Raw genomic sequence first — 124637 nt, 5'->3', positions numbered from 1 at the left:
CTTCTGTTTCTGCACCGCTGTTCCTACTTTTAAAACTTACCTCTGGCTGCTTTAGTGTTTGATTTACTCTCACGTGCATATATCTGAGCTACCATCTTATTTGCTACATCTTTTAAAAACATTTTTGAGTATTTAATATTTCCCTAATTATTGACTCAGTGTTTTACATTGTCTTGTTTTATATATTCTTAAAACCAAGCCGAAATGCTGTATGTTCTTCTGTAGTCCTCAACATCTCCTGGTTTTACAAACGCCTTGTTTGTGTGTCGTTTCATTATGCAAGTTGTTTTTTTGTTGTGTTATTGCAGAGCCCTTTCTACCCCCGGCCTGAAAAGTGCTCAATGAGAGAATGTTATTATTTTATGCTTGCTGTGCTATGGAGTGAAATGCTGGTGTTTCATGTTTAAAAGATGAACGTTGAAGCCTGCTCTTGGTGTACGTTGTGCACTCCTGTCTCCACTGTTTTTGTAAGTGCCAATGTTTGACTTGATTTATAAACCGTCTTTGGTATCTGGAAAGACATTATCTAAATCAGGTATTGTTAATATTAATATCAATGTTCATAACAACAACAACAACAATAATCATAATAATGCACTTTCCAAGGACGAGCTGGTGAACCTTTTGTGTGTTCCGTCCTTGGTCCCATAAGGTAAGTGTCTCTATGCATGTTGTACCGGACTTGGGGAAAGGCAGAGATTCATGGAGGATATCACTGTATTCCGTTTAACTCCAGGTCGTTTAGCTGCCATATATCACACACACACACACACACACACACACACACACACACACACACACACGCACACGCGCACACACACACACGCACGTGCACACACACACATACACACACATTGTGTATGTACCAACGTGTATTTTTTTTAAAAATATCGTGGCATTTATCTTTTATTATCTGCGCACAAACATGACACCAGCACAGCGAGAATGGGGGGGGGGGGGGGAGGGGGGGGGGGGGTTGTGAGCCACTAACAGCACAGAAGCGGTGCCGAGCAAACAGAGTTCCGGGGCCGCCAATATTTACCGCCAACGTTTCGGCCAATGGCGGGCGAGGGAGCCGCGGTTGCCATATCGCCACAAAAAGAGCGCCGACGACGCGTTTTATCAACTGCCCCGATTAGGTCCGCCCTGTAACCGACTGCTGGGAGTACAGAGCTCGGAGCCGGGTAAACAAACAAAGGGCCCGTTCACACCGGTGGGCTCCCCCCCCCCCACACACACAGAAAAACACAACACACTCTCGACCGGCTCGACTTCTGAGTAACACGTACGGCGGGGGCGGGGGGGGGGGGGGGGGGGGTTACTGTGAGAAAAACACACCTGAGAGAGAGAGAGAGCGTGTTTGTTTGGGCTTATCGCAGATTCATAAATCATCCATTTATATAAATCTGTACATTTGGAGGGGCCAGGTGAGTGGGTATATGTTTTCTTGTGCCAGGTAACTAACTAACTGCGTTCTGGGTTTTCAGTTTGAAAACGCTTCAGGAAAATTTCCAAGAAAGGTCCGAATGAACTTCAAGTGCCAATTATAACTGAAAGGCTGCGGGCGGCCTCGAAGGTTCCAGAGGCCTGTCAAGAAAAAACACCTCCAAAAAACTTCCAACTAGAGAAAGCTCGTACGACTCGAAGACTGAGAAAGATCAGTCGTTACGCGGTCGCCATTTTTAGAGTTTATACGAGCAACACTCAAAGAATAACATAATAATATTTTTGTCACACATAATTAAAATTTAGTGAAATCTTATCTACCTTAAGTTTTTTTTGGCTGGACCGCAACAGCGGGGCCAGCCCTACAAACACGAATGTCTGTGACTGAGTGACTGAGTGAGTGATGAAGTTACACCGTTGGTCGGCCGGATCACGTGTGTTAGGTCCAGCCATATACTAGGTTTTAACCTGGTCTTTTTTTTTTTTTAAACCCCAGGAACCCAAATACCTTTAGCTTGTAGCCTGTAGAAGTAAAATAGACAGTACAATAGGCACTAAAGTTGCAAGAAATATGGCAAACAAGGAGGAGTTAGGCTTAGACGTGCCAGGCCAAATAAACATTGTGGCAAGAAGGTTATTCCCAGTGAAAAATTGCAAAGAAGCTTAAGATTTACAGGTGCAGTGTTCAACATACCCTCAGAAGGTTCCAGCTGATAGGCAGTAATGTTAACAGGAGAAGACCAGGAAGATCAAGCTACAGAAGACGAATATATTGTCTTGTCTAGCAAGAGAAACCGTTACAAAACCATACCACAACTACCGGAAGAACTCGATGCGACTACAGAGAAACCAGTTCCCATGACTACAGTGAAATGGCAACTAAGATCTGCAGGGCTAAAAGGTTGTGTACCTGTGAAAAAGCCCTTGTTATGTGCAGTTAACAAGAAGAAAAGATTCCTGTGGGCCAAGGACCACCAACACTGGACCAAAGATTTTGGGAAAAGGCAGTTTAAAAAAAACTACAGGTGGCCTAATACTTTTAGCCTGTGCTGTATGTTATCTTAACTGAACATTCCAATGCTGATGTAACAATCACTACTGATATTTGAAAATAACAGAGTTCTAGAACACGGACTTGGAATTTTGAAACATTCCAAATAGCCTGCACCGCAGAGGGTTAAAAGGCCCGACAGAACTTTAATGTTTCCCAAAAGCACAGTAACTTTCGGGGTCCTGCAAGATGTGCTGCAGCAAGTACGGAAAAAAAGTCTGGCGAGTGTTTGGGGATGTGGCTGCAACACCACACGGGATATGTAGGCCTGCTATTGGAATGCATTGCAAATGGTACATCACAGGCAATGCATGTACATTTAAGCATGAAGTCTTTGTGAATTGTACTGTAGGACAAAGGGCGTTGCTAAACAACCAGTGGAAAATATGAACATATTGATTTTGAGGTACAACAGACATTTAGGAGAGTGGCTGGCAATTAAATAAGATTAAATAAGGATCATTCCTTCACATATAAAACCCCACTACCCTGGTTGAATTGCAAACAAGGCTCACATTTTAAAAATGGACCACAAAAAAAAAAAAAAAAACAATCAGGGCAAAGGTATAACTTTAAAGGGGACCTAGCAGGGAAACTTTACCAGATAACTTTTCAATTAAAGCAGGCCCAGTATGTGTAGAATCCGCATGAAATTAATTTAAAAAAAACCCTGTGATTTATGCTATTGGGTTTGAACCCACCTCAGACATACCTCCCACTTCTCTCAAGTCATTTATTTTCAATGGAAAGAGAGCAGAAAGGCCAGGTCGTACATTTGCAGTGTGCAAAATCGTGTTTCGCGTAAAATCCAGGACTGTAACACTGCTAAGCCATGGAAGGAAAACACCTCCATTTTTTGGGTGGTGTGCAAACATTTGGGGCGGGGCATCACCCATGCTTAGGGTTAAACCAAACTCAAGGATTCGGTTCAACCAGGTGTACCTTGTGTTTTTTTTCTTCTTCAGTCATTCGTGTCATGAGGGATGGAAGAATGGCACCAAAAACATTCCAGTCGCAGGTTTAGGCCATGATTGACAACTGCCGTGGATCAGAGCGGCGATATAGGCGCGGGGGAAAAAAATATGGTGAGAGAAAGTTCTTAAAAAAACATTGACAGCAGCAATAGCCCTTCGAGCTTGGAAGCACAATCAAATGATCAAGGTCAGGTACACTTTTTAAAAAATGTTCCATTAACGGCGTTGGAATCATTCAAGAACAAATTTAATTGGTTTTGTATTTGCTACGCGTAGCTCATTTGCATTAGCGCTTTAGCGACATACACACTCACTGGTCAGAGTTAGCCAGGTCCGGTGCCATTACTCATAACTGTTATGCACTTATGTTCTCCTACATTGTGAGTCACCGCATGAATGTCTGCTAATGCAACGTAATTAAGGTGAGTGAGGACATTTATTTTCAACATTTGAGGAAATACCGGACGAATCAAAAATCAGACAAATATCACAAAGACAAACTGTTAAATCATTTGCTTGTTTTTTTTTTTTAAGCAAACAGTTTGATGAGCCTGCGTGTGCAAGAGATCCGCATTTGAGTTTGGTAAAGCGTTTGAAGGGGATCCCATAACCTCAGCAAACCGCCATAATTTTGACAACCAAACAATCCATGGCATTTTTTGGTTTGACCACCTTTTTCGTTGAGCTATAAATGGGGTTTGCCTACCACTGAGCAGGTCCAGGTCAACTAAACCGTGCGTCGTGCATCACCAAAACTTTGACGGAAAGGGTTGTTTCTTAGAAGTTTCTTTCGATCGAACGCCATGCGTTTATGATAAGGACAAGCAGATATGCGTTCTGACAGCGAACAGATTGCAGGTCGGCCGAGACGCCCCCGAGCGAGCGTGGGGTACGGATGCATCCGTCCCTAGGCAGGGGTAAAAGGGGGCAAACACACAGCTGCGGTTCCCCGGGGGCTCCGGAGCTGCTGTCACAGCGCAGCTGACAACTGGGCCAAAAGGGGCATTAATAAAGTTATTTTTAAGTCACGAAATTGCATTTTAACTAACGGTAGGTGATGTCACTTAGGCTACTTTCGGTTGGATATGTAATACAAACCATATCGAATTGGTTTGGACGTCCGGTGGTTTGTTATCATTACTCTAATGGCAGTTCTCCAGCGTCAATGACTCACCTGCCTGTTGAGACACCAGTGGGAATGGCGAAACATGATGACGCCGGGTTTTGGTGGGTTTGCGAGAAGAGAACTAACGACGGACAAAGTCGCATAAACAAACAAAAGAATACACTTAAGAGTTCGTTGCTAATTGATATAGCTTCGTGCTGACATCACTCCAGCCTTCTTCAGCAAGACGATGACGCCTTTTCCCGGTGTATCCACGAACTCCGCCCCGTGCGGTCCACGCGCATTGCTCTGCTGCGCTTTAAATGGAGAGACAATCAAATCGCGCGCGAGACGCCACGAGGCCGAGCAAGAGCAGGTGTGAACACGCGCAGGGAAAAAAACGGTCACACAGCCGACTGGTGTAGCCTGGTCCATCGCAGCTGCTGTCCACAGCTCTCTCTACTAATCCCCTCAGAAACCTCCCCTAATCTTCTCTGCGCTAAAATTGGGGTATTCCCATCGCTGTACAGATTTTCTCTGCAGGTCATATAGTCAGCCTTCATGAAGACATTTTTGTGTGTCTGCCTGACGCGAAAATATTCACTTTGGAATCTGTCGAATGTTTTTCTTTTTAACGCCAGATGGTTCACATATTTATACAGTAGTTTTTTTTACTGGAAGGCTTTAGTGAAACAACAATAGTGCTTAATAAATATAGCACTTGATATTTGATAGTAGGGTTCAACTACAACATGTAACTATATTCCCATGGTCCTATCATCTGTCTTTCAGATTTCCTCCGAGTTTTCCCTGTGGAGCCATTTACACCTGTAGTCTATGTGCATGGTGTTGACAGACACAGACTCCATTGCTTTGTCAAGTGCTTTCCTAATGGAATCACACTCACAGTACTGGTACCATGTTGTTGCACTGTTAGCAGTTAGCCATGGTGTGTTTCCTCTGGCCACTACTCTTGACCTTGTATTTCATTGGCTGGTTTCCCTTTGTTTGGAATGGCACCAGACACACGCAACTTGGAGACAATTCCACATCTCACAGACGAAAAACATTCTGAAAACAGCACAGGTTCAAAGCAGTGATTCCAGCACCAAGGAAGTGTTGTTTCATGAACATTAGGGAAAAAAATTATATTGGTGCCAACATTTCTTAAAATGTCCTGTCTAAAAACACGCCCTTCATTTTATCCCACACACAGCAATACAGAAGCAAGGGCTTGCACAGTGTGTCAGACGATAATAGTGATCTTAATGTAAAAGGTCATTAGCTGAATGCTGAGCATAGGATCTTACAAGCAGGAAATGATCTGCCTCCAAATGTCTGCCATTTATTTCACCGTCTCTCACTCTCTCTGAGTCCGTGTGTCTCTGTCCATCTCTCTCTCTTTCTGTCTCTCTGTTTCTTGATACTTGTCCCAGGAATGGTAGTGTTTTTTTTCCTGTGGTCAGCGATTTTGGATAAGGTCTCTCTCTCCCTCTTCCTATACTTGTCCCAGGAATGGCAGTGTTTGCTGGCTGCGGTCAGTGAACTTGGATAAGGCCTGTCTCTCTGTCTCTCTCTCTCCATCTCCCTATCTGTCCAGCTCTCCCTCTCTCGGTCTCTCTCTCCCTCTTTCTATACTTGTCCCAGGAATGGCAGTGTTTGTTGGCTGCGGTCAGTGAACTTGGATAAGGCCTGTCTCTCTGTCTCTCTCTCTCCATCTCCCTATCTGTCTGATCCCCCTCTCTCTCTTTCTCTCTCAATGCTTGTCCCAGGAATGGCAGTGTTTGTTGGCTGCGGTCAGTGAACGTGGATAAGGCCTGTCTCTCTGTCTCTCTCTCTCCATCTCCCTCTCTGTCTGATCCCCCCTCTCTCTCTTTCTCTCTCAATGCTTGTCCCAGGAATGGCAGTGTTTGTTGGCTGCGGTCAGTGAACTTGGATAAGGCCTCTTTCTCTGTCTCTCTCTCTCTCCATCTCCTTCTCTGTCCCGCTCTCTCTCTCGGTCTGTCTCTTTCCATCTCCCTCTCTGTTCGGCTTTCTCTCTCTCTCTCTCTCACTCTCTCTCTCAATGCTTGTCCCAGGGATGGCAGTGTTTGTTGGCTGCGGTCTGCGGTCTTGGATAAGGCCTGGCCCCTGCATTGGACATGAAATATGAAAAGAGCCATAAAAAATCGGTGACAGAGAGGAGCCTCTCGCCGTGTCCCCGACGTTCGCCTCCTCTGGGGACACACGCCAGTCTGGAAGACAGCCATTCCCACCCTATCTGCTTACAGCTCGGACAGACTCCGCCCCGCCGCTGAGCTCTGTGAAATCTGCCAGTTGTTCTACAATGAAGCCATGCTCCCTGGGCAGAGGCAGAGAGAGAGAGGGGGAGAGGGGTTGGGGGGGGAGGGTGAGGGAGAGGGGGGAGAGGGAAAGAGAGGAAGAGGGAGGTGAGGCAGAGGGGGAGAGAGGGTACAGAGTGAGGGAGGGAGAGATGGTAGACAATGGGAGAGGAAGAAGAAGAGGGGAAGTGGGTAGCGAGAAAGAGAGGGGAAACAGAGGGAGAAAGAGATAGAATGAGAAAGGAAGTGACAGAGAGGAGGAGGAGGGGGGGGGGTTAGGGAGAAGACGGCGAACGAGAGAATACGCACTTTAAACTGAATTTGTCGGGTGGACCTGACTCACCAAAAAAAATTCAGTCACATAAATATCACAGGATTATGAGCGCACAATGAAAGAGAGGAGGAGCGCAAGGCGAGTGAGAACAGAGGAAGAACAGCTCTCTTTGTAGTGGATCAAAAGGGGGGATTCTGCACGTACACACACCTCCTCTAATACCACACACGTCTTTTGGAAATCAGAAAGGTTGTCATTTTATGGTGCAGAAGGGGACCGTAAACCTATTTATACCGTCAACGAAGAAGGCAGGCCGAATCATTCTTCGGCAGAGCACCAGAGCTCTCAGGACGGGATGGCTCGCAGCCCGAAAAACGCTCCTACCCCCCCTCCTCAGCCCCCCCCCTCTCTCTCTCTCTCTCTCTCGCCGGGGTGCGAGTCGGAGAGCTGCCAAAGTTTGCCCCGGAGAACGAGGGATAACGCCAGACAGAAGGAGAGAGGCAGCGAGAACGAGAGGGAGGGAAACGGGTAGAAAGAGACGTACAGGGGGGGGAGAGAGAGAGAACGAGTGAGGGAGTGATAAAGAGAGTGTGAGAGCAGGAGGGAGAGAGAGAGAGAGAGAGACTGCTCACTTTGTCCGTGTGTAGCCAGCTGTTTGAACGCGTGGGTGGGGACTTTTCCAGCTGTGAGGCCTTCTCGCACCTGCAGCTGGCGGAAGAGAGAGAATAACGTGGAGGGAAAGAAATGCTGTAGCTCCAGAGGAGGAGGGGAGGGGGGGGGGCGGGAACGCTGCGCGGCGGGACCCTTCCGGTTCGGAGCGCTCAGGAAACATGACCGCTTGGCGTCGGGGACCAGACCAACCGTTAGGAGAGGGGAGGACAGGGGTTCGGGCTGAGACAATGTAGGCCGCTACCCCGCCTGAGCGGTTCCGCACACACGCGGCCCGCGGGATGACACCTCGCTCGATTAAGCGCCCTTTTCAAGCGCAGGTAGACACAGCGTCCGCCATCGTCTCTTGTCAGGGCCGTCAGTTAAAGTCTTTTTTCTTTTTTTTTCTTTTTTCAAATTCCAGAGTGCACAAGAAAGAGCACGGGGTGGGGGGAAAAAAAAAAAAAGAGAGAGAGTTAGGAGGTGGGCCTTCTCCTTTAATTTCGGCTTGTGTGTTTGTGCATCCACATGTTAACACGGATCTCGAAACGGTGCGTGGGCTGTTGCCATGGAAACAGCGGCGGGAAGCTGACAGGCGATGTCGTAGCATTGAAGTCCCCCCCACCCCAACCAAACCCCCCAAACCCCCCAAACCCCCACACCCAACCAACCCCTCCAAACCGCCACACACCCCCCCCCCCCCCCCCCCCCACACCCAACCAACCCCTCCCCTCCCCTCTTCGTTTGTTTGTTCGGTGGCGACAATCAGGCAAGTTAATTAACAGCTAAGCCCTCGTCAGGCGACGCGTCGCTCGAAAACGCTCCAGCTGCGGCGTTCAAACCCCGGCTCGGCGGCTCGGCGGCGCCGCGGCGGACACCAGGGCTCCCCGCTCGCCGCCGCCCGCTACGCTCCCAAAACACCCTCTCCCTCCGTTCCTCACATCGGGCTCCCCCCCCCTTTCTCTTTCTGTCCTTCCCTTCTGCCCCCTCTCTTCACTGGACCTCAAAGAGTAAAAACGACGCCTTCTGCCGAATTACTGAATTCCGTGATCCGAGTGCACGTGTGCGTGCATGTGTGCGTGCACGCGCCTGTGTGCCCCTGTGTGCGTGCACGTGTGCGTGCACGACTGTTCACGTTCATCCATTTCTGGAGACGGTGACTTTACTCCCATCTTCTCTCATTAGAGCCACTCTGCGTGACTCACACTGCTTTCATGTCTCGAACAAAACATTGAAAACCAGAATAAAAATGGTTGTTTTTAATGGAAAAAATAATAAATGGAAGCATTAGCAGAAAACTGACAGAGTAGAAATTCTGAAAACAGGATAAAACATTCAAATCAAATTCAAGAGTAAAATGTTCATCTCTCTCTCACTCTTTCTCTGCTCTCTCTCTCTCTTATGTTCCCTCTCTCAAATCATAAAACTAAAATGAGCTGATCTTCAGCCCTTTTCCCCGACGGGACGTCCAGCTCGGAGTTCAGAGACATTCCCAAACCACGTCCACCGCGTAGTTTTCCCTGCGCTGCCAGGTATTAGCATTCCTGCACCGCTGCACCACGACAACCACCATTTCTGCCAGGGAGGAAGGCGGCGCGGTGGATTGCATCTGAAATTCCCATTTCTGGGAGGGTCAGGCGCGGCGAAGAGACGAAAAAGAGGAGAGGAACAAACAGGCGGGACGGCCCCATTACGGTCTGCTGTTTGCGGAACGCGGTTGTCATGGCAGCGTAGCACTTTCAGAAATCTGCACAGTCCCCTGTGTTAAAGCCGCCATCCACACCTTAAAAATTAAAATAAAAAGAAATGTAAAAAAAAAAATAAGGAAGGCACGAAGAGGCAGTCGTTTTGGTCAAGTTCTGGTTTTGCGATGATTGGCGGTCTAAAAAAGGGGCGGGCCTGCTCACCCCCCAAGTCACTCCCCCTCACCGATGACCTCACAAAGGAAAGCACATCCGCCTGTGCGATGTCATGGACATAAAGGTCCCGTTTCAAGTATCAGTTCATGACGGTACACTCCGCCTTCAGCGTGTGCACGTAAAAAGCTGTCCCAACCCGCTTGGCAAGCGATGGCGACAGGCAGTGTTTCGATTGGCTCAGAGCTTGATGAGGCGGGTGATGTGCTCGCGACGCCGGCGTTCCTCGGCGGAGGCTCTGCTGTTGGTGCGAAACCGAAGCAGCTCGTCCCGGTGATCCTCGTGGTGCATTGGGCAGTACGACTGCGGCTCGCAGAGATGCTGAGAGAGAGAGAGGGAGAGAGAGAGAGAGAGAGGAGGAGGAGGATGAAGAGAAGGAGGGGAAAAAGAGAGACAGACAGAGGTACAGAGAGGGAGAGAGAGAGGTACAAAGAGAGGGAGAGACAGTGAAAGAGAGACAGATAGACAGACAGAGAGAAAGAGGTACAAAGAGAGGGGGAGAGAGACATCATCAAAATGAGCACAAGAGAAGTTGTGATTAAGCCTTGTTCCTGTCTCACTCTACATGACACACAGGTTAAATCCCTCCTCACGCAGGTGATCTGGGGCTGTCACCCACCTGCGTGTGCAGGGCTAAAGCACAATCTGCACCACCTTAAGCAGTGCTGTCAGAACCTGGCCCTGGCACAATTTTTTTTTTTTTTTTTTTTTTTTTTTTTTTTAAAGACAAAGATTAATGAGTTCCAAAAAAAAAAAAAAAAAGGCAAGACCTCAGGAAAGTACACAATGCTTTACTCTGTCAAGAGCCTATCTGCGTATTAAAAGAAAAAGGCCTGCAGAGCTGTCTATGCAAAAACATTAACTTCAAGTTTGGGCTAAAATACTTTCATACTTTCATCTTGCATCATACTTTCATCTTTATTGTAAAATATTCAAGATTCAAAATATGGGTTCAACCCAGTCAACAAGACAAGAATTAAGAACTGGGAGAAAAATCGAGCTGTAATTTAGAATGCCTTAATTCTGTAAGGCAAACATCTTGCGAGCCCACAGGAATACCCGAAATAATGCACAAAGGAATGCATTAAGAGGACGTCCAATTTGATTTTCAATTAAAGACAGCTCAACTTCAGAAAACACTTAAAACAACTCCAATTATATACCATACAATGCAGGAGTCAATAAACCAAAGTACCCAGGCCAGAAATTTCTCTCTAGTGTGGGTCCAGAATGTTTTCACCCTACACGCACGCACACACACACCCCGCGATCACAACTGCTTCACAACTGGCAACAGAAATAAACCACATTATAAAACAAAAAAATATATAAATAACTAACGTGTGGAACAATGTAGCTAATTTTTCTGCAACATAAATCCCCATAAGACCCCAATTTGAACTATTTTAAATAGCAATTATAATCATTACTGGCTCCTGAACACCTACATAATAATAAGCACTTGCTTTTTTTTCCTGTTTTTTTTTTTGTTGTTTTCCCCCTGGTCTCCAGTGTGGACTGCCCAATCATACGTCAGCGCTCATAACTGGACCCCTGGCTATCGATCCAGGAGAGCGCACAGACGAGCGCGTGATGTCAAGCACCACTTTTTATCGCGCCGCAGCTGCGGAGTCGTTGGGCTGCTTTCCAGGATATAATAGCCGAAAAGTTACTGTTATGCCGCCGTGGGTACATTTTTTACTGCGGTCAGGCTGTTGTGCTGCACTGTTACTGATTACTGTACTGATCATTGCTGAAATCACTGTGCGTTCCGCATCTTAATTTGAGTAAATGTATATTGTGCTTTGGCACCGGCTCCCAAATATACGTCTTGTGGCCGTAAAGCGTCGTCTAACTGAACTGAGAATAGATGGGGAACAGGAGAGAGACAGAGAGAGAGAGGGAACAAGTAAGCTGTGAGAAGAGAGAAGAAAGTGCACAAGTCTCTGAGCCTTCCTAGCAGATCTCAAATAACAAAATACACCAATTAGCATTAGCACGAGCGCTCTTGCGCTATAGAGGTGGCAGAAGTCCCTGTATACAGGCATTAGCATTAGTGGGAGAGCTCTTGCCCTATAGAGGTGGTGGAAGTCCCTGTATACAGGCATTAGCATTAGTGGGAGTGCTCTTGCCCTATAGAGGTGGTGGAAGTCCCTGTATACAGGCATTAGCAGGAGCGCTCTTACCCTGTAGAGGTGGTAGAAGTCCCTGTATCCACCCTTGAGCACATAGACCTCTGGGTAGATCAGAGCAGGATACTCATTCAAACTGCGGTCCTGTCTACGCAACAGTCTGCACCTACAGAACAAAGCACATCACAGAGATGCACAGTGTACGTGTGTGTGTGTGTGTGTGTGTGTGTGAGGTGTGTTTACTTGTTTTGTGTGTATGTGCGTGGTGTGTGTGTGTGTGTGTGCGTGGTGTGTGTGTATGTGTGTATATATGCGTGTGTGTGTGTGTGTCATGTCCCCTCACGTTCTCGGCGCTCTCTCAGAGGAGAACTCGCAGTGCAGCACCAGAATCAGCCGTTTCTCGGGGCAACGGGCCTGCAGCCTCTGCCTCAGCAGGTGAGCCACCGCCTCGTCCGTGTTGGGCAGGTTTAGCGCCCCCTGTGGACAGACGCGGTGTCAGTCAGCGGCCGCCGCGGAGCCAGAGCCTCGCAGCCGAAACCAGCCCCACGCCTCCTCGCCCCGCCCCACCCCTCCTCGCCCCGCCCCGCCCCTCCCCCTCCCGGTCTCTCACCTTGATGTGGCCTCCCTCAAACTCGTAAGGGTAGCGACAGTCCACCACCACAAAGGACTCGATGAGGCTGCTGAACTCCCCACTCAGCAGGGCACACATCTGCGTGTGAGAGAGAGGGAGGGGGGGGAGAAAGAGATTGGCAGACAGAGAGAGGGAGAGGGAGGGAGGGAAAGTGAGGGAGACAGAGAGACAGGGAGAGAAAGAGTGAGAAAGAGATCGGCAGACAGAAATACAGAGAGAGGGAGAGACAGATAAACAGAGGGAGGGAAAGAGAGAGAGAGAAGAGATTGGCAGGCAGAGAGAGAGAGAGAGAGAGAGGGAGAGAGAGAGAGAGAGAGGCAGAGAGAGACCTTTTAGATAAGACAGCAGTACATACTCAGGTGACTGGGCTCACACAGGCAGTATTTAGTTGAGGAGTATCTCTGTGGGGATCTCACTCACTGTGTCTGCAGTGATGTACTTCAGGTCCTCGTGTCTCCCCATCACAGTGGGAAGAGCGTACACCTGAGACAGAGCAACACACAGCTTACACACAGTCTACACACTACGCAACACACACCTTACACACAGCTTACATACACCTTACACCTTACACACAGTTTACACACCTTACACACTACGCAGCACACAGTTTACACACAGTTTACATACTGCTTACCACATACTGCTTACCAGCAAGTACCATGTATGGTTTGGGTGTATTTATGGGGTTATTGTAGTATTTGCACATGGGGTTATGGTATATTCACAATCAGAAATTAATTTAAGATTAGGCCAAAAACACCATTCCAAGGATTTCAGAATATATCCTTGGTCCTCAGCATTCCCTGGGAGTTTACTCATGGTCCACTCACGGTTTACTCGTGGTTTACTCGTGGTTTACACATGGTTTACTCGCAGTTTACATATGGTTTACTCGCGGTTTACTCATGGTGTATGTAATTGGCTCACCTTGCTGAAGTCACCAATGAGCTCAGCATTCACACCGTCCCCACCCATGTGCTGGGTGACCTCACAGAGAGAGTGAGTCTTCTTCAAGAGATACTGAGGGAAGACAGGTTACACACACACACACACACACACGCACACAGACACCCATGCACACACGCACACAGACACCCATGCACACACACACACAGACACCCATGCGCACACACACACACACACACACACACACACACACACACACACACACGCACACAGACACCCATGCACACACACACACAGACACCCATGCGCGCACACACACACACACACACACAGATTAAAGCAAAGGCAAACACATGGCATGTCTACATTCCTGCAGAAATATGTTTACTCCTCAGATGTGACAGTAACTCAAACAGAACCACTCACAACACCTCACTTCCCTCCCTCTCTCATTTCCCTGCCCCTCACTCCTTCTCTTGCTCTCCTGCTTCATTCCTGACTACACACTCACTCTCTACATCTCTTTCTTATCTTCCCTCATTCTCACTCTTCTAACCATCCTAAGACTTATTTTCTCTCTACCCTATTTTCCCCTTTTACTTTCTGCACCTTCTTACATTCACCCATCCCTCTTTTTTTCTTCCCTCACTCCTCTCCCACAGTAACCCAGCCCTTAAACTCCTCTCCTCCTTCTCCCTCCACTCCCTCCCTCTCTCTCTCACCCTCCTCTTCCTGCCCTCCGTCCCTCCATTTTCTCCTCCGTCCTGGGTCCCTTCTTCCTCCGTGATGGCGGGGAAAGTTCTGTGGCGCTTGATTGGCGGGTCGGCCGTCGGGGGGGGCGGGGCTCTCTTCAGGCGCGGCCGGTCCAGCCGCTCGGGCATAGAGGGCGAGCGGAACAGGCGTCGACCCTCCCGCTGGAACAGTGCCACCTGGTGGCAAGGAGGTGCCATTACAGCCACAGCTCTCACCTGATCTCCCACAGCGCTCATACACTGCTGTCAATATTTACTGGGCCTAGTTTCACTATGAATACTCATTTGAATATAATCTGCTCATTAAAATTTATCAGTGTGGGTTGTGTGGCTTATTGTTGAGAATGCTGGACTCTGGACTCGGGAGGGATGTGACTGCAAACGTTGGGTGGGGCTGAGCAGTTATACAACCAAACCCCTTTACTTTACAAGTCCAGTAAAAATCCTGAGCTTTACTGGCCCAGAAAATGTATGAGATGCGATGCTGCAAGCGTTATGAGCTACCCCAGATCAGCCAAGGACATCCGCTAAGCAATGAGCCAGCATTCCAGCTGTAATATGCAGAGAACAATGATTGCTTGCATTGCATGTCTAGCATGCGGAATAATAAGGCGAACTCCGGGGAGAGCAAGCATCCTATTTGTGTGTGTGTGTGTGTGAGGGAGAGAGGGTGCGTGTACGTGTGTGAGAGAGCGAGTGCATGTGTGTGCATGTGCATGCGTGCGTGTGCAAATGCGAGTGTCTGCGTGTGCATGCCGTGTGTGTGTGTGCGTGTGTGTGCATGCACCCAGGCGACACTCACAGAGGAGAAATCCACTTCCTGGTTCATCAGGGGGTCAGAGAGCAGTTGAGCCATGCTGGAGGACATGTGGACAGCGGTCGAGCTCTGACGAATGGACAGAGAGAGAGAGAGAGAGAGAGAGAGAGAGAGGGAGGGAGACAGAGACAGAGAGAAAGAGAGCCTGGGTGAGGATGTGCATTAGACTGAACCCACAAAACTACAGATTAAAAAAAACTACAGGAAGCAGCCCACCGGAGCCACGCCCTGCACATCCTGCATTGTGAGATTAATCTGAAAACTGCACCAGCGCAGTAAACCAGTCCACTGCTCTTCCCCCTTACTGAGCGGTTAGAGCACACGGCTTTCTCTGCTGCGGACTGACTTTCTTTGGGGCGGGTTGCTCACGGTTACCTCCACTTCCTGCTCCTCCAGCACCTCCATGAAGCCGTCCGAGTCGTCGGCCCCCCGGAAGTCCGCCGCGGGGGAGAGGGGCATGGCTGAGATGGGGCTGCCCAGGGCGCTCAGCTCACCGCTGCCCTCTGTCTGTGGGTCTGGGGCCTGCAGCAGGCACTGCACCTGGGTCTGCCGCTCGCTCCAGGTGGCCACCTGAGCGGGTTAGAGAGGGGTTCCTGACACTGTACAGAGACGTGATCGCCGCTCGCACTTACACTCAGTTCATCCCGCGATAAAGTAAGCAGGAGCACAGCAGTTTCTGTTATATTTTTTTATCAAACGTGATGCCTGATGTAAGCAAATAATGCATGTAACAAATCGAAAAATACAAATCCTCTTATTTGTATTTGTATTTTTTAATCTGCCATTCAAAGCGCTTACTATGCAATAGCCAGGATACAATGCCATAGAGGACTTTCCCAACCTTTCTGTGAGAAGTGCGCAACATTATATTTCCCCAAAAAAAAGTAGAGTCTACAGCACCATCTACTGGTCACGATAGGAACTGAACCATTTCTGGTTCACATGTAACCACAGGCACCTATTTCAGAATGATTTGAGCTGAGGACAGCAGAATGGTTTCCATGGATCAAATACCTGTGGGCAGCTTAACTGACAGCTCATCAACTTTTTAACTCGTATAAGAGCAACCACCTACTGTTGACTGACCGACTGACCAAGAAAGCCCATTGTTAGATCTGAAATACCCACTACATTGCCAAAATAAAACTACAGCCATGTGACTGGAGGTCCAGGGTCTTTAAGACCATTCAAACCTGCAGGTCATACGTTCCTTCCAATGTTCTCACCCTTTACAATAAAACAGCAAGATCACAACACAAAAAAACCCCTGTTGCGCAGGTGAATTTGGGGGGTGTGTGTGCGCAGGTGAATTTGGGGGGTGCGTGTGCGCAGGTGAATTTGGGGGGTGCGTGTGCGCAGGTGAATTTGGGGGGTGCGTGTGCGCAGGTGAATTTGGGGGGTGCGTGTGCGCAGGTGAATTTGGGGGGTGCGTGTGCGCAGGTGAATTTGGGGGGTGCGTGTGCGCAGGTGAATTTGGGGGGTGCGTGTGCGCAGGTGAATTTGGGGGTGTGTGTGCGCACTCACATTCTCCTTGTTTGTGTCGTGAGGTCCCCCCTGCCGGTGACTGTCAGAGTTTGGCTTCGGACTGCTGCACAACAGCCTAGGCTGGGTTCAGACAGACAGACAGACAGGCAGACAGGCAGACAGGCAGACAGGCAGACAGGCAGACAGGCAGACAGGCATGTATTAGGACTCTGGCAGATGTCCACTGACACTGATATGAACACTTGCTCTCTGACATCACCTTACCAGAAAAGACTTGAGCCGCTTCATTCTGCTATTTCTGAAAAAGCAAAGATAAATAAATAAATAAATAAATTCAATCTGGCCAACAACAGATTCAGCAACAAAATAGGCATCTCTCAGACACATGCAGATTTGAACCAGTGGTTAATCTTGTAGAGCTTGTGGGTAAAGCTCCATGAAGGTCAGAGGTCCAGGACTCTTGTTAGCGAAAAGCAAACAAGAGTCTTGTTTTCAAAGAGTTACTTCTGCTCAATATAGCTCTGTGGCGATAAGGTAAATTGTACGAAAGTCAAACTGTGAGCCAACCAATTATTCCGTTTTACTGCTGGGACAATCATCAGGTCAGCACTACAGCATTTCCATTTATCATTTCATTTATTTATTCATATATTTTCACATAAAATTATATATTTTTATAGATATATTACACAAATAATTCATCTATTTATTTCTTGATGTACTTTTAGTTTTATTTTGGCAAGAAAATCCTCCACAGAATCGAGGTGAGATAACTTTTAATTAAAGATTACGGCACTACGAGATTCGAAATAAGATACTGTACTTTTTAAATAGCAGCACATTTCTATAGTAATAAAAACGGAGCTTCTAACCGGAAGGTTGTGGGGTTAACTCAAGTAATTCTCCAACAGAAGGACACTGTTGCTCATGCATAGAGAAAGAATACAACATTATTAAGTTCTCTTGTGCAAACGTGTCTGCAAATCAAAGGAATAAATGTATTTTTATGAATGACACAGAGCTGGCAGCTCAACAGTGAATCATGCTCAAAGGTTTGCATAAACAGGTGCAAGACCCATGAAACTTGGAAAATATCCAGTCTCGGGTTCAACTTCCTTAGGTTCCACATAACTCATTGAATCAGGGGAAGGGGAGATGAGGAAGAGGAGGCTGGGGATGAAAGTGACCGAAGAGTCTCGCCTCCACCCTTCAAAAACAGCTGTTCTGTTCCAAATCTCAGGAGTTCAATTCCTAGCTGTGTCAGAAGAGAGGCTACAACTGCCGTTTTTAAATCTGGTGTAACTGTTCTCGTGGGCCTGTGCATCTCCATTTAGATTTTTTAACAGATTTTAACTGCTTTTTTTTTCAAATCTGCTTTTTAAATTTCTCACACTGCACCTGAAGATCTCTCTATGAGATCGTGTTGTGCTGTAGGAGGTAATGTTACCTGGGCACAGGTGAGTCCTGCTGTGGAGACTGGGCGTGGTCTACGGAAGAGTGACAGGCACAGCAGATCACAGGAAGCCCAAAACCAGGTAAATCAAGTACAACAGTAACACAGGAAGTGTGCCATGATTGCTGCCATTTACGACAAAACAAAGAAATATAAAAATGGCTCAGCTTTAAAATGTCTCATTCTCACCTGGCAATTAACCTCCTGTAAGCTTCAATTAAAGGTTATTAAATAAAAAATACAGCTGGCAAATTTACAAAGTTAGTTATGAGCCAGTATCACCAAGGCATTTGTAGATCCACCTCTACACTGTCAGGAGTAGAAAGCAACAGTTAGCGATTAGCTGGCAGTTGTGAATATGAATTGTTATGAAAGTAGATTTGATGTTACCGGAGAGAGGTGCGCTGCATGGGGATTCTGGTCCAACGGCGACGTCGGCACTTCCAGTGCTGATGTTAGAAAGGTCCAGGCAACGGCGGGGGGTGTCACTGGGAGGGAGAGAACCACAGCGGAAGACATTTTATATCCTTTGCTAGGGTTCATCCTAAACATTGGGGTGAAGGAATGGTGCCTCACCCTCACACTCTCTCCACGCACCCTCACGTTCCCCGCGTCAAAATATTGACCCTCAGAAATTAAAATGGCAGACGGAATTATTTTGTAGACAACAGGTGGTAATAAACCATATAACTTGTAACTTTACAGTAAATCCATGCTGTTGATTATTTATACTTTCTTTTCAGGTTCAATCATTTAGGTTGACTCACTCTGCTTTACAATAGCTCAGAAGTAAACTGGTTGAATTCGAAGTAAATTAGATGTAATATTACGGGCTATGCTGGCTTTCTTCCAAGAGATTGCACAAGACGAACTCCAAGATCTGGATATATGTTAATCTTAACGGTGGGGGTATGTTAAGGGATTACGGATGCCGATCTACTTACCCGGTCTGCGTCGCGCCGAGTCCCGTGAAGCAGTGAGCCAGCTTGGACATTGGGGACAACAAGGGGTCCGGGGAGTGGGGTCCCCGCGGGAACGCGCCCGAACCTGCAGCCAGGGCGTCGGCCATAGCTGGAGACCGAAAAACATGTCAGGCCCCACGCGCTGAACGTAAACGTGCACGCTTCTGTTTTGGAGAAGAACTCTTACCTATAGCTCCCTCACCCTGGTAATGATCAGTGTTTACCAAAACAGCGAAGATTAGAATGACCGAACATACGCATGTATATACATAAAACCATTCAGTGACCCTGCTTGAAGAGCCAAGAACATTTTTTAAACATATACGAGGATGATGAGAATTCAAGGATGCCTGGATAGTTGTAATTTCATTGGATCGATTATCTGACATGACACGATCGAACTACTCCCGTACAAATAAAATAACAGGACACTCCTATTGTCGCGAATGCAACATATTTGCACGATTTGGCAATACGACAAGCACGCATTGATACCACTAGTAGTTAGCTAGCGAGGACAATACCACTACGGAGACACATAGGTCTCAAGGGAGAGAACATGTATAACTATATCCCGCGAATTACCGATTGGTGTCCTCAAATTACCTATTTATTTATCAAAATGTTCCCCTTGAATCCCAGGAGGCTCCTTACATTGCAACACAGGAAAGTTACACTGTAGCAAGCAACTGCAATAAAGTTCAGTAAACTAGCTGTCGAACTAATCAATATGTAGCGATGGTCATAACCGAGTCCTCAACATGATGATATTTTAGGTTTACTCAACTTTAAAGCTTTTCACACTAGCTAATGTTTCTGGTCAAAAGCTTTCCAGACTCACCTTTTAGGAAGTCCACTCTGCCCTTCCTGTAAAAGAAACCATTTAACAATGGAGAGAGATCATTTTAAATGTCTCGCCAAAAAACACCCAATCGCACGTCGTTTACGGGCAGACGTCATTTCTACAGCTACGTATCCAGATGCGACCCCTTCGCCGCCTATTGGTCGGTTTGAAAGTCAGTCATTAATATTTCCTGAACGAAAGCGCACAGTCTTGTTCAGTTGCGTCAATATTTTTTGTTTTTTATTTTTATGGGTGGGGATTACTAACAATGGGCTCCACGGGAATGATTTTAAACAAAGATACAACGTCTTCTTTAATGAACACATAACAAACATTATGTGGAAAAAATAGAATTCCAGTGTTGTACTAATCCCCGACAGGTTCGCCTGAAAAGAGACTATAATGTAAGATTTTACATTTTCGAACAGCAATTAAAAAACTTCTGTCATTGAATGTATCTCAAAGAAATGGAAAAGCCCTTTTTTATATATTTGTTTTTTAAATGTATTTTCTTATGTACTTATACAACAGCTATGCATATAATTCAGTTGGACTGAAATATGGCTATGACCTGACTCCAAAAATTTAAAAAATAAATGATAAAAGAGAGAATACTACTAAGAGTTTACTTTAAAAAGTAACATTCGAGACTGACAAGAACAATTACAGCAAAAGTGCTGTTCTAAATTATTTGAGGTAATGTTATTGAAAGACACCGTGAATAATGATGTATAAACATTTAATGGTTCAGTAAGTCTGAAATTATGTGTAATTCGTAATGAAATAATCCACTTAATCCTGATTGGATTTTAAATTATTCAATAGGGTCAATAGAAGCCAATATGACATTGAGGGAAGGTCTAGCCAAGGTACACCATGCAGAATCCTGAAGACTCATTTGGAATTTCTGAAGATGCAAAACAGTCTACATATGAAGGGACACTTATGAAGTTTACATGAAGTCAGATGGTGCAGAAGTTACTGTATGCAAGCAGTGATGGACTTGTCATTTATGTAGTAATTCTGTGTGAATATTTAAGCAGACGCTCTGTTCGTTAACTTACGAAATGAAATGTCTTCTGATTTACAAGTGCCCCACACTGCGATTTGTTCAACGGTATTGTCATCCCTAGCCTTATATTATTAACAGAAGACTACTCTAATTACTGAAATACATTTCATTACCAACTGTTAACCTCTGATGTCTTAATAGTGAAATGTATTCATCTTGAGCTTTTGAGTTATTTGTTCTTTCACTCTTTTAATCTTTTCAAAGCAGGTACATTCTCTTCCGACTTATGAATGGCTCATACCTGATGTTCTGACAATTGTTTTTTTTTTCTTTTTTTTATCTGCTTGTTAAGGAACCCATGAAGGAATATGGAACATATGTGACACCTGTTATCTCAGTGAATTATAAATGCTCTCCTGCACAATCCACCCTGTCCCACAAGGCACTGAAGAAACCTCTGGCTAAGATGCTCCGTGCGCATAGTAAAATCCACAAGTCATTAAATTCATCTCTGAATGCGAACCACTTCATTATTTTTGAACGGTGTTTATTGCCTGGGACGAATGCACCAGGAAACCCATTTCAGCAAATTAAAGCCGAGGGAGAGAGATAGTCAACCTTTAAGGTTTATTTTTAAGGTTTATTTTATTTAAGAAAGGGACACTGCACATTAATAAACATGAGAACTTAAGATGCACCATGTAAACGTACCATATGTAGCCACACAGGCTAATTTTCATCTGTAGTCCCTGGGCAGGCTTGATGGTTTAAGGAACATAAAAGAACACACATGACACATAAGCACAGACAAATGAGTAAAAAAAAATAAAATGCAACCATTGACAAGAAGCATTACAAGCAGCATAAAAGAACACACGAGGCACGTAAGCACAGACAAGCGAGCATCACAAGCAGCCACAAGCACACGGGAGAACATAGAGACAAGGAGCCCGGCACCCATGTGCCTACGGCTGCCCGCAACACCACCTGCCAATGCCCGCCCGTCCGCGCCTACCAGCAATCCAATCAATCAATCACTCAAATTTTATTTGTATAGCATATTTTACAGCAGTTGTCACAATACGCTTTACAGACAACCCTGGCCAAAAGCCCGACAGGAGCAAGCCTAAGGCAACAGTGGCAAGGAAAAACTCCCTGTGGCAGATGGGAAGAAACCGTGGAAGAAATCAGGCTCAAAGGGGGAAACCCATCCTCCTCTGGTTCGGCTCAGGGTGCCGACTGGTGACCAACATGTCAGTCGGTTTTTATAAGGTTCATGATGTGGCTCAGATCCGACATTCAAGCATAGGGAAGATCATACAGCTTTGACCTTTTCTGTGGCAAACGCTGAAGTGTGAACCTGTCAGTGCCGTGTTGGAACCATAGACGAAGCTCTGCCAACCCGGGAACTTGGTAGATGGCACGCCGACCCTTAAATCTTGGGACCGGGCCGTTCCTGTTCCAGAAGCCTCCCTTGGAAGTAAATAACACACGGCGGTGCATTTCTGCAAACCCCTCTCTTCGTCAAAGTTCTCAATTTTGCTCCGCAAATATTTTGTCAAGAAGACAAACATTTGGATAGACGACACGGAGCTGGAACTGACTGAGCAAAACCGCAGTGTTATACAAAATTAAAACTATTTAAACAATCACAAATTCCAATGTTTGGCGAGAGGTAATTAGCTGCAATTATGCTGGTTTGATCTCCTATTCAAAAATGAAATCATAATCTCAACAAAAAAAGAAAAGAAACGTAAACCCTTCTTCTGTCATTGACTGTTAAAGGTATAGTTAACTTCCTGGAGTTTAAAAAATATGTATTATTTCTGTGGATGTTCTATGTTGTGTTAGTGTATGTTTTTGATAGGACCAGGCAGTTTTTGTGAATACACTTATGCTGGTTTAACTGTAGCTAAGACCGTAATAAAATGTTTTATGCTGGTACACAGGAACAGTCTTCAGATGTCATTCATGAACTTATAAAAAAATAAAAAATTAAAATACCCAAAATACCCATTATTAAAAGATTGGACTAATCAAATAATAAAAAGCAGAAGTTGACATGAAATCCAAAAACAGACACTAGGGTACAACCCCTCCTGGCCCACCACTGATTTGGGTTTTTACATTCTAAAACAGATTCATGCTGTGGATTATTAAAGATATTCAAGGCTGGGTTCTATTAGCTGATCAAGAAGACAGAGATGAATTTGAGTTAAATGGGGATTACCATATATTGAATTTTCAAAAAACGAGGGTAGATGCAGGTGGGTTTATAATCAGTCTAAGGAATGAGCAAAAGCTAAGCAGACAGACAGATTTTATGAATTTATAGAAATCCTGTCTGGATGGATATTTTTGACTCCAAAAAGAAAAAATGTCCAGGAGAAAGAGAACGTCTAGTTTGCCTATAAGCTATAAGCTAAAACTAAACTCTCACTGAAATAGAGGAATACCTTTCCCACAGAGTTCACAGACCAGGGGGGTATTTAACTAAACAGGGCTGTTCCAGGTTTTACTCAACGCAGTCATCCAGCTAACTCGGTAATACTGCTTTGTGAACTACCCCACAGGATTACTGAGTTAGCTGGATAACTACACAGAATAAACCAGAGAACAGCTCTTTTTACTTAAGTCCATGTTCCAGATTTGGGAGGGTTCTGGGTTTCGCTCAGCGCAGTTATCCGGCCAACTCAGTAATCCTGCTTCATGAAACAAAGGCCCAGGTTATAGCCTGATATCAGAGAGAATTGTCAACTTGTTACACTCCATTTCCATCTTCAGTGGGCAGGATTCAAAGGTCTGGACCCAGGCAACCCAGGTTAGACAGTGTGCTTAAAACACACTCTCAACCACTGGTATGCACTCTTCCCTTGGAGAGCTACAAGGTTGTGTAGGTTGTCATTGCTACTCAGCGCTCAATTAATCAATTGAAGCAGTTGTTGATTGTACAGTGAACGGATCACCTGGCTTCTCTGCATCTGAACTTTAAAGTGAGAACAAAGTCCATCTGGCGCGGCGTGGAGGTGCACTAAGTATCGCTGTCACCACAGAGTAAGAAGGTACTGGGTTTGAATCCCGGGCCGAGGGCCTTTCTGTGAAGGTTTGGCACGTCTTCCGCCCGTCTGCGTGGGTTTCCTCTGCGTACTCCAGTTTCCTCCCACAGTCCGAAAACATGCAGGTTAGGTTAACTGGAGAGTCTTAAATTGACCTTTGTGTATGAATGCGTGATGGACTGGCGGCCTAGGATCCAGGGGGTATTCCTGCCATTCACCCAATGTCTGCTGGGATAGGCTCCAATCCCCTCGCAACCCTGGCCAAGAGGATGGGTGGACAAAATCCACCCACGGAAGGAAATGATACAGCCTTCATGTTTGCAAAATCAGTGTGAAACTACTATTGTTAAATTGTTCATGGTATTCAGTCATGCAGTTCTATCTGAGAAAGACACAACGTGAGGTTTGTTCAGTGAGTGATGAATCAATCAGGAGAGATATTCAAAACAAATATATGTCCATGCACGTATACATATCTTAATTTAATAAAATACATATATCCAGAGTTCATGAAAACCTATTCTGTTCGAGAAAGTGGTATAAAGCTCGTCGTGTTAGCAATACAGAAACCTAAATTGACTTGCGTCCGTGACATTATTTCAGTCTGTTGACGTAATTTCTGCTACCGCGTTAATCAGACTTTCAGCGGCGCAGTCAGTAAAACTATGTAAACGGACTAATATTTTTTCCATTGGAATGATTCATTTCAAATTAGTACTATACATTAGAAATATATATAGCCAGCAACAAGTCCTATCTATTTACCACTATTTTGGATCCATTCAATAATAAACGCGGACATAATTTCAAACGCACGACAACAGACCTACGTAACTATAGGCCAGCAACGACATACTGTTCAGGCGACAGAAACAACTTTGCCCTGATTATTTTTGCCTTTTGAAATTTAAAAGTGTTTCCCCCCATCCAAACCAAATACATCCTCCCTTGATTTTACAATTATACCTACACTTTCATTTAAAGTGTTTGGTGTGGCCTACAGAACACGTCGATAATTATTTTGATTATGCATTGGCTGTTTGTTAGTTTAAATATGGCTTGTGTAACATTATAAAACTGCTAAGCAAACAAAGAAAAAACTAATAGTGGAGTTCTTCGTAGATTCCGCCTCAATTACCACTGACCATCCAATTAGCCTTTAGAAAGTAAGGTCACGGGGTTGCAGACAGTGATTTCTCGTCTCTGGAGCAAAAAATAATAGTATTTTCTACCAAACGAGTAGAAAGCAGACTACTACGAACCCGAAGAAATCACGATGGAAGTCCAGCGAAAGCAGGTGCGTAAAAATTAATCGCAGTACAGTTTACAGTAAGCAGCGCTGTGTTCCATTACATATTCGGTAATATAAATTAGAAGTGTTTTCCTGACAAGTTGTTTTCCTTAGTTCTTGTAGGCTGTGCTCCAAGTTGGTATTGTTACTGTCGCGATGGCCTTCTGGATGTTGGAAAAAACGTTTAAAAGTATTACTTTCACGATGCCATTACAGCTATTTTAATATTTGTATGCGATAGGTTGTACACCATGTTTGGTGAAAGTAGCTATTTTCCATGCAAGCAAAAAGTTTGATTCCATTTTTGTAAGATTGAGGGACGGCTGTAATTAGACGCACGTGTTTATTTAACATGATTTTATTGTAAAAAAATTTTTGTAATTGGACTAATCTGGTTGAATGGAGTTGTTGGATTTAACATTAGTTTATAACAGAATACAACTTTATTTGTCCCGAAGGGGTCAACGTAGCCGGATTGAGACATAGCGATTCCGACACAGAACACAATCAACCGCAAAGTGTAATAACAATAAAACACAGAAAACAAGACATTCATGTCAACAATAACACAACTAAAAAGTGCTGAAGCATACATTTTGCATTCGCTTCGCCGTACGAAAAGCGCGCACACGAGCAGCCATCAAGGCGCCCCTTTCGCGTACGGCTGCTCTCCGCGCTACACTAAAATTGGCCTAATTATACGCAGTTTGGAAATGCAGTTCAGCGTCTACGCCTCGGTTTCAGGACGAACGTCGCACGAAATATCGAACTTTTAAAAAAACTCCCAATTCGCTGTCTGTGTGTTTTTAAATAAACTTACTTTATGAAAAAATGGTTTAGGCTACTATGTGTTCGAACATGAAAACCCAACAAACAGGAGTAGCTTTTACGAACGACTTCAAGCTGATTTTGTCTACTTAATGCTGCAAGCATGGCGAGGTTTTGGTAGTTTCACACCAAAACTTTGCAGTTGCGCAACTAAACGGCAAATGACTAGCACCATGATACCCGCATAGTTGTGAATTAGTTTGGTGCTTTCAACTGTGAACTTGAATTGAAACGGAAAATTGAAGCTTTGTTCATGCGAAAGACTGTTCAGGAGCGACGTTTTGGTTCATGCAATAAATCTTGGATATGCAACACTGCACCTGTAGAGCGAAAGGGGCTGCTCGTTTTCATCGTTACTCAGGGAAAGTATTTGATTGGTTTTCTTGCCGGCTTAATTGGGTCTGAACCTGTTGCTAATTTATATTTTAAAAGCTGGAAAAAAAAACCGGCGCATCTTAGAGCCTGTCCAGATCCAGGGTTGCAGGCCCGTATAATAAACCAACAGTTTCGGAGGACATTATAAAACTAAAACGTTTCTGGTTTGGGCATCCAGTTGGAAACATTAGTATGACAGCGAGCATGGCATGTTATAATATTGGAACTACTTTATATCCTAGTAATAATGTTAAGCTATAGTAAAATAATGCTACCCAAACGAAAAACCAGTTTTTTAGCCTGTCTTTGATAAACAACAATCTTGAATATCCTCGAATTTCGTTATGTGTATATTTGTAAAGCATTAAAAACGCTTAATTAACCCCATGCTGATCACCTCGTATGAGTAATAGGCAGCCATTGCAGTGATTTTAGGGCGGCTGTGTCGTGGCTTGCTGGTGTGATTCGGTTACCTGGATTCAGTATTTCGACAGAGCGATATACACAATGTTTTTTATTGTCTGATAATCCAGAACAGAGAATTACATCAGACATTATAGTCGACCAGCACCTCTACGTCTTTTCTGTTAAGATTGGTGACGAGTTCATATGACGTGAAATCGCTGGGAAACAATGTGTACATTGTAGTATATGCTCAACGTTTTTATTTTGAGGGCGTGGATCCTGGTGGACGCAGGATGTTGGTTTCTTATTCTTTCTTCCTCTCTGAAGATCCTGAACCAGGAGAACCTGGCCTCTTTGGAGTCATGGGTGCAAAGGACTGCCATCAAACTAGTCCAAGTCAACGGTCAGCGGAAGTATGGCGGGCCACCTCCCGGTCAGTCAACCACGCGCAATGACGCACTGCTAACCGCCTATTCTAATAAACCCCTTATCACTCACAGGAGCAAGCTACTGGTCTTCGAAAAATATCGTTTTATAATCTTAAATTTCCTCTACTGCTTATTGTTACATATGTAGCAGAGTGACTGATTTAGGGAAAAAATGAAAATACTTTTTAACTACGTTTCCTTCCTGGAGCCATGAATTGGAAAGAAGTATTTATTCAACTATTTAACGTGGTATGCTGTCGCAGAGCTTTCCTAACATTTCAAAGTCCATTACAAATTATTTTATTGCTGAGATTTAAACTAATTGCTTTGCTAATTGGGTTATGCCAGACTTTGTTCTGTAACAGCATGGAACATGCTACAGACGATATAAAATTCAGATCTACATGGGCATTACAGTTCAGGCTCATTAGGCTTATAGACTAAGACGGTTGGAAGACGGTTGTAAACAGATTCATTGAATTTGGGTGGGGCTGCTTTGTTGGGCATAAAATGATAAAAGAGCAAATTGATGGTACCTGCTGATACCTTGCTGTTTTTTTTTTAAACTGGGACTGTACTGGTGTTTATTTTGAATATTAAAAATGAGTGAAAATCGGTTTTAAAAAATAGCCTAATGCAAAACAAAAACGAGAGTGAAAATTGGATCATAAAAATAACAAGGACCAGTTTCCCCCACCCCCTACCCCTCCCATCCCCCCACTTCACCCCCAGACTGGACCGGTCCGGCACCAGGACCCGGGTGCGAGGTCTTCATCAGCCAGATCCCGCGGGACATCTACGAGGACAAGCTGATCCCCCTCTTCCAGAGCGTGGGCCCGCTCTACGAGTTCCGCCTGATGATGAACTTCAGCGGCCAGAACCGCGGCTTCGCCTACGCCAAGTACCGCGACCCGCAGAGCGCCGCGGCCGCCATCCGCTGCCTGCACCAGCACCAGCTCCAGCAGGGGGCGCCGCTGACCGTGCGCCGGAGCACGGAGAAGAGGCAGCTCTGCCTGGGGGACCTGCCCGCCGGGGTGGACCGGGAGAGGCTGCTCCAGGTCCTCCGCGGCCTGTCGGAGGGGGTGGAGTCCGTCTCCCTGAAATTCGGGAAGGGCGGGAAGAAGGTTACCGCCATCGTGCACTACACCTCCCACTACAACGCCTCCATGGCCAAGAAGGTCATTTGTGAAGGTGGGTCTGGATACATGGAGGGCCAGGTGCTAAAGGTGTAACCTGATCAATTATAAAGTTTGGTTCAAAGGGCAATGGTTAGATTTAATCAATCTAATTTTGCGAAAACACATACAACACATGCAAATCGTACATTGTCACTCATACAACAAACCTGCATCAAACATACCTGCAACCTCTGGGTTACAAGACCAGCTCCTTACCCATTTTACTACACTGCCACCCCGGCCTCAAAATCAAAATTGTATCCTATCGCGGTGAAGCTTGAAGTTTACACCTCTAGTATGTACAGTGTACGTATAATTTGTAGTGTTGCAGTGTAATTTCTCAGTGGTCTTTGAGTCTCGTAGGCTGCTGTGGTGTTGCATGTCTTAGTCTTGTTAAATTTTAATTTGTTCTGCAAATTCGATTGCGATCTCTAGTGGGTAGGACTTGGTTATAACTTGCACAGTGCTTTTTAAACACTTCCTCTGTGTGTCGGGGGGGCGTCTAGAAGCTTCTAGCCTTGAAATGTAAATTTCAAAATGAAGTACCAACAGATGCTTCAGTCGAAGATTCCCAATGGTGGGGTGACGTTTTTTCTCAGGGAGCGAATGGAAGTTTTGGGGAGTCGACCACGTTTTTTGTGCAACCTTATAACAAACAACTCCCCTCTCCCTCTCGCCCTCTCGCTCGTCAGCTTTTAAGAGGAAATTTGGAATAATCATCACGGTGAAGTGGTTCAGCTTCTCCAACAAGCCCAAGCAGGACGAGGACGAGGATGAAGAGGCGGGGGAACCCTTCCCTGCCACGAAGGGCTTCCCCAAACCGTGTCCTCTGCCGCCCGTCCGCCCCCTGGATCGCGACCGCCCCCCTCCTCCGCCCCAGGAGAACCTCCTGAGCCTCCTGACCCCCGGCTTGTCCCCGGTCGCCGGCTGCCCCCCTCCCGCGCCCAGGCGGGACGTCCCGGCGTCGACGGACGCCGTGGCCCTTCTGCTGCGAGTCTGCGAGGTCTTCAAAGTGGGGCCCCCCCTCTACGACCTGCAGTTCCTCCACGCCGGCGCCGACGGCTTCCTCTACTTCGCCTACAGGGTGCTGATCCCTGGGCTCCCCGTGCCCTTCAGCGGCGTGGCCCAGATCCTGCCGGGCACCAGCGCCCCCTTGCTGCGGGGAGAGGTACAGCGGGTGGCTGCCGAACGCATTCTCAAGCACCTCGCTCAGCCCTGACGCGCACGTCCGCGCCCGCGCCCGCCCGCGTCCCCGAATTTTTACCGTTTGCGTTTACGGTTCACCATTTGTGTGGTCTTTCAGTCTGTGGTCGTGTTTTATTTTTTTTTTTATTATCGTTTTAATTTTAAGTAACAGATTTTATTTGAAATACTTGCACTCCTCTGTGTTGTGTAAATGAGAGATGGCTGTTCCTCAGTTGGAAGACTAATGTACTGTGCAGGGAGCAGATGAGGCCAGACCCTGCGACATGACTTGCTCTGGTAGCCAGAAGCGCCCTTCTCTGGGCTGGTGTTATTTTTATTTTCTTTTATCTTTTGCACTTCTGTATATAGTTTAATTTTCCACACAATTACCTTTTTCATGACACTGGATTGTTTTAACCATTATGCACTAAATAGATTAGGAAATGTGTTGAGCACTGTCTATTTGTTTTTTTTTTTTTACTTGTTCTCATTAAAATGAGAAATTGTTGCACGAAAACTTCTCATCCTTTTGTCTTTTAATTGCAATTCCGTTTTAACATCTCAATCAAGCACTTTATCAACAGGATGAAGAAATTGGTTAAGTCAAAACAAATAGACAGGACCCTGCTAAAGGCTAGTTGGCACTTGGGTGAGTAAATTTGTTCACTGGACCATCTTCAAAAGCTTTTTAAAACCGTCGTCTTGCCAACAAACTGCCAATGGGCACGGCTTTTCACAAAAGCTTTTAATGAGGTGACCATATGATGGATTCTAAACAAAAGACGACAGTGGCAGGAGGGACGCTAGGCTATTTGTTGATATACAGTTTATATACGATGCCTACCCAGGCGTGTGTAGCAATTTAAGAAGTCCTGCCTGGACGGATATTCCCCCCCACCATTGGGAGTTCCCAATTGACACCGATTGATGCTCTGCTCATGTTGGCACTTTGTATGGCTCTGCTTCCAATCAGTTTCACAAGGACTAAACATTCATTGGCACGAACTTTCACCGGAAACCTTCAACAATTTAGATACCAACTGTGATGCTTCTAGTCCCCCGTTACTCATCACGGTCCTCGAAGGCCGACAACTGCTGGTTTTCAACCCTCCCTTTACCTGGGAGTCGGGTGTGAAGACCGTCTGCACAACCAGTAGGAAAAAAATGTTCTGAAATTTGGAGTCGAGGGTCAGATTTGAGTATCCAAGCTTTAGTCTTGATTGAACACAAGTTTGTTTTAAAGACTTTTCCTACAGTTTCCAACCATAAACTACCAACAGACCTTAAGTTCAGAGCTGTTGCTCTGTCATAATGTGTAGAAGTACAACCAGCTACAAATGCTGAGTTTCTCTTGAGCATTAACATTCTGATCAGCAAACTGACTCTAAAGGGACATTTTCAGACCATTTATAATGAATTTTCGGTTCGATAGCCGAGCACCAAAGGTCACAGAGTCCGCTGATGGGGTCTGTGCTTCGCTTAAATGGAACCTAGTTTACGCTGACCGCTGGAGTTGAAAGAAATCAAGCACTGAGCACAGCATACGCACACAGCACTGGTACAGGAGAAAGGAGAGGCCGGGAAAATTATATTTTTGGGCGTGTCAACATTAAAAAAAAAAAAAAAAATTAATTGGGGAAAAAGTAAGAATCCAAATGGACCTTAAACATGACAAGCAATTTTATTTGTGTGAATCGACAGGAAGCAAGCAAGGTTTCCATTATACAGGGTGCACCATGACGACGTGGCTCAACAGAGCCGGAATGGAGGAATCATGATGAATAGTGACCGCTTTCTCTGTGCGGATACAGGCGAGAGTCACGGCTTAGCCATTAGCATACAGATAGATCCATTATTCTTGGCGATATGCTGATATGCTGAGGGGCCTGGCGTCTCCTTGGTAACGGGCGGCCACCCGTTCGTCATCGCTCCGCTACTGGAGGGTTCGCTTCTTGATTTCGTCCACAAGCTCCGCCCTCGACACGTCCACCTAAAGCGAGTCGGGAGAGAGGAACAGGCGTGACCGTGGCTCGGCGGCGGTTTCACACGCGTACAGCGTTCTGAATGACAGCTACACCGCGACTGCAGTTACACACACGTACAGCGTTCTGAATGACAGCTACACCTTGACTGCAGTTACACACGCGTACAGCGTTCTGAATGACAGCTACACTGGGCTCAGCGGGGAGAGCGTTTTTTCGGGTGATGGGCGTATCTGTACCTCCTCTCTGGTGGCCACGGTCCTCAGCTTCACCATCCCGCCCTTCAGCTCCTGCTCCCCGAGGATGGCGACCAGGGGGATCCCCGTGTCCTCGCAGTGCTGCAGCTGGCTCAGTAGTTTGGGGCTCTTCTTGTACATCACCTCCGCCTAGGGCACGGGGGGGGGGGGGGGGCAAGAGAGGAGCATCATGGGTAAACTCACAGCCTCGAATGCAGCAAGAACGTTAGCATTGAGTTAGCACGTGGAGGTCTGCTACAGAATGTGGCATCACCACTGGAGCAATAAGAGTGTGAATAGCTCTTTAAGGTCTTTAGCTGAGTTGGCTCATTTGAACAGCGATCCTGGCCCAGCATCAGCAATCAATGGCCAGAAATCCATAGGCCCTGTGCTAGGGGTGGAGGTCAATTCATTTAATTTCAGATCAGTCGAATCTATAACATGACTGAAATTCAATTAACCGACTGAGAAACACTATGGCCATTTTTGTAAATTCACAAATTGAACTTCTGTTTATTTTCTGAATGGACTTATTTTGAGAGGAACAAATCCCGTTTCTGTGAAAGCCCTGTCCGGAAGAGACGGGGACGTGTCCCAGGACAGGCCTGGGGGGCGTGTCCCAGGACAGGCCGGGGGGGCGTCCCAGAACAAACGGGGACGTGTCCCAGGACAGGCCTGGGGGGCGTGTCCCAGAACAGAAAGGGGGCGTGTCCCAGGACAGGCCGGGGAGGCGTCCCAGAACAAACGGGGGCGTGTCCCAGGACAGACGGGGGGCGTGTCCCAGGGCAGTTTGGGGCGTGTCCCAGGGCAGTTGGGGGGTGTGTCCCAGGACAGTTTGGGGTGTGTCCCAGGGCAGTTTGGGGCGTGTCCCAGGGCAGTTTGGGGCGTGTCCCAGGGCAGTTGGGGGCGTGTCCCAGCGCAGTTGGGGGCGTGTCCCAGGGCAGTTGGGGGCGTGTCCTGCAGGCGTGTTACCTTGATGCCGGCGTCCCACAGCTCAGCGGTCAGCTTCAGGCGCTCTTCCAGAAGGTTCTTCTGCGCCGACGCCACCATGACCTGCGTTTCTGTGGTGCGCACCTTCTCCGCTGAGGCCTGGAGCAGGAGGGGGAAGGGGGGGGGGCGTGGGGGGATGATTTTCATCCAATCAAAACACAGGACTGATTCTCACCCAAAGCACTGCACTGATCCATTGTTGTCCTCTGCATGGAAGTAGCAGTGAAGCAAAAAAACATTTTAAAAACCCCATTGAGTTACATTTCTCTAGGGCCAGAAAAACAAACCTATTATTTATCTATTATTTTACCTTTTTAAAATACGCTTTACTTTACACATTTGTCAAACATCTGGTTAGCTGAAAAAAGCAAGAACGTTTTTGTAGCCGGTAAGATCCTCTCGCCACTGCAGTGTGAGGAGAAATAACTCGATTCCTTTTTTAAAGTAAAACACCAATTTAAATGCGCAGTCTGGCGCCGGCGCGGCGCGTCCGTCGGGGGACAGAAACGCGCGGTCTGCGTTTTAGGGGAACCGGCGGTTGGTAATTAGACCTCCGCAGCTGTTTAACAGACACCTCAAGCGTCGCCCGCGTCAATTACAATCAAACCCGAGCCAGGCTGGCGGGGGCCGCGGCCAGAGCCACTCGAAAAATCAGCGATGACTGGAGCGGCCAATCTCCCCTCCACCGCAGCAGTGAAGGGTACGCACTGGGGGGGCCTGTCAATCAACCAGCCAGAGATGGCAGGAAGGCCTGTAATTGTGTGCTGGCCCCTCCCACTCCCCCTCCGCACCCCTGATCTCTGATTCGGATCTCAGCAGCAGAAGGCAGGACTCTTACTGTACTCTCATCGGGGGGGGGGGGGGGGGGGTCAGTGAGGCTTAGGGAAGTGGTGAGAGGTGTAGGACCGCCCACCCCCCCCTTCTCCCACGTATGTGTAAGGTCAGATAGCATGTCAGTCAGGGACAGATCCCGCCCACCCATTCCCCTCAACTCTCTGTAAGGTCAGATAACGTCAGTCAGGGAGAGGTCCCGCCCACCCTGGTACTTCCATTACAAATTTTGGAATACCCAGCTGTATTCACCAACCACACTCAATACTGCCGCACCCCCCCCCCCCCCCCCCCACCCCCCATACATGTTGACACAGACATACACGCACGCTCTCTGATTCTTTTCAAAACACGGCCCGCGAGCGTTCGAGCCGGAGAGGAAGACGCTTCACGTGCGATCGAGTGTTTCGTCGCCATTCGCTCACGTCCCTCTAACCCCGGCGAGGCGAAGGCCGGCCCTGCGGCGGTTTGGGAAGAGGGCGCCCGCGTACCTCGGCCTTCTGCTCCATGATGGAGAAGACCCTCTCGATGCCGATGCTCACGCCCACGCAGGGCACTTTCCGGCCCTTGGGGTCGAACATGCCCACCAGGTCGTCGTAGCGACCCCCTCCCGCCACGCTGCCCACGTTGACCGCCTCCTCGCCCGTGGCGCCGTCCTGCGGGGGGGTCGGGGCGGGGCCCGACGGGATCAGCACCGCCTCGTAGATCGCCCCCGTGTAGTAGTCCAGGCCGCGGGCCAGACTGAGGTCAAACACCACCTGGGAGGGGGGAGGGGGGGGGGCAGAGAGAAGGCAGAGAGAGAGAGGTGAAGAGCCTGCCTGTCCAGAGCCAAAAAAAAACGTTCAGACGCTCATCGAGAGTTACAGCTGAACAGACTGGTGTGGGATTCACACACGTAAGATGGGGGGGGGGGGCAGAGAGATGAAGCGAGGGAGGGAGAAAAGGACAGAGAGCGAGGGAGAGACTCACCTTGTCCGTGACCCTGAAGAGCTCCAGGTAGGTGAAGAGCAGCTTCATGTCCGACAGCCCGGCGCAGGCCTGCTTGTTCTGGGACAGCTTTGGGTCCTGCAGCAGCTTCTGGGCCAGGTCCGCTCCGCCTGGGACCACAACAGAACCGCAGTCACCAATCAGAACCAGGGTCACTCAGCAAAACCAGGGTCACACAACAGAACCAGGGTCAGTTATCAGAACTGCAATCATTCATCAGAACCGTGGTTCTGCAGAACCAGGGTCACACAAAAGAACCACAGTCATTTATTAGAACCACAGACACTAAACTATAAGACACAAAAAATCTCTGAAATACCAGAACAGAACCTGTATACAGCCAGCTAGCTTTAATCTTACTATAGTCACACAAGCATGATAAAATGTCTTATTTCACTTCTTTGAAACTAATGAAACGGCTCCTGTGCTATGGCTAACTGTAGGCAGTCTGGGATCACCAGGGTTTAACATAATAAAAAAAAGTCACTGTACATCTTAAAAAAGATAATGGATCCACCTATCAGGACACCCGACTGCTTAAGTAAACCATCAATATTGTCCAACGCCAGACATCTTAAGTTTGTGACCAAATATTCCTGGTGATTAAAAAGCCAGGTTTCTGTTGACTCCAGTGACAGTCACAACAAAAACATCTCCCAGGAGATGATAATCCTGCTTCGCCCCTACTCTTATCTGAAAGTCAAACTGACCTTTGACCTTCCTCTCAGCTGGGACCCTGCACGACCACAGATGACCTCAGATAAGAGTGTCTGAGACCAGGCTTCCGTCGCTACGGAAACCAGATTAAGGGCCACTTAAGGGCGGTGGTAAATCAGGAAAATAAACACCAGATCACCGCTGTCCGGGTTTCCATGGGGACGTAATGAAACGAGGAGACAGGTCTCTTACTTTGAGGACCTTCGAACCCCTCAGCATGGGGAACCCCTCAGCAAGGGGTCCCCAAACTGTTTGACTGGGGCCACTGGGGACTGTCAAGCAGCAAAGGCCAAATTGGTTCAGCATCACGACCAAAATAAACATGTCAATTATTTGGATTACCCACAGTAAAAGCAGGCATGTAGGGAGTTTTTCAGCTAAGGAGTCTTCACCCTAAGTGGGCCCTTGTAAAAAACGTTTTTTTTTTGCAAAAATAAATAAATTCAAAAAAAAAAAAAAAACACTACACAAATAAATAAAATTTAAGAGTCACTTAAGAACACATCCAGTGCCAGTGACTGTGCCGTACATAACAGGAAGAGTACCGTATGTAACAGTGACAGTGCTGTATGTAACAGTGACAGTGCTGTATGTAACAGGGAGAGTACCGTATGTAACAGGGACAGTACCGTATGTAACAGGGAGAGTACCGTATGTAACAGGAACAGTGCTGTATGTAACAGTCACAGTGCTGTATGTAACAGGGAGAGTACCGTATGTAACAGGGACAGTACCGTATGTAACAGGGACAGTATCGTATGTAACAGGGAGAGTACCGTATGTAACAGGGACAGTGCTGTATGTAACGGGGACAGTGCCGTACGGTAACAGTGACAGTACCGTATGTAACGGGGAGAGTACCGTACGTAACGGGGACAGTGCCGTACGGTAACAGTGACAGTACTGTATGTAACAGGTACAGTGCTGTACGTAACGGGGAGAGTACCGTATGTAACAGTGACAGTGCCGTACGGTAACAGTGACAGTACTGTATGTAACAGGTACAGTGCTGTACGTAACGGGGAGAGTACTGTATGTAACAGGTACAGTGCCGTATGTAACAGTGACAGTGTCGTATGTAATGGGGACAACAGTGCCGTACGTAACGGCGGGCGGCGGCTCACCCTGCAGGCTGACGTACTCCCCGATGCGGTCGGCTGCCTCGGGGGCCAGACCCTTCTCATTCACCATCTCATTCTTCACATCCTCCCAGGGCACCTGGAGGGAAGAGGAGGACCGCGAGTCACGCATATACACTTACAGAAACACACAAACACACTTACAGAATCACACACAACATTACAGAAACACACACACACTTACACACTTACAGAAACACATACACACTTACAGAAACACACACACACACATACACACTTACAGAAACACACACACCATTACAGAAACACACGCGCACACACACACACACTTACAGAAACACACACACACACTTACAGAAACACACACACACACACACTTACAGAAACACACACACATACACACTTACAGAAACACACGCACACACATATACACTTACAGAATCACACACAACATTACAGAAACACACACACACACACACACTTACAGGTACACACACACCATTACAGAAACACACACACACTTACAGAAACACACACACACACACACTTACAGGTACACACACACCATTACAGAAACACACACATGCACGCACGCACACACACACACACACACACACTTACAGAAACAAACACACCATTACAGAAACATACACATGCACACACACACACACACACACACACACTTAGATAAACTTAAAGAAACACACACATGCACAACAGTGCAATTGCAGTTTTCTACGCATGTCAATCATCCGTATGTGCTGGTCTGTCCGTGCACACACGTGTAGCACATGCGTCCAGCACACGCGTGCAGCACATGCGTCCAGCACACGCGTGTAGCACATGTGTCCAGCACACGCGTGTAGCACATGCGTCCAGCACACGCGTGCAGCACATGCGTCCAGCACACGCGTGCAGCACATGCGTCCAGCACACGCGTGTAGCACATGCGTCCAGCACACGCGTGCAGCACATGCGTCCAGCACACGCGTGTAGCACATGTGTCCAGCACACGCGTGTAGCTACCTTGTCCAGCTTGTCCACCGTGGAACATATGGCACGGAACTTTTCATCCGGAACTCCACACACGGCAAACATTCCGTCCAGAATGCGCCTGTCATTGACCTGCGAGAAAAGGGCGGGAAACGGGGGTCACGTGACTGTGTCACAAAGATCCTGAGCTTGAGAAAGATCCCCAGGTCATAAACGCTCATAAGCTGACCTTAGGATGGCAGCTCTATTGACCTTATTTCCCACTCAGACACACACAACCACAGCCCTCAACAAAAATTTAATAAAAGCAAAAAATAAAAGCCCTTCACATTGCCCAATCTCCTCATGTCAACCGGACCCACCACCTACACGTACACTATAATTACAATGATTACCAGTTTGTCTGGTAGTACAATTACGCTCGTATGAGACTTCTGAGACTCCTGCGCATTAAGGACCTATATTTACATGTGAAAATCAAATGGAAATTTAATTCACAAATACGCTGCAGGGGAGACTGAGGTAGTAAAAAGGCCGAATTAAAAAGCATTCACACGTAACCGCCAGGACTGAGCGATTCAACATCGCGTCGGTTCGCTTTTCACGCGACCCACCTTGATCCGGAAGTCGCCGAGGTCCAGCTCGCTCAGGATCTCGTGGACGATCTTCAGACACTCCGCGTCCGGGATCATGGGGTCGTACTGTCCGGCGATGTCGAAATCCTGGGTTGGGGGGGGGGGGGGGGAGGAGCGCTCAGACATGCTTTAACATGCGTGGGAGCGTGGAAACAGGGCGACGTAGATGCTCTGCGTCCCAAACAAATGAGGTGCATTTAACAACGTACACATTTAGAGACAGGGTCTGGACCACGCGACCCCCTGGCGCTGTACTTACGCACTGATAGAACTCCCTGTAGCGGCCGCGGGTCATGGCGGGGTTGTCTCGCCGGTACACCTTGGCGATGTGGTAGCGCTTGATGTTGGTGATCTTGTTCATGGCCAGGTATCTAGCAAATGGCACCTGGGGGGGGGGGAGGCTGGTTAAGGAGGAAACCTTGCTGCACCATGGGGGGGGGGGGTGAGATCAGCCCCTAGTGAACCCCAAACACAACTGCACTGCAATATCAATGCTCAGATACGGTCTTGTACAACAACCGTCGCCAGGGCTGCCTGACCCTGTTCCCCTGGAGATCTACCATCCTGCTGGTTTTCACTCCAACCGTTACAAAGCACACCTCATTCAGCAGCTAGAGCAGGGCTGCCCAACCCTGTTCCTGGAGATCTACCATCCTGCTGGTTTTCACTCCAACCATAACAAAGCACACCTCATTCAGCAGCTAGAGCAGGGCTGTCCAACCCTGTTCCTGGAGATCTACTATCCAGTAGGTTTATTAGCAATTATTAGTACTTTATTAGACTCCTGGAGGATCAGCTGCATTATTTCAGGCACACATAACTGTCCTGCATTCATTCCTCAAGGCCCTAGGGAGGTTGTGGCTAGTTTCCAAGGATACGGTGAGATCATAACGCAGCGACAGCAGCTCTCCTCCCTGGTCCTTTAGGTCGTAGATGAGCTTGGAGTCTTCCCCATACTTCCCCATTAAGGTTTCCTAAAAGGGAAAGGGGAGCCATGTTTTTTTTTCCCAGGTAAAACACACACACACGCACATTCAAAACCATGGCCAAGCTTCAAATGAAAGGCCTCAGATTCTTGGTCGAACAGCTTCCTCTCTGTTTACGAGGCCATACCTTCAGGGCTGGCCCTAGGATTTTGGTGGCCCTAAACAAGTCTGTCTAACAGGGTGGGGGGGTGGGTTGATTCTGGAGAGGCGAGGGGGGGGGGGGGGGATGGGGAGGTGGTGCTGCCGCTGCTGGATTATGTGTCGAGTGGGGGGGGGGGGGGTTTACTACATTACATTCTTATGAAATGTTCTGAAATGTTATGAAATTTCTGTTGCCGTTCCATTTTAAATTTACACTGCTAATTCCGCGATAGGGGATGAATAGCGTAAATACGAAAATAACGTTATTTCCCTTAGATAAACATTGGATCGTGTGCCCCCCCCCTCCCCCCCAGCGGTTGTGGCCCTAAACAACCGCATAGAGCGTTTGTGCCGCGGGCCGGCCCTGGGTACCTTCAGCTCAAAGACGGGCGTGTCGATGGTCTCGGCGCCGTGGCGTTTGAAGGAGCCCACGATGGCGTTGAAGACTCTCTCACGGATGGCCATCTGCTTTGGGTTGTAGTCCCTCGTGCCCTGCAGGTCAGTTATGGGGAAAAAAAAAAGTTATCAAAAAGCTTCCAGTCCAAAAATGGGCGGATCTGTGCTTCATTTATTTTTTTTTTTACACAGCGCGGCCCCAGCAATATTAAATACCCATCCATCCCGGGGGCGTACCCACCTTGGCGGTCTTGAGCACGAAGCCCTGTTTTCCCTCATCCTCCCCCAGCTGGGCCTTGAGCTCCAGGAGTTTGGCGACCTCCTCATCGATCTGCCGGACAGACGCACAAAACGGACCGTGAGACAGATGCTGATACGCGCACTCACTTCAATTCAGTGCAGCTTTATTGACCGTCACTCAGCAAAAATAAGAACACTGCTGAAGCCAGGCAACGAAACAGGGCACAACACAAACAGATACACGACAACAGCAATAAAATAACATCAACTAAGAAAGAATAGGGAGACCCTGGCAAGCTAGCTTACTACAACTTCTAACGATAAAAACCTTATTCTCTCCCACACACACCAGAGAAGGTGCCACCTATTTGACTGCAACAGTACCCATCTCTAGCCCTAGTGGTGTTTTGCTCATTGTGTTAAGATTGACATTTTGTAAGTTGCCTTGGTTACAAGCATCAGTCGGACTGAATTGTGAATTGCGATCTACCTGTGAGATTGTCATTCCCGAACAGGCACGGACAGAGCGGGGGAAAAGTCCGGTCCAGCGAGCGAGGATCCCAGCGCACAATCGCGCGGACACAAAGCCCATTTTATTCACCCCCCACCCCCACCCCACCCCAAAAAAAAAAAAAAAAATTTGTGGAGGAAAAAAAAATCCAGCCAGATGAGAGGTCAAATCCAAAGATGAAGGCAGGCAGTTCAGGGGCAGGGAGACCCCAGTATGAGTCCACCCCAATTTTCACAGTGGTAGAAAGGCGTGTCCGATAGACCCACGATGTATCCACGGTACGTTGTTAGGGGTTGATGGGGGGGGGGGGGGGGGGCGCGGGGGAGTTGGAGGATGGACGTCCGTCACCGTGGACACACCGAGCAGGAAGAACAGGAGAAAAGTGGTCAGCAACCCTACCACTAGGGGGCAGTAGTCACGTGCAAGGAGTCGCCGCAACATGGAGGCAAAACATGAAGGGGAGCAATGGTCAGATCAACCGGTCTGGGGCAAGAGAACTGGTCATGGGAGGGGATCGGTGTCATTGGCTCAGAGTTCAGAACTGAGCCTGGACCAGCTGTCCCACACTCAGCACCGGGACACGGCCCAAGGGAGGTTCTGATCCGAGTCAACGACACCGGCCACCTCTTACAGCACAGAAAGAGGATGTGGCGGGGACTACAATGTTAATGTAAGGGGGAAATTACGGAACACACTCAGGTTAGCGTGGTTTTGTTTCAAATTGTAATTTCAACTGGATCTACAGCAGCTGAACTGACCATTACAGCTGCTTTTTGCATAATGGAAAAAATTGCCTACATAAATAATTAGAAACACCACTCTATTGAACTTGGGTATAGACTTATTTACGCGATACATTGTGTTCATTACCCAGTTCAGATTACCTCTGAAATCAAGACATCCCATGCAATGCTTTACTTACTTATCTTATGATAACGGTAACCTGGTAACAGTCTCAAGTACTCACGCGCAATAGACTCAAGCACAAAACAAGTGTGAACTGTCAACTCTGTATGTTTAAAGTGCTGCATGCGTCTGAAATTTGAAAGGTAGCCAACAACGTCGCCTAACTGCTTACAGTAAAGTGTCACTTCTGCCAATAAGATGGGGAAATCGTTGTATAGCAAAGATTAGCTATTTGTGGGTAATGCTGTCAAAGGTTTTTCAAATGTTCTTTAAAGCAGGCTTTTAGGTGCACATTCATTCGTTAACCAGCTAGCTCTGACATTACACGGAGATTGCATCAGCTAGGTAGCTATGAAAGTGAAACTGAATTTCTGATGAAGGCAACAGAAAGCGGATACGTTGTTTTACTTTCGTCAGCGACAACGACTCTTATTTAAAAATAGTCAGTCGCGTCGAAAATGGACGAATCTGAACTAACCATCAAAGCAATTCGTTTAAAGGATTCTAGCGTACGCAATATGAATGGGCTAGCGACCAGCCGGCGAATTACGCGTGCAATCATTGCCCATTTGAACTTCCCCATTCGATAAAACGGCAGCAGAACGTAGCATTAGCTAACAGGCTAAATTTATCAAAGATCAGTAAACTGCCCTGTGAATTGTACAAGACATGCAGAATAAGATCATGCAATAGTTAGCTAGCAAAAAGCAAGATACTGATGTGGATATGGACAACCATGCGTTACCATGGGAGGGGCCTAGACAAGCTAGACACAGCTGACATGTTCATTACATAAAATAAAGAAACCTTCTTAAGTTTACATAACGGGATACTGACCTGTTCTTTGCTAGCCTTTTCTGCCTTTAGTTTCCTGACAACCTCTCCTTGTGTTTTTATCTCTAATCGTGTCTGCGCTTTGTCGGCCATGGTGGGCTGTTATAGCTGTTGACCGCTGCCGGTGTGCGAAAAGCCCTGTTCCTTACATCATCTTCCTCTTCTTTTTCTTCTTCTACTGTCGCAAAGGCTCACTGTGCATTGCCGCCACCGTCTGAATCGGAGTGTTGGTCGGGGTATTTATTAAATTCTTTTGAACAGTTTGGTGTTAAAATTCTGTAGATTACATCGGCTTTCTTTAGAAACTGAAATATGAATTTAAAGCAACGGTCACGATAACCTTTTTGAAGAATGTCAAAAATATTAAACTGCACTTTAATTTCTTATGCTATTTCTCCAGCATTCACAGAAAAAAGCCATTTATTCTCTTCTTTTTGATTTCAAAATCAGGCACTAATCTATTAACCCCTAATCTATTATTGCTGCTCTTAGGGGCATCAGTATGTATTTGTTAATATCCATAATTTGTGAAATTAACGTAAGAGTATACAGTTTTTTCCGTTTAAAATCACATCTCTGTGTTCAAAAATTCAAAATTCCCTGCCAGGACAACAAACAACCAGGGAGCCACCGCAAGAAATGCATCTGTTGGGCTTGGAGGCATATCACACCTATTATACTTCCCTTTTCTTTGATAGATCAATCAAAGCTTTTACTTTTCTCTTTTCCTTTCCCTCGCAGACATCTAAAAATCTTCAGCGTAGACGACATTACCCAAGCCTTCACATATTTACCCACTAAATTTAGCACTTTTTAAAATGTCTTTTATACAAACCACATTCCTAAAAACGTATCCACACAGTTCCTGTAGTTCCTTATCATATTGTCCTAAATATAGCTGCTGTCCCTGTGAGAGAGTTATTAGGTTATGACATATGCTTTCTCAACAAAAAAAAGATGACAACAACCCTTTCTCTATGTACCTGAGCACGCTTCGCGTCCTGCTTCGAGCATGAAGTTGGATCCATGGCTCGTTCCTCTTGCTCCTCTAAACCCACTGTGACATCCCGGTTTGCCACGTCTCATTTTCACTCTAATGCTCAGGTGGAAATTCAGGTTTGGAATTTCCACCTGAGCTAGCTTCAAACTAGTACTTGACTACTTTGAAGCGGGTCTAGCTTGACTGAAACTCATCCAGCTAATTTTTTTTAGACACCGCGGTGCTCTCTCTGTTACATTACCTTATATTACATTACAGGCATTTAGCAGACGCTCTTATCCAACTTTTACGTAGCATTTACATTGCATGCATTTATACAGCTAGATATATACTGAAGCAATGCAGGTTAAGTACTTTGCTTGAGGGTAGAACGACACTGTTACAGAATGCTAGCCTGTGCTTCTTCATATTTTTCTCCAACATTATTCTTTTTTCCCCCTTTTTCTACACACACATGCATTTACACACATACTTGTATTCACACGTCCTCAGCACTTTTGTTTAAATAAACTTCTCTTTACTTGGCGACCCATTATCTCCTGTATTTTTTAAGTTGTGGTCGTTCAGGGAGTGGCCATACATTACATACAACATTATCTAAGTCAACCCGGGGGAAAAAATACCAGCTACCAGCCTAAGCTGGAATCAACTCGAACAAGTTCTTCCACACCAAACATGGTAGACCATTTCTTTATGGACCTCGCTTTGTGCACAAGGGCAGTATCACGCTGAAACAGGAAAGGGCCTTCCCCAAAACTGTTGCCACAAAGTTGGAAGTACACAATTCTGTAGAATGTCATTGCATGCTGTAGCATTAACATTTCCCTTCACTGGACATTAGGGGCCTAGCCGAAACCACGAAAAAGGGGCCCACACCATTATTCTTCCTCCACCAAACTTTACTGTTGGCACTATGCATTCGGAGGTAGCATTCTCCCGGCATTCCCCAAACCCAGATTTGTCTGTCAGACTGCCAAATAGTGAAGCAATCACTCCAGAGAACCTACCCTCCAGAAAGGATATGTTAATACCATGCATACATGCATTGCAGAGACAAGGTTCAGGATAGCATGTTCAGTGAAAACAGTGGAGATAGTGGAGTAGAAATGGAGCCCTGCCATTGGTTGTGATTTTAGTGAAAAGGGTAGAACTATGAACATGGTCCATCTTTTTTGGCAGATACACTTGTGTTATATACAGGCTTAACTCGGTGTTATGTCTCCATGATACAATGTTTCCCAACCTGAGCTCTAATTGGCCAGCTACCACGCTTCAGAAATCTCTGAACTTTGACCTCTATTGAGCGATGACTTCGCCCCCCCCCCCCCCACAGTTGACCTCCCCCAGATGGTTCTTATTAGAAAATCCCCTGGTGACTCAAAAGCTATCGGAGATGCAAATACTTTGCGTCTATGTGGGCATGTATGTGTGTGTCACTGTCGTAGGGGGCTGGGAGGCTGGAAGGAGCTAGTCAGTTTCGCCTCTGACTCCCCCCCCCCCATCTGCCGGCTCTCACTTAGAGCTCGCTGATCCTCTTAAGCAAAGCAGAAGGTGAACGTTATCCCTGGGAAAATGTGAAGACGTCTATGAGGGAGAGTGCCAGCCAGGGTGCTTATGACTCCAGAAAGGTAGGAAGGAAAGGAGAGAGATGAGATTTTTCAGCCCAATAACACCACAGCAACAACACAATATCACAAGGTCAGTTTGGAAACGCCTGACTGAAATTAACATATTATTATTATTATTATTATACTTGTATACTGCCTTTCCACAGCCCATGGCTGCTTGACAAAGTTAAAAAGAATGCAGTGAATTTAAGTGAGCGAAGCACACTGTAAGAGGCTGTCTGTAACCTTTTAGTATTTAATAAATGGAAATACTTTTTAAATATGCAAAAAGGGAGATGGGAAAAGAGAGCAGATTCACGCAAACAATTGGATGGAAACAATTATCGAGACAGGAAATGGAAACAAAACATGACGCTTAAATTGACCCCCCCCCCAAAAAAACGCTCTCTTTTTGCATTCCTGTGGCCCTACCACTCCTCATCTTCGTGGGGACTGCATAACTAAGCTCATGACTAATAGCTTGGAAGACCTTGTTGGGTTTGTACTCACAGGAGAATGCTTCATAAACGTTGGGTCATGTTGCCGTTGAAACAACCCACCACCCCAGGAACACGTCCTCTAGCTGCGTCATAAAACCAGTACTGATTTAAACTGGCTGGATTGGCTTGACCTGGTTGCTCTCTATAAACCCAAATGCTTTGTTGTGTCCTATGTAAACACATTTTGAGTTGATGTATGTATGACATCATCAACTCAACCTAAGCTTTCTAGGGTCAACCACACCACACACGTGGTCCGCAATGTGAAAAACAAGAAGAGATTTGCATCTGTTTGTGCTCTTTAGTGAACCATGCTACAAAGTTTACACACCTACCCAGGAAAATAGTTTGAATTCTTGGCCTGTTTATTTAGTTAAATCACACTTTCAGACTCTTGAAGTCATCCCTAATGAGGGTTCCGTTTTTAGATCACCTTCAACTAAAAAGGAATTCAGTCCCGAAAACTCAATAAATGAAAGAAACAGACTTGGGGGACTACAGTTATTAGTCTCATGATTGTGTCAGGGGGAAGAGATGGCTATGGGCTAGTCAGTAATTGACATCTTCTGACACCCTAAAACCTCTTAATAGCCACAAGGTTTGTGGGTCTCTTGTTATTACTCTCAATAAATTAAAGCAGGTGATCACACCGTTATCTCACCCCACCTGGACTGCGCAGGTGCCAATGTGAAAAAAACACCCAGGCCCTGCAGTTCTTCAGTAAGAAGGACACTGATAGTCATACGGTTTGAGACAGACCCTTTCACTACTACAGGGCACAGTCTACTCAAAGCCTTTAAAACCCTGACATATTCCATCTTAATAATAATAATAATAATAATAATAATAATAGTAATAATTTTTTTTTAAAAGACCATAAAATGTGTTTCAGGAATTATTCTGTGCCAGGCTTCTTTTCGAAGCAGAACCCGAAAAGCCGTTAAACTCAGCTGAACTCCACTCGGCGTGAGGAGATTAGGGCTGAGCGCGGCGCTCGGTGTCTGTGAGTGATGATGTCGCTCTCTCTCCCTTCAGCCCCGGAGCGAGCAGTCTGTCTGAGCGCGGGCTCCTTTACGAACGCGCGGGAGAGCGGCTGTGACACGTCCTCACTCGCACCGCATCCCGAACGCATCAGGAGAGGGCAAATTGGGTGTCGGCGTTGAGCAAAAGCAGGAAATGTAACCATCTTCTCACATCCTGCAGGTCACACACACACACTTCAATTCTGCCTCATCACACACACACACATACTTTTCATTTCTACCTTGTCACACTGACACTCTCTCTCACACACACACACACACACACTTGCTGTCTTCATTTCTTCCTCATCACACACACACACACACACACACACACACACACACATACAAACTTGCTGTCTTCATTTCTACCTTATCTGACACACACGCAGACACACACACACACACACCAGAACAAAACAGGGCGATCAGCTCTAGACCCCAGAATCGCCTCAGGTTGTCATGAGCGTCTCCGCCTCGCAGATGAGAAGAAGGCTTTTAAATTAGTGGCCGTCAACAAAACGCTGTCTGGAGTTTAATACAACACGTCCCTGAGAAAGTTTTCATTTAAAAAGCTGCGAATGAAACAGGGTTCAGCAGAGCCACCGAAAGAGCGAGTCACACAATCTGCTCCGCTCTGCCATTTCCAGCCTCCGCCTGCCTGCCAGTCTGTCTGACGCAGGAAACAAAATGTCTTCATTTATAACCTAAGATGAGGACAGAAAGAGCTTTTTTTCCCCCCACCGTGTGTGAAAAGCCATTGACGGAGAAACAGCGTCTCCTGTAGTTACCCTGGCGTTCCACACACCCCTGCGCATGCTGGTGTTCAGCCCAACCAATCGCGGGATTAGTTAAGTTTGAGTGAGCCGTTAACTGAGCCCAGGTGGACTCCACTAATCTGTCTTCCTGAAGTGTACATTTCACCAGTAACTGCACAGCACTGTGGGATACATCTGCACAGCTGATAACTGCACATCTTTAACGGAATGTCTTAGATTTTTCCTGATTCCATCACTCACAAACGCACATGCACGCACAGCTCCCAATATATGTTCATGGTATAGTGCATCACCTCAAAAAATAAAGAGATTCTAACTGAAAGGGACTGAAGTTGCTTTATAGTACATAGTAGTAAATAAAAAATATATATACACACATACATATATGTATACATATATATACACATACATATACATATATATTCATATGTTTGCTTTAAGTACTATACAGGTTCTTTCACAGTTTCAGAAAAAACACACATATATGATAACATTACAAATACCACGCTTTGATCTCCAGGCCGTGGAATACAGCACATTATAGTAAATATTCACCATATCGAACGTAAGGATAAAGTGAACATGTACATTCAGAAAACAGAGAATTAGAAAATCCACACCACTTCAGAAAATCCCAATGTGGATATAGAGGACGTTCCACAAAAACTGAAAACAGAACGAAATATACAAAGATGAGAATGATACTGTCCATGAAGAATTCACCAAATAACCATATATAAGGTATAAATATAGCTGTATACCAAAACGAGCAGGAATTAATAAATGAGAGGGGGGAAAAAAACAAAGAATAATAAAAACCAAACAGGGGGAAAAGTAAATGCATGTAGTGTTTTTATAACATTTCCCCCACTCCTCCGCTAGTGACAGTAAGCTGTCATCTGCATGATAAAACAGACCAGACAGAGACAGAGAGCCAATCAGAAAGTGTCCACACAGCCAATCGGAGACAAGCTGAAGATGGACTGCTTTAAATGGCAAAAGTTACACATCCATTTTTAAATAACACTGAGTATAAAATGACTGTTTGTTCCCCAGTAAAAACAGTAAAATGAAAGCCAGTGTCCGTCACAGTAAAGACGATCCTTCCTGAAGAAAAGGCCTCACACTTTGGCCTTCTTGGACGGGGGCAGGTGGTCGGGTTTGGAGACGTCGTTGTTTGCTGCAAAGGCACTTCTCTGGCTCACTCTCTTGCCGATGGTCTCTACCTGCAGCAAAATATTCCCCAGCGCAGAATCACACACCGTTTGCTACTGAGTACATTTACCAAAGAGAGACATGGGACATTAAGACTCTGTTTATGACAAACTGTTAAAATGCACCGACAGAACAACCATTTGTGACAAAAAAAAATCCCCACAGGCCATGTTTCTGAATGGACAATGATCCGTTTCAGTTAAAGTTCAGACTTCACCTGAGCTGCACTTTCAAAGTCTGAAATGACACGCCAGCGCAGTGAAAATTGTAATGGCAACAGGTGGGGTGTCGTAGACTGGTCACATGACGCACCCGCCTGGTAGACTGGTCACATGACGCGGTCACATGACACACTCACCTGGAAGCCGATGTGCTGAAGCTGGTCGTGCAGGTCGTCCAGAATCCTTCTGCCATCGAAGATGAAGGCCGGCTTCAACATGGCCTTGTAGATGCGTTCGTAGTCCAGTTCCTGTAAGACACACACGCGCACACACACACGCACACACACACACACACACACACACACCATCACTGGACTGGTCTTCTCCTCAGATTAAAGTTGAGGAGTAGACTGGCTGTGGTGTCTTTTCTGATTTTTTGCAGGAGTGTACGGTATTTCACATGATATCTAAGGACATTACAAAGCAATATCAGTCCAAACCACATAAGACACGGCCAAATGGTATTCAGTCTGACAACACTGTACAGTATCCCTTGGGAAATATAGCACGGTCAGAAACCATTTGACCTTTGAACTCTTGCTCCTGTGACCTTTGACCCCCACCTTAAACATGTCCCACTCGGTGCAGATGACGATGGCGTGGGCGTCCTGGCAGGCGTCGTAGGGGTCCGTGGACACGGTGACGAGACGCGACACTGCGGGGGGGGGGGGGGGGGAAGGGATTAAACGCCATTTCCATTAAAATGTTGACTATCAACACATTAAAGGGTAAATATCAACACAATTTAGCTGATCCCGAAAAGATTTGCTTGCATGTAGTCTGAACAATCTTCAGGGCCCTGAACACACAACCCCCCCCCCCCCCCACCCCCCTCGGGCAAAGTCTTCTCACCACCAGGGCTTGGTGACGCTCACACTAACAGGGAACATATGCGGAGCCAAAGAGCCTGAGGCTACCTGAGGTGAAATGGAGGGAAAACTGCAAGCAGCTGTGCTGCAGACACACTCCTGCAGTCCGAACTCTTTCCAGCGTGAGAACGAACAACAGACTGCAGTTATTCTTCCTGTGGGGGGGGGGGGGGGGTGGTGGGGGGGCATGTAATCTTAATAAAGGGTTTTGCTCATTAGACCCAGAAACAACGCTGCAGCTGCATCATTAAGAGGAGGTGGATGTGCCGGCTCAGAGTTAGCCTTCGGGTCCTTCCATTCTTTGGGTTACCACGCGTATGCCTGTTTGTAATTTGCGTTCCTCCTTGCAATTTCTAATGCATCTCTACTTCAGCTGAGATAAGGCTGTCTGCTGGGGTTTTCAATCTTTTCTGATCCAGGGACCCCCACCCAAGCTCAAAGGCATCCAGGGGACCCCCCCATTATAAGTTAAATAGGGGTATATTTTTTTTAAAAAAGCTTCTATATTTTGAAATACTTTCCCACATCTACATATGGTCATCGCATATCTAGTCCAGCCAGGGACCCCCCTTACAGCACCTTCAGTGAGATGTCCACAGACCCCCCCCCCCCACGCTTCGCTGCGAGGTTTCCCAGCCGAAAAGTGCCGTCACCTCTGGAGGGGTCGTCTCCGTGGGTCAGCGTGGGCTGGGACAGGTCCTGCACGATCTGCTCCCTCCTCACTTTGGGGTCGTAGATGTGGAGCCGGGCGCCCTCGTCCATCAGGTACCCGCTGATGTAGATGCTGGACGACTCCCTGCAGGGGGAACACGGATCGCTCTAGTTTGGGCTCTCAGCCTGGGACAGACCCCAACCAGGGGGGACAGAGTGTGGGGGCGAGGGGGGAGTTTGGCCTCTCAGCCCGGAACAGACCCCCGGCAGGGGGACAGAGTGTGGGGGTGAGGGGGGAGGTGTTCTCGGTGCTTTGGTGACACACGCCTTCTCTAGCTAACGTTACACTCACTCTGTCGACTCAGTCACTGACAGCAGGTGCCGTTAGTGAGCTAGCTAACGTTAAACTCAGTCAAAATGCCAAAAGCCAAATGGCATAAACAATACTGTACATATGAAAAAAAAATTCAAACACTTAAACAAAACAATTAAATTGTTCAATTTCTTTGCCCTCGAGATAAAGACACTCTATAATACTGTCACCGCTTTTTGACACCGGTACCATTTTAAAAGTATCGTTTCAGCACCAGTACCGGTACAGAACGTGAATGACAACCCGTCCCTGTCGGGGAGCCCCACCTGGTGTCCCCCGTGTTCTTCTTGAAGGCGAACCCCAGCAGGGCGATCTTCTTGTCCGTCACCGTGTTGAAGAGGCAGCCGATGATCCGGGAGGAGAACCGCCGGCGCTGGTAGTCGTTGATTTCGATCACCTGGACAGACGGGGGGGGGGGGGGGGGGGTGGCGGGGGGGGGGGGGGCGTAAACACGTTCGTTTTTGGCGCAGAGGAAATTTCAGGAGACAGAAATGGCACCATCACGTGCATAGACCTCGCGTACATAACGAGGCTCCATCAGCAGATTGACTGCGTGTTAAAATCCAGCTCGGCCACGCCCCACTCTTTTCGTCTGTGAAACAGGCGTGTGACGGGCAGGTTAGAGGCTCCGCCCACCTGCTGCCAGTATCTCGCCACCTCCGGCAAGTTCAGGGCCTCGCACAGGTACACCAGGTTCAGCACGTCCTTCTGGAAGCAGCTGCCCCCGAACCCTGCGGCCAACGACAGCTCAGGTCAGAGGGACAGACGGACAGACGGAACGACAGACACTGCTCAGAGTGGAGAACACACACCACTCCCGGTGGTCATGTGGTTATTTGCACTTCTTACGACAGGGTCGGGAAAAAACGTATGAATTCAGGGAAGCCTCTCTGCTGTAATTCAGTGGGTCATATGGAGAGAAACTGAAGGCTCAGTGGACTGTGGCCTCGTCTCAGGAATTCTCATTTTAACAACACGCAGACAGAGCTTTTCTTTCCCCTTTAAATAAAAGCAAAACGTTCCTCATAACAACAAAGGCCAAAGTCTTAAAAGCACCCGGGGGGAGTTTACCACAGTGTGTGAACCCACAGCACTGAGTTTGGCATAAAAACACATCAATAACTGCTGAGCTTAACAAGACAAAAACGCAAGCTCAAATGAAGCGTGTCATTGGGGCGGTGAATACAACTTATCAAAGAGAGTTCAGCTCCGAACCCATTGAACAGCTAGCATGAATCTTTTAGGGTCTTTTTTTTGCCAGCAGGACTGTTTGGTGTTATTTTTTTGTTTTTGGATTTTAAATGACGGCTTCTGCTGCCCACATCCTTGCAGCTCCCCACCCCTTTGACCTTTGACCTCGTCCCACCCCCGTGCTTACCCACGCTGGCTTTGAGGAACCGGCTGCCGATTCGCTGGTCGGTGCCAATGGCGTGGGCCACCTCCTCCACGTCCGCCCCCGTGACCTCACAGAGGGCGCTGATGGAGTTAATGCTGCTAATGCGCTGGGCCAGGAAGGCATTGGCTGCCTGCAGGAGGGGAGGGGCATAAGAAGGGAAGGGGAGGGGCATAAGAAGGGAAGGCGGGGCATAAGTTAGACTGCAAATGGTGCTGTGGTATAAAGACGGAGGACCATGAGGAAGAGAGTGGGAGGGGCATACAGAAATGAGGGGGTGGGGCATAAACAAAAGGTGGGAGGGGCAAGTAATACGAACAAGTCGAAGAGGAGGAGTTAAAGAGCACATGACAAGGAATGAGGGAATAAACCACCCAAGACATAAAATTGAGCAAAGGCAGGGGGACCATGGGATACTGGAGGACTGAGACAGACCGTGAGGAGAAAGGAAAGAGAGAGCTGAGAAGAACAGTACTCAGTGTCATTATCACTATTATTATTAATTAATCTGTGTTAAAAAAACCCCCCCAGCAGCACTGAGACAGCGTGTGTGGGGGGGGGGGGGGGGGGGGGGCGCGCACCAGTTTGGAGAGCTCGGAGGACCAGGTGTTGGTGGTGATGATCTTGCCCGCGGGGACCCAGCGCTCGTAGACGGCCCGCAGCGCCTCGATCGCCCGCTGCCCCTCGGGCGTCTCGTCCCCGCCGATCAGCACCCTGTCCGGGTTCTTCAGGTCCGCGATGGCCGTGCCCTCCGCCAGGAACTCCGGGTTCGAGAGCACCTGAAGCGGACGGAAGAGCGAGCCAATCAGAGGAGCGAGAGCGCGAAGAGCGCGGGGACGTGCGGACTGCTCGCGTGCGGCAGCGCCGGCCGAGCGGGAAAAACGCCTCCGAGGCGGCTCATTAGCAACGAGGCCAGTACGGAACTCGGGACGTTGTCATGGCGACTGTAATGTTATCCAGTCTGCTGCGCCCCCCCCCCCCCCGGTTTTCGCCCCCCCTGTCCCGGCCCCCTCCTTCACCTGGAAGCTCAGGCTGCTCTTGGTCCCCTCCCTCACCTGGAAGCTGAGGCTGCTCTTGGTTCTCTGCCCCCTCCCTCACCTGGAAGCTGAGGCTGCTCTTGGTTCTCACCCCCCTCCCTCACCTGGAAGCTGAGGCTGCTCTTGGTTCTCACCCCCCTCCCTCACCTGGAAGCTGAGGCTGCCCTTGGTTCTCGCCCCCCCCCCCCCCCCCCTCACCTGGAAGCTGAGGCTGCTCTTGGTTCTCTGCCCCCCCCTCACCTGGAAGCTGAGGCTGCTCTTGGTTCTCTGCCCCCCCCCTCACCTGGAAGCTGAGGCTGCTCTCGGCCCCCTCCCTCACCTGGAAGCTGAGGCTGCTCTTGGTGTTGGCGTTGAAGATGCGGCGGATGCTCTCGGCGGCGCGCACCGGCACCGTGCTCTTCTCCACCACGATCTTGCAGCCGCCGGAGACGTCCGCGATGCGCCGTGCGCACGCCTCGATGTACTTCAGGTCCGCCGCCCGGCCCTTCCCGATCCCGAACGTCTTGGTGGGCGTGTTCACCTGGTGGGGGGGGGGGGTACAATCAAAAGCGGAGCTGTAAAGCGCTCCCAGTCCAATACGGGGAAGTTACCGGGTCACGTTTAATGTTGCGCCGCCATTTCAAGACCTCCTTTCCCAAAGCTACAACTTGACAACATCAGAATTGGTCTAGAACCTTTGTGTCAGATATTCATTTTACAGTACAGAGTAAATTACATATAACATAATTGCATGCAGCCTATATCAGTCAGTTAGTTTTAGACATCTCAATGTGCAACCTGCTTTGACGAAGCTGTTGAAGCGAAAATATTTTTTATTCCATTTAGAAACTCTGAATATTTTAGTTACTAGTCAGCAGTTAGGTTAGCTCGATGTGGTGAAGCTATGGACAGATGGTAGAGGAGAGGCATGTGTGGATGTGAAGGGGGGGGGGGGGGCGCATTTACCGAGATGAAGACCAGGTCAGCATCCATGACGGCCGTGTCGATGTCCGTGGAGAAGAACAGGTTGACCCCGCGACACGACTCCACCACTTCCTGCAGACCCGGCTGGTTTTCAAAAGTAGAGAGGATGAGACAGTTTGGATTAGTTTGGGTTTGACAGTTTGGATTAGATTGGGTTAGAGAGGATGAATCAGTTTGGATTAGTTTGGGTTTGACAGCGTGAGACAGTTTGGATTAGATTGGGTTAGAGAGCATGAATCAGTCTGGATTAGTTTGGGTGGGTGGTGGGGTAAGGCTGAGGTATGCTCTTTCTCCCCTTTAATTTGTTCATTTGAGTATTAAAGGGTGTGAATGCTGTACTTAAGCCTGAAGATTAGGCTTAAATTTCAGAAAACAATAAAGACAATTCATTCCCCTTCTAAATTAACTGCAGCTCTTGTTCTCACTAAAGAATTAAATTAAATATCGGCTTTAGAAATGGGCGTGAAAAAAAATACAGAGGACACGATTTCGGTGTTCTCACTGGTAGCTATGGCCCCGCACGTACGCTTGGGTGTGTGTGTGTGTGTGTGTGTGTGTGTGTGTGTGTGTGTGTGACGGAATTAGAATCTGAGAAGGAGGTGTCACATCTGAAGTTTCCAGTGTTGAACTCTGAATAGTCTCTCAGATATAAAACCCTTGGGTGTACCTAAATTTCCCCTAAATTTTTGAAGCCTGATACTTTCTTGCTGTGGCTGCTGGAACATCAAGGACCACAATGGAAAGTCCAGGACTTTTTCATGTTATCCTTGACAATTTCTTCATATGCAAGTCTTTTGATCCATGTGTTTTAATTTTGTCAAATTAAACTAAACTAAACTAAACTAAGTCCCAGACATCACTAAAACCCGTATGTGGAGAGCGTGGGATCTCATTAGCTTCATTTAACTTCCAAAACATGGCACTGGCAAAAAAAAACCCTTCACCACCTCCCCTCCCCTCCCCCCTCGAACCCGTGGCAGCCGAACGGCGGGACTCGAACCTCAAAGATGGGCAGGCTGTCCGAGTTCCAGGCCCGGATGCGGTCCTCGTTCACGTCCACCACGGTCACCGTCACATCGGGGCACATCTGGGCGATGACACTGCAGGTGGGGCCGCCCACGTACCCCGCCCCAATGCAGCATATCCTCTTCACCTGCACCATCTTCCGTCTGCAGGCAGGAGTGTGTGTGCGTGCGTGTGTGTGTGTGTGTGTACAGGAACAGGTATTTATGTGTGTGTCGTGGATGAATAGGCATGTGTGTGTGTGTGTGTGTGTTGTGGATGAACAGGAATGTGCGTGTGTGTGTGTGTGTGTGTGTGTACAGGAACAGGTATTTATGTGTGTGTCGTGGATGAATAGGTATGTGTGTGTGTGTGTGTGTTGTGGATGAACAGATGTGTGCGAGCGTGTGTGTGTGTGGGTTGTGGATATGCAGGTGCGTGTATGAAATGCGTGTATACATGTTTGTGTACAGGAACAGGTATTTATGTGTGTGTTGAGGATGAATAGGTGTGTGTGTGTGTGTGGTGGGTGAACAGGTGTGTGTGTGTGTGGGGGGGGTTTGAAGGCAGGTGATGAAAGATGATGCAGGTGAGAGAGAGAGAGAGAGAGAGAGAGAGAGAGAGAGAGAATGAGCCAAAGAGGAAAAGATCAGTCGTGGAACACAAAGAGCCCACAGTGTAACTGTGCTCCACTTTCAACATGTCTGCCAACAGAAAACAGCAGAGAGACAGCAACAGGCCGATTCCAACGGTCAAATTTCCATTTTTCATTAAGGTATTTAGCATACACTTATAGCCAAAGTGACAAACACAATGTGCATGTTTCATCATCATATACATAAACATAAAAATGCTAAAACTGAATCTTTCCATTTGACTTGACTGTCTTATTGCAGACTGAGGTCAGTAATTTGTTGTTTCATGCGCAAGCTTCTCTCCAATTAAACTTCTCTTTCAGTATACCATGTCTGTAATCCACATCGAAACTGTGCCCTGCAATATTCTTTTACCGTAACACCATAATGGGGTTAGTTTACTGGGGCTTCCAGGCCTGTTACAGATCATATAATGTGTCGTAAACTACACACGTCTTTATGGCAGACATGTTTGTTTGAATAAAGATGAAGCGTACGGTGAACACACTTTGAGCGCAGATGATAGGAGCAGAAGCTGGGGAAATTACACCATCTGTCCCTGACTTTTTAAACCCTAACAGAGCTCCTCTGTGGAGTTGTCTGGGCTGCAATGCGAAATCCCCATAGGCTCGTTTTTTATGACTCATCTGAAGGGATTTCTCCCTGTGGTGGTGTGTTTTAAAATGGCAGAATGCAAAACCTTATGTTCCACAAAAACAAAAAAAAATGTTCCAGGGTGTCCCTTTTCCTGGATCTCTGTGTGGCTTCAACATGAGCCCGGGAACACCCACGGTTCCAGGCTGAATCCTCTGATGATGCAATACCACCCTTTAGTCTTCCAAAGATACCCCCCCGCAATAAAACCCCCCCATCAGCAATAATCAGTCTCTTTTTTTCCTCCACGTTCTGCCTCTCTGTCGCCACCAACTGTCAGTCTGTCCCCTCAGATAAATCATCTCAGTGTCAAACCCAGAGATATTCAGCAATATTGTGGACCAGAAGCAGATTACGCAACAGCATTGCGTGGTCCGTGGTAAAAATGGAACATGGTAACATAACTGAAATTTTAAACTGCCATCGGCACTGGGGCCAATGACTCGAGGAACCGTCCGTTGAAGAAACAGAAGAGCTCCACAGCGGCAAGATGGCATGTAGGCCAACTAGTGACATCAGCGGCTTCGACAGGGAAATTCTCAGTTCTCATCACACCATTCTAGTCTTTCTTGTCCATTGTTAAAGGAATAATTCATTTATGAACCTGTGAAATCACATCAAATCTGTAACCATCTACAATATTCTTCGTCTTACACAAACACTGCCTGAACAAATATATACACTAGCCTAAAAGTAAAATAAAATAAAAAAAACAAAAACAAAAAGTGAACTAACCTTAAACCTCTTAGTAGATACCTCAACCCCCCCCCCCCCCCCCCCCCCCCCCCCCATGGCCACCCCTCCCCCCAGACCTGGTGCCACGCAGCCAGTCAGTCTCCCAGGGCCGGTGAAGGGGGTGGTGGGTAGGTTTGCTAATGAAGGCTATTATTCCTTGACAGCCAAGCGCAGTGGAGCACAGCCCCCCCCCCCCCCCCCCCCCCCCCAACCCACACCTAAAGACCCACGGACGCCCCCTCCACATGCAGCCAGAAGCTACACAAGAGACCCGTTATTCTACACTCTCACATTAATATGAAAACTTTTTCCTGGAAGGAGCACTGTACCCAAGAGAGGACTGTGATCTAAGCTTACATTGTGGAGCCGCCAAAGTCTACTAACTAAATACGTGTCTCATCAGCCATCTGGGGGGGGGGGGGGGGGGGGGAGCAGGCTTATTCGTCAAAAACTTCAGCATCATGCTTAATTAGGGGTGGGGGTCTAATAAACACCCGTCCTTATCAACAATAATCGCAGTATCGTAACCGTGACAACCGGGATAGGGGAAACGGGGTGTGACGCAACGTACAATTTGGTCTGCCCTGTGGATTTCACGCCTCACGCCGAGAAACAGGATTTCACTTCCAAAAGTAACTTTGACGACCACTGCCACCTTTTGCCTTTCAGGTGTTCTCGCGCACGGCAGATGGAAGAGCCGTTATTTTTCAGCAAACTTGCCTGTGCACGTTTTTCCAGACGTTGCCTACAGCTTGCCATGTGAATCCTTTCCATCAGACTCCAAATATAACAGAGGATAACTCAACTCAACAACTGTTTTAGCTGTGCTTTTACATGAAACGGCTGCTGTATAAATAGTACACTATTCAGTGTTAAATTAACTTTATACGACTCAAACGGGGACCAAAGGTACCCTATCTGAGCTAAATTTAGCCTACTCAATCACAGCTTATTTAAGAGAACCTTTTCTTCTGTGTCATATTAATTAGAATCAGGTAACTATAATAGGCTACGCTTATTTAAAAGAATAAACATTAAACTCTTCTCAGTAATGCATCAACATGCGTTCCCCTGCATAGTAACACTTCCTCTTTGATATGACACTTACCGTGGCACTACGACATCCTAACTCGCCAAATCTGCAAAAGGAAGTTAAAACTAAAAACGTGGTATTGCATTTTTTGGCAGCTATTAGAGGAAGTGGCTTAGTAAAGTCACAGGCTGACCTGACCGGTTAGAAGCTCTTAGAACAGTTTTGTTCTTCTTTTTTGCAGTAGGGGAGTTATGAATATACAGACAACTGCGGCAACTAACAAAAATACGAATAACTGATTTATTGACATGGACAATTGCTCTCACTTTTCAGTGATGTAACGTATATAGACTAGTAACTGCAACCAGCGATTCGGCTCGCTTTTCATAGTCGTATCAAAATGTTTAATATTCAAACCCAATACACGTTGATCAATATTCAATTACAAGCCAACAAGACACCCAAATAACAAACATCAGACCGTTTGTGGAAATTAGCGTAGTAACCATCATTAATGAACAAAACCCCGATAAGATAACACGCCTGCTACTAGTTACGAGTTTAGCCAAGGATGTTTTAAGTTTTGTTCCTCTTGACCCATTGGTTCATAAACAAACGCCATGAAAACAAAATATTGTTGCTAAATTAGATTAACGTATCTACTGTAACTTTATTAGCTGGCTGGCTGCACTTACAGATAGGTGACCACTAGACTACTAACTAGACTACCAAGTTAGCGAACGTTGGCCAATTTTCTGACCACGATGTCAGGTAGTCTAGGCTATTTCACTCGGTGAAAACTTTAAGATGAACCAAACTTTTGGTTTGCTCAGTCGAAGAGGAAAAGTATAAAACAGACACCGTTATCCTCTTCAAAAAAAAATCCTTTTGGCTCAGCAGCAAACCCAAAAAAATAAATTAATAAAATCCGTTAGACTAGGTGGCTAGTAATCTAAAGATATTCTTCCATTTTCAGAAGTGGCTAAACTCGCAAAAGAACAAAGATGAGCTGATAGCGCACGATCTGGACCATCAACTAGACATTTAACGGGGTAGTTAAAAATGAAGCCAGCCTTACCAACTGTTTCTGTCTGCCGATGCCAAGTAAAACCGTCCTTCTTTAGATCTACGTAGCTTGCGGATGCAATAAGTATTTAGTCTACCTAAACAAACTGTGGCTAAATCAGACTACGTTAGCCCTTTAAATTTACGCTTGTGTAGTAACTCCACATACAGGTTTAACGCGACTCCGATATTGGTGTAACGTTAACTAAGGACAGCCGACTGCATAAAAAATTGGAAGCTCTGCAGTTGACGAGTCGTCTTTTCTTTAGCCGGGCAGTGAGCACCGGCAGAGGGAGGGGACACATTCCTTCGACATCATGTTTCCACCCCCATCCCAAACCGAGAGCGGTAGCTAGAGAGGAGCCCCAATTTTTTTTTTGGTGAGCACATTTCTAGCCTGAAAATAAGTAACGAGTGGTTGAGTTACCACTTTGAAAAGTGGTGTTATGACGCATTATTACGATTTAGGTTAAGTAAGAATGTCCAAGGGCACTAATTTGGTATGGTGCTTGCTTCTTCGCCGGCTAATTAAATTTTATTTCCTGTCTGGAAATAAAATATCGGTAGGCTAATCATGGCCGTTTTTAGCACGAGCCTAGTCTGGATTCAAATCTGATTCACTGAGGGAAAGTGAGTTCCCGAAGCTTTACCTTTAATTTCCAGATAACACTTCTGGAAACCAACGAAAATAGTAAGCATAGTACAACTTATTTAAGCATAGAACCAGCGATTTTATTAATCAGATTTTAGACCACTCTAAAATAAAGCCTCGTCGTTTGGATTGAATTAAATCAGTGGTTCCAAACTCGGTCTTTGGCACAAATGTTTATGCTGGTTTTTATTCCAACCACAATTTAAATCCAATAATTTTAACAAGGTGTTAGTTTTTCTTAATTAGGTGCTTATGTTTAGGATTATTTACCCTCATAAGCCAATTCCTTGTTTACATTGTGCTATATTGCAAACAATTAGCTACATAAAGGTAACAATTATTTCTGGATCAAATGAAAGACAAGAGGTTAATCAATAGGCTTCTAATTATGTTGCTGAACACATTTAATTTCTTACTTTTCCTGGAAAGGTGTCCAGTGTCATCAATCAAGAGCCTATTGATTCACCTCAGTCTTTGTGTTGCTAAGTTTAAAATAATTAACCTTTTTTCTATGTAATTGCATGTAATGTAGCACCAGAAGCACAATATGAACATGGGGATTTTATGGTTCATGCCATGCATTGTTATTTCTGCATGTGGTTGAGGGGCGCGGGGGAGGCATAATGTGGTTTATGAGGGACAGGGGGTCCCCATAATGTGGTTCATGAGACAGGGGGTCCCCATAATGTGGTTTACGAGGGGCAGGGGTCGAAAGAAATGCACAGGGCTTCCCCAAGACAGAGTTTGGGACCCTCTGGATTAACTTTTCAAATTGATGTTTCCAAATCTGAAAGTTGACCGAGATCCAAAATCCAAGTGCAGTGCAGCAAGAAACTCATTCCCTGAATTCCAGTCTCTGTCATTTTATAGTTCCTGCCATCTTCCAGCTGTTCATCCTACTGTACTATCACATCCCTTTCTCCTCTTAACTGACTAACGGAATGAGTTTCATAAATGCAGCTCAGGGTTTCAGAACTCTGTACGAACCGAATGTGTCAGTGTTCCAGTGTAAAGCCTCCCACACAGGAAGTGAGTTTGCTGCCATGTCCACACATGCACCCAAAATTCCACAGGGGCTGCAACGACTCTTAACGTTTTTAGATCCTGTGGTGTGTGTGTGTGAATGCCAGGCTGTGGCTTGTGTTGGAATGGAACACTAACTGATGAGTGGGCAGGAAATTTAGATGCAGCAGACTTTGCTTTGCGAGAGAGAGGCGCTCCCCCTGTCCCAACAGTAGTGGCAGTTGTAATGCGAAAGGGATACACAACTAGCATCATGCTAACTGATTGGCAACTGTGTTTGCACCAGTGAAATGCACAAGGTAAAACTTTACATTTTGGTGTTACACACCACACAAAATGTCTATTCACAATGTACTATACCCCACACCCCACCCACCCACCCCCAAAACAATCCTACTGCTGGGAAGAAATTTTCATGACATAATACCCTTTTACATGATTGAGAGATGTTAAAACCAGCAGAACTGAATGTGACTGCAACACATGTTCCTTGTGGGACAGCTATTGGAATTTGGCAGTCGAGTTGGGGGGGGGGGGGGGGGGGGGGGAGGACCCCAGATAAATAGACTTCGTAAGCCTCTCATGACAAATAGAGCAAACCTTCCTGGTTAATTGGGGTAAAAGATAAGACTACTCATGACACTGCCTATGACATCAGAACCTCACAGTCTGTACATGTGGTGTCACCGGCACTGTTTAAGTACGCACAACAGTGCGTCCCAAGCCCAGCTGGAGGATCTGGTAAAAGTCCAACATCAGCGAGAGAATTTTAAGGCTTTGGGTTTCCATGGCGTCACGCTGCCGGAGTGAGTGAGTCAGTGCACTCCTCCCAAACTGTGGGCTAACCACCCTACCCCAGAATTACTGCTTCATTTCCCTCAGCGACGGGGCATAACATTACAGACACTTATCAGATGCTCTTATCCAGAGCGACTTGCACAACAGCTTCACATAACATTTACACTGCATCCACTTACACAGCTGAATACATATACAGAAGCAATTCAGGTTAAGTACCTTGCTCAAGGGCACAACAGCAGTGTTCTACCTGGGAATCGAACCTCTGACCTATCGGTTACAAAACCAATTCCACACCCATTATACTACACTGCCACCCCAGGCCCCATATATAATGGTATGACAGGGTGGACTCGGGGCGACTGACTGGAGCCAGCACAGGGGGAGTGTCCCGCACTGAGGTTACATCACACACACACGTCCCCATGGTCCTCCTCTGGGGGAGGTGTGCTGTGGACCGTCTGCTGATTTACTGGTTCTGACTCAAGAGACCCAGTGTTGCGCAAGCAAGCCTGAGAAATCCGAGTCAGAACATTTATCAGAAATTACCTCACTCCTGGGGACCGGGGTCACAAGAAAGGTCTGTGTTCCTTCACTCTCGGCTCCCGGCTCCCGTCTTTTAGTGGTAACCGCGGTAACGCGGAGCGGTGAAAGCGCCGCTGGGTAAGTTTCGGCCTCCTGTCCCGAACCCGGGGCGGTACCCCTTCGCTGCAGGCCTCATTCTAAATGCAGTCTTTTTGTAGGCTGCGTTTCCGTGGAGACCGCAGTTGGTCCCAGGAGCTTGCTCAACACATGAAATCATTTAAACCCACGCCCTTGATGGACACACGCACACACACATAAATGCACGCACAGCCTCAAGCCCTCGCCCAAGTTTAGACGTCACTGAACCTCATCAGGATCGTTCTCCTTTACCCAGTCACAACTGACATTTTTACACGGTGCCTCCAAAGACGGTATTTTAACAAAGAGCTGGCAAACTTCAAACTGCCGTTTCCGTGAACACACCGTCATATACCCAGCTGTTCTCGTGGCAGCAGTCCCACACACCTCAATCCTGGGTCTCGAGGACCCAAGCAAAAGACACCAGAAGTGAGATTTAAGAGGCACTCTGCCACTTGAGTTCTGAGCTCTTCAATTAAGGAAGAGAAGCCCTTTTTTATCTCCAGGGCTGCCGTGGACCTCCTCCACAGTCCTCCGGCGGATACGGCCACGGAATGTTTAGACGGCTTCGATTGTGCCCTTCAGATTCCGCGTTCCATTCTTCGCGGCAGACGGATTGCATCATCGCAGGTCTGCGTGCCCTGACCACATCCCGCTGAAGACTCAGCACCCATGGTGCTTTGCGCTTTCAGAGACGGAAACAGCCGGTAAGAGCAGGACGCCTGCTGGGTGACATGTCTCTGCGGTATGAGTACTCGAGTGGGTGGCAGTGTGGGCGTGTATTAAAAAAAACCCAAACATGGCTCATGTTATGAGGTGACTCGTATCATCACTCGTAGAAGAACAGCCAATGACAGCAATTTACACCAGTCCCCTGCTGTAAAGTGGAAGACGACAGTCACCTTCGCTGACTAAAGACTACAGCATTAATGTCCAAAGATTCTAAAGACGCAACCAAATATGCATTATCACGTACCAAAGGAAAGTATCATTAACAGCACTTAAAGACCCACCTCCAGGACGGGTACTAGTGATGTCACCCAGTCCAGTTAAGTGAGAAGAGTTGAGCCTTGGTAAAATGTGACATCATGCCACATTTTTTAAATACCTCTATCAGTGTCATTTGATTTTTGGAACGGTGGATTTTATGTTCACTGGCACATTTCCATGGCACCCACACTAACTTTTCAGCCAAAAAGAATTCCACCATTATCACCGAACAGCAGCTTATCGACAGAGCGTGATGTGTGGCATTCTTCAGGAATTCTTTTCTTGGCCCTGAGGACAAAAAAGAAAAAAAGAAACTTAATTTATCCTAAATATTCACACGGGACTGTAATTCCATTTGAAGGATTCACGATTACCCAAAAATCCAAATCTGATGTTGTTCGCCATACCACGGTATGGTATGGTTCATAGTGTACTGTAATGCACTACTCACAAATATCCTCCTAAGCAATTTATGCTCTCATACACACACTCACTCACACACACATTGGACCCCAGTTGGCTGATTGGCTATCCCTCATTCTGACTTGACCCCCCGCCCCCCCCCACAAACCCATCCGAGCCATGGCACTAACCTTTGATCTTTGACACCTCCATCAACCCCCTCGATGCTCCATCAACCTGAAGATCCTGTTGCTTCCCTCTCTCCCTCCCTCCCTCCCTCCCTCCCTCCCTCTCCCTCTCTCTCTCTCTCTCCCCCTCCCTCCCTCTCTCTCTCTCTCTCTCCCTCTCTCTCTCTCTCTCTCTCTCCGGATTCACACAGAGTTTAGAGGCCTGCTGGACTTATGCAACGTCCCCATTCACTTTTCCCTCAAGCGAAATTTGCAGTTCACAAGATTTAGGGCAATCACTGCATCAAGCCCCACTTAAATCAAACAGGGATTATTTGCTCACAGTGCTTTAAGTGCCCAACCACACCACTCATTCTAAACGGTACAGACTTGGGATTTGAGCTTCTCAAAACGGTTGTGTAGAAAACTCCTGCTGTGGGAGTTAAAAGGTTTAACTCTAAAAACAAACAAACAAACAAACAAACACATAAAAGGCCCAACTCTTTAAAACTAATGCTAAAAAAAGTTACCATTGCTTATCATCCTGAGACCCGACAGAAAAACTTTCAATTGACAAGCATTTTTCAACAGAATACAACTTGTAGCCTATACAATACAATACATCTTGCATGGTAATACACAGATACAATACATCTTGCATGGTAAAAAAAAATCTTTTTACTCAAAGTATTTTAAAAAATATGATTTTATTTTTATCGAATGTCCCATGTCCTGTAGGTTTCAGGAAAATGGAATAACATGGTTCTTGAGATAAAGACCAGAGACTCCTGTCCCATACAGCGGACAAAAATGAATTCCCAGTTCTTAGGCGGTAATGAATCAAAAATATTTTTTAAAAAGGGCAATGCAACCTTCATTACCACAGACAGAACCCTTTTGTGTAATCCCTATAATCTTTTATGGATGAAGTGTAATTATTTACACCCAAGTAAAACTACAACAAAAATAACACCGTCAACAACAACAAACTAAAGAAAATGAGCGAAACAAATGGGTTAGTCAGGGTAATAGGAACATTTTTATGTGAATAAAATACCCATCTTAATAACGGGTACTGATCGAGAACAATCTTCAAGCCCAGATTAGTATTTCTAGTATATACTGCAGCACTCAGAACAGGCATTAGACACAACATTTCCTCCAGCAAGATTTTTGAATGAATGCAATGGGTTAGGCACGTGAAGCAGGTTTATTACTTGCCGGGTTTGTGCTGGCGTCTATCCTTGCATACGTACTTAAAAAGCGGAGCAGATGCACTGCCATTTCAAAAAGCAGATGCCCCGTGTGAGGATCGAACTCACGACCTTCAGATTATGAGACTGACGCGCTACCTACTGCGCTAACGAGGCTCCCATGCAGGGGGCCCACATGTTCCTTCAAACGCCTGCTGAACTTTGCTTGCCCTTAAGCGACTGCGTAGCACTGGAATGCAACGTGCACTGCTAAAAAAACAACACAGTGTACATATTTCACAATTAATGTCAAATATCACATTCACAAGTTCATTCATTAAAGCAACTAAAGTTTGAGTCATACCTTGCTTGACAGGGTTCAGCATAATCCGCGTTCGACCGGTAAAACTGCACAGAAGTAATATTGCGCCATCTAGCGATAAAAAGTACAATTTAAACCAAAGTGTGAGTGCGCCATCTAGCAATCTACAATCTGGTTTACAATCTGTAAACCGCTTGAAAAAGGAAAGAACCCAAGCCACTTCTATTGAATGCCTCCACCGCAAGAAGTCCTCAAATATGTACGATTTACATTATCCAGCTAGGATTAGATATGTTAAGCAACATAGCTAACCATTACCAACTAAAGGTTTATAAGATCCAGGCTGATAAATAAACCTATCCATAAACCTCACTGACAATTAATTGTAGGTTATGTATGTAGCCAGCAAAATGCAACTGAGTTGTGTATACGTGTTGTATTGGTGACTGGAGCGAATGTTACATTTTAACAGCACTAACTTCCTGGTTGGCTAGCCCGCAAAGAAGTTTGCCACCAGAAACGACTGCGGTACAGACCGCGGTGATTTTCGGGCAAATGCGTGGCATGAACAAAGTTAACCAAACTTGAAATCAAGATAAACGAAAAACGATGCCCCGTGTGAGGATCGAACTCACGACCTTCAGATTATGAGACTGACGCGCTACCTACTGCGCTAACGAGGCTGACGTTCAGGTGGGCAAAAGTTGCCCTCAAACGTCGCCCACAACATACTTGACCATAGGTACCACTACATAGCAGAGTAATACTGATAACCAGCAACATTGTACGTCTACACAATACTTGTCAATAATACAGTCTTAATAGCTCAGGATATATTAATTAATTCAACTCAAGGTAAATATGAATTTAGCAAGTTACTATTACCTATTAACTTTATTTGCCTCATAAATCCTATGGACCTGAGCGCGGACAGAAGAAATGCGGGCAATTCCCTGGTTTGCCACGAGAGGACGCTTTGATACAGGCAGAGCACAGGCAGGTTCACGAATGCGCGAGTGAACAATGTTAGCTCACTATGAAAAAGCTATCGTTATCAATTAAAGTTAATATTTAATATATTTAGCCATTTATACCATATGAAGTGTCGCTACAGAGGTAGACTATCCACCCAGCCCGTCAAATAACGAATACACTCGGAAGTATCTCTCCCAATATTCAATTCTAAACCCTGCCTCTAGTTCAGCTAGCTTTCTCTGCTCAGCGTGCAGTAGCAGTTGCTCGGCTTCTTGAAAACTAAAGGCCTAGTTTTATAATTAATCAGAATATTTCAAATACTCGGCTGTAACTATAGCAAAGCGTAAATAATTTCACTTTACATTGAACAAAACAAAATTCGTGACCATACTCGCTAATCAAATGTTACACCAAGAGTGTCGATCCTTACTTAAAAGTCATAATCATAATTTGTGATCGCTCTTCCACAAATACGATATCAATATAGTTCAAAAACGTGCTGAAATGTAGTCAGTCAAACGCCCAAGTCAATAAATTATCTTATATAAAAAATATAAAAAAAACCTGCATAACGATTCGTGTTACACTGGTTACACGTGAACTGTTACCAATAAATAATCAAGAAGGCTTAAAAGTCTATTTAATAAGGCTGCACTAACCTGACAGCTATCCATACATTGACGCTTAAACGACATTACTTTTGAACTTTCTGGGGCGCATAAGTCTCATGAATTCCGGTCGACTTACGATTAGATATCTCCTGTACAAATACAGAATATTTACAATAAAAATACACTTAAATAACTTCCAGTAAGTAACATGTGTCTGTATGGTGTTTTTTAATTTTTTTACAGTAGCTATAGCCAACTACCCACCGTAAGCGCATTATCGCTTTGTCTACCTAGCTAAAGCATACCGTTCTGTTGGAAAGTTCCAACTCGTAAATAATGGATAATGAAAGTAACCATAATAGTTTACTCCTTTCCTAGATAACCAAGCACATATCTTTTCATCTCATTTACCTGCTGTCGATACATCTTCAGAGCTAGACCAGATGGATCTCCCACATTCCCGCTTAGCTTGGACTCCATGGCGCCATCGCTGGATAAAAAAAACGTGTTTTTGCCAGGTTTTTGCCCTCTCTTCGGCAGCGTTGTCAGATTTGTAAAAAGTTAACCTTCCCAATCTTGTAAAAAAATCCCAATTTTTTAAATACAAAAAATACGAATAGACGGCGGTCTGTATAACAGCTAATTTTAGAGATATCCACCAATGTGGTGACAAACACAGCTGAAATATGAAGATTAACCCCCCCCCCCCCCCCCCCCCCCAAAAAAAAAAAAAACACCAAATTATGATAATTGTAACAATTTCCACGAACAATAACATAAAATAATGCAATTGGCACCCAATCTGGCAACACCACTCTTTATTTCGATTTCCCATTTGGGTGTAACACGGGAAGCACAGAACCGTACATTGTTCTATCCACTACTTCATTCTATATACCGTTTATAAAAACTGCATACGAATATGATGTATATGATCTTTAAATCTTTTATTTCTTAACAAATGGGACATATACAGACATTGTACAGATGCTCACTTGGACACCTTTTAATGCATCTGAATACTTTTTCTCTCTTCTTAATTATCAAAGTGCCACCATTAATTCTATGGCTTGATGCACCTGGCACATTGGGTTTACACCAACGGCAGTTAATAGTTTTATAATGTCTCGAGGGGAAAAAACGCAATTTGTACCTTTAAATTAGCTACACACTGGGTTACCGCAGGTCCGTAAGACACTAGATATGGCCAACACGGTTGTCATTTTTGTAAGAGGTTTGAACCATTTCTACTTTTTTTTCCACGGGCAATATTTTGGGTAGCCTAATTATACTACAGTCAAAAAAAGCCTCATCGTGTTTTGGCATGACACGCAGAAGGACATACGCACATAAGGTACAACAGAGTAGTTTTATTAATAAGAATTTTATTGGATCTCACATACAATCACAAACATCCATCGGTTTCAGAAAAGGCATTTCACGTACACAGCCAATTAAAGCCTTTATCTAATTTTCCTTTACATCAAGATATTTTTTTTCTTCTAAAAAATAATACTAAAAAGTAAGACGATATTAGGGATCGTGACTTACTTTTTTTCTAACATAAATCAAACATAGCATACAAGGTATTGCAGTTCAAATATTCTATTGGCAAACAGCCATAGCAAAGATGTCAATTTCTTAAAAGTTAAATGTAAAACAAGGACAAATTAGCACAATAGATCTTCAGTATTTAGGTCTCTTCACTTCAACCCTGTAACAAGAAGAGGTAAGTAAACATTAGACTACAGTGAAACCCAAGAAATACGATTTGCACATCTCTGTTCTCAGATATTTCATACCAATGTCTTTGCTAAACATAATTATGGAAAATTGGTCTTTAAACAACTAAATGGGTTTCCAAAATGGAAAAAACAACGACAACAAAAAAAAAACCCATTCTGGATGATTTCCAGTGTGGTTGGTGCTCAAATCACAGAACCAAGACGTTTTTTGGAGTAAGCCGCAAATGGCCTTAGACTAAATCACGATGCAAATAATGTTTGTTCGTTCTTTTTCTTTTAGGGAGTTCAGCATCGTGTCTGACACCACGGAAAATAGACTAGAAAATTGGATTGGAACTGTGCTCGACTGTTTTAAATCAAATTTGACAGGAGCGCAATTCGGTGCTGGTGCAGACGACCGTATATACCAAGTAAGCTTGTGGAGGGGAGTTGCGAAGGAATCAATTCTTGGGACTCAACTATTTTCTTAATTTAAGCTCCCTAAGGAAAATTTACTTAAAATATGCAGAGGGGCCATATTAACAAGAACCGGGGTCTCAGCTTTAAAAAAAAGAAAAAAAAGAAAAGAAAACAAACGGAAAAAAAGCACAGATCTGTAAACATATCAAGAAGCGGTTGGGCTCGGAAAGGCAGAGCAATCGTTCCTTTCTACCACAGCACCGCCTCAAACCCCATTTGAACGCGACATGCTCCATCTGAACGGTTATACTGAGCAGTGGCAGGTTTCTCTGCAGGGCAGAAATTGGAAACGGTGCAATACAGCTCACTGCTGACAACTCATTACTCCTGCTGTCCGAGCTTTAAGTGCTCAGACTGCACATACACACACACACACACACACACCTATCTCTCTCTCTTACACACACACACACACACACACACACACACACACCTCTCTCTCTCTCTTACACATACACACACACACACACACACACACCTATCTCTCTATCTCACACCCTTCTCTCTCTCTCTCGCACATACACACACACCTATCTCTCTCTCTCACACGCACACCTCACACACACACAAATGTACACACATACAACTATCTCTCTCTCACACACACACACACACACACACTCACACCTATCTCTCTCACACACACACACACACACACACACGTAACAAGCACGCACACACCTATCTCTCTCTCTTGTACACACACACCCTCTCTCTCTCTCTCACACACACTCACTCCCTCACACACACACACTCTCGTGCATGCATGCACACACACACTCACGCACACACCCACACTCACACACACACCCACACAGGTGAGGAGGCCCTTCGCCACATCATCATTATCACAGTGCACGTCGCACACATTTCCTCACAGAGAGACAGAGACGGAATGAAAATTATGAACAGAGAGATGAAAATGCTACACACCCATCTGCCTCCATTTTCTTCCTCTTCTCGATGATCTGTGAAAGGCAAAAACAAGAAAAAAATTGGCACTTTAGCTCCCCTGTCTGATATCCCATAATGCACACGGCTGTTGAGACCAGACTTTGATCCGCTTCACCACCACATTCACATCGTTCTTCCGAAGACCTATTCACTTGACAACAGGGCTGTCAAAGTCAACGTGGGAGCTTGTCATACATTTTAATTAATGGTATTAATTAAAGTGGTTACAGACAGAATAATAGATGGAAAATCAGATCACAGATCTGGACCTCTGGGGTCAGCCACGGACAAAATAAGATGTGATTAATTGCGTAAAAAATTTTTTTTAACACAAAATGGCTGTTCGAATCGGTCAAGACCCATTCCTAAACCAGCCAATAGCAGCCCACGCACCGCGCTGATCTTCTTCCACTGCCGATCCAGCTCCGCCTTCTCATTGGTCTCCTTGAAGCGCCGCGTCTTCCTCCCCTCGGACATCTTAATCCCGTACTGGAAGGCAGCCCTGAAGGGACAAACAGAGCAGATGTCACTCGCTGTGGGGGCGTGTGCGCGTGTGCACGCGTACAGCCAGGCTGTGTGTGCGAGCGCACGTGTGTGTTATGAGTGTGTGCGTGTGCACGCGTACAGTCAGGCTGTGTGTGCGAGCACACGTGGGTGTTGTGTGTGTGTGTGTGTGTGTGTGTGTGCGAGCGCACGTGTGTGTTATGTGTGTGTGTGCGGGGAGTTCAGTACTTGGGCAACGCCTCCTTGTTGTTCATGTAGTCACTGTACTCCTCCTGCGTGTCAAAGTCCCAGCGACCTAGAGGGCCCTTCTTGTTACCCTGGAGACGGAGGGGGGATGGGGGAGGGGGGGGGGGGTCAAAAAACAAACATTCATCTTCTCCTTGAGACTACGGACACACTCACACTGAACCAGTAAAACCCTGCAAAATGGCTTCCACTACCAGAGATAGAGATGCCCCAGAGATTCTGATTAAAAATACATGTCCCAGAATCCTCACACTTCCTTATAGGTCAGTCCGCAGTAGGAGATGCGCATCTGGCGTGATACAGCGGGGATGAGAAAACGGGGACACACCTGATCCATTTTGCTGTAGTCCACTTCCTCATCGCTGTCCACAGCCAGGTCATCCATCCTGGAGAGAGAAGGAAACGTAAGGAAGGGAACAGAAGGGCACACACTAAACCCAACCGGACAGGCCAAGAAATAAAAAGGGGGGTGGGGGTACCTCAGCCAGTGTAATTAATGCGTTTCTACCTCAGAAAGCCAGGGGTTCCCATGGTGACAGGTCCATGTGTGGACCACTCACCTGCTCTCAGGCCTAACACATACAAACCCATCCTTTACCCACCATGTGCAGTAGCTGTGTGGTACTGGCTGCAGTAATACTGGGTGTAACGCGGTTGGCAGGCAGGCTGCAGTAATACTGGGTGTAATGGGTGTGTGTGGTAATGGCTGCAGTAATACTGGGTGTAACGGATGTGTGTGGTAATGGCTGCAGTAATACTGGGCGTAGCGCGGTTGGCGGGCGGGCTGCAGTAATACTGGGTGTAGCGCGGTTGGCGGGCGGGGCTGTGGACCTACGTGGCGGGGTAGCACTCTGCGTAGCTGTTGGACATGCCGAAGAAGTCCCCCACGTGCTTCTTCTCCTCGCGCCGCACGCCGGCCGTGTCCCGCGGTCAAGGAAAGAACCGCGAGCCCGTTCACAGGAATAAACACCGAACAGCAACGGCCCAGTTCCACAGCACGACCGCATCCATTAAAATTAACACGGGGGGGGGGAGAGAGAGAGAGAGCAAGAGAGAGAGTGAGAGATGGAGAGAAAGTGAAAGAGAGAATGAGTGAGTGAGAGAGAGAAAGGGTGAGATAGAGAGAAGGTGAGAGACAGAGAGAGAGACAGCGAGAGAAAGCTAGAGGGAGAGAGAGATGAAAAGAGAAGGGGGAGAGAGAGAGAGATGGGGAGAGAGCGTAACAGAGAGCGACAGGTGCTGAAAGGATATGTCTCCTGGCCTTGCCACTGTGCAGCCGCTGCTCCCGCGAACTTCTCGTTGATCAGTTTGATCTGGTCCTTCACTGATGCTGGACCTGCGAGAGAGCGGCAGGGGTGAGAGCAGGGTCAGCATTCCCCGTATACAGCCCAGGCCTTATAACTGCACACAGCCCAGGCCTTATAACTGCACACAGCCCAGGCCTTATAACTGCACACAGCCCAGGCCTTAGAACTGCACACAGCCCAGGCCTTAGAACTGCACACAGCCCAGGCCTTAGAACTGCACACAGCCCAGGCCTTATAACTGCACACAGCCCAGGCCTTATAACTGCACACAGCCCAGGCCTTATAACTGCACACAGCCCAGGCCGTATAACTGCACACAGCCCAGGCCTTATAACTGCACACAGCCCAAGGCCTTATAACTGCACACAGCCCAGGCCTTATAACTGCACACAGCCCAAGGCCTTAGAACTGCACACAGCCCAGGCCTTATAACTGCACACAGCCCAGGCCTTATAACTGCACACAGGCCAGGCCTTATAACTGCACACAGCCCAGGCCTTATAACTGCACACAGCCCAGGCCTTATAACTGCACACAGCCCAAGGCCTTATAACTGCACACAGCCCAGGCCTTATAACTGCACACAGCCCAAGGCCTTAGAACTGCACACAGCCCAGGCCTTATAACTGCACACAGCCCAGGCCTTATAACTGCACACAGGCCAGGCCTTATAACTGCACACAGCCCAGGCCTTAGAACTGCACACAGCCCAGGCCTTATAACTGCACACAGGCCAGGCCTTATAACTGCACACAGCCCAGGCCTTATAACTGCACACAGCCCAGGCCGTATAACTGCACACAGCCCAGGCCTTATAACTGCACACAGCCCAGGCCTTATAACTGCACACAGCCCAGGCCTTATAACTGCACACAGCCCAGGCCTTATAACTGCACACAGCCCAGGCCTTATAACTGCACATGATGTGGATGCATACTCACATTCCTCTCATTTATAACACACTGACTTAAAACTTACACACTTACTCCTTTTATGAGCATACTCTGGTTAAGTGCATAGCAGGCTGAAGCAGGTGTAGTTAAAGGGGACTGTACAAGTAAACCTCAGTGCTGTGTAAGACGCAGCATCACCGCATATAAAGGTACAGGGAGCTGTGGTCATCCTTACCTTTCTCAATATCCAAAGCCTGTCGAGACAAACAGAAAGCAACGAGATTAGTTCTGCGCCTCAATTAAAAGCAATGAGCCATTTTTATTCCACCTTTTAAGTGACAGGTTGCTGTTGACGTCGAGCTAATAAAATGAGTCACTGGGGGGAGTCTGGGGAGAGGAACACGAGGACACAGACGCCCGCGGGGCGGGGGGCGAGGCTCAGTCTCCCGATTTACCTCGTCGTCCGCTCGGGGCTTCTCGAAATAGCTCCTCCGCCGCTTCTCCTCCTCCCTGTCCCGCTCCCTCTCGCGCTCCCGCTCCCTCTCCCTCTCCCGGTAGCGCTCCTTCTCCTTCTCTTTCTCCTTCTCCCGGATGGCCTTGGAGGAGGAGGGGATGTAGTCGCCGATGTCGTCGAAGATGCTGTTTTTTTTACAAGGGGGGGGGGGGGAGGAGACAGGAAGGCAGTCTGAGAATTTCACGCTCTGCTTGCAGCTAGCAAACGACTCATAAATATGTGTGGATCTGAAGATCAGCGGCTGGCTGCTCCTAATAAAACCCTCCATTAAATTCCGATCTAAACCAATCTCTCCGGTCTGTTTCAAGGTTGAAGTTGGGGATGAAAATTTAAATTACTTTCTGGCATAAAGGTAGGAATAATGACTATTACAGAGAAAAGAATTCCAATAGAGTTCTCGATTCTATGCTGAGAAGCAATTGAAAACACCATATGCTATTGCTAATTTATTTTTTAAATAAATTTAAATTTTACTTCATTTAAAAAAAGAAATCAACAACTGAAGAACAGAAATTGTCTCGAGACAAACACAAACACAGCGGCTCAGCTGTAAAATTCTTACCCCAAATCAGCCTCGGGGGGCTTTTTCTCATCGAGTTTCCCTGGGAAAAGAGAAGACATTTTGAAAAGAGAAACATTTGTGTGACGTAATAACTAGACTGTGACCAATAGATCCAACACAAATTATTTACACCTACAGAAGAGCAGGTTTGAAACTACAAAAATGGAGGCTAGTTCAAAGATTTTTCTACTCCTGTTTATGACATCATTCTTGTGTGGTCAGTACCTTTCTCCTTCTTCTTCATCTTCTTGTTGCGCGTCCCCTGCCGCAGGTAGGACAGGATCTGTGTCAGCTTGCTGATGACGATGTCATTGGTGGTCAGTGTAGTCTGGGCCTGGTGGGAGAATGGTTCAAAAAGGGACAATGGTGTCCAGTTATTACGGATTACTCCAATTCCTACACTTTCACATTCCATGGTTGATATGCTGCGTGGTGAAAAATTACCCAACCAGTGTTAACAGTCCTCAGCCCTAATCAACCCATGTTGATGTGATCACATCGTTAGGAACAAAGAACTGTGCAGAGCTGCTCTGTGATTGGTCAGTAGTGCGATCGTTTGGAACACAGAACCACACAGAGCTGCACTGTGATTGGTCAGTAGTGTGATCGTTAGGACCACAGAACCGTGCAGAGAGCTCCTCTGCGATTGGTCAGCCCACGGCGCTGTTTCCAGGGCCCCGTGCTCACCTCCATGGTGGGGCAGTCGGCCTTGCTGCGGATGAGGGTGGTGGGGATGTCCGTGTCCGCGTACTCGTCCTCCAGGTCCACCACGTAGGCCATGCGCCCCGGCAGGAAGAGCTCGTTCCGCTCATACTGACGCCCCTTGAACAGGATGCGGTAGACGTTCCTCCCTGCAGCGAGGCAAAGCACCCCTCAGAATATTTTTTATTTTTATTATTCGCCTTTTTTCTCCCCGCGTGTCCCACAGAGACGCTGATCTCTTTTTTCTCTCATGAATATTCCTCATGCTCACCCAGGCGGGTCTTGAACTCAATCTTCTGTTCTGGATCTTCGTCTTTCCTGGCGGCAGAAAAAAAAAAAAAAACCATTACACTCATAAACATGCAGGAAAGTACAGGGCACGGTCACACAAGTAAAGAAGCAGTGCGTGCTGCTGGGAAATAGAGTCCAAATCCCTTACTTGACTTCCTTTTGAACCTTCTCCATCATGTCCTCCTCTTCCTTCTCTTTGCTGGTGATTTCTGCCCTCACCTAGCAACCAACAGACGGACAAGTTAGTACACTTTCTGAGCATGTTAGTAGTTGGTACACTTTCTTGCCCGTGTCCATGTGCACTCGTGCTGTGACATCAGACATGAAAATGCAAGGAACCCTGGGACCTCTATGTTCACTTCATTTTGAGGACACCCATCAATCAGTGGAGTGGAACTGCCAAGATTCAAGGCATGGTTTATTTGGCAGGATACTTCACACCCAAGAGGTGTGCAACAAAAGCCCTTCAGAAGGTGGTCAGTCTGCCACCGTACACACTTCCTGGTTTCTGCTCAGAAGAACAGACAAATTCTACAGGCTGTGTCGCTGACCTTTGACCCCTGAACCCAGACTGACCTTTTGTAGCAGGGCGAAGTCCAACCCTTTCACCAAGTGAGTGTGCTCCATGTCACCACCCAAGAACTTGGACTCCTGGATCAGCTGCCGCCTCTTCTCCGCTGCGGATTTGTCTCTGAGGGAACAGTGAACAACCAATCAGAGAAGGGCCTGAAATTCTCCCAGCATGCCTTCATATCAACAGCACAGCACCCTGGCCACAGATGTGGGGAAAAGGTCGGTGAAAGATTCAGTCAAGAGTTAGGAAGAACAGAATTGTGTTTTGGTTGGATGAAGATGGATGCACAGAATTGGCTACAAGGACTGACATCTAGCTTCCTGTTTAACAGTTTCCTCTGCTGTCTTTTACCGAAGGAATCCTGAAAATGAGAGCCATCTCTGAAAGGTGATTTCGGGCACACACTCTCTGTATTTTGGTTGGAGACGAGTGAGATTCGGGGTGGACGTTCTCGCTGCTTTGGTTGGAGTCAAGAGTGATTTTTGGTGCACGTACTTGGTGTTTTAATTGAAGGGGAAGGTGATTTGAGGTGAATGCTCTCCGTTTCGGTTGGAGGCGAGCGTGATTTGGGATGCACACTCCGTGTTTCGGTTGGAGGCGAGTGGGTTTTGGGGTGCCCGCTCGGCGAGGCCGGGGTACTCACGCCTCGGCCGTAGGCCCCACGGCCCTGTAATTGGCGGTGGTGCTGATGAGCTCCGTCTCCTCGTAGTCCTTGTTGACGCCGTCGCGGCGCTCGCGGGCGCGGTCTCTGTACTTTTCCGCCAGCTCCCTCTCCCGCTCCAGTTCCTGCTGCCGCAGCTTGGCATAGTAACTGGGGCAGTGCGGAGAGGGAGGAACTCACAGCATGAGAGAGAGAAAAAACTACAAATCCCATAATCCCACACCGCACAAAGCCATATCCCCACATAAAATAAAACCTCTCAGCCAAAGAATTATTCATGCTTCACATGGAAGGAAAAACCGCATTAATATTGACAAAGTGACATCAATACATAACCAACTGTTCTATTAGCTTTTTATATGCAGTACGTGGGTGGTCATACAGTGTGCTGGCTTAGGTTATGGCTGGCTGAAATGAATTACGCCACAATACGTGCAGAACATTCTGTTAACTGATAGACTCTAGACTGATTATTCTAGACAATGTGAATATGCTGCTGCTAGTGGACATTATAAAACCAGCACAGGCACAGTAGAAAATTTCAAATGTGGAAATGTCACAGGGTGAAAATTAGGTGACAGAGTTCAATTTTCTCTCTTATGTTCCGCGCATCAGAAAGGTGTAGAATGAGTCACCTTTTCTTCTTCCGTCTGCGGGCAGCAGGGTCCTCATCCTCATTGTATTCCCGTGGCATTCTGGGTAATTAAAAAAAGAAAAGGGTGAGCATAATTTTGAATGGCAACGCAAGCAGCTTACTAACTTACGAGGGGTACAACATAAAGGCAAAAACACGTTGACAGCCTTTTAACGTACAAAATGGCACTGCAGGGTTTGTGTGGACTTTCTCTGGCGTTTCTACCCACAATACACCTCCCCATGACCGAGGTGGTTTTCGTACCCCGCTAAGACTTACTACTATCAACAATAACACCCAATCTACCACAATGCTACAGGCGTTAGTGTAAAGATCACAATGGAAGATTACCAAGGGCATGAGTTCCATTCGATTTTCAGCTATTGCCAGTTACGGTTTGTCTGTTAACTGAACGTACTATACATGATTTACAGTCACAGTGAACAGCTGCCACTCACTCATGGTGTCTGGATTTGGAAGGCGGGGCCGAGGATGGTGTGGCCCGCGGGGTCATCAACAACTTCCTGAAGTCCTCATTGGTCAGCTTGGATCTGGGCAACAAGAAAGGCAATGTGATTAATGGTCCTCCACAGCAGGTCCGACAGTGGAGCTTAATCACATAGTCTTCTGAGACTGGAAGCTTGGCAATGATGTGCTCCACTTTTCATCATCTACCAAAACTGCAATGCAATGTGTTCAAGACATGCTTCATGCATTATGCACAGGTGTACATTTGGCAAGAGTATTCCTAATGAAAAAATGATATGACTTTTCAAGAACCTTCAAACAAAGTTTCCAGAAATGTCAGACCTTAGTTTTTAAATGCATGACTTCACACTAAAATAGACTTCAGAAAAGGGGCAAGATATGTTTCAATTAACAGAAAATCCTGCTCTCACACTGCAATTATCTTGAATACAGGAGATCGGCAAATTGTGTAAAACAGAACTCCAATGCAATTTAAGATAATTCACAGCTGTTCGTGTATTAATTGCTTCCTTCAAGCAGTCTGTGCATTACAGCAGGACGGAATTTACCAGATTCAAAATCAAGAGCTAACTATTAGTTGGGTTAATCTGCAAATGTTCCACTTTCCAGAGTGTCAGGAGAGGAAGCTAACAGTAAGCTGAAATGAGCCTTTATCATAGCATACGCACTTGGCAAGTTATTCTGCAGAGTCCCTTCAGATCTGACCTCATTAGACGAGATGTAAGATTTTTTTAAGGACGTTCTGAAGAGATACATATTTGGCCCAGAATAACACCCGCAGAAGGTAGACTCTGTTCCAAAAGCTTATGGGATATTCTACTTGAGCACATTTGATCGTTTAACCGTTCACATAACTTTATCATTCGGAATGGGAACTATAACACTGAGACAGTAATGTTAAAATTCCTAGCGTTCAACTGAGGTGATAATGTAAGTTCAAAATGCAGTACATCGATTACACACGATCCAAAAAATGTACGCAATTACACGCTGAAGTGCATTATGAAACTTACTGGAGAGCGGAGCGGTGGTCCTCCACTTCATGGTTATCCGGTGCCAACGGATTGGAATATAGCTCGGCTGCAATGTAAGGGATTAAAAACGATGCGTATTTAAAACAAACACATTTTTCGGTTTATTTACATACAGCCAAGCAGAAATTAAGCTTTGCCACGGCAACATTCTTCAGGGCTGCCCCGTTAGCTAGCTACCATCCTCAATAGAATAATTAATGTTTTATGAATACACGATATGCAGCATTGCGCTAGTCATTCGTGTATGAAGCCCAATAAAACATAATAATAAAATAAAACATCAGTCACTCAGTAACTAGCCATCAACAACACGCGAACTGATTCAAGACGACAAATACCGTTTCTGAATTGTCCAAATATTTTTCAACCAAGTGAACTGACAACACACACTATCAGCTCAAACCGGAGCTGAACAACAATCAGTGAATCAACTAACTTAGTCGAACCACCTAGCTTCAAGGCAAAGCAAACCAACTAGATCGTTTATGTAATGCATGATATAAAACTAAATTCCCTCTTCGTAGCTCATAAATAACTAACCTACGGTGATAGCTACACTTGGTTTGGTAGATTGAAAAAAAAAACAGTAACAACTTACTCTCAGGCATCTCGGAACAGTAGGAACTTCTCTTTGATAAAGAAAAATTTTAGCTACACAGTTAATGGTTTAAAATGACGTACGATACTATTAACACAATCATGGAGAGTCTTTAAACGACAGACTTCTCAAAATATTTACAATGGCTATTCTCTATCTTGATATCTGTACACGCAAAGCTATCCCGATGCCCTGGATTGTAAACCGGAAATGACAGGGAACATAGCCGCACCAAATGTGATATATGACCTCTAGTGATAATTGATTACTTTAGCCTTACTCGGTGCAAAGCCACACGATTGGCTAAAATAAAACGTCAATCTGTAAGAGTTCACGAACGACTTAAATCCAGAAACGTCATTGGTTTTCAAAGCTGTGCGGGCGGAGATTCGGAAACCTACAACATCATGGCTGCCGCTACTGTGAGGAGCATCGGCGCTAACCTTGCGAAAAACCTCCGAGAGGTTCGCTTACATTTATGTCAGACATCAGCCGCAAGTCAAGGAGCCAGGTTAGTGTTGTCTTGTGGAAACCAGAAAACAAGTTACCCGTATCAACTTCAAAGCGATTGACAGTGTTTATGAAGGAACTGAACCATAATCTAGAGGCAGGGCTTTTAGCAGACCTTGTAGCCAACGCTAGCTCGCTAGCTAAAAACATGTCATCTGAAAAGGATCCAGTCCCTACGCGGTAGCTAGCTAGCAAACTAAACTAATGTCAGTCACCTACATTTTATTTGTATCGCACAGCTAGTCATTTCTTCGTACTGCAAAACTGTTGTTTGTAAACATGTTGATGACAAGTTCGGTGTCGAGAGTGCTATAACAGTTACTAACACCTATCTCGTTGTCAGGGATTTCGTGGAGCACCACTATGTAACGTTGAAGAAGGCTAACCCCGACTTCCCAATTTTGATCAGGGAATGTTCCGGGGTGCAACCCAAACTCTGGGGAAGATACGGTAAGAAGGGGTGCAGGAGCTTTAAAAGTGTGATACATTATATTAATACTAAAGTGTATACGTGACTTGGTTAAGCAGTATATGGCGGACAATAGCCAACAGTCGTCCGTTTTGAACACCGTTGTTCGTTGTTTTTTTGTAGATTTTGGAAAGGAGCAAAGTGTGGCTCTGAGCAACCTGAATGTTGACCAAGTAGCCACGGCTCTGGAGACCCTTAACAACGCCAAACCATGAAGACACGCGATCAGCAGGAATTCAGTACGGCTTCGTTTTATGAAGACTTTGGGTTGGAAGGGGTTCTACAAATCCCAAGATTTAGAGTGTTATACTGGAATGCATTCTGTAATTATACACTTTTCTTGCTATAATATACTATAATAAAACTGCGAGAGCAGTCGTACAAAACGTGCATTTTATTCAAGCGTGCCACACCGCATGACATTTCAAGAGTTGATATAATTTTGCATATATACAAAGATCTACATGTATTCACAGAATAGCAAAACCGTTGTAGAATGTCAGGTCACAACGTAGTTCGCAAATGCATCTGCGGAAATATTTCTTGAAACGTAAACAATTCTCCTTCTCATTAGTTCGTTCCCAGTTGAGTCACAATGCAGGGGTGTCCACCTGTAAGACAGAAAATTACTACATTATCTGACAGTGAATACTTTCCACTTAGTGATAGGGCTGTACTAACTGACAGTGATGAGAAACCATGAATATGGCAGTTTTCAAATTAGGTCTATATCAGTGGAACACACTCAGACACACACACACATCATACCTTCACTTGACTGTGTGAGGTCAGGTAGTGATCCAGGATGTAGGACGCTCGAAGTCTCATCTCGCCCTGGCTGTTATACTGGATGGCCTCCAGCAGGGGGAGTCCCATTAGCTTTGTAAAATCCTCAGCCACCTGAACGCAAGGAGCACAACTGACAAGGCGGAACTGGCTTCAAACGCCCAAGGCAGTTGTGTTCAAATGTTCACAAAAGCAACTCAGTCCAAGGAAGCCTGGACAGTTACAAGTCTAGCTTGCGCTAGCTGTGTGGTAAAGTGTCAGCATCACTGTTGTTATCTTCGAGTGTCAGGGCAGTGTGTGGCTGTGTGCCAGTGTTGCCAATCTAGAGCATAAATATGCTCTACACAATTTTGAGTTGACACAGGGAGTAGAATGCTAACTGGCAAAGTCACAGCACAGTCTGATTAAACCACAGTGGTGTCAGTGTTATCTGTGAGCTGTGAGATGTGCAATGTGATGTGTACTCGCTGGCTTATTTTATGGGTCGGAGGAATTAAGTAAGGCAGCGTGCCAAGGCCGTTCCGTTACCTCCGAGCTACTGGCCAGCATCATGGCCAGCACCTCCAGACTGAGTGTCACCACTTCGGGGTCGGCCATCTTGAGTGTGGCGCTCAGCGCTGGCAGCAGGCCTGCCCCATTCAGCCGGGTGCAGTACTCCGTGCCCTGGTGAGCGATGTTACCCAGAACCTGTAGTACCTGGAAACAAACCGGGAAGCCAGTGCCGACTTAAAAAACAGCCCTCCTTACTGTAACAAAGAACATTTCAGAGACTCAGCCTTGAGGAAAGGCACCAGGCCCTGTGGAAACGCCAGCACTAACCATGCAGTTGATTCCCTGGGAGAACGGCAGGAGCTGGACCAGAGCCGGGACCAGATTGAGGAAGAGTACAGCCGAGCAGAAAACGCCGGAACCAGCTGAGGGGAGAAGGGCAGTAACGGGCACCGTTACTGGAAACGTGTCTCCGGAGGGAACGCAGGAAGTGACATCAGCATCAGCAGTCAACATTCACCCTTTCACCCCCTTTTTATAACGGCTAAGGTTGGTAAACAACAGGGCGGCCATGTTGGGGTTACTGGATGCCCACCACGTTTCCCCAGGGGGCTCGTGCGTACCCGTCAGGTTGTTGAGGACCCAGAGGCTCTCTCTGGCCAGGGCTGGGCGGGGCTTCAGGAAGGCCTGGGCAAGAACGCAGAGGGCGGGGAGGAGCCGGCTGTCCCTCAGCTGAGCCTGGAGGCCCCCCGAACCGCAGCCCGACAACAGGTTTCCCAAAGAGCGGAGGAGGGGCCACACCAGCTGGGAAGGAAGAGGGGGTGGGTGGGTAATGGTTTAAAAAAAAAAAAAATGACCAAGTAACTTCAGCAGGGTTCTGACAAGGTCATCAGGACATCTTACCAGCTCCACACCTTCCTCGGTGTTACCCGTGGCCACAGCGCCACCCAGTGTTATGAGTAAGGAACTGCACTTGGACACAACGCCCTGTGCTGAAAGGGTTGCATCATCCACATTACTGCGGGGAAAGGGGGGGGGGGAGAGGGACAGTATGGAGTTAAACGGATAAAATAACCCAGCCTTGTCCGTTCAGCGACGGTCACCAACGCTGCGGCCTCACCTGCACACCAGGTAGTGCAGACACCAGGCGCACTCTATGGCCGCGCCCATCCCGTACTCCGGAACGGGCATCAGCGCGGCCAGCAGGTGAAGGGTTAAACCCGAAGCCAGGACCAGCCTGTGAAGAGGATCACACGGTCATGGCCAGGGACTGACCCCAGATCAGACAAGAGCCTAACGGGATGCAAAAGTGGAGCAAGCGATAAGAGAAACGAGACAATTTTGAGGTGGGAAAATGCACAAGTTAAATGCGGTTTAAGCACCGGATATTAAATGCATGGCAGTGTTGGGAGTCTTCCACTGAAAATGAGCAGATGGTGTAGGAGGGTGGAGGAGCAGGAGGGGCGGGGGGCGGGGGGCGGGGGGCGGGGGGCGGGGGGACTCACGGGACAATGTTGGCTGCAGCGTCTTTAGCCTGGAGGAGCTGGGAGAGAGTAAATCCTGCCGCCTCCACCACCGCCAGGTTGTGCCTCTAAGTCAGACATGGACAGACAGGCAAAGGCACACCTGTGTTACACCCCATGACCTTAAAACTCTAGAACAGTAATAACAGCTGTGGGGCTCAGTGTGGCACACAAATAAGGACTCCATGGCTGTTGTAGTCAGAACCCGGCCTGCGCTCACCTGCAGACAGCTGGCCAAAGCTGGAACGATCCCCTGCGCTAGAAGCTTCTCCCTCACAGCCTCACACTCCGCACACAGGTTCCCCAACGTGTAGAGACAAAGCTCCTGAAAGCACATTAAAACGGTCAGATAACCAGCGCGCTTGCATCACAACCGTCAGAGATGTACACAGCACACGCACTCTCAGGTATAAGGAGGGTAAGTGTGCACCCCAGTCTAATTTCTTACACCCCTTCGGCAGCTGTGACGGCCAGCAGGTTTGGTTGCGCTTACCGTGAACCTGTCGCTCTGCCCAGACAGGTAAGTGAGCAGGTAGGGCGTGGCAGGCAGGCAGGCGGTGCCTGCTGCGGGATTGGGCGAGTGGGACAGCTGGAACAGACAGTGCGCCGCCTCCAGCTGCCAGAGGGCATTCGAGCCACTGAGCAGCCCCACCAGCACCTGCATGCTGTTCTCCAGCCTGGAACGCAGGATAACACAGGCCATTACCACTCTGGAACTCAGGATAACACAGTCCATTACCACTCTGGAATGCATGGTAACACAGGCCATTACCACTCTGGAACGCATGGCAACACAGGCCATTACCACTCTGGAACGCATGGTAACACGGGCCATTACCACTCTGGAACTCAGGATAACACAGGCCATTACCACTCTGTAACTCAGGATAACACATGCCATTACCACTCTGGAACTCAGGATAACACAGTCCATTACCACTCTGGGACACATGGTTCCAGGGGCTGTTACTGTTCTGGAATGCACGATTACAGAGGCTGTTACTGTTCTGGAACGTGTGGTTTCAGAAGCTGTTACTGTTCTGTTATTGTTCGGGAACATGCAGTTACAGAGGCTGTTACCGTTCTCCACCCTACAATAAGGCTTACAGCTACTCTTACAGCACAGTAGTATCGCTGTTGTCCACAGAGCAAACGGATACCTGTGGTTATGAGTTAACGTAATGTAATTTTATACATTTGCATACATTTTACCCCCCTGCCAAGATGTGAATTCTCAGAATGAAGAGGACTGTGAGTGTGAGGAGTGTGATGGTGCTCTTCGTTTTACTTGATGAAGATGAGCTGCGTCTCCTGGGTTCGCAGGGCCTTCTTCAGGGCACGGAGGTGATTAACCCTTTCCTCCCCACTGTGCTGGATGCAACGAAACAGCTCCACCACCTGGCGGACATGGGTATTGAGGTTATAAAATACAGTGTGCTGTGATTCTCAAGATATACTAACAACACACAGACATCAGTGTGTCCTTCCTGTAAAAGGATCCCTACTGACCCTCAGTTCCTTTGTTTGGGATATTGCCATATTTGCTACTGTTGTCTAGAGTCTTTAGAAGGTGAAATGTAGTCCATGTTCGATTTTAGCATCCCTGACGCTCCTAGTTTACCTCACGATGACCACAGGAAACAGTATGCCTGGCAATGTCATCATAGGCTCATGCACATGGTGCTCCCCAAACAGCTTCTGCCTAATGTGACGTCTAATCAGAACCCCTCCACTATTTTAAAGTTTGACCCTGACCTGCTCCTTGGACAGCAAGCTGCCAGCAGTGTCCATGGCCCCGTCTTCTTCCTCCTCCTCCTCATCCTCCTGCAGGTGCCGCTTACTCACCAGCTGTTTATTCCTCCTCGCCTGCCTCAGCTCTATAAGTGTGTGGAAAAGCAAAGCGCCTGGTTTTTACAGGTGAGTGGGGAGCCACAGAGGTCACACAGCACAAGGTCATATACATTCAGCGACCATTATATTAGGTACACCATCAGCCTGCTCCTCCAAACAGATAATCACGTGGTGGCAACTCAATACATAAAGCATTCAGAAATTGTGCAGTGGTTTAGTTGTTGTTGTTGTTCGACCAAACATTAGAATGAGCAAGATAGATGCGTTTTCAAAGCAACTTTGACCGTAGTACGATTACTGGTTCCAGATGTGGTGGTTCCAGCATCTCAGAAACAGCTGCCCTCCTGGTATATTTACACACTACAGTTTCTAGAGTTTACAGGGAATGGTGCTACCAGTGAGTGGCAGTTTTTTTTGGGCAAAAATTCCTTATTAGTGAGAGAGGTCAGAGGAGAATGTTAGCTTGAACAAGTTTGGCCAAAGTTTTTTCAGATTGATATTTCCAGCAGGACAACGTCACAAAGCGTGCGTCATCTGAAGCTAGTTCCATGAACATGACAGTGACTTGCACAGTCCCCATCACATCTCAGTCCAAACGAGTGCCTTTGTGATGAGGTGGAAGGTGGGGTACGCAGCATGAATGTGCGGCCGAAATGTCTGCAAGAACTGTGTGATGCTATCGAGTCACATGGGCCAAAACCTCCAAGGAATGTTTCCAGCACCTCATCTCGCGAAGAATTCAGGCTGTTGTAGAGACAACGGGGTGTCCTGCTAGGAGTAGATAGGTATACCCAAAAAAGTGGTCACGGACTGCTCATAAATGGAAGTTCTCACCTTTTTCCTGTTCTCGTCGCTTGAACTTGAACTCCTCCAAATTACTTCGGTCTGGACGCGCCTTGTGGCGGACCGCACTCAACCTCCACATTCCGACCTGCATATCGTTAGCGGAAAATGCCTGAAAAACGTAGTCCTTAGCACCATTTCCAAGGTGACAGCATAATATAGGATAAATAACTGGGGACGTGGTAGACATTTTTAATTTAGCTGACAAGTAGGCGTGCAGTTTGCAAAATGGAATACAGCTGATTCTCCCATTTAAACACTGATTTAGTAGGACATATAACTAAAAGAGATGACTAACTTGAAAGCAAGAAGTTGTAGTAAACAGTATGTCATACATCTTCGCTAATTAATGTTGTTTGGTTAGCCAGTGCTAATATAGCTAGCAACTTAGGTTTGCAGAAGCTCAGAATCGCACTTACGGTTTTGTATGTGTTCTTTGCCAAGTTCTGGATGTATCGATACCATTTACCTTTTTTGCAACACAGCCAGCACGCCTGCCGAAACAGAAAATCCGAAAATCATGCCTTGCCGGCTGTCGCGAATCGATGACGCTAATACACAATCGGCGCACGTTGCATCACAGCCAGAGCGTATGAGCCGAGCTCAGCTCAGCGCAATGAAATCTATAAGAACTGGCTCAGTTAGAACATGTTATTAACAGAATAGTTTTTAGCCTATATTCATAGTTCGCACTGCGCCTCCTGGACCGTAACATTCGGAGCAACTTTATTCTTTATCTATAACGTGTACACAGACAATATAGTTCCGTGAAGCTGATAAAAAGTGAGGTTTTCCTAAATTGGCGTCTGGAACAACTGATGCCGGTTAAATTGGGTCCTCATTAAAACAGAAATATTTTCTTTACATCTGAAAGTCTAATAACCCAGACTTTCCGATAAAATGAACCTTATCTGGTTGTCTAAGCCTTAGCAATAGTATGCTTGTTGTCATAAAAATAAGCATTTATTTAGCCTCCTAATGTTAAATAACCACATCATTGCTGCTAGTACAGATGAAGGTGCTGTTAGCAATGTTAATGTTGAGAATAATCACTTCCTCTTTGACTGAGCATCCACACAGTCGCAAGCAATGGGATTTATCAATAGTCGCCCACACTTTCATCCACTTCTTTGTGTGACTTTTCCAGTAACACATGCTATATCTGATATATGCAGAAAAGTTAACTTTTTAAACACAAATATACTGTTTGTATCAACATTTTTATCATGTATCAAAAGTATCAAATTCATCCCTCACAGCGCTATGTAGTCTAACTATATTTTTCCCCAAAGCAAACATTTCATAGCAAGCATGGTAATGACGGTGCTACTCAAAATCACATATAAAGCATGGAAAATTATTTAATAAAATATATCTTATACAAACATTGACAAATGTTTTATCCACAGTTATTTGACAGAAATATTGTAAACATTATTCCTGGGCGCCAGAACACCGAGTAATTTTTTTATTCATCTTTAGTGCAGCTCTCTGCTCCTCCACTTCAAATGCATTCCGGTCCCCAGTGTTACAGGGAGTCCCTTGACTTCACCAGAGACCCAGCTTGAGCCATAGGAAGTCATTTTATGCTGCCAACGGCTTTGCGTGTAAAATGCAAAATGGACGTCAGTTCATATACCGTGATTTCAACAGAAACCTTTTTTTTTTTTTAAAAACGAGCACTGCAGCGAAACTGGTTTCTCTGAAATCCTGGTTTCCGGCATCTCGTACCACTAATGAATCATCCCCAGTACAGTAAAAACTTAAATTAAAAAAATTTAAAACATCACATGAAGCTGCAGAATACAGACGTACAGAAATACAGTATTATGAAGTCCATGGTTATAAAAAATCAAAAATAAAAATATGACCTTCCTGAACTGAAAAACAATTGACAAGGACCTGCTGATTATGTTAATGTTAAAAAAGAAGCTTCCCATTCCTCTGGGCTGGAAGAGCCCCTGGGGGCTCCGGGTTGCACGGGGCCATGTCTCCACTCCTCACCTGGGCAAGGTAAGACAGGTAAGACTTCCACCTGATGGAACCTGAAGAAGAAACATCAACGCTGTGACTAAAAGTCAGGCTAGCAAGTAACCCCACATCGAAAAAAGAACACTTATTCCCCATATTTTTTCCCACCGCCCAATTTCAAATGATCATATTGGTTGGCCCATAACGCACTGGGGGTAGGTAATCCTTTGTCACTAGAATGAACATGTGGAACGGAAGATGGAGAGGTTTTTTGTTGTTGTTGGAAATATAGGACAATCTTTAAAAAAAAACTGTGCAGTACCCCACCATCCCAGGCCACCCCATACCTGCACAATTACAGCACGGTTTTTTGAGGGCCCCTGTCAGTCAGAGCCTTTGGAACCATCCTAACCCCCCCCCCCCCCATACAGTGCCACCGCCCTGTAGTAGTATAATCTGTGTAAGTTGCTCTGAATAAGAGCATTTGTCAAATGCTTATATGCAATGTAATGTTGCCACCCAACAACCCCAACCCAAGCATATTCAACAATGCTAACCGCCTTTTAAACAGAATTCTGAACTCAGCTCACCGGTGTGTGCCAATGGGCTACGTCTTGGAGGACTTGTGCTTCTGAGGAAGAGAAATAGTGTGATTAAATCAGAATGTAGGTGACTGTGACATAACTCAGCCTGCTGAAAGGAACTACAGTAACAACACCTACATCCAGGTAAGGTCTACATGCATGTTCACTGCCTTGGCTAAAGGAGGTTGGATGTCAGTGAACATAACCGTGAATGTTTTAGATACAAAGCACCTCATAGACCTGGCTAGGAGTCACTCACTCACTCACTCACTCGCTCTTAGCAGGCCGAGGGGGAGCTATTAGCACTCATGTTGCTTCGCATCAATGACAGTGTGTCCTTGCTCATCTTATGTACAGTAATTGTGTTTGTGACGATGATGATTCTTTTATTTCTTACCTTCTTTGGGGAGGCTTCCGTAGCTGCTAAATCCAGGCCGAGCAGGGTCTTCTTGAGAGGAGAATCCTTGGCCTTTTTCTCTTTTTTCAACTTGTGTTTTTCTGTAAAGGATTTTCAGTTAATTGCTCGCTTATGAACAATTAATTTCACAAACGGTAACCTCCATGCTGCAGAGCCGACGCACATTCAATAACTGATTCTTGTTTGTTTTGGTCAATTTTCATTGGTCCAGCTAATAATTAGTCACTATCGTTAGGCATGTGTGTGATTTTCAGCATTAACATGCCCAGTCAGAAAAAAAAACGGTTTCAGGTTTTGCAAACAACTTCTTACTTTTTTTGCTCTCTTTCAAGTTTATGGCTGCCACAACGGGGTCTGCGGCCTTCTCTTTTGATTTCTTCTTTTTCTCCTTCTTCTCCTTCTTCTCCTTTTTCTTCTTCCCTTTGTCCTTCACTTCAGCCTTTTTGTTGCCAGGCAGATTCAGGGCGGAGCTTTTTTCCACAGCGCTCTTGGCCTCCGACTTGCTCCTCTTCTTGGACGGCTGTTGGCTGTCCAGGCTGGGGGGGGTAATGGTGGACACTGACCGCTTGCCAGACCTGGCCTTCTTGGTGGTGGGTGGGACATCCAGGGCTCCGCTCTTGTGCGAGGATCCTGATTGGCTGTCGGTGCTGGATGACGGCTGGTTGTCTGATGCAGTGGGTGGGGCCTTCTTTGACTTGCTGGCTGCTGTCCTGGCTTTTTTGGGCGTGTCCTTGCCCTTCCCGTTCTCCACCGCCTTCTCCTTTTTCGTTCTGGCCTTAGCCTTTCCCTTCTCCTTTGGCGACTCGGCTGGCAGGGCCTGTGTGGTGTAGATGGCAATCTCCTCCATCTTTGCGATGTCCGCATCTGGCAACACAGGAACGGCCGATAAGTTACAGGAATGACTATGTATATAATGTCGAGTAGCATTTTTTGTTTTCACTTTACATGCTTGACCTCTGACCCCTTGACTTGTATACCTATAAATACTACAGCTAGAAATTAATTCTAGCTGCAGTATCCATGGGTGTCATAGGAAGTATCTGATTGTGTCTGGTTTCTGTTTCTTTCCCACTATGCCCCTCCAAACACAGTTACCTGAGAGTTTTTGTGCTAGCTGCCTCCACTTCTCCAAATCCAGACTGCTGTCAGAGTCCGACTCAGAGTCTCCCCCTAGTGGAGTGGAAGGAGACTGCACTGGGATCTTTTTCTTGCTGTTTACGGGTTCTGGCAGTGCAGGGGCCACTTTCTTCCTCTTGCTCTTGCTCTTCGCAGACGGGGTCTCCGTTTTCTCCTTGCTCCTCTTCCTCTTCTGTGGTGCCGTTTTGAGGGCAAGGAGTTCAGCCACTTGGGGAAGCAGTTTTGCTGAAGACGACTGAAAATCAACAAATGTGGAAAATGTAGGGTTTAGATGAAAAATACACACTCACAGCATAATGGTTAAGGAATTAGTCTCGTAACCATGAGGTTGAGGGTTCGATCCAAAACTCTCCAAACCCAGTATTCCAGAATTGGAAAACATTCCTGAAACATTCCTACAGTAAATATCCAGTTGCATGAATGGATTGTATGTAAAGAATGTCCACTGTGCAAGTCACTCTGGATAAGAACATCTGATAAATGCAACAAAGTCATAGATATATGCACACATCTCTCACATATAGACACACACACTCTCTCACACACATACACACATACCCAACCAAAGGTTTCCGTACCTGTGACTTCTTTGAGGCCGAGCTCCTGTCACTGACAGACCCAGTCTTTCTCTTGGAAGCGGGCACAGCTAAACACACAGAGACAGCGTTTCAGTCTAACAAATACCCTGGGCAGGGGAAAGACTGCCCTCCACGTGTGCATCTATTAGGCCACAGTCTCTATCTAAATAAGAACAGGATAATGAAATCCAGCTTGGAGACTGCGGTGTCTACAGGCTTTAACTTCAAACAGGCACCATGCCATTGCAATAAAATAATCTCAGTTTATCAAATCAATGCAGCTTCCATCCCCACTTCTAGGAGTGGAGAAAGGCAATTTAAGGATCATGCGCACAGTTGTGTTTGACTGGTTGTTCGCTTTCAGGGCAGAAAGGAACAGCAGGGAGTGTGTTTAATTGGATATACTAACTCCTTTTTTGTTTGTTCATAAAAGGCCAGGGTGCTTCTTGAGGTATTTTACAAGGACCCACATCTCACAGTACTGCTCTAACAGACATTTTTTATGCTGCAGGTCATGTTGAACAGGTGAAAATGCCCTGTACACAAAGCTACAATTTCAGCGTACGAGGACATTCGTGCTACTTTAAAAAAAAAAAAATAGCCCAAAAAATAGCTACACGTGACGGGTGTATTTAGGGAAGCAGTTACCATGGTAGCAGAGGTATACCTTTAGAGGGCTGTCGTTTCGGGTCATTCCGCTCGATGTCCGTGCTGTCTGAGCTCGATTCGCTCGCGGCGGGAACGCTGGGAATGCTGTTCCTCATCCCGCCCGAGGCCAGTGGAGTTCCGGGAATTCCGTTCTTATCCTTGGGCGGCGCGGGAGCTTTCTTCTTCCTCCCCTTCTTCTCGGCGGGTGTCCTGCTCTGCTGCGCGGGCTTGGCTGGGGGGGTCCGGGGAGCTAAGAGAGACTGCAGGGAAACTCCGTTACAGGCAAAGCGGAAACCAAGGCTTCGCCGCCATTTTCAAAATACAACCGTTTGACCACTGCAAACGGACGGGTGGTCTTCACACTAAGGGGAGAGTTACGGGACTTTTCCAAAAGTGTACGTCACAAACGCCAGAGTTTTTAGAGAGACCTAAAGTCTAAAGAGAGACTCTTGGCTCTGAATGAACTTTGAACTCCATTTCCATGTCACTTTCTGAGGTGGTACAGTATGGATCCAGAACATGCTCCCAACTTGGAGCCATTTTGAAATCACCAATCAGGACTCTATTCTAGGTGTAAACATCGGTATGTGCATGATGACTGCTTCAAAAGGTGTTCAGAAATGCACTTCAAGGCCTACAATCCTATGACATATTACAGTACGAGTAAGCGATGAAATAACTAGTCAGACTCCATCTTTTTCTAGCTTAAGGAAAAAGGTGTGTCCGAAAGCACATCCACACTACAGTGTGACGATGGCCTAACACTGGAGGAGGGCAGTGTGGCCCTGTCCCCTGTCCCGCTGTCCTGTACCCTGTCCCCCTGGCTCACCTGGGACGCCTCCTCTTCGCTGGAGCTGGTGTCATCCGAGCTCTCTGGCACAGTGGTGGGCGGGACAGCTGAAGCTGGGGATGCCCAAGAAAATGACATCACAATGAAATGACATCACAATGACACCACACCACTGCACAAATACAGCCCTGGGATCTGTGTTTCAGTCACTCCCTATCGAATGCTGCAGTCGTATTTTTCCTTCAGAAATGTTTTAAATGCAATAGAAAGCTGCACATCGAAGTGTTGCAGGTATGTTTTTTTTTTTTTAAACTGACAGCCTCTTGGACAGACCGTGTGTATACTGTGTAAATACCGTGTGATTACGATTATGATGAGAGCTACTCATACACTGAGTGGCACATTGAGAGAATCGGTCATTAAAGGGACAATCACTCTGTCTTGAGCAGTCAAGTCATTGCTAAAATAATGATTAATCTGTACCACTAGGGGGTGCTGTAGAATCCGGAGTCTCCTCTTCACTGTCGGAATCCGCACTGCTGCTGCTGCTGCTGCTGTCCTCTTCCTCACGTGAAGGCCCGAGGGCTTTAGGGGTGGCTGTGGGTGTGGCCTTCTGCTTGACTGGCAGCACGCTGGACTTGGAAGTCACTGCAGACTTCTGCTGAACAGCAGCAATTGAAATGTTAATAAATTACATTCAAAATGTGATTCTGGAATGCATAAAGGGCGTGGGAAGCTATGTTTAAGGACAAATTAAGTGAATGCAGAAAATAAAAATGACTTCAGACTGACTGACCGGGGCTGCGGCCTCTTCCTCACTGTCTGACGAGTCAGAGCTGTCACTCTCCTCTTCCTCTTCCTCTGCTGGGGCTGAGGCTTTGGGTGTGGCTTTGGGTGTAGGCAGGGCCTTTTTAGGAGTCTTTGAAGCCCCTGATTTCACTGGAGTGACTGGCACTGCCTTCTGTTAAAAAAAGGAAACACTTAAACAAGTCTCTCCACACACTACAGTGTGTAAACACAGTCTCCCTCACACAGCGCAGTGTGTGAAACACAGTCTCTCTAACACAGCGCAGTGTGTGAAACACAGTCTCTCTAACACAGCGCAGTGTGTGAAACACAGTCTCTCTAACACAGCGCAGTGTGTTAAACACAGTCTCTCTAACACAGCGCAGTGTGTGAAACACAGGGTACCTGTGCTGGCGTCTCCTCTTCGCTCTCCGAGTCGTCGCTGCTGTCGCTGTCCGAGCTCTGGGCCTGCTTCCCTGCAGCAGGGCTCTTGGCTGCAGCTTTAGCCAGGCTGGAGGGGGGCTGGCTGGGCTTCACTGGGGTTGCGGGGGCTGCCTTGGCTGGGACCGCCTTTGCTGCGGCCTCTTCCTCACTGTCTGACGAGTCCGAGCTGTCGCTCTCCTCTTCCTCTGCTGGGGCTGAGGCCTTGGGTGTGGCCTTGGATGTAGGCAGGGTCTTGTTAGGAGTATTCGAAGCTCCTGATTTGACTGGAGTGACTGGCACTGCCTTCTGTTAATAAAAAAGGAAACACTTAAAAACAGTTACTCTAACACAGCACTGTATGCTAAACACAGTATCTCAAACAGTGCAGTGTGTAAACACAGTCTCTCTAACACAGCGCAGTGTGTTAAACATAGTCTCTCTAACACAGCGTGGTGTGTGAAACACAGTCTCTCTAACACAGCGCAGTGTGTGAAACACAGGGTACCTGTGCTGGAGTCTCCTCTTCGCTCTCCGAGTCGTCGCTGCTGTCGCTGTCCGAGCTCTGGGCCTGCTTGCCTGCAGCAGGGCTCTTGGCTGCAGCTTTAGCCAGGCTGGAGGGGGGCTGGCTGGGCTTCACTGGGGTTGCGGGGGCTGCCTTGGCTGGGACCGCCTTCGCTGCGGCCTCTTCCTCACTGTCTGACGAGTCCGAGCTGTCGCTCTCCTCTTCCTCTGCTGGGGCTGAGGCTTTGGATGTAGGCAGGGTCTTGTTAGGAGTCTTGGAAGCCCCTGATTTTACTGGAGTGACTGGCACTGCCTTCTGTTAAAAAAAGGAAACACTTAAACAAGTCTCTCTACACACTACAGTGTGTAAACAGTCTCTCTAACACAGCGCAGTGTGTGAAACACAGTCTCTCTAACACAGCGCAGTGTGTGAAACACAGTCTCTCTAACACAGCGCAGTGTGTTAAAGGCAGTCTCTCTAACACAGCGCAGTGTGTTAAGCACAGTCTCTCCAACACAGCGCAGTGTATTAAACACAGTCTCTCTAACACAGCACAGTGTGTGAAACACAGTCTAACACAGCGCAGTGTGTGAAACACAGGGTACCTGTGCTGGCGTCTCCTCTTCGCTCTCCGAGTCGTCGCTGCTGTCGCTGCTGTCGCTGTCCGAGCTCTGGGCCTGCTTGCCTGCAGCAGGGCTCTTGGCTGCAGCTTTAGCCAGGCTGGAGGGGGGCTGGCTGGGCTTGACTGGGGTTGCGGGGGCTGCCTTGGCTGGGACCGCCTTTGCTGCGGCCTCTTCCTCACTGTCTGACGAGTCAGAGCTGTCACTCTCCTCTTCCTCTTCCTCTGCTGGGGCTGAGGCTTTGGGTGTGGCCTTGGGTGTAGGCAGGGCCTTTTTAGGAGTCTTTGAAGCCCCTGATTTCACTGGAGTGACTGGCACTGCCTTCTGTTAAAAAAAGGAAACTCTTAAACAAGTCTCTCTACACACTACAGTGTGTAAACACAGTCTCCCTAACACAGCGCAGTGTGTAAACATAGTCTCTCTAACACAGTGCAGTGTGTTAAACACAGTCTCTCTAACACAGCACAGTGTGTTAAACACAGTCTCTCTAGCACAGCGTGGTGTGTGAAACACAGTCTAACACAGCGCAGTGTGTGAAACACAGTCTAACACAGCGCAGTGTGTGAAACACAGTCTCTCTAACACAGTGCAGTGTGTTAAACACAGTCTCTCTAACACAGCACAGTGTGTTAAACACAGTCTCTCTAGCACAGCGTGGTGTGTGAAACACAGTCTAACACAGCGCAGTGTGTGAAACACAGTCTAACACAGTGCAGTGTGTGAAACACAGTCTAACACAGCGCAGTGTGTGAAACACAGTCTCTCTAACACAGCACAGTGTGTAAACACAGTCTCCCTAACACAGCGCAGTGTGTTAAACACAGTCTAACACAGCGCAGTGTGTGAAACACAGTCTCTCTAACACAGCGCAGTGTGTGAAACACAGGGTACCTGTGCTGGCGTCTCCTCTTCGCTCTCTGAGTCGTCGCTGCTGTCGCTGTCCGAGCTCTGGGCCTGCTTCCCTGCAGCAGGGCTCTTGGCTGCAGCTTTAGCCAGGCTGGAGGGGGGCTGGCTGGGCTTCACTGGGGTTGCGGGGGCTGCCTTGGCTGGGACCGCCTTTTCTGCGGCCTCTTCCTCACTGTCTGACGAGTCCGAGCTGTCGCTCTCCTCTTCCTCTGCTGGGGCTGAGGCTTTGGGTGTGGCTTTGGGTGTAGGCAGGGTCTTGTTAGGAGTCTTTGAAGCTCCTGATTTTACTGGAGTGGCTGGCACTGCCTTCTGTTAATTAATAAAGTAAAAACAACTGTATCAATACTGGACCAAATCCGTGTGTTTCCAGATGTGCAAATCAACCCTCTAAATGGCAGTGACCCTTACTGACACACTGGACTGAGTGAGCGAATCACTGACTCACTGAGTGAGTATATTAGGGAGTAAGTGACTGAGTGATTCAGCAAGTGAGTAATTTAGTGATTCAGTGAGTAACTGAGTGGTTCAGTGCCTGAGTGGTTCAATGAGTGAGTGAGTGAGTGAGTGAGTGAGTCAGCAGCTCCCCTACGGGCATGACAGTACCAAATGTTACCACAAGATGGCAAAAAGGTACTTAAACAGGGGCCTGCCAAAACAGTGACGGCTGCTGAACAGTTGCTGTATTTATCTGGTTATTTTAACAACGCTTTTACAACAATTAGATTCTGAGACAAGCCAAAGTAGAAAATTAAACACAGTCTCTCTAACACAACACAGTCTGTTAAACACAGTCTCTCTAATACAGCGCAGTGTGTTAAACAGTCTCTCTAACAGCGCAGTGTGTTGGACACAGTCTCTCTAACACAGTGCAGTGTGTTAAACAGTCTCTCTAACAGCGCAGTGTGTTGGACACAGTCTCTCTAACACAGCGCAGTGTGTTAAACACAGTCTCTCTAACACAGCGCAGTGTGTTAAACACAGTCTCTCTAACACAGCGCAATGTGTGAAACACAGTCTCTCTAACACAGCGCAGTGTGTGAAACACAGTCTAACACAGCGCAGTGTGTGAAACACAGTCTAACACAGCGCAGTCTGTTAAACACAGTCTCTCTAGCACAGCACGGTGTGTGAAACACAGGGTACCTGTGCTGGCGTCTCCTCTTCGCTCTCCGAGTCTTCGCTGCTGTCGCTGTCCGAGCTCTGGGCCTGCTTGCCTGCAGCAGGGCTCTTGGCTGCAGCTTTAGCCAGGCTGGAGGGGGGCTGGCTGGGCTTCACTGGGGTTGCGGGGGCTGCCTTGGCTGGGACCGCCTTTGCTGCGGCCTCTTCCTCACTGCCTGACGAGTCCGAGCTGTCGCTCTCCTCTTCCTCTGCTGGGGCTGAGGCTTTGGGCGTGGCTTTGGGTTGGTTAGGGGTTGCCCCGCCCCCAGCCTTCTGTTGTGCCACCACTGTGGGTTTAATGCTCGGTTTTGGGGTGGTGTCCTAGTGTAAGAGTGCATTGGCAAAGACATAAGAACCTCCATATTAATAAAGTGTCCGTAAGAATATTATAGTGCATTATTACAGTGTAATTACACAATGCAAGTGAGACAAGTGCTGTAATAGCTCACTGTAATTACAGAATTATAAAGGTGTGTACTACCAATGTAATTACATATTATTACATAAAGCTGGCTGCAAATGAACAACTTTCTGAAGCTAAGTCTTATCAAGCATTTTTGCATCTGAGAGCAAACCTGCTTGTGATCCACTATCAAATCCTATCAAAGCACTGACCAGGTCAAATCCGTACATTTACTGCATGTTGATGTATGTTGATTTCCCAACAGAGGGATAATCCAGCTGACTAATCCATAAACATAAACCAGTTAGCTAATGAATAATGACCAGCGCTGGGGTCTCACTGCCTGAGTCCTCACTCTCGCTGTCTGTCCTGTCACCCCCTCCTGCCACCGCAGCCCCCGCTGAGGGACTACTGACCCCTCCCTGCAGGACAACAGCAGGCCTCTGCAACACAGACACCTGCACTTTCATGGTGCCTCTGTTACCGATCAATACAGAGGCTGCTAAATTAATCATACCAATGTACTATGCAATAAGAGCAAAAGTAATACTGGCTACTGTAACGTAGCTACAGTAAAACTGTGGCTACTGTAAGACTGTGGCTACCGTGACATAGCTACAGTAACAGCAGGTACACTAGCCATGTAGTTACAGTAAAAGCGTGACTATTGTAGCATAGCCGCCGTAATTCTATCTCTACTGTAACATAGCTACCATAGAAGCATGACTATTGTAAGATAGCTACAGGAATATTGTGATTATTTTAATATACCTACAGTAAAACTGTTGCTACTGTAACACAGCGTCAGTAACACCATGTATTTTGTAACATAGGCACAGTAACGCTATAGCTACTGTAACTCAGCTACAACAACACTGTGGTTGAACAGTTACAGTAACACTATAGCTACTGTAACTCAGCTACAGTAACACTATGGTAACCGTAGGTGCCAGTGATACACTCAGATGAGGGGGTGAGGTACCTGTGTAGGGGGGATCTCATTTTCACTGTCTGAGTCACTGTCACCGCTGGAGCTCTCTGCAGTCGGAGGCTTCGCTGCTGCTGGTTTGCTCTTCACCACAGCGGCAGGCAAAGAGCTGGCTTTGGGCTTCCCCACATCATTCTAGAGAGGAGAAAATATTAACATATATACGCATACACATACATACACACAAACACTTGCACGCACACACACACTCACTCACTCGCACCATCTATAGTCATACTACTTTGCATTATTCACCTACATCTAAATATGTAAATATGTCTGTATCTTAGAACACCGTATCATGTCACCTGACATTATACTGATCCAAAGAGACAAGCAATAAAAATGCTGCTTCTCATTGTGTACCTTACATAGTAACCCACCACAACACCACCGAGCATTATGGGTCACAGTTCATTTTACGTTTTTTCGTTAACCACCGCCAGTGCGATGGTTAGCTATGACTGCGCAACGGGCCGCTTTCCCCGTTAACCAAACGACTGAAACACACGGAACCGCAGTTCTGCTCTGGGAGTCACGAGCGGGGAAAGGCCAGAAAGCGTGTTCTAGAACCCAGGCGTCGGAATAGCGTGAAAACTGTACTTTTTGCCGTGACGCTCCTCCTCCTCCTCCTTCGTCCTCGGACGACTCGTCGCTGCTCTCAGTCTCGGAGCTGCTGGCGGCCGTCCCAGCAGCTGCAGCGGGACCAGCAGGCTTTGGGGCAGACGCAGGCTCACCAGGGGCGCTGGAGGTCTGGGTGCCTGGAGGGACGAGGACGCGGAGAGCACACAGGACAGGGGCACTGAATTTCAGTTTACCACAAAATTAAATTGACTTCTTAAAAAGACACTTAGCAGATTCTCTTATCCAGAGCGGCCTACAGTAGAAACACAAAGGTCAGCGTTTGATGTCCGGTAATTCCGCAGAGGTGGGACGTATTGTCCCGTGATCATTTCTGAGTGGAAACCATGCTCTAGTCTGCTGCAAAAACTGTAATTTTGTTTTTGTGTGCTTTCTTTCTTTTTTTGGGGGGGGGGGGGGGTCTCCGCAGTGTGCTTACACTTGGCACCTAATGGCAGGAATATCACCTGTATACTGTACGTAAACAGGCGATGTACATAAATGCTCACAACTGCAAAAAAAAAGAAGAAGCTCTAGGATGCAATTTGTGTTTATTACGGAACTCGTTTAGCTTCTTATAAAATGTCAAAGAATGGTAAAAGCAGCAAGGAGAAAAATAATAATAAACTGCGTGTACCCGGTTTGGACGTCTTCGGGTCAGAATCGTCCTCTGAGCTCTCCGAGCTGCTCTCTGGATCCGCTTGACGAACCTTCTTCCCAGGTTTCTGATTGGCCTTCGGTGCCGCTTTGATGCTCTTCTCTGGCGAGCTAAACGAAGGCACAGTTCAAATCCATTTACTCATTGGCATTAAATGCACCGTAATCGCGAACAATTAACTACCGCAGCGACGCACAGACCCACCCGGGGTCTTCCAATAAAAGTGCACTTACTTGATCCAGCTGTTGTAGATGTCATATAGTGACGTAGTTCCTCCTACCGGTCCACTCTGCACCTGAGACCGAAGCAACACCAAATCAACAGTCGGAAAAATCCACGCCTATGTTTCTCTAGGAGTGCTTACATCAAAGGCATGGAGTCCGGAAGAAGATTTAAAACAAGAGAGCGACACACGTGTCAAGTACTGTAAGTGTGCCGGAGGCATGCCGTCGCATGTCCCCGTGAACAGGTCAGTTAAGACTTAACAGGCTACTACGTTCATTCAAGCGCATGTTGCTAACATGTCTGTAAAACCAACAGACACACTGCATTATTACATGACAGAATCTAACACGTTTAACAATAAATGTAAAATGTTTAATGATATAGACACATTCGTTTTGTAGCAGCGTTGTATTCAACATAACCAACTAATCAGATACGTATACGCAATCGATGCATCATGCTGTACATTATAGAGTTACAAGTTGCTTTTGCAACCATGCTCCAAAGCGAAAGTTTAGTGTATGCAAGACAGCTACAGTAGCTACCTGTGTAGCATGTTTTTTGAGTTCACTTGCAGCTTTCTTGTGACCGCTGTCCTTCAAATGTCGATAAATCAAATTCAACAATTCACATTTTGACGCATCCTCATTTTTCGAAGTCATATTCTGTTACTAAAAAAAAGTCTAAAGCCGAATAATTAAAATGAGATTCACTTAGCTAGCCACCACGCAATCTAGTTTCTGGAACCTCCATACATTACCCACACTTTCACCTCTGAACCACCAACTTTCGACCCGCCTCTTAGTCAAAGTGCATCCTGGGATATAGAGTTTTAATGCATTGTACAACTGCTATAAAATGACATTAAAATACATAAAAATGAATTAAACTATTCCTGAGAAATCCAGTGTACTAAGAATTGCATATTTTATGTACATAAATGCAGCTAAATAAATGCACAGACAATTACATTTTCTTTTATGTAGAACGTTGCAGTGAAACAACATAGATGCATACTTTATCGTTTTAATGTGTTCAACGAAGATGGGCAGTAGATTCACATTCGACCGATATAATTGAAAAAGAACACTTCTTTATAAAGTACATCGGTTTTAACAAATACATTTCTGATTTTTCCCGTTGGGAGGTGCCAGTGAGTCGCAGAAAATCAAGAACGAACACTTTTTGGGCTGAAATTATAGCCTATTGTTCGTTTAAAATAAGTCACTTTTATAGATTTATTAGCCTGGGCATCATTGAGCGATAACATAACAGTATCAACTGACAAGAGCATTCTCTAGATAGCAACGGTGTCGTTTTCCACTGAACGACAAGAATCTAAAGTTACATTCTCTCTCTTTGACGGGACCACTTACAACAGTGTTTCTAAATCTCCAGTCCAGCACCTCCTACCAGACATATTCTGGAACTTGGTTTTAGTTTAAATGTATTTTGTCCAGAAACATTGCATGCAGTATCAAGCTCCCATTTGACACGCATCAAAGAATTATCGCTGTTTAGGCTACTGATAATCTATTGATAATTACGGAACCGCTGTGCCTCTTTAACTGACTGACGAAAAGTGGAAGTTCATCTTAAAGTGAAAATGACCCTCTGATTATCCTGTTCTGATTATGGGATATTTGGGATGACCATGCATTCTTATAGTAAAGCAGCGGTCTTCTACTAAGTCTGTTTGGAACTACTATACATTCTTTATTGAAAAGAGGAACGCAAAGGAACCAGAAATATTTCCTTCTCTATTTGTAAAGTAGTATATGCATAAAATGCATGGTACATGTGTAAAATAAAAATAGACGCTTTCTGAAAATATGCATATGCAGAGAACTTCCTTGACTAACTAGGTTCTTTGTGATTGTTGAGCTTGCAAGTTGTTCTTAATGTTTTTCCAAACGGTTGATTTTGGTTTGCCTAAGGTTTGGCCTATGTCTGTTTGTTTTTCTTCTTATTTCTCAGCCTCATATTTCCTTGACTTTCATTGGCACAACTCTGGTCCTCATGTTGACAAATGGCAATAACTGACTCCAAAGGCAATCAAAAGGCTAGAATCAAAACTAGATACTGAAAACTCTCATACAGTATACCTGCACTAAGGAAGCAAGTGAACACACCTGACTAATCAGAAACACATGTGACAATGTCCCAAACATTATGATGTGAAAATGGCGGAACTATTCCTAAAAAGTGCTGCGATTTCGACACGGTGAAAGCAAAAGAGAGAATGTGTGCTTCAACCACATGTGAATTGTTTGATTACAAATCTGAAATTGTGGAGTACAGAGCCAAATCAAGAAGAAAATATGCATTTGTCCCAAACATTCTGGCGCTCACTGTGTATATTTATTTTTCGATGATCAGCAGGCCAAGAAGAGAGTACATAGTACATTTAGGGCAGGCAGGCTACATGCCACTTTTGACCTCCGGGTCACAGAGTCGACTAGCCCTGATGTAAGGGATACCCAGCCAGACATTTTGCTATAACTGTAACATGTGCACATTTGCCGTTACCTTGCTAACGACAGAACAACAGAGATGTCAGAGAAAGCCACGCTTGAACAAAACCCTGGTGGATGGGGCCTGTTTTATGTAGAGGTCCCAATTGGGCTCTGCTGTTTGTCTTGGTTTTGTGCAGTAACCCATTATCCATTTCCCTGGTGGGAGTGCAGGATCCAAATGCTGTGATCATTGTCTTTCATGTGAAGCCATTGGTGAAATGAATAAACAACACAATTCCTCAAGGGATTAAGAAAAAACAAAAAACATTTATATATTCTTGAAAGATGGAAAGTGATCCTTTCCAGTAACTGCATTTTAAGTTTATATGTTTTTTTTTTTTTTTAAAAAGAAGACGACACTGAGATTAATGTTTGGAAGAACTATAAATGTTCGGCTCATAACTCTAAACAAAAACAAGAAATGAGTCAGATGGGTAAAGAATCTCCTGGAACCATATTGTGAGCCTGAAGCCTTTCTCTTGACCCAGACAAAGCGTCCTAACCGATGTCTAGATTTTATGAGGTCTAGAATGAAACGAGTACTTTTTTCCTCTGGTGATGTTTAACACTAAGCTCCCTCTCCCTAACCCCGACACCGTCAGGCAGTAATATTACAGAAACCATCACTAATCACGAGGAATTAGGTTCTGGTGCCCTCTGGCAATCGATTCGTTTTTTTTTTTTGAGCAAGAGAGTTTCCCAACAGAACATTTTTTGGAGAAAAATAAAATCTTTATCTCTCTGTCCGTAATAGAAAGCAGTGGAGTTCTAGAACGCTGACTTAGAATTATGAAGAAAAAAAAAACAACCTGCAGTTCAACCGTGGCAGTCTCTGACCACCAGGACGAATAGCCCAGTCAGCGAGGAGCTAGCGGCCAGGCAGTCCGCTCACCTGGAGGAAGGAATGGAATGTCTAAAAATACCCCCCTTCCCCCCTCCCCCCTCCTGGACTGAGAAATTGCTTGAGTCATGTTTCTGCTGTGGTCACATTCATCGGCTTGTGGGAGGCGGCGTTGGTGGGAGGTGTGGGGGGTGGGGAGTGGGGGGGGGGGGGTGTCAGGTGCGTAGGTGTCAGGTGCGGCTGACCTGACCTCGTGGTGTAGCCGCACAAAAGAAAGGTTTGGGGGTTAAAAAAAAGAGACACAAATAAAACTTTCCTTGGGCAGCAGTGTTTGGAATAGCAGCGTGGAGGCGGGGGTTGGGGTGTTGGTGAAACTTTATGGGGGGTGGGCGGCTGTTGGAAGGCCAGTGGAAGGTTGGGTAAAATTATCGAGCCCGAAACCCAATCTGAGATGTGAGGCTGTCCCCGTGGGTCAGCTGGGGAGAGTGAATCATGTGACCCAAATGGGTATATGGGGCGTGGGGGGGGGGGGGGTGGGGGGGTGGGGGGGGGGGCAGGGGTGCAGGTTTGGGGGAGGGAGGTCATCGGGGACACCATACTGAAAGAGCTCCATTCACGGGGTGCAAAACCAGGAGAGGAAAGCAGTGTTTATTCCAAACTGAGTGCCAGCCCTGAGGGTTGCCTCATCAGGTCTGAGTTCAACGCCTCCCCACCATTCCCCCCGCCCAAAACAAACCGTTCCCCCCGTCCTTATCTTTGATTGGCTGTCTGCGTGCATACGTTCATCCTTCCTGACGGGGGCCTGAATTTTAAACAAGGCTGTTCAATGAGCTGTCAGACAGACTAGCCTGTCCCTTCTCCACGGATACCACTCAGCCACGTACCCGGTACCAGTGCAGGGGGAAGAAAAAAAACCCCAACTCTGGCCGACGTGTGCAGAACAGATGACGTTATGAAGCCAAACATTGCATTAATACACAGTATTAACATAACAGGGAAAAAAATTTAAAATTCAAATTTTTGGAAATATGGCGCATAACGTGACATTAATCAAATGGAAATGTAACGAGCTGAGGGAATGTCTGTTTGCATGGAGAAAATAATAAAGCTGTCCTGTCAGCACAGACACACACACAAACACACGCACTCACACACTCTCTCACTCACACACACATACACGCACACACACTCTCTCTCTCTTTCACACACACATACACACGCCCACACTCTCACTCTCTCTCTCACACACACAAACACTCTCTCACTCACACATGCAAACACACATTCTCTCTCTCACACACACATGCACACACACTTTCACTCTCTCTCACACACGCACACACACTCTCACTCTCTCACACACACACACGCACACACTATGCCTCTCTCTTTCATACACACACACACACACACACATTTTCTCTCACACACACCCATACACACACACACGCATGCTCATACAGACAAACACACATACACACACATAAATACAGACAAGCACAAACCGCACACATACACACACACACTCTCTCACACACACACACACACACACAGTGGGAGGGCACAGAGCAGCTGTCACACATTCAAAGTGGGCATAAAGGCTACAGTATTCATTTTTTTCAGTATCGGTGGTTTCATGGAAGCTCTGAGCCTGCTTCACAGCTGTGACTTCTCTCCCCGGCCCTTTGGAGATTACCTACGCGAGCTCTGACACAAATGTCTCAAAGTCTTTCCAGACAGGGACCCCAAAGTGCACAAACAAGGGAGAAAAAAAAGTTTTCACATGTTAAAGAGCTGTTTCTTTCTCATTTTAGACCAGGGGTGTCCATTCTTATCTGAAAAGGACCAGTATGTGAGCTGGTTTTAGCCCAGCACTACAATGCAATGCATTAATAGTGAGAAGTTGTGGTATTGATGAGCTGGTTATGGTTATGGGTTCACCCAAAACAAGATATGAGAAAAAAAATACAATATAAATGCAACTTATTCAGAAGTAAGACTGAAACAAAGATTATTATTATTGTATGATAGCCTCATTAGGAGACTAGTGACACCTGATGGTCCAATGGAGAATTGGAAGGCATGATCATTGAGAAATTTTTGGGTAGATCTTTGTGCGGAGTGCACAAGGAAGTAGCATGAAATTCCAGACTCCCTGCAAATGTGGGCCCCCTTCTCATCTCTCGAAAATCTCAAAAATAATTTGAACCCCCTCCTCACCCTTGGAGCCCAGGGTAGTCAGTTCCCCCCCCCCCCCTACCATATCGCTGATAGAAGAGCAGCTGATATTTAACAACTGATTTTTCAAAAAATTTTATTCGCATCATCACCTCTGAGCTGGACTGTGGAGCAGCCCCTCTCTTTGACCGCCATTTACTGAGCAAACACATGAAGGGGGCGGGGGGGCAGGGGGGGGGGGCATGAGCAGGTAGGGAGCGCAGGTGCTAAAATAAGGACTGCCTTTATAAATACACACATCTGCAGTCCGAGTGTGCGGCAGCTGGCGGCTCTGATCAAACATTATCAGAACGCCCTGAGCAGAGTCAGCTCTGTGTGCCTGATTGTGTGTGTATATGTGGGTGTGTGTGTTTTTTTTGGGGGGGTGGCGATGGTTGGTATGGTATCCGACAACCCCATTGAGCACAGACATCTTGAGAAAGCTTAGAGTTCAGGACACACAGCCTAAATTAGAGGTGGGGGGGGGGGGGGGGGGGGGGGTTGATGGGCATGCTGGTGAAAAAGCAACCCCCACCCCCCACCCCTAATTGCTGTTTCTGGCACCCTGTGTGGAATCAGCGCTGTGAAAACTCAACCAAACTGCTCACCGCATCCTTCTGAAAATGTTGGGAAAGCTTTGTAGATAATCAGTGAACTTACCTGGTAAACGTCAGAAAATCTCAGTGTCGCGTGTGGTAGAGCCATAGAGCCATAGTGTATTTGGTTATGCTAGAGTAAATTCTGTACTTTCTTTAGAAACAGTGTGTGTGGGTAATAACACACACACACGTGCGCACACACACACACACACACACACACACTGCCTCTCTCTGTCTCACACATACACACACACTGCCGCTCTCTCTCTCTCTCACATACACACACACGCTTGTCTTTATGTCAGTGGAACTTTAAGAAGCTCTTCTGTGATTTTTCTTTTTTGCTCGATGTACACTCACAAAAGCTGCCTGGTTCCCAGATGTAAACTTGTTTCTTAATCTTTGACTTGAGACACACAAACCTTCCCTCGTAAGTTTCTCACTCATTTCATTTTTCCAGTTTCCTTTAATTTTGTTGTCTCGCTTGGACCATTTTTGAAATGGACCCAGGCATGTACACTGCAGAATGTCTAAGCATGGTTAGCCCATGCTCATTATTTGAGAGCTATTTTTAACGATCTTCTTTCTTATAAATAATTCCTACTCAGGGGCATAGACAAACTGCCTTTTTTAGTACCTTGTTACAACTGGACAAGTCTTTGGCTATTTTCCGTATTCCTTTGGAAATAAAACTCACATAAAATCACTGGTCGAACATGCCAAACCTGTCTCTCCCCTACTCATTTTTTTAAAAGAAATGTATAAAGTAATACAGTATTTATTTCTTTTTAGCAAGGGACAGGGTGGGCTAGCATATCCTATCCAAGTTCTTTTCATGTTTAGGGGAAAGGGGCACAGGCTCAGGTCTACACTGGAGGGTTCAATACTGAATAAGTAAAAAATGGGCCCCATATTTAGCCCACCCAGGAGGACAGAGGGAGGGTCTTGCTCCAGCCCTGGGATAATGACCTCGGAGGGAGGGGTAGTTCTCAGTCCTACAGTTTCTCCATCCGACAGGTTTCTAATGACCTGCTGACTAGACCCCCAAAGCCCAGACGTGCAGACTATAACCTCTGTAATCCGCTACAGAAGCAAAAATAAAACGCCTAAAATTAAAAAAATAAAATAAAATAAATTCATCTTGTCAATCAAGACGCTTGGATTACGTCAAAAATAAACTAAAACACTTAAACGTTTTCCTGTCGGGTCTCAGGAGGATGGACAGCTATATACTGTATGTCAACCCACCTCAGAGTGTGGCTGTATGACAAGAAAAGCCCGCTAAAATTAGTGCATATATACGACTGGTCCGATGGGAGTTCGGAGAAAACGACGGCTTTAATAATACTTCCAACTCGCCACTTATAAATCTCTCCGAGTTCGGGGCGCAGATTTACCGGCAAACTGGCGCGGATTAGAAAGGGGGCAGTGTTCGCGCGCACGAGCACGAGCGGCCGCGTTTAATAACGGAATTTCTTCCGCTGCCAAGGGCAACGTCTGCTGCAGACGCAGCACCACACTCGGTCGTCTTTTCATCTAATTATCCTCTTCCATGAAAGATCGCACCCCTCGCTTTCCCACTTCCCTCCTGAAAAAGAGAGAATTTCTTGGTACCAGGTAGCACAGAACCGCCAGTGTGTCTGAGGTGTACCGTAAAAGTTCGACACTTTGGTGGTTTTAAAATTTATATCACTGATGCTGACTCAGTTCCTCCCTTCCCCCTATATCAACACCTTCAAAAACAAGCTGTTTTTATTGAGCTTATTTCCAGTAATGTCCCACAGAAGCAATTATCAAATAACACTAATGATTCAAGCATGTCCTTTTCAGGGGACGAAGATTAGCAGCTAGTCTGGCTGCCAGAACCCTCCCACCTCCCCAGCACCTGCACACCGGGGAATGGCCAGAATGCTTTGGCATGGCTTTCAGACGAGATTGTGCCTCATTTTTTTTCGAACTAGACGACCGCTTTTGCGCAGAACCTCAGGGTCTTGTACAGAGGACTCATTGTGGAGGTCCGGAGGTCTGCTTGTAATAATCCTTCAGCGGGCAATATAATGACCCATTGACTTGTGTGAGGGGAAGGGGGAATGTAGAGAGAAAGAAGAAAGGAAGCCAGATCCACACAGAGAAGGAGTGGGACGGAGTGTGGCACAGTGGGTAAGGAACTGCGCTCGTAACCGAAAGGTCGTAGGTTCGAATCCCGGGTAAGGACACTGCCGTTGTACCCTTGAGCAAGGTACCTAACCTGCGTTGCTTCAGTATATATCCAGCTGTATAAATGGATACAATGTAAAGTGCTATGTAAAAAGTTGTGTAAGTCGCTCTGGATAAGAGCGTCTGCTAAATGCCTATAATGTAATGTAATGTAATGAGTGAATTCATTTTTTGTCCCCTGTAGGGGACGTGAGTCTCCGGTCTTATTCTCAAAAACCATATATTCTTACTAATCTCATCTGGATTCTACACTGCGAGGGACATTCGATAAAACAAATGATTTTTTTGAAAGATATATTCACCGCAAGGTTTTTGTGTACCCAAGACTCCTGTATTAGGCCGATGTCAAAACATTTAAATATTTTTTTTCGGGCCAGGTCTCAGGAGGATAAGTGTGTGGTGTCTGTCTTTGTGAGTGTGTTTACCCACGTCTGAGTGTGTGTGACGGCGTGTGTAGGCAGTGTACAAGGCTTCAGTCTTCAGTCCTGGCAGTTGTGGTTTCCTCCTCCACAGACACCACCAGCCCACATCTAGGCTGAGTCACTGCGGTGGAGTAATCCGCCCGGGTTTTCTCCTGTGAATGTTTTTTTTTTATCACTTTACAGCGCCAGTCATTCACACTGAGGTGACTGCTCATCGTACAGAGAAGGTTCTAGACTGAAATGTTACTAGAGAGAGAGAGAGAGATATAGATAGATAGAGAGAGAGAGAGGTGGGGGGGGGGGGGGAAGAGAGTATGAAAATGGCTATGGCATTCAGGGTACAATATGGGTGGACTTGGGTGGATGAGTTGAGTTAGGCACTTAATGCCGACCTGAACACCTTCCTGTCATCATGCGGCTATCCGCAAAGGATTCTGGGTGGGTCCATCCTGTGGTCTCACAGTGCTCATAAAGTAGGAATGAGTCAGACGTGATGTCACCATACCCTGCAGGTAGCCTGTTGCCACCGGTAATCATCCACCAGTCACCATCAACATTGTTCTGTTTGTTCTCACAAATGTATCTCCTGATTGGCCGAGCTCCTCTCTGGATTCTGATTGAAATATGGTAACCATAGAGCTTTCTGTGGTGTGGTCTTCTGCTGGGCATGGGGGGGAAAACTAGCTTGATCCACCACCAGGTGGACCTGGTTTCGACCGGTCAGAACCAGTCTGCAGAAGAGATATGATATCCTCATAAAACACACAAACACATGCACACACACACACACACACACACACACAACCACCTCTTAAATCAATACTAATTTTGAAACATGGGTTATTTCTTTGCCCTTTCCTGCTTCAAGGTATGTATAATTAGATATGAGAAAAATTAGAATCTGCCACAAAGTTTACTGGGCATCAAGACTTGGCACTTACTCGACAATGAAAATAGTAAAATTATATTTATAATAGCAGAGCAAGATAAAAATAAATGCTGCAAACTTGAAATATATTAAAAGATGCCCAATAAATATAAAGTTTTTAAAAAGATGCCCTCCACAATCCAATGAATATTTACAGTAGATTTTTGGAAGGCCAGGGGTAACAATGTTTTTTATTTGCTTAGTGGAAACCAATGTATCCATAAAACTATTCCTGGGTTTATGAAGACATTTCGTAAGGTTGTACACACACACACAGGCAGACAGACATGTGCACACGAACATGCACATACACACACACACACACACACACACACAAGCAAACACAAACATACAACATATTCTCATGCAGTGTCAATGAGGGTGCGTTAAATTAATCAATTTGAGAGTTGGCGGGCATCTGCTAACCGAGAAATCAAATTTTAACAGCTGTCCAAAATAAATGAACCGTAGGTAATATATTAAGTGTGGATACTAGAGAGCCCAGGGAACCAATTTCTTTATGCTTTTTAAAGCAATTACCCAAACAAAAAACTATGAAACCTGTTCAATAAGAAACTTTTTTATTATTAAAAAAAATAAACTTTTAATAAAGCAGGTGTGGTAATAAAGTAATATGTCCATGACAAATATGTATGACTAATGCAAGGGTACTACATTTAGCGTGTGCTGAATTTTATGGCTTCCATTTGACCGGGAACCATGAGAATGTAGATTGTAGAGGCGGAAAATCCAGGTTCTAAAAAGTAAAACTCCTCTCCAGTATTTTGCTCCAATCCCTTGGATTTCCTGATTAGCACAAGTCTTCAGCCAGAGGACAGAACCAATTTGTTAAATCAGCTGGCTGAGTTTATGGTTAAAAGAAAAAGTTATGGCAGGACATTTACTTTCTGACCCCTGCGCTTTCCACCACTGGTGGACTCTTTAGCCAGTTCATGACTTTTGAAATTTTGGGGGGCACAACAAGGGCTGATCCATTTCAGGAGTTTGTGCCAACTTCTGCTCTTAATTATTTAATTGGCTCAATCACGTTATCTTGGTCCCGGCATTTGCATAAGCATCAGCTACAGTGGCAGACTGCAAGTGTATTCTAAGGATTTTACCATGCACAATTACAGGAGTGAACCAGCATAGTTTATAGAGCTGTCAGAGAACTAAACCTAAAGGTAATTGGTTAGAACAAAAACCAGCTGGCAGACTTGCCATCCAGGACTGGAGTGGTGCACCCCTAACTTAAACTGGAAATTTAAACTGAAATGGCCCCCTGGCAGGCCTCAGGAAATTTGGACGTCCAGGACTTGAATTTGATATCCCTTCTTTTAATGGCTGACTTGCTGCTCACTGCCTGCTCACACAGAGCTTTTAATTCAGCGCATAGTTTGCTTATAGTAAGTCAACTGGGAGCAGTGGTTTCCAACCCTGTTCCTGGAGAGCTACCATCCTGTAGGTTTTCATTCCAAACCTGACAAAGCTACACCTCATTCAACAGCCAGGGCAGGGCTGCCCAACCCTGTTCCTGGAGATCGATCTACCGTCCTGTAGGTTTTCACTCCAACCCTAACAAAGCTACACCTCATTCAACAACTAGAGCAGGGCTGTCCAACCCTGTTCCTGGACACCTACCGTCCTGTAGGTTTTTTTGGGGAGAAAGGAAATGACACACAATCCCTGCCACCCGTAAGCCACTTAAAGGCTTTACGACCGCACAGCCTTGCAAGTGAGATTCAACTCCAACTCGACGCCTCTTTCAACCATTTTCTCTCAAGCCTCAAATATAAATAGCTCTCTGCCTTGCAAGTAAACATAACTTTAGTGGTGTGGAAGACCTACTGTTTCTGAGCTTCATTGCTGAACCTGAGAAACCGCTTTGTTCAAGATCCTCCTCAGGAATGGCCGAAGACCTGGGCGATGAAGCCATTTTGTTTTCTTGGCGAGAGGCCTTCTGGAGGCTAAACGAGAGTCCACGCGATTGGCTGCTCGGGTCACATGACCAGCACATCCCTCAGGGGTTATTTCCGCAAGGCTCGGAAGCACGTTGCCGTTCTCTCGCAGAGCGCCACATGTCCGTTTGTACCATGGGGGGAACGAAAGGGCTTCAGGTAATTTGGTTTACAGCACACCGTAAAATTACGTGGGACTTCCTTTCATTGTCCCCAGCAGAGCAACTGACCCCAAGAAATGTGTGAAATTAAAGATGGGCTCTTTAAAAACGAATGCAACAAAGGTGAAAGATGGCTTTTTTCCCCCTCCTGAACACGCTCTCTTAATATTAAAATCACCTATACTTCCTGTTTTTGAATTCACTGTGTCACGTCACACCCGTTTCCATGTCACATGACACGCTTACAAACTCTGTACAGAACACCTATCAATCGCTGTGGTCTTTCAAGAGGCAAACACTAGATAATTTAGCCAATTTGCATTTCACGCATAAATAATTGCATCCAGTGTCAAGAAGTAATTATGTTCCACCCCTTCTAAAATAATGACTTTGATATGATTCAGAGGACAGTATGAATCATGCTTATCCAGGGAATTTTGAAAGCCAACTAGAAAACAGGGGCTGTTCACGAACCAATTATACATGATACCATTTAACTAATTTGCTGGCTCATATATTGGTGGCATGTACACAGACACACGCGATTTTTAAAAAAATCCTGTGGAATGCGTAACTAGAAGAATGCGATACATGTCTTCAGAGCAATTTCCTTCATTTAAATGTAAAAGAGTTCAGAAGTGTGGCATGAGGACAACTTCATTTGCTGCAGTCCACCAGCTGAATCATTACTAACCTGCTTAATGTCCTGTGGCTGAACAGCTAATTTGGATACTGAGCAGGTTTACTTTGTTTTTGTTTACTTAAAAGAAACACTGCCTCTATGTAGATGTCAAAATGTAAAAGTTTGCAAGAAAATTATGCCACACCCGGCTAGCAAACAGGATGAAAGGTGAATTTGGAATGTTGGCCACGGTCAACATTCTATAGAGAACATGTCCTCTCTCCTTGCCTGCTCTCCGTTCCAGCGCTTGTGCAATCAGGCCGAGATCTGACCTTTTCCTTTTTAGAGCACGGCACCCGCGGCCAAGCCAGGTGCTCAACCTCCCCACCACCAAAAACCAGAGAAAACAACTCTACCAAACAAGCAATACAACCCTTATTTATTTCTGCCGAGAAGCTGCTCAGACCACAAGTTCAGAGTGGCACAGCTCCAACTCTGGCTACGGGCATTAGTTCATTAATGAATTAAATTAGCTGTGTCAGCGTATTCAGCCCTGGTCACTTGAGTTTAAACCCTTCCATCTGGATTTCCTTTTTTTTTCTGTTTCTAAAACGATGTTTGTGCCTAGACTATACGCCACTATCACGCCAAATATCTGAAGTCCCCAAAGATGCAATCTGTCCTCTAAAATGAACTACAGTAGTTCGTTTCACATTTTTTCCCCTCTGAAATGACCTGAGAACACGGCTAAATCACCACGGGTGTGTAAACACATTTTAGTGCACGTCTGATGCTTACAAAATGTACCCCTCGCAAACTAAACGGTCTTGTAAAGACATTTGACTAAAGCCCTGGTTGTTAAACTCGGCCTTGAAACACACGCCGCAGCGGGGTGCCCTGCAGTGCCCCAGTGTCCTCTCCAGTAAACAATCAATCCGTTGAACCGCAATTCCCTCCTCCGTCAAAGTCAGCTGGCCCTCGTAATCACAGGTTTGGGGTTCGCAACACCGCGGCGATTGTATCGTGCCTCAAGAGATACCATTCCGAGCAATCTGTAAATTGCACTTAGACACCCGCGCGCAGATGTTATCGGGAGCGCTCATGAACGCCATACTTCTTCGAGAAACACGCTCGTGAAACACGGTCTTCCGTTCATCGCCAGCGCTCAAGTGTGCCTAGAACAACAGCAATAAAGAAGCTTTTGTGAACCAGGAGTTTTGGAGAACACTCGCCACCTCTGTGTTGATGTCCCACGAGGGCCCCAGTGCCGACGGGGGCATGTTTTGGTACGACAGGGGTCCCCTTGGTGCACCCTGAATTATAAGGCTCGCACACATAAACGTTTCACTGCAGGTTCAGAATCTCCACAGAACCGGCGTTCAAATGCTACTCTCCTCGGCAAAGCGCACGTCCATCAAACTGCACTCCTTACTGGTTCTTGTTATGGACAGCCTAGGACACAAGTAAACACACGAATCCTCATGAATTATACGTGGTTAAAGGGATTAATGATGAACTGTAGCGTATATTAGCATAGCATTAGCTGCAGCATTACTAATTGATATTTTAGTTGCTGGATGTGCAGCTTGGGTGCTTCTCACCTAGCTGAGGTGAGAATGCCAAATACAGTCGCTCAATTATTTTCAACAACACAGGACTTAAAGTCAATAATATCTCTATGCTAACATGAACTTACTGGAATACTTCAGTAGCCTACCGCAGCATCTTTCCCCTTTTTAGAAAATAGGAAAACCATCTATCAGAAAAAACAGACGCGGTATTTGTATTGAAATGTGTATGTAATGTATTTATATTTTTCAAATGCATATTTATAAAGTAGCCTAAGAAACTTTCAGCGCGCTGAAAATAGTTGACAACAGACATGCTTCTTTTTTCAGGGAGAAATTTAACCCTTTTGTATTCTGCTGTTTACTGTTCTGGATGTGTTCAGGATGTGTTTTTCAAACCGTTTATCGTATAAATTCATCAAAATAATTTTTCTTCTTAAACGCACTGGTTATAGATGAATGCAATCATTTTGGTATTTGTTCAAAGTTCTAATATCGATTGGTGTAGCTACGAGGTAACTATAAACAGTGCTGTAATTTACGAAAAGGAAAAAGGTAGAAAATAAAAACTGAACACGACTAGGAAACGGTCTTTAGAAAAAAGAAACGGTTTATTACCGTTTAGGGGCACTGGGCAACAGTTTTATTGCGCTAAGGGTTGCCGTTTAGTGCGCAGCACGCACAACAGCTGTTGGAATGATGAAGAGTCAAGCTATTCCCTTTTTTAACGTTTCGATTCTGCGTGTGTGTCGTAGATTTTCTTAACGTCTTATTTCAATTGGCTGGTGTGTATTCAGTCGGGCGGGGTTAATATAAACACAAAGAGGGGGGGAAAAACGTTCTGAAGGAGTTTTTGAGAACTAAGAAGTTACTCTCGCGGAGAGCTTGTAATAACTTGTTTCACCGCTGGGTAAACGGGACCGCTCGGATGCGCAGTGGTCCAGTGAATTAAATTGATGGTCCTGAGGTCTGAATCGCGTATTACTGTAAGGACAACGGCTTGGCAGTATATGTCGTCTCTTCTCTTTAGTCAGAGTGGAGACGTTTTGAATGGTAATTGACTATTCTAAAATATTTCAAGAACATTTTTTTCCTTTTCTAGACAGGAGTCTGCATCCAAATCAGATACCATTTTCTGATGGACTATTAATGCCAGCCAATATAATGCGTTTTGGCAGGTAGAGAAAATTGCATTTAGTTCCTTTTGAAGAGCCATGGCTGTCCATGCCCTTACCGGATTTTCGGTGGTCAGCTTGCTGAGTTTTGGTTACCTGTCCTGGAACTGGACAAACCCCAACCAGGTGGAGTACGAGCCAGTGTTGGACGGCAAGGACAAAGGGTCTCCGTTGACTCCCCGAAAACCCCCTCACATTATTTTTATTCTGACCGATGATCAGGGGTTTCATGACGTCGGCTACCACGGTTCTGACATCCGAACGCCGACGCTGGACAAGCTCGCGGCAGAGGGCGTGAAGCTGGAGAATTACTACATCCAGCCGATCTGCACGCCCTCGCGCAGTCAGCTGATCACAGGCAGGTAAGTTTTTTCATCCACCGACAGTGCTGCACCCGGGTAAAGTGATGCGCGTGCTCCTGCAGCCGAGATCTGTTTGAACAGTAAAATAATTAAATTATTATTCTTTTTTTTTTTAATTGCCAACGCCCTATACGAATGAAAAAGTTGGCTAGGACTAAGTTTAATTGAGTTTTATGTGGACATGTTATAGTCTACTATACATCAAACAGAGCAAACGCGCCGCCATGTCCACCTCGTGCTCACCGTTCATCAACAAACTAGATATTATTGTGTGTGTGTGTGTGCTTGTGTGTGTGTGTGTGTGTGCATGTGCATGCTTGTGTGTGTGTGTATGTGTGTGTGCATGTGCATGCTTGTGTATGTGTGTGCATGCTTGTGTGAGTGTGTTTGTGTGTGTGTGCATGTTTGTGTGTGTGTGCTTGCTTGTGTGTGTTTTTGTGTGTGTGTGCATGCTTGTGTGTGTGTGAGTGTGTTTGTGTGTGTGTGTGTGTGTGTGTGTGTGTGTGTGCATGCTTGTGTGAGTGTGTTTGTGTGTGTGTGTACGTCTGTGTGTGAGTAGGGCAGGAATGGGTTGAGCTGGGGTCACTGGTTAGTGCTCTCAGTCGTCCTCTCAGTGAATGTGTGTCTTGTGGAACAGAAGTTGGCTGGGATGTTTACTCTGGGGTTGGGTCCGTGGAGGTTTCCCCCCAAGCGGGTAACGGCTGTTCCTCCATCCAGGATAACTGCTGCATGATGTCATCAAGACCTTGCTGTGTCATTGAAAGTGTATTTCGTGGGTGGCAGTGAGGTGTAGCGGTTAGGGGCCTGGCCTCGCAATCCGAAGGTTGCTGGTTTGATTCCCGGGTAGGATGCTGCCCTTGAGCCAGGTGCTAAACCTGAATGGCTTCAGTAATATATTCAGCTGTATCAACGGATACTATGTAAAATGGTGGTGGCTGAGTGTAATGGTTTGTCTTTGAGGGGACCACCAGGACCGGAAGGTCACGACACGGCAGTGAGGACTTTCACACAGCACGCCATCTTGTGTGTGTGTTTATCTGCTGAGTGAATGGGCTCATTAAAGCAGGCTTTAAACCTGCTGAATGAAGGCTCAACACTCTACAGAGAATCCTGTGAAAGAGTCACCAAAAAAAAAAAAAGTCATTGATGTGGGGATTTAATTCAGAGCTGCGACGCTGATTGAATAGCTGACAGAGTCTCTCGCCGGGGAAAGTGTTCACATCAAGGCTGCTGAGTGATTGCCAAGGTTTTTTTGACATCCAAGTAAACATTGTTATTTACTTTTTCACAAGTGTCTGCTAAGGGCATTTGTCTGGTTTTAAAAGCATCAACCATTTCTTTATGCACCTCTTATCCTGACAAGACTACCGGTTGGTGTGCACGTGTGTAGCGTTTTAGCACGTTGCCGTTGGGAAATGTACGACACGAGCAGCAGTGGGTGGTTTCCCGGCTGGGACAGGGGTAAAAAAGAAGGGGTGTTTTTGTACCCCTGTTTCCTCCCGTGGTCCAAAGACATGCAGTCTGCCTACTGAATTGCCCACCATTTTTACATTTTATTTTTTATTGATTTTTAGTTATGTTATTGCCTCTTTTACTTTTTTTTGTATTTCTTTTAATACTTTTTAATGGCTTTTATGTTCTTAATTCATCTGTTCTTTCAATTCATTGTGGCACTTTGCATTGAACGTAGGTGTATGAAATGTCCCATATAAATAAAGGATGATGATGATGATGAAGATGATGATGATGCAATCTTGGCTCGTGCACTGCGGTGTGCAAAGAAGCAGACACTTGGAGTTGGAGTGATGACCTGCACGACGGTAGTTCTCCAAGAACAGGGTTGGGACCCACTGGCCTATAGAATGTCATGCCATGAGTGCACTGCATTTATGTAAAAGGTTTCCCCCCCTCCCCCTTCTGTCCAGGTACCAGATCCACACGGGGCTGCAGCACTCCATAATCCGCCCCCGGCAGCCCAACTGCCTGCCCCTGGACCAGGTGACCCTGCCCCAAAAACTGCAGGAGGCGGGCTACGCCACCCACATGGTGGGCAAGTGGCACCTGGGCTTCTACAAGCGGGAGTGCCTGCCCACGCGGCGCGGGTTCGACACCTACTTCGGCTCCCTGACGGGCAGCGTGGACTACTACACCTACGACTCGTGCGACGGGCCGGGCATGTGCGGCTACGACCTGCACGAGGGGGAGGGCGTGGCCTGGGGCCGGGGGGGCAAGTACTCCACCCACCTCTACACCCAGCGGGTGCGCAAGATCCTGGCCGCCCACGATCCCCGCCGGCCCGTCTTCATCTTCCTGTCCTTCCAGGCGGTGCACACGCCCCTGCAGTCCCCGAAAGAGTACCTGCACCAGTACCGGGACGTGGCGAACGTGGCCCGCCGCAGGTACGCCGCCATGGTGTCCGTGGTGGACGAGGCGGTGCGCAACGTCACCTACGCCCTGCGCAAGTACGGCTTCTACCGGGACAGCGTCCTCGTCTTCTCCACCGACAACGGCGGCCAGCCCTTCGCCGGCGGGAGCAACTGGCCCCTGCGGGGGCGCAAGGGCACGTACTGGGAGGGGGGCATCCGCGGGGTGGGGTTCGTCCACAGCCCCCTGCTCCGGCGGCGGCGGAGGGTGAGCCGAGCGCTGGTGCACATCACCGACTGGTACCCGACGCTGGTGGCGCTGGCCGGGGGCAACGTGTCGGCCAGCGACGGGCTGGACGGGTACGACGTGTGGCCGGCGCTCAGCGAGGGCAAGGAGTCGCCGCGGCGGGAGATCCTTCACAACATCGACCCGCTCTACAACCACGCCAAGCACGGGTCGTGGCAGGACGGCTTCCGCCTGTGGAACACGGCGGTGCAGGCGTCCATCCGCTCCGGCGACTGGAAGCTGCTGACGGGCGACCCGGGCTGCGGCGACTGGATCCCGCCGCAGACGCTGGCGGGGTTCCCGGGGAGCTGGTGGGACCTGGAGCGCCGCACGCAGGCCGCGCGCAAGTCCGTCTGGCTCTTCAACATCACCGGCGACCCCTACGAGCGCTACGACCAGGCCGACCAGCGGCCCGACGTGGTGCGGGAGCTGCTGGCCCGCCTGGCCCACTACAACCGCACCGCCATCCCCGTCCGGTACCCGGCGGAGGACCCCCGGGCCAACCCCGAACTGAACGGGGGCGCGTGGGGCCCCTGGGCGGGGGACGACGAGGAGGACGACTGGGACAGGTTCCACGACGGGAAGGGAAAGGCCAAGAGGAAGTGCAAGCGCTGCAAACTGAGGTCCTTCCACCGCAAACTCAACTCCGGGTTCATGTCCAACAGAATATAGCCTGGCAGTGTTTGGCACGAGCTCAGGCCTGTCCAGCCCTGGTCCTGGATGGCCGAACGGTGTGTTGCTGGTTTTTACTTTCACCCATAATGACCCGCCAGTTCAGAACCAAGAGAACCAGGCGGGGCGAGTTAACTGTGTAATCAACTGCTTTAACTGACCCACTAAATGGTGAGTAACTGGTGCGAAAACCAGTTGAAAGCCAGTGCACCATCCAGCCCTCCAAGGCCAGGGTTGGGCAGCCCTGCACCAGGCCTCCCTCTAACTGCCCAACTTCTAACGAGCGACTTAAAGCGCCGAATTGGGCTCTCAGAACGCAACCAGAACTTAAACACGAGCCGTTTTTTCTCCCGGTGCCGGCTGAGTGATCTTTACGGGTGGTTTTATCGTGGGAGGTGCACTTATTTCCACTGTTTACTTCACAATCCGGTCGCCTTTATTTGTAGACTGTGTACTCGGCTAGTCGCGCCCGACCGACTTTACTGTCCGCCGGAGACAAAGAAATGGGATGTTTTGCTCCTGAGTGTCTTTAGCCGAACGGCCATTTGAACATTGTGTTTTGTTTTTATTGATGTGTAAGCTAACAGAGTGTAAGATTTAATGTCCTGGAGGCAGTCATTGTGGGGACTCTTTCTAGGCTCTTTCTTGAATACCCCAAAATGAAGGAACAACAAACAAGTTCCCCCTGCTTTCGGACACAGGGCACAAAGCTGGTAACTTTTCCGACTTGTGTGATGCCTTTCGCCCATTGCTGCGACTGTTTATCCGAGTCCTGTCTTGACGCGTTGAGTTATGAGCCATTTGAATCGCAATCCCGCGCTGTGTACACAGGAAAGGTGAACACCAGGAATGCGTGTTTTAGTGATGTCACAACCGGAATATATGCCTTGAACATCTTGGCTCTTGTGACCTTGACAGGGTGGTATTTGTGGACCAAAGCACTCTCAGCATTGTGCAGACCTGATCTGAGACAAGGTTAAAATGATGTTGAAATATTGTGTAAGAAGCCACATAACATTACATTCCAATCTCTTAACATAACGCTCTTATCCAAAAGTGATATCACACTTCTTGTGACTAAGATGTTAGTCACAAGAAGTGTGATATCACCAAGAAGACATACGAAGGCCCATCTATAATCAATAAGTGTAAAGTTTTTTTTAAAGTATATTATTTTATGGCCTTTTCAGCTTTATTGGACAGGATAGTGTAGAGAGACAGGGAGAATGGGGAATGAGAGAGAGGGAGAGAGACATGCGACAAGAGTTGTGCGACCTGCTGACGTCGCAGTTTGCAGTGAGTGTATGGAGAGTGCTCTACAGGCTATGCCATGAGACCCCCCCCCCCCCAATAAGTGTACTGTTACCCTTAACACAGCTATGCCTATAGCATTATTATCCCAAAAGAAAATCCAAAAACTCCCATTAGCATTGTTGAGTGATGTATCCTTTATTAAATACTCTCCAGTAAAATTCAAACTGCATAAATGAGTGATGAGAGAATTTGGGGACGATGGGCAATATTGAGGGCATGAACTTTATGAGGCTTTTGCTAAACTAATAAACCGCGAATGGTCATAAAGTTTAACGTACTGTCTCTCATCGGAGAACCCTGCCAGTAGAGGGAGAGGAAAGGAATGTGCCTTTTTGACCTTTGACCCTGTGACCTTCTGGGTGGTCCCGGGCCCTCACTGTTCCCGACGGGACACGCTATTGGACGGTGCAGCATGGGGGAAATTAAACTCTCGTGTTTTGGTTCTTGCCGACAGGAACGTTCTGGCAATATGCGCAGTTAGAAATGCCCGCTCTGCAGCTGTGGGGGGATGAGTTGGATGGTGAAGGCTGTGGTTTGTCCTTAGCTGGCATTCCTTACCGCCCGCCCCCCCTCCCCCTCACCCCCCCTCCCCCCTCCCGCCCATACTTTTTGGAAACTTCAGCAGACACCGGCAGCCACAGACCGGTACAGGCCCCCAGGCTGTTTCATTTCATAACTGTAAAAACAGCCGTCTGTCTCCTGGACACATAACTTCACAGGGCCTCAAATGAAAACATATCAGGACGCAAAATGGCGGCCTTGTGTCCTATGAAAGCAACCACATCCCAGGCCCCCAAACAAAACAAAAAAAAAAACTGTCCTCTTTTCAGCACTTAGTCACGCTCTGCTTTTCCTACCCCTGTCTCGATTCCCCTGCCCTGCTCCAGTACAGGGCACGTCCAGCCAATTAAAAAACAAATCCTCATATAGCACGTTGATCACAATACACTTCACTTCACGGCTGACGGCAGCCGAAAAACCCACACAAAAGCAAGCCTAGGGGCGGTGGTGGCTGGGAAAAACTCCCTGGATGCCGTGTAGGAAGAAATTTTGGGAAGGACTAGACTCAACAAGGGGCAGTCCATCCTTCTCTTACCGGGTCCTGGTGTGGGTTTGTGTTGCCCGACGTGGTCAGGTCAAGAAAAGCCCAACTCACTGGATGACTGGTTGTGGTTCGACAGATAGAGGAGGTGGTCCTGACCAGGGAGGAAGGGACTTCCCCCCACCTGTGGGAGGTGGATAACAGAACAAGACAAACAAAAACAGGGCTGAACTGCTGAAAAGAGGGACTTGAATGCTTTTGTCTGATTCTCATTGCAGCATACTGGAGTGGAGTTATTACCCAGCTACTGTATAACAACGACAGGAAATCTCAATACAGTGTCATTATCGTTAGGCCACAGGCCTCAAGTTTGGTCTACCTAGACTCACCTGTCATTCTGCATTAGCCTGAAAAATGTGATTGGCAAGGTGCTTGTTTTGCATCACATAGCAAATCTTCTTTGACCCGATGGGTTATTTATTGAATTAACCCTGCCTGTGGCTTAAGGTCAAATGCTCTACATTCTCTGAGTCGGGATCCACTCCAGGTTTCTTTCTTGCCACTGTCACTCTTGGCTTGCTTTTGGAAGCCTAGACCAAAAATCTGTCTGTAAAGTGTTTTTTTTTTGAGACTTTGGTCCTTTATGAAATTTGCTATACAAATAAAACTAAATTGAACTGAACTGAACTGAACTGAATTGAACTCCTTTGGGGGATGACAGCGAGATTAGCGTGTGAATTGCCAGAGTTGCTCCGTGCAGGTGAATTTGTGATTTTGGGTTGTCAAAGGCAATGCCAGGAGAGGCCCAACGGACAGGCTTTGGGGATCAGCTTGTCATCACAGTCCCCGTCCTCCTGGGAGAGGTGTTCATGGAGGAACGAGTGCACCAACTTCAAAAGCTGTAGATCAGACTGAGCTCCTGAGTTGATAATGCAGAAAGGAAACAAAGAGGGCTCCATTTCAAAGGGCTTCAACTTTAAATTCCTCCAGATGGCTCCCCCCTAATCCGTTGATTTTTTAACTAGCTGAATACACGGTTTAGCTGAATAATTCCAAATTCAAACATAGCGATTGGGAAATATTCCTTCAACAGCAACATATCTTTTCTTAAAGATTGGTTTCCCAAGCTTGAGCGTGTGAACCGAAACTGAATGTTCTCTGCAACCTACGCACACTGCAGCTACACTTCAGTTGCTTCAGACACAGCCAGGCACAAGTTCCAGTGAGAATAGTCAAGAGCGAAAAGTACTTCCTGTCACAAATGGAGACTTCAGTCAGTTCTTCCCTTTTTGCAATGAGTTCTCAGGAACCTTCTTCTCTGATTGACTAAGAGGTGTACGAGAGTTCTCTTGCTGGCTTTGCATGGTGTCTGAGAAAAAAAAAAAACATTATGGTTGCTGAGGAAGGCCCAAGGCATGCTGGGAGATGGCACAACATATTCATAACGCCATCTGGAATCCTGACAAAGCTGAGACTAGTAACCAGTCGCTATCCAGACACAGAGTGAGCAGATCTGAACAACCAGATGGAGGTAAAATAAATAATCACAAAGTGATACAATGTTTTCATACAAAAGCTGATTTGTAATTCATGAATCATCACCACCCCTGTACCTAATGATTTTCATGGTGAAATGATTTCTCATAATTTCCTCAGATTCCACATACACGGGGGGGGGGGGGGGCATTTCTTTAAGAAAAAAAAAACAACAACAATAAAGAACTGTTTCTGTAATGGGTGCAATAAATTTTAAAGCTTAGTCAAACTTCGGTGCTTCCTTTATCCGACTGCTATCGGTGACACCTGAGATTAAGCAGTAAACTGTGTGGGTGTGTGCTGGCCCACACATAAACGGGGGATGGGAAAGCTGTCATGGGTTTGTCCCACTGGATAGTGCCCAAGAGAGAACAGCAATATTGGCAAGGTGTTTGCGTGTGTTTTATTGCAATTAAACAGTCCACCCCCCCCCTCCTCCTGGGTCCCAATCAATATTAGTACCCCACCCCCCCCCCCCCCCCCCCCGCCCCCTGGTCCACAGTGACAACTACATGACATGGTGTCTTCCGTGGGATATAATGGTCAGTATCTTCACAACTACAGTCTTGTTTGTCATCCTTTGTCTCCCCTGTTGTGATATACCTCCTCTGTCATGACGGATCGTCGTGACATGGTCAGCCTTCGAAGAACTACATTCCCACAAGACCGATTGATCAATGTCCATGCAAATACAACTCTGCAAATACAAATCTAGCATGCCTTTGAAATATACTAGAGGAACCCTAACCCTAACCCTTCTTTCTTGACATGGTTTATCATGACGCATGTTGACGCTGTTGACATTTCATGACATCAAGGGACAGGCAATGCCTTGTCCTTTGGAATGCACATGTCGCCTTGAACCAACAGGGAGGGGGTGGATGGTAACCATGGTGATGAGCGACACTGACCTGCTGTTTGATTTAATCAAATCATCCCGGGAAGCAAAGATCAGTGTTTACCACATATCTTTAAAAAAAATGTATTTATTTGCTGTGAAGGAAGTAAAATAAATATAAACGTCAAACACTTCCCTGTTATTCCATTGTAACCCTTTGAAGAGCAGGTTTTTTTTTTGCTAAATTTTAAGTCAGTGTTCTAGAACTCTGTTGCCTTCGGTTACCAGCGGTGATTGTTGCATCAGCCTTCGAATGTTCATTTAAGATCGTACTCATCATATACTGCATTGACGATCTCACACCTTCAAGGGTTAATGCAACTAAATATGAATTCTGTGTCGTTTGAATTTCTTAGAGGCAGAATGACTACTGTGCGGCCCGCCATGGGAAGCCATCTTAGATTCAAGGTGAAAACAGACGGAGGACAAACGATGTGCATGATGCTCATACTTGAGTATTTCTGTTCTTTGACGTCTTTGCACTGCTGATTATCATAATTCCATATAAATGATGTCCCATGGGGAACTATTAGACCACTCAGCATGTCAGAGAGAGACAGAGAGAGAGAGAGAGAGAGCACGCACTGGAGAGAGAACAACTGTCTCATTAGGAAAACCTCTTTCCCCAGCAAATTATTAAGCAAAGAAACTGAATAAGCGCCAGGATGAACAACAACAGAAGGAAACACTGCACTTCAGCGATGACATGAGCGTCAGTAAGGGGGGCTGCCCAAACGTGGAACAGATTGCCTGATTATACTCATTAGATGATACTGACAGTCCCTCTTCTGTTCAATGTGTACTGTGAGACGCATCTCTCTATCTCTCCCCCTCCCTCTCTCTCTTTCTCTCTCTCTCTCTCTCAGACATGCAGAGTGGCTTAATGATTCCTCTTGGGATACCATTTACATGGAATTGTGATAATACGCTTCTCATCACCTAGGAGTTTTGCAGCAGGAAGGTGTGAGTGTGCGTGTGTAACAGGCAGAGATGTCCTAGTTGAAGGATCTTAAGTCCACACTTTTAATTTTGGTTTTTAATTAGCAAGGAAGGAGATGTCCACAAGATGTCCACAAGAAAACCAGCTGATGCAATGAAGGTATTATTTATTAAAATAGAGAGTATGGTATTAATTAAAGTATAAAAGGCAGTTCCCAGGTCTTTATTTGTCATTACCTTTATTATGTCAGCCTCAAGCAGTGTGATTGGGAAAAAGATGGTTTATTTGTGCAGAACTTTGATAAATAGCTTTTCTGTGACTTTCTGCAACTGTAGACTTTTGAATATGTGCTATACTGTGAAATTGAAACAGATTTCTCTGGATGTCCCTGGCAATGGAGCCTAATGGTTGGGGAAATGGACTAGGTTAACCTTGAGGTTGCAGGCTTGATTCCCAGGTGGGGCAGAGCCACTGTGCCCCTGTGCAAGGTACTTTAGCGGAATCGCTTCATTAAATGTATAGTTAGGGTTAGGGATACTATGCGAAGAAATTAAGCTTAATGCAAGTCACTCTGGATAAGTGCCCTAGCATCTGCCAAGTGCCCGAATGCAATGTGATGCAATGTCTAATTGGTACACTGGGCAAGGCCACTGTTCCGTTCCTTGTACGTATTCTCAGTCTTTCTGCAATGACAGGCCCTCCCCTTAGGTACTGCCTCTGGCTACTGACAAGACTCACAGATGGACCTCACCTACCCGGGCCAATCAGAGTGGGCGGAATTTCAGAATCATTCATTTCCCACGAGAGCCAGCTGGTAATTACACACAGACCTTGCAGGCTCTGATTGGGCAACACACCGTGCAGCAAAAACCTGGGGAGCCAATGACGCAGCAGGAGGACCTCAGAGTGGCAGGTGTCCCAATCAGGAAGGGCAGAGTGAGGAGAGTGTCTCCAGGTTGCCAGGGTCTTCCATCTTACCTTGACTCCCTGGATTTAAACAGCGCCCCCTCCTGAGTTTTGCAGTCCCCCTCCCCTCCCCTCCCACAACAACAGCGTAGTATAATGATTAGGGAACTGGCCTGGTAACCTAAAGGTTGCAGGTTTGATTCCCAGGCATAACATTGCTTGCCCTCGAGCTGTTTGTCCTGAATCTCTTCAGTAGGTACCCAGCTGTACAAGTAGACGTAAAAAATGTGCAAGTTGTGGAAATTGCTCCGTACAAGAGCGTCTGTTAAATGCTTGTAATGTAATGTTATTGCAGGTTATACATTGCCTTTGTCTGCCTAGACAAAGCAGTATCCCCCATTCAGTAATCATGGGAGAGAAAGAGAGAGAGGTGTTCAGACCTATGGAGGAATGGAGCGGGCTAGATCCATGGCACGCTGCCATCTTTCCCAGCACATCTCTTTAATCGCTGGGCCAGCGCGGTTGTT

General features: G+C 46.5%; 9 protein-coding genes and 2 non-coding genes across 22 annotated transcripts; 3 read left to right on the top strand and 8 right to left on the bottom strand.

Moving 5' to 3' along the window:
- Positions 1-9063: 9063 nt before the first annotated feature.
- On the bottom strand, positions 9064-19767 carry LOC118222606 (M-phase inducer phosphatase 1-B-like). 2 transcript variants are annotated; one of them, XM_035408317.1, is made up of 15 exons: positions 19718-19767; positions 18859-18985; positions 18305-18402; positions 17909-17948; positions 16726-16759; positions 16501-16581; positions 15352-15546; positions 14962-15045; positions 14130-14336; positions 13429-13521; positions 12919-12981; positions 12478-12576; positions 12211-12344; positions 11922-12033; positions 9064-10056 (listed from the first exon to the last, which is right to left on the bottom strand). In XM_035408317.1, exons 2-15 carry the CDS (start codon positions 18981-18983, stop codon positions 9916-9918), a joined length of 1506 nt encoding a protein of 501 aa, XP_035264208.1. In that variant the 5' UTR covers positions 18984-18985; positions 19718-19767; the 3' UTR covers positions 9064-9915. The 2 variants fall into 2 exon arrangements, with proteins under 2 accessions (XP_035264208.1, XP_035264209.1); XM_035408318.1 differs by lacking the exon at positions 19718-19767 and adding an exon at positions 19064-19092.
- Positions 19768-24937: 5170 nt separating this feature from the next.
- On the top strand, positions 24938-30010 carry dnd1 (DND microRNA-mediated repression inhibitor 1). Of its 2 annotated transcripts, none has more exons than XM_035411269.1 (4): positions 24938-25085; positions 27015-27120; positions 27848-28306; positions 28986-30009. In XM_035411269.1, exons 1-4 carry the CDS (start codon positions 25065-25067, stop codon positions 29510-29512), a joined length of 1113 nt encoding a protein of 370 aa, XP_035267160.1. In that variant the 5' UTR covers positions 24938-25064; the 3' UTR covers positions 29513-30009. The 2 variants fall into 2 exon arrangements, with proteins under 2 accessions (XP_035267160.1, XP_035267161.1); XM_035411270.1 differs by lacking the exon at positions 24938-25085 and adding an exon at positions 25882-26489 and having other exon boundaries at positions 28986-30010.
- A 1126-nt stretch (positions 30011-31136) lies between these two features.
- Positions 31137-42970, bottom strand: hars (histidyl-tRNA synthetase). 3 transcript variants are annotated; one of them, XM_035411268.1, is made up of 13 exons: positions 42947-42970; positions 39714-39803; positions 39449-39568; positions 38828-38923; positions 38209-38334; positions 37929-38036; positions 37348-37446; positions 36346-36439; positions 34487-34614; positions 34009-34275; positions 32669-32785; positions 31700-31846; positions 31137-31468 (listed from the first exon to the last, which is right to left on the bottom strand). In XM_035411268.1, exons 3-13 carry the CDS (start codon positions 39539-39541, stop codon positions 31412-31414), a joined length of 1332 nt encoding a protein of 443 aa, XP_035267159.1. In that variant the 5' UTR covers positions 39542-39568; positions 39714-39803; positions 42947-42970; the 3' UTR covers positions 31137-31411. The 3 variants fall into 3 exon arrangements, with proteins under 3 accessions (XP_035267159.1, XP_035267158.1, XP_035267157.1); XM_035411267.1 differs by lacking the exon at positions 42947-42970 and adding an exon at positions 41967-42167; XM_035411266.1 differs by lacking the exon at positions 42947-42970 and adding an exon at positions 40203-40337.
- Positions 42971-47188: 4218 nt separating this feature from the next.
- On the bottom strand, positions 47189-59010 carry LOC118222226 (UDP-glucose 6-dehydrogenase-like). Of its 2 annotated transcripts, none has more exons than XM_035407637.1 (12): positions 58731-59010; positions 54594-54762; positions 53576-53677; positions 52950-53150; positions 52175-52372; positions 51579-51726; positions 50837-50931; positions 50467-50597; positions 49830-49972; positions 48871-48962; positions 48445-48555; positions 47189-48097 (listed from the first exon to the last, which is right to left on the bottom strand). In XM_035407637.1, the coding sequence occupies exons 2-12, from the start codon at positions 54753-54755 to the stop codon at positions 47993-47995; spliced, it is 1488 nt and encodes a 495-aa protein (XP_035263528.1). In that variant the 5' UTR covers positions 54756-54762; positions 58731-59010; the 3' UTR covers positions 47189-47992. The 2 variants fall into 2 exon arrangements, with proteins under 2 accessions (XP_035263528.1, XP_035263529.1); XM_035407638.1 differs by lacking the exon at positions 58731-59010 and adding an exon at positions 57728-57750.
- A 5699-nt stretch (positions 59011-64709) lies between these two features.
- Positions 64710-64782, bottom strand: trnam-cau. The gene has a single exon. It is a non-coding gene; the product is annotated as a tRNA-Met (tRNA).
- A 755-nt stretch (positions 64783-65537) lies between these two features.
- trnam-cau lies at positions 65538-65610 on the bottom strand. Its single transcript has one exon. It is a non-coding gene; the product is annotated as a tRNA-Met (tRNA).
- Positions 65611-67868: 2258 nt separating this feature from the next.
- On the bottom strand, positions 67869-78907 carry ik (IK cytokine). Its single transcript, XM_035410671.1, has 20 exons — positions 78681-78907; positions 78062-78128; positions 77018-77110; positions 76561-76620; positions 75908-76075; positions 75267-75381; positions 74839-74909; positions 74671-74717; positions 74385-74548; positions 73923-74031; positions 73698-73737; positions 73077-73260; positions 72857-72875; positions 71673-71757; positions 71257-71340; positions 70750-70807; positions 70404-70492; positions 70065-70173; positions 69651-69685; positions 67869-68227 (listed from the first exon to the last, which is right to left on the bottom strand). Exons 1-20 carry the CDS (start codon positions 78688-78690, stop codon positions 68200-68202), a joined length of 1635 nt encoding a protein of 544 aa, XP_035266562.1. The 5' UTR covers positions 78691-78907; the 3' UTR covers positions 67869-68199.
- A 126-nt stretch (positions 78908-79033) lies between these two features.
- Positions 79034-80045, top strand: ndufa2 (NADH:ubiquinone oxidoreductase subunit A2). The gene is made up of 3 exons (XM_035410676.1): positions 79034-79191; positions 79534-79640; positions 79783-80045. The coding sequence occupies exons 1-3, from the start codon at positions 79088-79090 to the stop codon at positions 79872-79874; spliced, it is 303 nt and encodes a 100-aa protein (XP_035266567.1). The 5' UTR covers positions 79034-79087; the 3' UTR covers positions 79875-80045.
- Positions 80036-85752, bottom strand: tmco6 (transmembrane and coiled-coil domains 6). Of its 4 annotated transcripts, none has more exons than XM_035410675.1 (14): positions 85621-85752; positions 85143-85239; positions 84213-84334; positions 83746-83855; positions 82951-83134; positions 82678-82782; positions 82440-82525; positions 82055-82171; positions 81838-81952; positions 81558-81738; positions 81265-81359; positions 80974-81141; positions 80428-80559; positions 80036-80270 (listed from the first exon to the last, which is right to left on the bottom strand). In XM_035410675.1, exons 2-14 carry the CDS (start codon positions 85231-85233, stop codon positions 80250-80252), a joined length of 1527 nt encoding a protein of 508 aa, XP_035266566.1. In that variant the 5' UTR covers positions 85234-85239; positions 85621-85752; the 3' UTR covers positions 80036-80249. The 4 variants fall into 4 exon arrangements, with proteins under 4 accessions (XP_035266566.1, XP_035266563.1, XP_035266565.1 ...); XM_035410672.1 differs by having other exon boundaries at positions 85143-85263; positions 85571-85737; XM_035410674.1 differs by having other exon boundaries at positions 85571-85737.
- A 742-nt stretch (positions 85753-86494) lies between these two features.
- On the bottom strand, positions 86495-99348 carry LOC118224336 (nucleolar and coiled-body phosphoprotein 1-like). Of its 4 annotated transcripts, XM_035411771.1 has the most exons (20): positions 99113-99348; positions 98576-98637; positions 98322-98452; positions 97667-97824; positions 97058-97198; positions 95658-95993; positions 94563-94823; positions 93594-93665; positions 92992-93303; positions 92469-92792; positions 92074-92238; positions 91761-91935; positions 91317-91390; positions 90507-90747; positions 89840-89907; positions 89220-89496; positions 88437-88988; positions 88104-88204; positions 87713-87753; positions 86495-87196 (listed from the first exon to the last, which is right to left on the bottom strand). In XM_035411771.1, exons 1-19 carry the CDS (start codon positions 99227-99229, stop codon positions 87730-87732), a joined length of 3591 nt encoding a protein of 1196 aa, XP_035267662.1. In that variant the 5' UTR covers positions 99230-99348; the 3' UTR covers positions 86495-87196; positions 87713-87729. The 4 variants fall into 4 exon arrangements, with proteins under 4 accessions (XP_035267662.1, XP_035267663.1, XP_035267664.1 ...); XM_035411772.1 differs by lacking the exon at positions 93594-93665 and having other exon boundaries at positions 91761-91938; positions 94500-94823; XM_035411773.1 differs by lacking the exon at positions 94563-94823 and having other exon boundaries at positions 91761-91938; positions 93594-93793; positions 95849-95993.
- A 14174-nt stretch (positions 99349-113522) lies between these two features.
- LOC118224337 (arylsulfatase I-like) lies at positions 113523-118426 on the top strand. The gene is made up of 2 exons (XM_035411775.1): positions 113523-114153; positions 116079-118426. Exons 1-2 carry the CDS (start codon positions 113831-113833, stop codon positions 117472-117474), a joined length of 1719 nt encoding a protein of 572 aa, XP_035267666.1. The 5' UTR covers positions 113523-113830; the 3' UTR covers positions 117475-118426.
- The last annotated feature ends 6211 nt before the right edge of the window (positions 118427-124637 follow it).

This window comes from Anguilla anguilla, chromosome 3, assembly GCF_013347855.1.
Source record: "Anguilla anguilla isolate fAngAng1 chromosome 3, fAngAng1.pri, whole genome shotgun sequence".
Lineage (NCBI taxonomy): Eukaryota > Metazoa > Chordata > Actinopteri > Anguilliformes > Anguillidae > Anguilla > Anguilla anguilla.
The sequence above is the reverse complement of the archived record's forward strand: the minus strand, read 5'-3'. Positions and strand labels throughout refer to the sequence as shown.

Coding starts and splice junctions, on each gene's coding strand:
- tmco6 (XM_035410672.1), bottom strand. CDS start 85,245: ATGCAGGTCGGAATGTGGAGGTTGAGTGCGGTCCGCCACAAGGCGCGT. Junction 81,360..81,557: donor GGTCCTCAACAACCTGACGG/GTACGCACGAGC, acceptor TTCTCCCCTCAG/CTGGTTCCGGCGTTTTCTGC. Junction 80,271..80,427: donor CCTCACACAGTCAAGTGAAG/GTATGATGTGTG, acceptor TCTGTCTTACAG/GTGGACACCCCTGCATTGTG.
- hars (XM_035411266.1), bottom strand. CDS start 40,304: ATGGGCTTTGTGTCCGCGCGATTGTGCGCTGGGATCCTCGCTCGCTGG. Junction 34,615..36,345: donor GGAGTACGTCAGCCTGCAGG/GTGAGCCGCCGC, acceptor TTGTGGTCCCAG/GCGGAGCGGACCTGGCCCAG. Junction 32,786..34,008: donor TCATGGAGCAGAAGGCCGAG/GTACGCGGGCGC, acceptor CTCCTGCTCCAG/GCCTCAGCGGAGAAGGTGCG.
- dnd1 (XM_035411269.1), top strand. CDS start 25,065: ATGGAAGTCCAGCGAAAGCAG. Junction 27,121..27,847: donor GTATGGCGGGCCACCTCCCG/GTCAGTCAACCA, acceptor CTTCACCCCCAG/ACTGGACCGGTCCGGCACCA. Junction 28,307..28,985: donor CAAGAAGGTCATTTGTGAAG/GTGGGTCTGGAT, acceptor CTCGCTCGTCAG/CTTTTAAGAGGAAATTTGGA.
- LOC118224336 (XM_035411771.1), bottom strand. CDS start 99,229: ATGACTTCGAAAAATGAGGATGCGTCAAAATGTGAATTGTTGAATTTG. Junction 97,825..98,321: donor CCCGAAGACGTCCAAACCGG/GTACACGCAGTT, acceptor TCGTCCCTCCAG/GCACCCAGACCTCCAGCGCC. Junction 95,994..97,057: donor ATGAGATCCCCCCTACACAG/GTACCTCACCCC, acceptor CTCTTACACTAG/GACACCACCCCAAAACCGAG.
- LOC118224337 (XM_035411775.1), top strand. CDS start 113,831: ATGGCTGTCCATGCCCTTACCGGATTTTCGGTGGTCAGCTTGCTGAGT. Junction 114,154..116,078: donor AGTCAGCTGATCACAGGCAG/GTAAGTTTTTTC, acceptor CCTTCTGTCCAG/GTACCAGATCCACACGGGGC.
- ik (XM_035410671.1), bottom strand. Junction 74,718..74,838: donor AAGGTTCAAAAGGAAGTCAA/GTAAGGGATTTG, acceptor TTCTGCCGCCAG/GAAAGACGAAGATCCAGAAC. Junction 69,686..70,064: donor AGTGGAAGAAGATCAGCGCG/GTGCGTGGGCTG, acceptor TGCCTTTCACAG/ATCATCGAGAAGAGGAAGAA.
- LOC118222606 (XM_035408317.1), bottom strand. CDS start 18,983: ATGGCCGACGCCCTGGCTGCAGGTTCGGGCGCGTTCCCGCGGGGACCC. Junction 16,582..16,725: donor AGCGGCTCAAGTCTTTTCTG/GTAAGGTGATGT, acceptor GTCTGAACCCAG/CCTAGGCTGTTGTGCAGCAG. Junction 12,577..12,918: donor AGTACATCACTGCAGACACA/GTGAGTGAGATC, acceptor TCTCACACGCAG/ATGTGTGCCCTGCTGAGTGG.
- LOC118222226 (XM_035407637.1), bottom strand. CDS start 54,755: ATGGTGCAGGTGAAGAGGATATGCTGCATTGGGGCGGGGTACGTGGGC. Junction 51,727..52,174: donor CCTCCGAGCTCTCCAAACTG/GTGCGCGCCCCC, acceptor CCCCTCCTGCAG/GCAGCCAATGCCTTCCTGGC. Junction 50,598..50,836: donor TGGCGAGATACTGGCAGCAG/GTGGGCGGAGCC, acceptor CCGTCTGTCCAG/GTGATCGAAATCAACGACTA.
- ndufa2 (XM_035410676.1), top strand. CDS start 79,088: ATGGCTGCCGCTACTGTGAGGAGCATCGGCGCTAACCTTGCGAAAAAC. Junction 79,192..79,533: donor GCCGCAAGTCAAGGAGCCAG/GTTAGTGTTGTC, acceptor TCTCGTTGTCAG/GGATTTCGTGGAGCACCACT. Junction 79,641..79,782: donor CAAACTCTGGGGAAGATACG/GTAAGAAGGGGT, acceptor GTTTTTTTGTAG/ATTTTGGAAAGGAGCAAAGT.